This window comes from Dasypus novemcinctus, chromosome 7, assembly GCF_030445035.2.
Source record: "Dasypus novemcinctus isolate mDasNov1 chromosome 7, mDasNov1.1.hap2, whole genome shotgun sequence".
In the NCBI taxonomy this organism is placed as follows: domain Eukaryota; kingdom Metazoa; phylum Chordata; class Mammalia; order Cingulata; family Dasypodidae; genus Dasypus; species Dasypus novemcinctus.
Window position 1 is genome coordinate 125,494,515 of NC_080679.1, and position 122,666 is coordinate 125,617,180.

At 42.5% G+C, this 122,666-nt stretch overlaps 1 protein-coding gene and 1 long non-coding RNA gene across 6 annotated transcripts; one reads left to right on the forward strand and one right to left on the reverse strand.

The window, feature by feature from the left end:
• The first annotated feature begins 11,335 nt into the window (after positions 1–11,335).
• On the forward strand, positions 11,336–73,824 carry LOC101412358 (secretin receptor-like). 5 transcript variants are annotated; one of them, XR_011649296.1, is made up of 4 exons: positions 11,336–11,390; positions 22,098–22,205; positions 25,134–25,237; positions 49,102–52,269. XR_011649296.1 is itself a non-coding variant. In XM_071216494.1 (3 exons), the coding sequence occupies exons 1-3, from the start codon at positions 22,013–22,015 to the stop codon at positions 25,406–25,408; spliced, it is 348 nt and encodes a 115-aa protein (XP_071072595.1). In that variant the 5' UTR covers positions 21,966–22,012; the 3' UTR covers positions 25,409–40,586. The 5 variants fall into 5 exon arrangements, 2 of the variants coding, with proteins under 2 accessions (XP_071072595.1, XP_058157129.1); XM_071216494.1 differs by lacking the exons at positions 11,336–11,390; positions 49,102–52,269 and adding an exon at positions 25,358–40,586 and having other exon boundaries at positions 21,966–22,205; XM_058301146.2 differs by lacking the exon at positions 11,336–11,390 and having other exon boundaries at positions 21,984–22,205.
• On the reverse strand, positions 20,279–23,814 carry LOC111761031 (uncharacterized). The gene is made up of 2 exons (XR_009186639.2): positions 23,582–23,814; positions 20,279–22,723 (listed from the first exon to the last, which is right to left on the reverse strand). It is a non-coding gene; the product is annotated as an uncharacterized lncRNA (long non-coding RNA).
• Positions 73,825–122,666: the final 48,842 nt, after the last annotated feature.

A 122,666-nucleotide genomic window follows, 5' to 3' on the forward strand; every position in this document is an offset into this window, starting at 1 on the left:
GTCATGTGTGGAAACTCCTGTAGTGGAGTGAAGAATTAAGACCAGCATCCCCCTTTCCTTGTGTCTGCCAGTACATTTCTCCATTCTAACTTACTTTGTCTAGATGAACACTAAATCCATGTGATGGAATGTGGCAGTTCAGACGCTTGGTCCAGGATGGGTTTTGTTCTCTTTGCACAGGAGAACAGTCACCCTAGAGCATTGCCCTCATCCCCATGGTTGAAAACGGCTCTCCACTGTGTCCATACATGGGAGAGGAAGTTATGTTACTTTCCTTTTAAGGGCACAAGGTAATTTGCACATGAGACCTTTACTCCAGTTCCATTGCTAGAATCCAGTTACATGGTACCCCTCAGTTACTGGGACACTACTTAAGTGGGTGCAAAAGTAATTGCGGTTTTGCATTGTTGAAATTTGCCATTTGATATTGGCATACATTCTTTTAAAAATGTGGTTATGTTATATATGATTTTAATGTGCATTTCTTGCTTTATGTTTTTTTACCAATTACTTATTACTTGCTGTTTATTTTAGACTATGTAAATAATGTTAGACAAAAAGCAAAGTCAAGTTGTTATTTGAGTTCAAAGTGGGTTGTAACGCAGCAGAAACAACTTGCAACATCAACAACACATTTGGCGGAAGGGGGTGGGGAAAGATGATGGCTGAGTGAGCGCACCTGATAATTTTCCTGCAAAGAAGTGGCTGAGCAGCGTTGGAAATTCTTCTGGACCAGGCTGTTTCAGGATTTTGCAGGGCAGGAGGTGTCTGGATATCAATTTGGTGGGAAGGTAACAGAGAAAATTCATGTATAAGATAAAATTGAGGCTCAATCACACGGAGGTGGGGGCTGCAGGTGGGACGCTCCCTCCTGGGGTGGGCAGAGCCCCCGCACCGGCCTGTGGCGGCGATTCCTGGAGGCTCTGCCGTACTGGGGAATTCATAAGCCCTGAGAGGGCTATTGGGGGGCTAACAGGGCAGGAAGCCTTCACAGACTGATTTGGGGAGACAAACGGGAGTTTTATTGTGAGGAGGGGATTTTTTGATTGCAGACACAAATAATAGTGCTTCCGCCTAGAGCCCCGCCCCCAAGGCCGGCTGCCGATCTGCAGCGGCCTTAAATTGCTCACAATAAAGAGACATCACCAGGAGGCTGTTTCAGGGACTGGCAGGGTGGGAAAGGGCTGGAAGCCGATTAGGGGAATATTTTGCGAAGCATGGGAATTTCAGTTTCAGACTCGTTGATATCGGCGTTTCCGTCTGGAGCCCCATCCCCTGGGACTGGCTACTTATCTGTGTCATTAAATTGGCTGCAGTGTAGAGGCGCCCCCAGGTGGCCATTTCGGGGGCTTACAGGGCTGGAGGTGTCCTGAAGTCGAATTGGTGATACAGCCACAAGAGACCCGAATGAGAGGGTGAATTGCAGGGTTCAGACACATAGGTCAGAGTTTGCGGATGTGACCTCCCCCATAGGGCTGGCACCCAGCTGTGGGGATCCCTGAAGGCTGTGTTGCACTGCAGTGCTCCCAGGCTCCCTGTTAACCAGATTTGAGGTTGCCAGGTCTGAGTACCCTAAACCCTGGTGGCCCACACCCCAGAGACTCACACCTCTTGAGTCTGCAATATCACAGACTTTCCATCCCTAAATCCACCATGCCCTGAGGTCCATCTGAGGTCCTTGAATGTCCTAGCCCTCAATGTTTGCATTTTTTCTTTTTTGTTTTGTTTCGTTTTTTATTATTATTTTATTTTTTTATTTTTTATTGTCCTGATTGCTAACATTGCATTATCTCCTAGTCTTTTCTCCCATTGGATCCCCCAAACTCTTTTTTTTTTTCAGTTATTTAGGGGGATTTTTTGTTGTTGTTCTAAATCTTTTTCTCCTTTTCCTTACTTATTCCCCTCCCTTTACCCACCCCCTTTTTTCTTTCTTTCTTCTCTTTTGTTTTTTTTTTCCTCTCTTGTCCCTCATTTTCTTCTTATTTTATTTTATCTTAATTATACAATAGGTGCTGCAGGGAACACCTCACATTTGCTGCGTTTCCTCATCCTCCATTGCCTCATTTCTGTGTGAATTGATTTTGACAACCTACACTATCCCCTTTCCCCTACATCTTGATATCCTCCATCATCTACTGTCTCTCCTATATTCCACCTCCCTTTCTTTGATCCCCAAAGTGTCTAACTCTTAATTTCTAGTACCTTTGTTTTGTTTTCTGTCCTTTATCCACTCTTGAAACTATTGCCTTTCTTTTCTCTTTCCCTCTCTCACAAAAACACTAGCTTTTTAATTCATACCATATTCCTCCCATATGAAGTCGACTACCTCATTATAGGTACTCTACCTACTGCTATAACTCTACACAAATTACATGAATCTAATATCCATCCTCCCAGATCTCATATTGTTGCTCTGTTAACATTTATTACCGATACTACTTTACACACTTTCCTTACACAATTGCCTTTCCCTGGCCCTAATACTTTCCTTCAAAGTGAACTCAGCCAGCAATAAGAAATTAGAATAAGAAGAACAAAGTGACAAAGAGAAGATATAACACTTAAGCAAAAACAACAGCTAATTAATCCCCAAGACTAGACAAAGAAGCTAAGGAACTGATTAAACCCGTCAAGATAAAATGATGAACAGACAGCAACAAAAATCTACAAACCAAACCAGTAATCAGGAAAACATGGCTGAATCCAATGAACAAACTAAAAACCAGGAAGGGGAGCAGAACTTTGCACAAGTAATTAAAGATCTCAGAACATATATCACAGACAAATTTAATGAAGAAAAGAAAGAGGTTAACAATATGAAGAGAACACTTGGAGGGGAAATTGCAGACATACACAAAAAGATAAAATATATGATGGAAATGAACACCACAGTTCAAGAAATCAAAAATACACTCGCAGCAAATAACAGCAGATTAAAAGAGGCAGAGCACAGAACTAGTGATGTGGAAGACAGTACATCAGAAATCAAACAGATAGTAGAATTGATCGATAAAAAGATAGAAAAAAAATCCAGCTAGGACTTAGGGACCTAAATGACAATGCAAAATGCACAAACATATGTATTATAGGCATCCCAGCAGGAGAAGAGAAGGGAAAGGGGTCAGAAGGAGTGTTGCAGGAAATAATGGCTGAAAACGTCCCAAATCTACTGAAAGAGAAAGATGTACATATCCAAGAAGCACAGCGCACTCCAATTGTCATAAACCCCAACAGGCCCACCCCAGGACATATACTTGTCAAATTATACAACGCTGAAGACAAAGAGAAAATTCTAAAAGCAGCAAGAGAAAAGAAAACCATCACATACAAGGGAAGCTCCATAAGATTAAGTGCTGATTTCTCATCTGAAACCATGGAGGCAAGAAGGCAGTAGTATGATTTAGTCAAGGTGCTAAAAGAAAAAAATTTCCAACCGAGAATACTCTATCCAGCTAAACTAGCATTCAAAAATGATGGAGAGTTCAAAATATTCACAGATAAACAGAAACTGAAGGAGTATGCCAACAAGAAACCTCCCCTTCAAGAAATTCTAAAGGGAGTTATGCAGGAAGAAAGGAAAAAACAGGACAGGCAGAGTTGGAGGAGAGTGTAAGAGAAACAAAAAAGACAAAAAGAGAAGAAAAACAAACAAACAAACAAAATATGACAAACACAGGTCCAATCAAAATATGGCTAACATAAATAATTCCTTGAAAGTAATAACACTGAATGTCAACAGATTAAACTCACCTATCAAAAGATTCAGACTGGGACATTGGATAAGGAAATATGACCCATCTATATGCTGTCTACAAGAGACACATCTTAAACCCAGAGACTCATGGAAGCTGAAAGTAAATGGTTGGAAAACAATCTTACAAGCAAACAATAACCCAAAAAAGGCAGGAGTAGCTATATTAATATCAGACAAAATAGACTTTAAATGCAAAACAATTATGAGAGACAAAGAAGGATAGATACTACATATTAGTGAAAGGGACAATCTGTCAAGAAGAACGAACAAGCATAAATATTTATGCTCCTAACAAGGGCGCCTCTAAATACGCGAGGCAAATGCTGGAAAAACTAAGTGAAAGAATAGATGCGTCTACAATTATAGTGGGGGATTTTAATACACCACTATCAACTCTGGACAGAATATCTCAAAAGAGAATCACTAAAGAAACGAAATATTTGAACAGTATATTAGAGGAGCTGGATCTAATAGACATATATAGATCGTTACACCCAAACACAGCAGGATATACATTTTTGTCAAGTGCACATAGATCATTCTCCAAGATAGACCATATGCTAGGCCACAAAGAAAGGCTTAATGAACTCAGAAAGATCGAAATCATACAAAATAATATCTCTGACCACAGTGGAGTGAAGTTGGAAATCTGCAAGTGCCGGGGCCCAGATTTCACACCAAGATATGGAAATTAAAAAGCACACTCTTAGAAAAATAGTGGGTCAAAGAGGAAATCTCAAAAGAAATCAATGACTACCTTGAAACAAATGATAATGATAACACAACATACCAAAATTTATGGCATGCAGCAAAAGCAGTACTGAGAGGGAAATTTATAGCCATAAATACATCCATCAAAAAAGAAGAAAGAGCAAAAATTGAAGAACTAACTGCACATTTGGAGGAATTAGAAAAAAACAGCAAAGTAATCCAACAGGAAGAAGAAGGAAGAAAATAACAAAGATAAGAGCAGAACTAAATGAAATAGAAAATAAGAAAGCACTGGAAAAGAAAAACAAGACCAAGAGCTGGTTTTTTGAGAAGATCAATAAAATTGACAAACCTTTAGTGAGACTAACAAAGAAAAAAAGAGAGAAGATGCAAATACACAAAATAAGAAATGAGAAAGGAGATATCACACTGACCCCACAAAAATAGAGACTATCATAAGAGGATACTTTGAAAAACTATATTCCAACAAAAATGACAATTCAGAGGAAATGGACAAATTCCTAGAAACACATAAGCAGCCTATATTGATGAAAGAAGAAATTGATGATCTCAACAAACCAATCACAAGTAAAGAGATAGAATCAGTCATCAAAAACCTCCCAACTAAGAAGAGCCCAGGGCAAGACGGCTTCACAGGTGAATTCTACAAAACATTCTGGAAAAAACTAACACAAATCCTGCTGAAACTATTCCAAAAAATCAAAACAGAAGGAACATTGCCTAACTCCTTCTATGATGCCAACATTAAGCTAGTACCAAAGCCAAACAAAGACACCACAAGAAAGGAAAATTACAGACCAATTTCTCTAATGAACCTAGACACAAAAATACTTAACAAAATACTTGCTAATCGTATTCAACAACACATTAAACGAATTATACACCACGACCAAGTGGGATTCATTCCAGGTATACAAGGAAGGTTCAGCATAAGAAAATTAATCAATGTAATACACCATATAAACAGATTGAAGGGAAAAAAATCACATGAATATATCTATAGATGCAGAAAGAGCATTTGACAAAATACAGCACCCTTTCTTGATAAAAACGCTCCAAAAGATCAGAATACAAGGAACTTTTTTGAACATGATAAAGACTATATATGAAAAACCTACAGCCAACATCATTTACAATGGAGAAATCCTAAAATCCTTCCCTCTAACGTCAGGAACAAGACAAGGATGCCCACTGTCTCCCCTTCTATTTAACATTGTCTTAGAAGAACTTGCTCGAGCACTGAGGAAAGAACCAGATATAAAAGGCATTCAAATTGGAAAGGAAGAAATAAAAATTTCATTATTTGCAGATGACATGATCCTATACATAGAAAACCCTGAGAGGTCTACAACAAAGCTTCTAGAACTCATAAATGAGTTTAGTAAAGTTGCAGGTTATAAGATCAATGCGCAAAAATCAGTAGCATTTCTGTACACCAATAATGAGCAAGATCAGGAGGAAATCAAGAAACAAATACCATTCACAATAGTAAATAAAAAAATCAAATATTTAGGAATAAATTTAACTAAAGATGTAAAAAACTTGTACACCGAGAACTATACAAGACTGTTCAAGGAAATCAAAGAAGACCTAAAATAATGGAAGAATATTCCCTGTTCATGGATAGGAACACTAAATATTATTAAGATGTCTATCGTACCAAAACTGATCTACACATTCAATGCAATCCCAATAAAAATCAACACAGCCTTCTTTAAGGAAATAGAAAAACTAACTATGAAATTTATTTGGAAAGGAAAGAGGCCCCGAATAGCCAAAGATATATTGAAAAAGAAAAACGAAATTGGAGGATTCACACTACCTGACTTCAAAACATACCACAAAGCTACAGTAGTGAAAACAGCATGGTATTGGCATAAGGAGAGACACACAGACCAATGGAATCGAATTGAAAGTTCTGATATAGAACCTCATATATATAGCCATATAATATTCGATAAAGTCACCAAACCCTCTTAACTGAGAGAGAATGGCCTATTCAACAAATGGTGCCTGGAGAACTGGATATCCATATGGAGAAGAATGAAAGAGGATTACCATCTCACACCTTATACAAAGATCTACTCAAGATGGATCAAAGACCTAAATTTAAGAGCCAAGACCATAAAGACCTTGGAAACAATGTAGGGAAACATCTACAAGATCTTGTAATAGGAAATGGCTTCATGAACATCACACCAAAAGCACGAGCAGCAAAAGAACAAATAGATAAATGGGACTTCCTCAAAATTAAAGCCTTCTGCACCTCAAAGGAGTTTGTCAAGAAAGTAAAAAGAGAGCCTACACAATGAGAGAAAATATTTGGCAACCATATATCCGATAAGAGACTTATAACTTGCCTACATAAAGAACTCCTATATGTTGAAAATAAAAAGATAAACAACCCATTTAAAAAATGGGAAAAAGATTTAAACAGACACTTCTCCAAAGAAGAAATACAAATGGCTAAAAAGCACATGAAAAAATGCTCCAAATCTTTAGCTATCAGCAAAATGCAAATCAAAACTACAATGAGATACCATCTTACTCCCATAAGATTGGCAGCTATGAAAAAAACAGAAGAATACAAATGCTGGAGAGGATGTGAAGAAATGGGAACACTCATCCACTGCTGGTGGGAATGCAGAAGGATCCAACCATTCTGGAGGACAGTTTGGTGGTTTCACAAAAAACCAACCATAGATTTGCCATATGACCCAGCAATACCACTGCTGGGTATATACCCAGCAGAACTGAAAACAAGGACACAAACCCATATATGCACACCAATGTTCATAGCAGCATTGTTCACTATCACCAAAAGTTGGAATCAACTCAAATGCCCATCAACAGATAAGTGGATCAATAAAATGTGGTATATACATACAATGGAATATTACTCAGCTTTAAGAACAAATACACTACAAACACATGTGATAACATGGATGAATCTTGAGAACCTTATGTTGAGTGAAGCAAACCAGGCATTGAAGGACAAATACTACATGAACTCAATGATATGAAATAAGCAAGTTGCCTCAGAGAGCTAGAGACTGGAAGATAGATAGGCTTACAGGAAATCGGGGGGTAGAGGAAGGATGTAAGCTGACATCTACATGGGTGAAATCTGTGATAAGCTGGTGGTAAGTATGTGCACAAGGAAGAGAGAAAATGGGGGCCTAGGGTTACCTTTGGGTGGGGCTTTGCAGGTTTGAGGGGGGCTAGGGATGGGCGGATGGGTTATATTGCCCAAGGAATTGGGGGGAGGGAGGGGCAATATACAAACATAGGAGATTGTCAGGTGTTGATTGAAAGTAAAATGCTGAGAAAACCTTTTCAAAATATAATTAGGAAAGTTACCTGTTTAAGATACTCAAAGGGGATAATCAGACGCAGGACAGACTCCTAGGGAATATCTGAATGCTCATTTTGCCAGAGTGGGTGGCACCATTGGGTAGAGACCCATATAATGAGAGTGAAGGTAGACCCACATCCTGGGGAGAACTAATGCCATCAAATAGAGGGAACTGTATCTCTCAAGAGAAAGGGTGGCTCCCAGGGCATCAGGGCAGTTGAGCATGTCAAGCCCTCAACACTGTTGCAAGTATCTCTGAACATGGCTCCTCAAGAAATGAAGATTGACTGTCACTGTGGGGCCCAAGGGGAGGGGGAAATAGATATTGAATAGATGGAACCAAAGTAAATATGAGGGCAAAAGAAGTGTTTCACAAGAGTACACAAGGATGGGTATAAAACATGTAATATTACACCAAAAACATATAGGGGCCGACAGACTAATAATGTAAACCATAATGTAAAACATAGGATAACTAAAAAATTTAGAAAACTGTATAGCCTAAAGTATAAACCACAATGTAAACACAAATGTTACCTTGTTTGAAAGCTATTGTCTCAATATCTGTACATCAGTTTCAGTAAATATGATATGAATAAGTTAAAAGATTATCGCTGTCGAAGGGAAAAGATTTTATAATGGATATGTGGGAGTACTGTATATTGTATATATGAATTACTGTGATCTAAGGCTCTTGTGACGAGAAGCTCAATAATTAGGAAAAAAGAAAAGAAAAAGATAGGATGTAGAATTTTTCCAAATCAATATGTATTCTATATCTAACCTTTAAACTCATCGCTATATTCTATTTTACTATTAAGGGAACCTGACATTATATTGGGTTTCACTTTTCATGAAGTTTGGATCACAGAGTGGTTCAACAATGGCAGCGGAGTAATACTGGTATGAGATGTTACTGACATGTGATATATGGTTGACAGAGAGTTATACAGGGCATGTGTCCAGGGAGCATGGAAATGTTTGGATATACTCATAGTGGAAACAATTAAAAACAACAGCTGGGGGGGGGTACTGGATTCCTGGCTGGGGGCCTCTGTCATGGTCCCTAGGGGAGCAGCAACAGTCCCCCAGGTGCAAAGGTAAGGACCAGGAAGAAATGAGGGTCCAACAGTGAGCCCCTGATACTAATAACTATGCTTGTGAGCCTATACACCTGAAATAAGAACAAGGCCTAGAGCAGCACTGTGCCTAAGAGTTCCCTCCTGACAGCCTCCGTGTTACTCAAATGTGGCCAGTCTCAAAGCCAAACTCAGCATGTAAATGCAATGCCTTCCCCCCAGTGTGGGACATGACACCCGGGGATGAGCCTCCCTGGCACCGAGGGATCACTACCAAGTACCAGGTGATGATGTAACTAGAAAATGACCTTGAATTAAAGGTTCAAAGCGGACCAGCAGAATATCCCTGTCTACATATAATAACAGGTGTTAAAAATGCTGTTTGACCTAAAGTAAGGGGGAAATGGAAAGGACAAATGAGTTCATATGGCTATGAGTCTCTAAAAAAGAGTCTGGAGGTTGTCAGAAGGATTGCCCTTATGCACACCTGAGCAGAGTCTCAGAGACAGATAAAGTAGATACAACCCCAGGTATTGGTCCTTTTGAGGGCTAAAGAGACCCACAGGTTCTATGGTCATGGCAGATGGGGTTCACTGCCATGTCAGTTGGCCCTTCTTTGGAGCTGGTGTTTCTGTGTGATGGAGCTGGACTCAGATGTGATCTCTTTTCACAAGCCTTTCATGCTACTTTACTGGAATTGTAGTTGGTGCTGGGGTTTAAGACATATCGAGAGTATTTGAATCTCTGGACTGACAATATGATAGCCAGGCCCTGAGCCTCAACAGACTTCAGCTCCTACACTCGGATTTATTGGACTTACCCCACTCAGCTAACATGGAGTTGAAGAAGGTCAACCACCACACCATGGAGCCTAAAGTGCCTACAACTGAAAGCAGGAGGATTGCATCCAGTATCCATGTGGAATCTAAACTCCCTCTCGACATAGATGTGGAATGGACATAGTCAAGCCAAGGCCCACAGGAAGGAGGAACACAGTAAGGATCAGAGTGGACTTAATGATATCCTATTCATGAACTATTGTGGTTAATAATCGAGAAAATGTGGCATTGGTGTGGAAAAAGTGGCCATGGTGGCTGCTGGGTGCGGGGAAGGGGAGGAAGAGAAGAGATGTGGAGGCATTTTCAGGACTTGGAGTTGTCCTGGGTGGTGCTCCAGGGACAATTGCCGGACATTATATGTCCTCCCATGGCTCACTGGATGGAGCATGTGAAAGTGTGGGCTATGGTGTGGACCACAGGCCATGGTGTGCAGCGATGCCCAGAGATGTACTCACCAGATGCAATGGATGTGTCATGATGATGGGGGAGAGTGTTGCTGTGGGGGGAGGGGTGGGGTGGGGGCAGTGGGGGTGAATGGCGACCTCATATTTTTTGAATGTAATATTTTTTTTAAAAATGAATAAATTGAGTAGAATTTGGGAAAAAAAACGTGTTGAAAGAGTGAAAGCTCTGTGGAAAATATTTCATTAGGACAGGCACTAGACATGGGATGGTATGACTCTAAGAGGTCTGGTTGAAACACATCTGACGTAAGATTCAAGAAAAAACTCAGCAAATTCTAACAAATAAGAGTTTCTATTACATGGAAGTTATTATATACCATTCAAGTAAGAAAGAAATTTAAGACCTGATACATGCCATCAAAGGATGTAAATCGTATTGGGCTTTGCACCAGTTATTCCTTCTGTGGAACTCTCCCTATTGCTTGCCAACCCTTAACCTTGTTAACTCTTACTACTCCCATCTTAGGTCAAGACCCTATTAAAAGCAATGATTCCACCAAAAAAAAAACAAAAAAAAAAAGAAGACCCAACTGCCAGACCTTTACTTGCCAAAGACCAAGCTGGAATCTATACATATGAACATATAAAAAATGAATTGAGGAAGCAGATGTGGCTCAAACAGTTGAGTGACCACCTCCCACATAGGAGGTCCTGGGTTCAGTTCCCAGTGCCCTCTGCAGAATACAAACAAAGAGCAGATAGCAAGCAATAAATGAGCAAAAACAATGAGCAGACAATGAGAAGAAACAACAAGCAGACAATAGACAATGAGCAAAACCAACAAGTAGGGAGTGGATGTGGCTCAAGCAGTTGAGGGCCTGCTTAGCATAAAAGAGGTCCTGGGTTTGGTTCCCTATGCCTCCTAAAGAAAAAACAGACAAAGAGCAAAAAACAAAAGCAACAAGCAGGCAATAAGCAAAAAACAACAAACAATGAACAAAAACAATGCACAAACAACAAGCAAAAACAACAATAAGCAAACAGGTAAGGGAGCCATCTACAGCGGGGCAGCATGATTTTGACCATATTGATTCCTCTTTCTGAAAGTGAACCCAGCTGCTAGCCTGGGATGGAAAAATGAGCTGGAGCAAAAGAAACTGCATCCACAGACTGGATCTGGATTCTCAAGAGCTGGATCTCCACAAGAACAAGTTCACTATTTAGCAGGTAATTATTGAGAACCAATGCCTGTTAGTCCCTGACCTGGGTACAAAAGTTCATATTTTATATAAAGAATATATATTTATCTATACAGAAAATAAAACAGCTAATTTCAGAAAAATAAATAGAGCCATGAGGTCAGCTGGGAGAAAGCAGTGTCTTTTAAACAGGACAAAGGATGAAACCTAGAGCCCCCACTTTGGAGAGGTGGGGCCCAGAAGGACGAGCCAGGCCAAGAGTGAGGAGATGGAGTGCGATGGGAGAACCAGGAAGGAGTGGGGAGAGGGAGGCTTGAGGAGAAAGGGCTCCCCATTGTGCCAGCTGCTTCCTAGAGAGCAAGACAGCCATTGGCTTTGGCCATGGGTGACCCCGACAAGAGCACAGCAGCAGGAGCCTGGCTGGAGCCAGTTAGTGGTGGAGGTGGGAGGGAGGTCAGGTGGGGGGGCAGGGCTCCCAGGAGCTCAGCAGAGAGGGGCTGTGAGGTCCAGGGAGGGCTTGGACTTCTCTAATATATGTGATGTTAAGGCAGGTTTGTATGCCAATGGGGGGAGCCCCATAGGAGGGAGACAGACTTTGCAGAAGGGGAGAGGATTTGGCAGGAGCAACGTCCTCCAGGCGAGGCAGGCAGCGGCCTGGGGCGGGGGCCCCGAGTCAGGGGTGAGGGAGGCCGGAGCAGCCAGCCAGATGCCTGCATGTGGCCGCTGGATGCCTTCCTTTGCTCTTCAGATACATTTGGAACCCCCTTGTCCTGCTGGCCTCTCGCTGGGTGGTTTCCCTAAGCCAAGGGAAGAGAGTAAAGCGTGGGGGGTGTTGTCTCCAGGACCTACAGGACAGGGCCCTGTGGGGGAGATGTGCTTGGAGAGAGCCACAGATGAGCACAGATCAGTGGAATGACAGCGTAAAGATCTCACTAATGAAAAAAAAGAGAGAAAAAATGCTTAATCCTATTCATATCTCACAAAACCAAACCCCATATTTTCTTTTACCTTTAGAATTAATATAGTACCAACTCTGCTTAGGCTACAAAAATTTTTTCCATGTTAACTATAGTCCATAAATTACATTAGTTATATTTTTCCCATGTATCCCCACATTCTTAACACCTCTAGTAGAAAGCATTCCTGTATTTATATTACCTCCTTACATACTTCCAAAATAATTGTGATACATTCCCAATATTATCCTCCAGCTGTCCTCCAACTAACATTAATCTTCCTAGACTAGTCATTTCACCACAATCATAAAGCAACAGTGCTTTTCACATTCATTATATGTTACCATCAAGTCCAACCATTACCACATATTTACATTTGACCTTATTAAATACTCTTCCTACATCCAGCATCTTTCCCCCTTTCTCATCCCACATGCTGTCTCCCACCAACCTACACTTCGTAGTCCAACTTCATGAAGTCTACTCATTGTGTTTAGTTTATATGAGTGAGACCAGACAACATTCGTCCTTTTGTGTCTGGCTTATTTCACTCAACATAATAACCTCGAGGTTCTTCCATGTTGCTACGTACTTCTCCAATTGATTTCTTCCTTCAGCTGAATGATATTCCATCATGGGAATATACCACATCTTGTTTATCCATTCATCGGTCGGCAAACACTTAGGTTGTTTCCACCTTTTAGCAATTGTGAATAATGCCTCTATGAACATGGTGTGCAAATATCTGTTCACAAACTTGCTTTCAGTTCTTCTTCACATGTTCCTAGCAGTGGGATTGCCAGATCTTATGGCAATTCTATATTTAGTTTCCTGAGAAACTGCCAGACCATCTTCCAAAGTGTTTCTCCACATCCTCTGCGGCGACTTGCTCAGTTGGTGGCGGTGGGGGTGCTCTGCCCCACGTTGTGCTGTGGTGGGGTTGCTTTGCCCCACGTTGGGCGCCAACTGCGACGGCTTGCTCGGTCGGTAGAGGTGGGGTCTGGCTGCGGACGAGGGGTCGGTCCAGCTCTGGACGAGGGGTCGGTCCCGCTTGGGACGAGGGGTCGGTCCCACTTGGGACGAGGGGTCGGTCCGGCAGCAGACGAGGGATCGGTCTCACAAGGGGTTGCGCGGTTCGGCTGACGGGGTCGCCCGGCGAAGCCGGCGACGAAGGGGTCGCCCGGCGAAGCCGGCGACGAAGGGGTCGCCCGGAGAAGCAGGCGACGAAGGGGTCGCCCGGAGAAGCAGGCGACGAACTGGGGACAAGGGAGGCCAGGCCCTTGTCGGGGGCTCTCAGGACTGGAGGGCGCACGGCAGAAGAACTACCGCGGAGACAAGGTAAACACGCAAGTCCACTTTACTGAGGGAGAGGCAACAGTTTTATAGGGGCTGGGGAAGGCTGATTGGTCGAAGCCATGCCCTGTTCTGATTGGTTGCCGGCGAAAGGTCAGTGGGTGGTACTGGACAGGGGAGGGGTGGTGGTTAGGGATTGGCTGTCGCTGTTGCTGGGGGAAGGGGCAGGGTTTAGGGATTGGTGGCTGCTGTTGCTGGGGTGGAGGGCAGACTTGAGTTTCCCGCCCACGCCTGGCTGTTGCTGCTGTTGGGGGAAGGGAAAAGGGCGGGCTGGATTTTTCCGCCCTGGGCCTGCGCAGGGAGAAAGAAGAAGAAGGGTGCTGCCCCACAAGGCATTGTGTGGCGCTATCCGGGAGGAGGGGCGGCCGCGGAAGCATGGCTGCCGAGAAGGGGAGACCCGAGGGCACTCTGCGCCCATGCCGAGCTTCCTTCAGGGGTGGCGGTGAGTCCGACCAGCCACCCTATTATGGGGGCAGCGGCTTGGCCTGCCGCGGCTGCTCCGCCAGGCCAGCAAACCACACTTCAGCCTGAGGGGTGACCGCAATCCTCTCCAGCACTTGAAGTTTTCTGTTCTTTTAATAATGGTCATTCTGTATGGTGTGAGATAATATCTCATTGTAGTTTTGATCTGTATTTCTCTAGTAGTTGAGATGTCGAATATCTTCACATGTGTCTTTTGCCCATTTGTATTTCCACTTCAGAAAAATGTCTGTTCAATTCTTTAGCCCATTTTTCAATGGGGTTGCTTGCCATTTTGTCATTAAGTTGAATGAATTCTTTATATAAGATGGAGATCAATCCCTTATCAGATATTTGGTTTTTGAAGATTTTTTCCCATTGACTAGGCTGTCTTTTTACTTTCTTGACAAAGTCTTTTGAAGAACAAAATATTTAATTTTGAGGCAGTTCCATTTATCTATTTTTCTTTAGTTGCTCTTGCTTTGGGTGTAAGGTTCTAGAAAAGAACCCCCAAGCACAAGATCATGAATATGTTTCCCTACATTTTCTTCTAAGAGTTTTGTGGTTCTCATTTTTATATTTAGGTCCTGGATCCATTTTGAATTAATCTTTGTGTAAGGTGTAAGATAAGGGTCTTCTCACATTGTAAATCCTCACAGGGCCCACTTGATGGAATAGAGGAGAGTATGGGCCATGATGTGAACCAATGTATATGAGGTGCAGAGGTGCCCAAAGATGTACTTACCAAATCCAATGGATGTGTCATGATGATGGGAACGAGTGTTGTTGGGGGGGGGGGAGAGGGGGGGTGGGGGGGTGGGGTTGAATGGGACCTCACATATATATTTTTAATGTAATATTATTACAAAGTCAATAAAAAATAAAAAAATTTAAAAAAAAAAAAAATAAGGGTCTTCTTTTTCTCTTTTATATATGAATATCCAGTTTTTCCAGCACCCTTTGTTGAATAGAGAGTTCTGGCCACCAGAGCAGGTTTGATAGCCTTGTCAAAAATCACTTGACCATAGATATGAGGGTCTATTTCTGAATTCTTGATTTGATTCCAATGGTCAGTTGCCTGTCTTTACACCTGTTAACATGTTGTTTTTACCACTATAGCTAGATAATATGCTTTAAAGTCTGGAAGTAAGAGTCCTCCAGTTTCATTCTTTCTAAAGATATTTTTGGCTATTCAGTGGTATTTACCCATCCAGATAAATTTGATAATTGGCTTTTCCAATTCTACAAAGAAAGATATTGTAATTTTTACTGGGACTGTATTAAAATTGTGGACCAGATTGGGTAAAATTGACATCTTAATGATACTTAGTGCTCCGACTCATGAAATGGAATATTCTTTCCTTTATTTAGATCATCATTTGGTTTCCTTTAGAAATGTTAGTTTTCTGAATATAGGTCCTTTATGTCCTTGGTTAAATTTATTCATAAATATTGAAATATTATTTTAAAATATCATTTTAGTCCTATTGTAAATGGAATCTTTTTTCTGACTTCCTCCTCAGATTGTACATTAGTATTGTATAGAAACGCTATTGATTTTTGTATATTAATCTTGTAACCTGCCACTTTGCTGAAACTGTCTATATGTTCTAATAATTTTCTTGTGTATTTTTCATGATTTTCTAAGTATAAGATCATATCTTCAGAAAATAATGGGGGTTTTATCTCTTCCTTTCTTAATTGCTCTAGCTAGAATTTCTAGCATGGTATTGAATAAGGGTGGGGAGAGTGTGCATCCTTTTCTTGCTCCCAATCTCAGTGGAAAAGCTTTCAGTTTTTCACCATTAAGAAAATTGTTATCTGTGGGTTTTTCATAAATGCACTTTATCAAACTGAGAAAGTTTCCTTCTATTCCTATCTTTTGGAGTGTTTTTTGATCAAGGATGTTGTATTTTGTCAAGTGTCTTTTCTGCATCGATTGAAATTATCATATTTTTCCTCTTCAACTTACTGTTTCAATTTCTTTACTTATGATTGGTTTTTTGGTGTCTTCTAATTCTACTAGGGTCAGTGTGGTTTGTTCACGTGTTTCCAGAAATTTTTCATCAATGTTGTCTTGTTTGGAATACAGTTGTTGGCAAACAGTTGTTTATAGCTTCTGCTAATGATCTCTTTTATTTCTGTTGGGTCAATAGTAATGTTAACTTTCTCATTTCTGATTATTTTATTTACATCTTCTCTCCTTTTTTCTTTGTTAATCTAGCTAAGGGTTTATAGATTTTGTTGATCTTCTCAAAGAACCAACTCTTAGTTCTGTTGATATTCTCTATATCTTTCACCATTTCTTTCTGCTCTAATTTTTGTTATTTCATTATTTCAGCTTTTAAAAAAGATTTATTTCCCCCCCTTCCCCTCGCCCATTGTCTGCTCTCTGTGTCCATTCACTGTGTATTCTTCTCTGCTTCTCTGTCTGCTTGTATTCTCATTAGGCAGGTCCAAGAACTTATCCTGGGACCTAGTAGACTGGGAGAGAGGTGATCATTCTCTTGTACCACCTCAGCCCCCTGATGTGTTGCATCTCTTATTATCTCTTCTCTGAGTCTCTTTTTGTTGTGTCATCTTGCTGTACCAGCTCTCTTCATGGGCCAATGGTCCTGCGCAGGGCAGCACTCCTGTGCATGGGCCAGCTCACCACCTGGGCCGGCTTGCCTTTACCAGGAGGCCGTACTCCCATCTGCTTCCCATTATTTCTTTCTTTAGGATTGCTTTGGGATTGGTCTACTGTTTCTTTTTTAATTCCTCCAGGTGTGCAGTTAGGTCTTTGATTTTAGCTCTTTCTTTTTTGTTAATATAAGCATTGAGGGCTATGAATTTCCCTGTCAGTGCTGCCTTTGCTACATCCTGTACATTTTGGTACATTGTATTCTCATTTTCATTTGTCTTGAGGTATTTACTGATTTTTCTTGTCATTTCTACTTTAACCCACTGATTATTTAAGCTATATTGTTTAATCTCCACATTTGTGGATGTTTTAAAAAGGGAAAATCCACCTGTTATTAATTTCCAACTTGATTCCATTATGATGAGAAAAAGCATTTTGTATAATTTCACTATTTTTCAATTTATTGAGATCTGACATGTCCTAGTGTCCTGACATATGGTCTATCCTGGAGAAAGATCTAGGAGCACTTGAGAAGAATGTATGTCCTGCTGTTTTGGGGTGTAATGCTCTATAAATGTCTATGAGATCTAGTTCATTTATTCTATTATTCAGGCTCTCTGTTTCTTCATTTATCCTCTGTCCAGATAGTCTATCTAATGCTGAGAGTGTAGTGTTGAAGTCTCCAACTACTATTGTACAGATGTTCATTTCTTCATTCAGTTTTGCCAGTGTGTGCCTCGTGTATTTTTGGGCACCTATGTTAGGTGCATAAATATTTATTATTGTTATTTCTTCATAGTGAATTGTCTCTTTTCAATATATAGTGAGTTATTTAATCTCATAATGGTTTTGCATTAAAATCTATTTTATCAAAAATTAGTATCACTACTCCTGCTCTTATTTGATGGCTATTAGCATGGAATAACTTTTTCCAACTTTTCACTTTCAGTCTGATTGTGTCCTTACATCTAAGGTGAGTCTCTTGTAGACAACAAATAGATGGCTCATGTCTTTTTTAAACATTCTGTCCATTTAGATCTTTTAATTGGGGAGTTCAATCCATTAACATTCAGTGTAACTACCATAAAGGCATTACTTCACCCATTTTATCCCTTGGCTTTGTGTTGTCATATGTTACTACTGTCTGTCTTTTAACCCTTTCAGTTGTTCTTAGGTTCTTCATTTCTACAGTCTTTTCCAGGGTTCTCTCCCTAGTCTTTTCCTATCAGTTTGTAACACACCCTTTAATATCTCTTGTAGATTTGGTCTCTTGGTAAAATACTCTGTCAGTTTTTATTTGTTTCTAAAGACTTTAAACTCACCTTTATTTCTGAAAGATAGTATCTGAAAGATAGTTTTGCTGGCGTGCAAATAGGCGATAGTTTTTCTCTTTCAGTACCTTAAAAATATTGAACCACTGCCTTCTCACCTTTATGGTTTCTGAAGAGAGATTGGAACTTAGCCTCCTTAAGGCTCCCTTGTGAGTAATACATTGCTTTTCTCTTGCTGCTCTCAAAATCCTTGCTTTATCTTTGGACTTTGAGAATCTGAAGAGTAGATGTCTTGGAGTAGTTCTATTAGGATTCATTCTGTTGGAATACATTGTCCCCCTTGAGTATAGATATTCATGTCTTTCTTAAGGGTTGGTAGATTTTTCAATCAGTATTTCCCAAATATTCTTCCTACCCCTTTTCCATTCACTTCTTCTGGGACACCTATAAAATGTGTATTTGTGCATTTTGTCTTGTCATTCAGTTCCTGAGACCCTGTTCAATTATTTCCATTCTTTTCTCTTTGTCTTCTCTTCTCTTTTCAATTTCAAATGTCCTATCTTCAAATTCTCTTATTCATTCCTCTAACATTTCAAATCTGCTGTTATATGCCGCTAATGATTTTTGTTTGTTTGTTTGTTTGTTTTGTTTGTTTTTATTGGTTTTTTGAGGTACTGGGGCTGGGGATTGAAACTTGGACCTCATAAGAGGGAAGCTGGTGCTCAACCACTGAGACACATTGACTCCCCTGATTTGGTTTTTTTCATTTGTTTGCTTGTTTTGTTTTTGTTTTTAGGAGGCACTGAGTACCAAACCCAGGACCTCCCATGTGGAAAGCAGGCATTCAACTACTTGAGCCACATCTGCTCCCCGCCAATGTATTTTTTATCTCATCCATTGTTTCTTTCATTCCCATAAGCTCTGTTTCTTTTTTTATAGGCTTTCTAGTTGTTCTTAATGCTCACACAATGTCTCTTTACTATCCTTTATCTCTTTAGTCCTATTTTCCTTTATCTCCTTAAATTGATTAAGGAGGTTCGTTGGTTCAACATTTATTAGTCTTAAATCCTGAGTCTCACCTAGATTCTTGGCTTGTTCCTTTGACTGGGCCATATCTTCCCATTTCTTGCTGTGGGTCGTTATCTTTTGCTGAGACCTAGGCATCTGAGTATGTTGATGATTTTCTCTGTTGATCAATTTCTCTCTCTTGCCTAGTGGTTTTATTTCACAGCTTTTCTTTGATTTTTAATTTAATTTTTTCTAAAGTTTCAATATTGCCTTTTAAGTAGTCAAAACTGTGGCAGGGAGCCACTAACAGGGCCTGACCAGGTCTACTGTGCCTGGGAGAGGGTCAGGAGAGTCCAGTGTCTTCCTCTACATTCCCAGCGGGGCGGCAAAGGGCGTTCCTCGGCAAACCCTCCTCCAGAGAGGAATCCTTCAATTTCCACTATTACCTCTTGAGCTAGCAGTTTATGTTACTTACATTCACCAAAGAGTAACCAGTCAGCCTTCTGCCGTACTCTCCCTCTTCCCTGGAAGGAATCTGTCCTCCTCTTTGCTGGCCTCTCAGGCACCAGGTTTTCCAGAGGCTTTTCACCTTGGGGTGGGGAGTGGGCAGCGTTCCCAGCCTCAGGGTTATCACGTCACGGTTTTCCCTTTGGCCTCTCCATGTCCGTGTCCCCAGTCCCTCCTGGATAATGCATGTGGCACCTTCCTGTCTTGAAAGGGTCCCAAAGCAATTCCCCCAAACTACTTCCGTGCCTTCTCCCCTATTTTACAAGAGAGCTGCGTCCTGCCTGAGCTACTCTGGCACTATCTTGGAACCTCCCAAACCTGGGAAGTTTTAAATATGCCCCATTCCAGGTCAATTGAGTTGGAAGCAGGTCTGCTCATCTTTTTCCTGAGGCTTCCCAATGTCCTGAGGTCCAGCCAGGGCTTAGACAGTACATGCTACCATCACCAGCACCCACCGTGTGCCAAGCTTCACATGTGCACTTCCATCTCATCCTTGCAACAACCTTATGAGGACTTCATTTGTACCCCCAGAGGAGATGAGGGGTTACTAGTGGGGTTAGTGTGGGTGAGAAAGAGTTGGAGCCCTGTCTGTCTGACTGAGTTATCGTGGGTTGGGGGTTGCCTATACTAAGTTTCCCCAAACTGGATGGGGGTGATTGCTGCTCAACTCTGGCTGCCACTTTGTTGTGGAAGCAGAGAGATTCAATGATCATGTATGGAAGTCTAGGACTCAGTAATATTCTTGGGAAGGAAAATTTATTAATGACTGGCCAAGTTCAGGAACTTCTGTTCAAAAACCTGAGCCCTGAATAGGATCTTTGGGTTTCTTTTATACAGAGGATATAGGAGTAGGGAATTAAACTGTGTTAATATGCAAAAGGACTTTTTGTTAGTTTCTTAGAGTTTCAAGTGTCCTAAGTATCAGATAGGTCTTAAATTAACACATACTCCCCAGGTAAACCTGAATTAACACATACCATCCACATTTCAGGTAAGCTTGAATTAATACATTTAGCTTACTCACAGCCCAGGTTATTTATGAAGAAACACACAGCTCTCCCACACAGCCCATATCGACTTCAGCTCTCTTCCTACCCCCTACAAACCTGCTTCCCTATGATGTCCCCAAGATGGGTCCCCAGAAGCCTGTCACAAGAAACAATTTTGTTGGGTTCCTTCCCTGGGATCAAGTTTAGAAGAACTGATGGGTGGTTCTGTTAAAGGATTGCTTTTTGAAGAGGGTATATATATATATAGTCTTTCAGTTACTAAAAATGAGACACATTTGGCTCTAAGCTTCCTAGCAGCCAAATCAAAGAGGAAAGCATAAAATCAGCCTCAAGACTTGGTGTCTATAAGGACAGGTGTACCCTCATTGTTCCTGGTAAGTGCATCCTCTCATCACACTGAGACCAGGTTCTCCTTTAGGGAAAACCATGGTGTGGAGAGCAACGTCCTCCGAAGTGCTCCTACTACAAACACAGCTGTGACCGTGGGGTAGCCGCCCCCAGTGCCCAGCGCAATGGCTCTCAAAGCCAAGTCTCCAGAGCTGCAACAGCAGCAGCCCCTGGGAACTCCTTAGAAAAGCAAATTGTCAGGCCCTGGCCCAGGCCCCCCAGGTTAGGGGCCGCCCCCCCGGGTTTTAGCCAGCCCTCTGGGGACTGATGCGAGCTCAGGTTTGAGACGGCGACTCCGAGGGTTCTCGCCGGTCTTCATGTTAGAATCACCTTGAAAGATTTAACAGGTACCACGTCAGCGTGCCCCCAAGATCAATTACAGCAGAGTCCCTTGGTGGAGGACCGCGTTATGTACAAATAGTTCTTGCTTCTTCCTTTTTTCTATCTTTCTAAAACTGGAGTGACATATCTGCGACATAAGAGTCCCATTTAGCCCCTTCCAAGTGCACGTCCGGCGGTGCTGACCACACCCACGGTGTCGTGCTGCCGTCACCACCATCCACGACCAAAACCTTCCGACCCCACACAGGAACTCTGAGCCTTCTAGGCACGAAGCCCCCTTCCCACCCCCGGCCCCTGTAATCCTTCTGTCTCTAGAATTTAAATATTCTAGTTCTCTCATGTCAGTGAGACCATACAATCGTTGTCCTTTCGTGTCTGGCTATTTCCCTCACCACAGTGTCTTCAAGGGCCGTCACAGGTGTCAGGGCTTCGTTCCTTTGGACGGCGTGGATTTTAACCCTCCCCACGATGTGCTGTGCAGCCAGGATGGAGGACCAGGGCTGTCAGTCATTTAACGGCCTAATGAGATCTGTGTGCGCCTTCTTCAGTCCTTCATTTACGTCTGCAACGCTGAGCACTTCCTCTGCAGCTGGCAGAGCCCAGGGCCCTGTGGCTGACAAGGTCCGTTAGACACCCCTGGTTCCTGACCTCGAGGAGTCAGGGTCCCGCGAGAACTGTGGAAAGCACCGAGCCCTAGAGAAAGCAGGGGCAGGTGGCTGCTGGCGGGGAGGGGCATGGGGACAGGTGCTGGTGGCAGGGCGGCGGGCAGTGCTCTTTCCTGGCCCCATCCCTGCCTGACGCTGTGGCTCCCCTTGGCAGGCTGTGAGGGGCTGTGGGACAACATGAGCTGCTGGCCCTCCTCTGCGCTGGGACAGACGGTGGAAGTGGAGTGCCCGCGATTTCTCCAGATGCTCACGGGCAGAAACGGTAACCCCTCAGCCCAGGGGCCTGGCTGAGGAGCTCTGGGATGCCCCCTGGGTGGGGCCTTGGCCTGGAGCCTGAGGCCAAGGAAACTTCCCTGGGGACAAGTAGGGGCTGGAAGGATGGGGGTAGGTCATGGTGAGGAGTGGGAGCCTGGCTGGGGGGTCCCAGACAAGCCGGTGGGGAGGCAGGGGGGTGAGGCTGGGGGCCAGGCCTGCTTCTCTCTGCTGCCTTCTCAGGGGCTCCCCTCCTGCCTGCCTGCCTTCATCTCTCTGCCCCCTTAGCCACCAGGGCCCTTGTTCCAGGTCACCGTGTCTGCCCTCCCTCCCCTGCCCCTGGCAGTGCTGGTCTCCCAAACAGCCTGGCCCTCCAGAAAGCTTACCTCCTGGGGCCCACTCTACCAGGCACTGCTGACAAACTGCCTCCGTCCTGGGAGCCCCAGGCTCCTGGGGTGTCGCTAACTGGGGGAAGCTGGCAGTTTACCAGGATGTTCTTAATTCCAGGCAGAGAGGTGGGGAGGTGGTCTAAGACAGGGAAAAATGAGGGGAACTCAGGCCAACTACCTGCCAGGAGTTTTTACAGACACAGAATTATTTAATCTGACAAAACTCATGTAACTCATGGACTTATTCTCCCCTTTGACCCAGTGAAGAGTGGCAGTAACTGGGATCAAGAGAGGTTTGTGAGTTTGCCTAAGGTGGCACAGCCAGTAGGTGGAGAAACTGGTTTCTGGCATTGGTGGACTTGGGTCCTAGCCCAGTGGTCGGGGCGACCCTGTGGGGGGGCAGGGCAGGTTCATGGCCTTTCGCTGCTGCCCTCGGTGGGGTCATCTACAACCTAAAACCTGCCCTGGCCCTGCTGCCCCTCACCCCTCTCACGCAGGGCAGGAAAAGCTGCCGGATCAGGCCTTTAACAAGAACAGCCCGTAGGAGAGATTATGTAACAAAACCCGCCAGGCTTCCCAAGCCAGGCAAGGAGCGGAGACCACGGAGCGCGCGGCCGGGGAGAGGAACCTGGGTTCCCCAGTACCCGTGCGCGCACACACGGAGATCTGGGAACGCCTTGCTCCAGCCCACTGTCCCTCAGCCTCACTTGACCCCTCCCCACCGCAGCCCCACTGTGGCCAAGTGGACCAGTGGGGAGTTTCGGCCCTGCTCCTCCTCCCCCTGGCGGGTAGCGCCTGCTGCTGTCACAGAGCTCGCCCACCCGTGACAAGCCTTCACCCGCGAGCCCCGGAAAGCCCCGAGGGGCTGGTAGCGCCTCCCAGCAGCGGCTTCCAGGAAGCCTGCCGAAAGGGACGGACCCAGGGGAGCACCCGGGGGCGTCTGGAGGGGCCGGCCGAGCCACACCACGTCTGCCCACCTTCCCTCGGCCAGACCCACCTGCCAGGGACACTGGCAAATGCAGGCCAGGCGGCCCGGAGGCCCCTGAACCCCGGTTTCCTCATCGTACAACGGGGAGAGGAAGTCGTGCCTGTCCGTGCTTGGAAGTAAAGTGGAAATTCCTTCCCTTGTCCCTTTCCTCCTCGTCTGCTTCCCAGTCCTTCCTCTCCTCCCCATCACCTCCCCGCCCCCAGCAGACGTGCGCGTGCGCGCGCGCGCACACACACACACACACACACACACACACACACACACACACACACACACACTGCCCTGACCTCTCCCCCGTCCAGCCCTGCCAAGGTCCCTCAGGGCGTTTCCGGAGTGCGTGGAGCCCAGGACCCAGGAGACTGCTCCAGCCGGGTCAGCAGCAAGGCCAGGGAGCCTGGCCTCCAGCCCAAGGCCCACCTCAGGAGGACGAAGCTCTCCCCCCCGCCCCGGCCCTTCCTTTGCGGCCTCCCCAGAGGCCACGCCGCGACCCCCGCCCTCCCACAGGAGGGCCCGGCGCGCCCCCCAGCCACCTCCCCGCCAGGTCCCGAGCTTGAGGCCCCCGCCCACCCCACCAGCTGCAAGCCCCCCGGCCCCCTCTCAGGACTCCTTCCGCCTCGACCCTTCCGCCTCGACCTGCCCAGGACCCCTCCCACCCCGCACCCCCGCGGGTCCTCCGAGCAGCGGGAAGGAATGCGCGGTCTCACGCCTTCCTCTGCTGCGGTGTCCAGGTGCCGCCACGTGGGGTCGCTGTGGCCGCGGGGTCGGGGCCGGTGCCGGGCCACACAGGCCCCCTGGGTGGGCGGGGGAAGGACCGTCTCACCCCTGGGGTCCACCCTGCGAGAAGCTTCCCTCCTCGCAGGTTCCAGGGCTGCTGCGAATCGTCGTCGCCAGGCCCCAGAGCAGGGCTAGGACCCGGGCAGCCTCAGTTCCAGAACCTCCAGCGCCCCCTTCCCTCCGCAGGGACCCCGTGACCCTCGGCCCCTCAGGAGGGAAGGCCCCTGGGTGGCTTCCCACGGGCGCCAGGGCCCCTTCCCCCACCCCAAACCCTTCTCAGGGACGAATGCCCAGTAATTCCAAGGGAGGTTCGGGGCCCCTCCCTGTGCAGGAAGGAAAAAAACACAAAGTAATTCCCTGGGCTCCCCCGGGTGAAGGTCCCACGGGCGGACGCGCCGCAGCCTGGATTCTGCTCCCGGGTGTTTCCGCTTGCGTCGGGCGGGAAGCTCCTCTGGGATGCATTCCTTTGCTCCTGCCAAGGGCACTGGGCTTCCAGGACCCCTTTTCAAAACACGTTCCTGGGCGGGGCCAGCCTGTCCTCTCCCTCCTCTTAGGTGGAGGGGGGTGCAGGGGTGGCCCTGAGTGGCCCTGACCGAGCCCCAGTTGGCCGGGGAGGGGGAGAGGGGGAGGCGCGGGCGGGGACGGGCCGAGGGGGGCGGGTTGGGTGGCCCTGAGGGCCCTTGTGCCGGGGGGGCTGGGGGGGCCGCCCCAGGGCGGCAGTGTGGGGGGCTGGACGCCCGCAGGGCCCCCGTCTCCGCGCTCACCCGAGGCTGCTGGGCTCCCGCAGGCGCCGTCTTTCGGAACTGCACGCAGGACGGCTGGTCCCACGCCTTCCCCCGGCCCGACCTGGCCTGCGGCCTGAACGCGAGCGGCCTGGCGGGCGAGAAGCGGGTAAGCTGCCCCCCAGGGCCCCGTGGGGCCCGCGCCGGGCGCGCGGCCGGGAGACCCGGGGGCCTCTCGCCCCTGCCCTGCTGGCCCTGCGCGCAGGCACCCACCAGGGGCCTCTCTCAGGGTCCCGGTGAGGAGGTGGAGGCGCGTGAGAATGACCCCAGGCCACCGTGAGAGGCGGCGGGTGACGGCGGCGGGCGAAACGGAGCCTCCCTCCCAGGACGCGGGGCCTCGGCGGAGGAGGGGCACCCAGCGCGCGTGCCTCGGTTTCTCCATCTGAGAAGGGGGCCCAATCCTAGTGCTGACTGCTTCGGGCTGTCAAGAGAACTGAATGAGCTGAGGAACGGGCGGCGGAGGAGGGCCCAGGCCTGGGAAGGGCTAAGAGACGTCGGCTCCTCACGGGGTGGAGCGGGCGGGCTGCGCTTTGGGCGCCGCGGGGGCCCCGGGGCCTCAGGCTCGGCTCACTCCCCGTCGCTGTCCCCTCAGAGGACGTCCAGCAGGGCCTTCGCCCCAGGGCGGCCCTGCCTCAGAGCATTAGGGCATTCTTGTTGTTACATTAAGGAATGTGGCAGAGCTCTCCTGGATGGGAATTTCATATTAGGAGTAGTATAAATTTTTAATATTATTTTATATACATATTATATTTTAAAAAATAGAACATGGATTATTTATCATTCTGTACTCATGGCCAATTCCTAAGATTCTTTGTCTTAGTCTCATGGTCATTTTATAGTCTCATGGTCATTTCTTTCCCCACTCCTCATTGTCCTTATTTTTCTTCCCCTTTGCACCCATTCTCCCTTGAAACCGTGGAAAAGGCCATTTCAGTCCACAGAATCCTGCTTGTTCTGAGCCTCCTGCCCAGTCACCCTCCCTTCCCCCAAAGTATCTCCTTCACGGGGTCTCTTATGAGTGGCCAGCAGGTCTCCATGTCCTCTGTGTTGTCCTGGGTCCTCCCAGATCCTCAGGCACCAGGGTCCCATTTCACAGCTCTGATCACCTTCTCCTTGGGCCGCAGGTCCCAAGGTGTCAGCACTACTTGGTGGCTGTGGGGCCACATCAGGTGTGTCTGTCTCGGTGATAAGAGTGATAACAGTAGTGGTAAACCACTTTAAGATGCTTTCAGTTCTTGGCAGGTATTTTCTTTAGAGCGATTTCTGAGGAGGTGAAAGCCAGTAATGGAGGGCTGGTATTATTTTAATGAAATAAACAACTGGTATTATTTTATTAATGGACATATGGGTTTTTACCCATAGAGGAATTTCTATAATGATCAAGGGAGTATCTAGGAATTGTTTTCACAGTGGACCTCAACATCTTCAAAGTTTCCAAATTAATAACCAGGAAGCCACAAGAACAATAAAACCTTTTCCTCTGTTAATATTTTATATTTGGTCTGCCATTTTACTTAGAAGGATGTCAATGAGAATTCCACAGTTAAAATGGTTTGGAAATATTTTTGGACACATAACCCTTTATGATTAAGATATTAATTTACAGATGAAATAACCATGCCCAAATACTTTATAAAGATTTTATTTCTTGGTATGGTTTCCATTTCACAAGATTGCTGTACATGAATAAATACTTAACTGATATTTGAAATTCCCTTTAATGAAATAAATTTCTGGTGTAATCTTACAAATCAAAATATAACAATAATAACTACAATGTCTTTCAAGTCCTGCCTGTCAGCAGGTATTTTATTTTGAGAGACTTTTGTAAAAGAGGCAGCTGACGTTGAGATCCTGTTTTAATAGCTAATCCCTAGCCATGTTTTAATTTAATAATGACAATAAAATATACCCATAATAAAACCCCTTAGTTTCAAGTATAATCAATGACTTGGGCATGGGAGTTAAGTATAATTTCATTTAGAAAGATTTCTAAGAAATCTAAGAGTTATGATTGCTTTCCTGGTTTTATCCTCATAAATGATACTCCAGAATCTTTAATTATGACATTGGTAGCTGAATATATTAAAACCCTTCCATGCCTTGGCAGTAGTTTGATGTGGAAGATTTCTTTGAAAGGAGAAACTCAATCTGGAGTATGGTTAGGTTAGAAGCATCTTTGAATAATCAGGGCACAAGAATGCCATTGATAAAATATTGGATGTGTTAAGGGAGAGAGATCAGGAAATTCTGATCTTGGGCACCGAGAAGCAGCAAGAAACATAAGACCACTCAGAATTCTAGAGAAATCTCTGAAGTCCTCCCTTATTGTCCAGAACTCATTGACACTTCCCTGATGGTGATTAAACAATCCAGAAAAGTTTGAATCATCCCTGCAAAATATGGTTTACTGAACAGCAAAGAGTACAAGCTGACTAAATAGCCGCCATGCTGGGACCCCCTGGTTGGGAGGGGCATAAAATCTCCTGCCCTACCTCGCAGCAGAGGCTATGGGTGAATGGTGGGGGCAGGGCAGTGGCACCCTGAAGAAATGACTGCTTCATCAACTTCCCATCCCATGCACGCTATTGCCCCTTTATGAAAAGTGAAAGGTACTTAAAGAACAGTAACATATTTAGAGAGGACACCCTGGGTCCTTGTAATACAGTATATTTATCAGTGCAAATCAGAGCTCATCCTGCCATCCAGCCTTGTGACCTCTGAAGACAATGGGAACCAGATTTTCTACTCCTGGTATCCTTTGATCCTTCCCACTGCATTTACACACGGACAAAACATCTCAAGTGCCAAAGGAGGGCCTCAAACACACTGAAAATTTCCTCTGTGACTCGGGTGAGATGTGAAGCTTTCTGAACTTCAGGTGTGTGAACAACACAAAAAATTGATTCCAATACTGGTTCTGGGTTGGCCAATTCAGGGAACAATGGGTGTCTTCTTATCCACTACCAGTGGGCCCCTTACTACAGTACCCACAGCCCAGTTACAGGTTTATGAGCAAATTAGGGTTACTTATGGCAAAGGAAAGAAATTGCCCAGATTCTAGTTCTTACCATGTGGCAGATGTTCTCTGGGTGATAAACATTGCTCTCTATTTGGAAGACCAATATCAGTTCCATATGAAAATTCAAATTAATCTCACAGTTAATTCTTTTTTTCAAAAAAGATTTTATTTATTTATTTCTCTCCCCTTTCCCCACCCCGGTTGTCTATTCTCTGTGTCCATTTTGCTGCGTGTTCTTCTTTGTGCGCTTCTGTTGTTGTCAGCAGCACGGGAATCTGTGTCTCTTTTTGTTGCGTCATCTTGCTGTGTCAGTTCTCCGTGTGTGCAGCGCCGTTCCTGGGCAGGCTGAACTTCCTTTTGCACTGTGCGGCTCTCCTTATGGGGCGCACTCCTTGTGCGTGGGGCTCCCCTACGCGGGGGGCACCTCTGCGTGGCACGGCACTCCTTGTGTGCATCAGCACTGAGCATGGGCCAGCTCCACACGGGTCAAGGAGACCCGGGGTTTGAACCACGGACCTCCCATGTGGTAGATGGACGCCCTAACCACTGGGCCAAGTCCACTTCCCCAATTAATTCTTGACGATAAATTCCACAGCTGTTGTTTGGGAAAAATTGAACCCCAGAGAGAAGTTCCCAATAGCCAGAGATACTGTGAATTGTTGTAACGTGACATTTTGCCTGATCAGGTGACTGAATTTCTTCATGGGTCATCTTCAATTTTTAATGCTTTGGAGAGCATTAAAGCAAGTTTATGGAATCACCACCAGCTGATATACTTTCAGCTGACAAGAAGTTGTAGGTTTATGTCTGCCTGGAGACTTCCTGACATGCCTGCCCCTAAACAGGATTCCCCATGTCAACTGGGACTGAGCCTGTGCGTGCTCCTTGTCACAGGACTAAGATGAGGCCTGACTCCTATACATGTCACTAAGGACTCACTTATCTGAAGAAGCTCTTGATATTGAGTATCCCTGGGTGACCAAGGAAGGTCCACGACAAAGCACAACACAGAGTGGGCAAATTACCTCTCATCAAAGAGCTGCTTCTCGGCACTCCATTCTGAGCATTGTTTTCCAATCTCCTCATTGGGTTATTGGCAATTAAATCTTTAGATATTCTTTATATAATCTTTATATAATCTTAGATATTCTTTCTTCTCAAAACAAAAGCAAACCATTTTAAAGATTTTCACCTGATATAAATCCAGTCAAGGGATGTCTTAGGATTGGTTTGGTAGGGAGAATGCAGCAACTGGGAAAATAACCCCTAAAATATCCATCCAAGAAAAACTGAAAGATGTTTAGCATGATTTTATGGGGTCCTTAAAACAAAAAATATTTTCTATGTTAATTAGAATAATTGCATAACCTAAGCTGTCAATATAAGACAAGCAATCTAAGTTTCAGCATATATGAGCATTCTCTTTCTTTACACTTTTTACTTCCTCGGATGACAGAGAGAGAATTATGAATGATTAAGGAGAAAAATGGCAAATTAGAAAATAAGGAGATATTTTATATTTGATGACTAATTGGATAGACTGTTCATTTCTCATCAATTCTAATTGTTAGAATATTTATGGATCTTTGTATTTCCTAAGGGAAGTTGTGTGTTTTGATAGAAAATAGCAGAGTAATATTGATTATCAAGATTTTTTAATGCTGTGTACAGTTGGATGGGGACCATGATAGTGATATCCTTAGGATTTACCCCCTAAAATTCCATTTATTGCAATGGAAAAACAATTAATATGTGTGTATGCTGAGAATCCTGGAAAATTTCACCCACTTATCAAATTGACATCACCAGGATTGGGGTGGGTGGCACTCGTATCCCTCCTGATGGGCTGCCCTTGGAGGACAACACAGGCTGGGGTGCTCCTGCTGAAATGCAGGCCTGGGTGTGCTCAGGAGGAAGCAGTGGGCAGACCCAGATTGGAATCACCAGGTTTTCCAAATCTGCCAAGGATGTGATGGGATGTCTCAGAAACAGTTCCAATTTGAAGGAGCATGGACTAAAATGGGCAGAGGAACACTTTGCCACTGTAGGGACTATTGGTGAAATTTGAAGACCGATCCATGGGTTGGAGCATAATATGGAAATGATGTTAGGGTCTGTATGGTTACTCAGGGAGATGCTCCTGTTTTGAAAAAATGTACACTGGAGTATTTTGTGTTAAGGAGTGAATGTGGAGAAACTATAACCATTGGAGAATCTGAGTGAGGGGTTCAGGAATTCTTCATACTATTAATGAAATTTTTATATAAAATCTAGAAGTTCTATAATCACTTCAGAATAAAATATTATTTTTCAATTACCAAGTAAATACCATGCCGTTAAGGAGGAGTAAGATTAAACCCAATTACAGAGACTAAGCTCTACATAAATCCATTTCAACCAAAGTTGTGAAACTACCCCTCTCTTAAGAGTTTGAATTTAATAAAGTAGGCAGTGTGTGAATATTTTACTAATGACCGCTATGCCCTTGGTGTTATGAGTGACTTTGGGAGGTGTGGAAACAGCACTGTTTGGATTCTATTTTTGCACATGAGCTCCTTCTACTGGCACACTGAGGACTGACTAGCTTTTACCCCATCCTGAATGCTGCAGAGAAAGTTATTGTGCTCCTGCCTCCTCCTATGTAGATGCATGACCCTCTATATTCTCTGCTTCATTTCTCTCTCCATGACTTCCAAAGGCTGTTGAGGTCTAACTTCTTTTTTTTTTCTGTCTTTGGCCACATGGCTTTGCGTTAATCTGTGCATGTGCAATTCAGGGATCAAGCAAGGAGATGCTTCAGAGTCTGTTGTCCCTTGACTCTTCTCCCCTCAGGCCGTTCAAGTGTTTTTGTGTTTCTGAGGGCAGAAGGCACTGACTTATCATGACTGCCATTTACCACCTGACAATGTGCTTGAGGGTTGTCAGATGCTACCATTTCCCCCATTTGTAGAGGAAAGAGAACCTGGTGTGTGGCCCTGAGCAGGGAACTTGTTTGAAGCATCCTGAGGACTGACTTAGAAAAAGGTGTAGGGTGGTCCCAGGGTGAATGTGTGCCCTCTCCTGGCCCTTCTCAGCGGTGGAATGTGGAGAACGGGCAGGAGCGCTGAGACTCAATGACTCCATGATGAGGTCTAAGGTCTTTGGGGAGAAGGCAGGGCAGGCAGGTGGAAGGGGATGATTGAGGTTAGGATAAGAGGCCAAGCCAGGCACATCAGGCCTGATGCATAGGGAAACTGATCCAAGGTTATGGAGGAAAAAGGAGAAGGGAGCTGCTCTGAACTGAAGATAGGGGCCTGGGCACCTGGAACTGAAAGTTTCCAGAGGGAGGAAAAGCCGGGGAGGCAGTGAGAAGAGGGCCCAGGAGTGACTAGGAACCAGGAGTGGCCAGAAGGCATATAGGGAGGGGAGGCTTGGAGCAGGGGCAAAGATGGAAAAGTGAAGGGTGGAAAGGGCAGTGATGTCTGCTGATGACATCAGGAAGTGCAGTGAGACTCCAGCAGATGTGGTATAAGGGACAAGGTTCGAAGGCTTCCTAAGGCAAGGGCTGTGGGGGGCGGGGCAGAATGTGGCCTGGAATGCAAGAATAAATGTTGGGGGTAAACTGAGGGGAGCTACAAGGTCGGGAACATTGAGGATAGAGTGGGGAGACAAGTCACTGCAGTGTAGGAAGGTGGGAGTCTTCTGTGTCTTTCTAAATGAGATGAGCCTGTGGGAGGGAAGAGCTGGGAAGACCTGAGGCATGAGGACCTGGGGCTAATCTGGGGAGGTAGAAACATGCAAAAGGAGACTGACAGCTCCAAGGAGGATAGGGGCCTCTCTGCTCCTTTGTGGTGGTGATGGTGGGGGTTTCAAAGGCCCATGGTGGAGCTGGGAAATGTCAGATGCTGAGGGAGAGATTAGCAGAGTGAGGCAGGAACAGAAATGAGAGAGCCCGGGAGGACAAGGCAATTAATTGGGCAGGTGGGGGATTGCCTGAGGTGACATGAATGGAGACCTAGAAGTGTCCTTAAGGCCACAGAGGAGGGTGAACTGAGGTAGAGGAGGAGCAGGGTCCTGGGGCAGGAGCAGGGAAGGGGGATACTTAGTGAAGGGCAGAAACTGGGGGTGCAAGCTGGGCAGAGGGGACCTTATGGGACAGATCTGAGGAGAGAGGTGGGGACAAGGGTTTCCCTGAAGGGTAGAGGAGCTACCGCAGGGTGAGCCTGCAGTGGGAAAGGAGAGAAGCTGGTGGCTGAGGGGACAAACCCAGCTGCCTGAGGTGACCCGAGGAAAGTTTTGGGGGAGGGGCAAGGAGAGAGCAGACAGGGCTGCCAGGGTATGGCCATCTGAGGCCATGATCTCCTGGGACAAGCTCAATGCACAAGAACTGAGGCCAGGTTCATGCATGCAGAGGCCAAGAAAGAAGAGGAGAACTGAGACTGGGTCAGAGAAGACAGACCTCCTGGATATAGCTGTGATATTCCAAACTTATAGAAAACTTTATTTCTCTCTGAATATGAAGACATATTTTTGGCATATTGCATATAAATAATCAGGTGATGTTCCTTAATACACATCTTCACACTAGATAGGAGTTGATATTTATTTTTAGCAAATCTAGACAAATGTAATCCACAGCTTTCATTGAACCTTATTTTCCCCAAAGATGTGATCTATGAAATGACAGTGTGCTTCCCAACACTATAGTAGAAGTTTAGTAAGCTATTTGTCATTAAGGTTGCATATAAAGTGATACATTACCAACTTTAGCAGTTAAGTAGATCAAACAGGTTATAAAAATATTTTAGCCATTAAAGCTCATTAGGAGGCATTAAGTTTATCTTTCTTTCAAAATGATTCAGATCAATGAATCTGCGTATTTTCACTTTGAGATGACTGCACTTTAAAGAATATTCTGTTCTAAAAATAATAGTATTTGTGCTTGAAGATTTTTGTTTGGTGACTAGTAGACAGAATAATGCACACGCACCCCCAATATGTCTATGCCCTAATCCTAGCACTTGTGAATATATTACAGTAAGTGGCAAAAGGAAGTTCGCGGAGATGATTAAAGGTTCAGACTGGGAGATAAGGAGATTTACCTTGGTAATCTGAATTTTCTCTGTAGGCCAATTGAATGGCATGTGTTCTTTTTTTTTAAAGGTTTATTTTTTATTTCTCTCCCCTTTCCCCTGTAACCTCTTCCCCTTGTCTGCTCTCTGTTCCATTCGCTGTATGTTCTTCTGTGACCGTTTCTATCCTTATCAGCAGCACCGGGAATCTGTGTCTCTTTTTGTTGCGTCATCTTGTTGTGTCAGTTCTCTGTGTGTGCGGCACCATTCCTGTGCAGGCTGCACTTTCTTTCGCACTGGGCGGCTCTCCTTACGGGGCGCATTCCTTGCGCATGGGGCTCCCCTAACCGGGGAACACCCCTGTGTGGCACGGCGCTCCTTGTGCGCATCAGCACTGCACATGGGCCAGTTCCACACGGGTAAAGGAGGCCTGGGGTTTGAACTGTGGACCTCCCATGTGGTAGGCAGATATGTTCTCAAAGCAAGAGCATTTTCTGGCTGAGAAATGAGATAAGAGGAGGAGAGATTCAAAGAGTGAGAAGGGCTTGACACACAGTTGCTGGCTTGGAAGATGGAGGAAGGTGCCACAAGCCATGGAATACGGGTGATCTGTAGAGGCTGGGGAGGGTCCTCAGCTGACATTCAGCAAAGAAATGGGCATCTCAGGCCAGCAACCACAGGGAACTGAATTCTGCCATCCACCTGAATGAGCTTTAATCAGGTAGATGACATGGTCTTGCACTTCTAACAAAATTTCTTCAAGTAGCTGTAGAAGAATTCATTTAAACTTCAGTTGAAGGACGTTATAAGGCTAAATATCAGCCTCAAGGAATTGTTAAAATGTATATCTCTTTAAGAGAATTTGCCTCTCAATTCTCATTCTCTATTTTCCAAATAAAAAACATTGATCAAAAGAAATATTATAGAATGAATTTGTCACAGAGGTTCAGATTATATGGGGTGTAAAATATAATGTGAAAAGGGACAGTCTGAATGAGGCCTGTAATGCTTCCCCGTGACCCACAAAGAAACCCTGTGCTTAGGAGTAGACATGGTGGCCTGGCTCCTGGGCAGGAGGATAAATATGACTTCACATCTTTCTCAGGTATGCATGGAGGTAAAAGACCTTCCCTAGTAGATGGTGGACTGCTGAAACATTTCTTCCCCTTTCCCACAGAGCAATGAGTAAATATTCGATAGGGACTGCTTGACCAGATATGTGCAGTATTTGATAGCAACTGGCCCAACTCTGTGGTTACATCTGCTTCTGATGAGGAGGGAGCCACCCTTGCCTGCAGTACTCTAGAGGGTGAACGTGGACCATCTCCCTCCATCAGCTGTGGAGAGGGAGCCCCTGGCCATTGGAGCCCAGCCCCACTAGGGAAGGTGACCTTGCTTTGTGTCTTCTCTTTGTGAGCAAATGTTGTTCCATCCAGTATCTGTGTAACTCTTATGTTTTCTTGGTGACCCCAACACCTGCATGGACTCTGTTTTCCTCCATGTGCTGAGACCCCTTCCTTATAGGTGGAAATAGGTGTCTTGCCCCAACAGTTTGTTTGCCAACAAAGCACTCCATGGCACGGTAGAGGCATAAGGATTCATCAGTTCAGCCATCCCAAGGTGGAGCCAGCTCCTTGGGGGTAATAGGCTGACTGAGGTGCTGGCGTCCCTCTAACTTCATGAGCACAAGTGAGATGTAAGCAATACTTATGGGAACAGTGACAAAACATTATGATTGATGGGGCAGAGAGGTAGTGATGGATGTACGATGACCGAATACCTGAAAGTAACTTGTTTCTCTCCCTGTTGCTAGGATACAGAGGAAAGAATTGTATGTAAATTAGAAGGTAATGAGATGCAACCCTCTCTTGATGCCAAATTCTGCTCTTGATGGTCACTAACATCCTGTTGAAGCAATGAAATATGAAAACTGGCTTTGACCAGTTGGCCAGACCTGTGCAGAAGTCCCTTGCTGTCCTCACTTTAACTTTCTTAATTAACATAGTAAATTTCCCACCCAGGGGTGGAGTTATCTACCCCTTTTTTGATGATGCAGTGTACGTGCAAGCTTGATTTCCTAGAAATACAAATCATAGAATTATATAACCAACTCTGTGTGTTCATTGATATGAATAAAAGCTAGTGCATAATCAAAGCAAATGCTAAGTAGTAACTTAGGTATTTAAGCAAGAGTAAAACTGTAGTACAGGGAATTGGGTTTAAGATACTTTGGACTGACCTTGGCACCTTACCTCTGCAGATGTAATAAATAAGAGTTTGCCTACCTCTTGTGTTGAGGTTTTCTTCATGCCATCTCTGGTTATCTATAAAGGTGCTGCCTTGAGGCCTAACAGTAGGAGGTGGATCCTAGCAAGAGTAGGGAAATTAACCCTGGCTGTTGGCCACCTGCAAATGCCTATGTCCTCTGCTGACCTCCACGGAGTCTCAAAGGGTTTATGACTACCATGGGGAGTCTGGGGCTCTGTGCAAGGAGCTCTACTGAATCAAGGCTGTGCTCAGGAATAAAGTTAGAGGAGGCAGGGCAAGATGGTGTCCAAGTAAGTACACCATCGTCATCTCTCCTGCAAAGGACTGGCTGAGTGGTGACAGAATCCTGCCGGAGAGGGCTGTTTCAGGAACCTACAAAGCAGGAGGTGTCTGGATGTTGATCTGGAGAGACTGCAACAAAATTAGTGCTTGCTCAGGTAAAACTGCAGGTTTCTATCACAGAACTCGGAAGCTGTTGGACGGTAAATCCCTTCCCCCTAGGGCTAAAGGCTGCACCGTTCCCTGAGAAATGTCGGTCATCCGGTAGAGTTCCCAAACCCCAAGTTTTCCCCAAATGCGTGAACCCCAAGTCCGTGTCCCCTGAACCTCCACAACCCACATTTCACAGACCCACGTACCCCGAATCCACATTCTCCCGGGCCTCTGTTTCCCAGGCCAGCAGTCCAGGAAATCCAGCATTGCTCTAGCTCTCTGGTCTTCGGCTAACTCTGGGAGTGGGAGGGTTTAGGTGGGAGGTGCAGGGGGCCCAAGGAGTGCAGGTTCAATTTTCTGATCCCCCCCTTTTATTGAGTTTGGAGGTGCATACCAGCTGACTTGGGGAGAGCCTAGGAAGAGAAGAGAGGTGAATCTGCTGAGGGAGCCCAATTTACCTAAACACAGTGGGATAGGAAACTTGGTCTGGGAGAAGTTGGAGTCAGAAAATTAACTAGCCCCCCTATAGCACACCTAAGTGACAGGGACAGTAGGACGTGCTTTACAGACTTTCAGTAGCATATTTAGGGTTCCTAGCAAGAGGTGAGTGCTCTTTCTCAAGAAATTAAGAGACATTGTTTTCTGAGGTGAGTTGGTTCATCAGGGACCCATTTGAATCTCCTACAGGAGCCCCCTCACAGCCTTCCTACTGCCATGGAAGAGAGGAAGTAAGGAAGGGAGAGAGGGAGAAGGTCAGACTCCCAAACAGTTTATTCAATTGCAAAGAGGATTCCTTGCTTGAGGCCTTGTCAGGTCTTTTTTTTTGGTTTATTTTCTTGTTTTTCCTTCCTCTTTATCCCCCCACAGCCTCTTTTTTCTTTTTCTTCCTTTCTCTTTTTCTTGCTCGCTTTTTTTTTTTTCTTTCTCTTTTCTTTTTTTTTATGTTAGGTACTGCAGGCAACATTTCTTATTTGCTGTGCTTCCTCATCCTCAATTTCCTCTTTCCTGTGTGTGCTGATTTTGGCTACCAATGCTATCCCTTTTCCTTTACATATGTCCATTCTCCACCATTTATTGTTTCCCTTACATTCCACCTCTCTTTGTTTACCCCCCATATTTGACTTTTTATCTCTAATACCTCTATTCTGTTTTCTATCTTTTATTCAATCTTTATGTTATTGTCCTTTCTTTTCTCATTCCCTCTTTTCTAACCACACTGGCCTGTTAATTTATACTATATTCCTCCCCATAGTCAATTTACTATTGCGTTATAGGTACTGCACTTTTTTACTGTTATAACTACACAGCTTACATGAGTTCAATATCCATTCTCCTAGATCTCACCTGGTTCTTCTGCTAACATTCACTATCAATACTGCTATTATATTTTTATTTTCTCACCCCTTTTGCTTTCTCTGGCCCTAATATTTTCCTTTAAGGGAACCTAGCAATCAACAAAGAAATAGAATAAGAAGAACAAAGTGACAAAGAGAAAACTTAACATGCACACAAAAATAACAACTAATTAAACCCCAAGATGAAGAAGCTAATCAACTGAATAAACCCAACAAGATAAAATGATAACCAGACAGCAACAAAAAACTACAAACCATACCAATAATCAGGAAAACATGACCCAATCCAATGAACAAACTAAAAGCCAGGAAGATGAGTGGAACATTGAACAACTAATTAAATCTCTCAAAACATATATCATGGACCAATTTAATGAAGTGTGAAGGAAGAGATTAAGGATATTAAGAAAACTCTTGGAGAGCATACAGAAGAAATTATAATCACATCCAAAAAGATAACAGATATGATGGGGATGAACTGCACAATCCAAGGAATAAAGTTAGACTTACTCAACACAAAACCATCCCAACATTGCTTAAAATAAAGCTGCTGACATGAGAAATTTTCCTGAAAGTGAAAGACATTAGTTAGAAGACAGATATGGACAAAAAAACAAGGGAGTTGCATGTGGCTTGGTTATAGTATCTGCGATGAGAGGGGATTAAAGACTCAGATGTAAAAACCACATTGTATTGGGGGGAGGGTGGGGCAACATACGAAAATAGGAGATTGTCAGGTGTTGGTTGAGAGTATAATGCTGAGAAAACCTTTTCAAAATATAATTAGGAAAGTTACCTGTTTAAGATACTCAAAGGGGATAATCTGATGCAGGACAGACTCCTATGGGAATATCTGAATGCTCATTTTGCCAGAGTGGGTTATACTATTGGGTAGAGACCCATATAATGAGAGAGAAGGTAGACCCACATCCTATGGGGAGGACTAATGCCATCAAATAGAGGGAACTGTGTCTCTCAAGAGAAAGGGTGGCTCCCAGGGCATTAGGGCAGTTGAGCAAGTCAAGCCCTCAACACTGTTGCAAGTATCTCTGAACATGGTTCCTCAAGAAATGAAGATTGACTGTCACTGTGGGGCCTAAGGGGGGGGGGGGGGGGAATAGATATTGAATAGATGGAACCAAAGTAAATGTGAGGGCAAAAGAAGTGTTTCACAAGAGTACACGAGGATGGATATAAAACATGTAATATTACACCAAAAACATATAGGGGACGACAGACTAATAATGTAAACCATAATGTAAAACATAGGATAACTAAAAAATTTAGAAAACTGTATAGCCCAAAGTATAAACCACAATGTAAACACAATTGTTACCTTGTTTGAAAGCTATTGTCTCAATATCTGTACATCAGTTTCAGTAAATATGATATGAATAAGTTAAAAGATTATCGCTGTCGAAGGGAAAAGGTTTTATAATGGATATGTGGGACTAATGTTATTGTATATATGAATTACTGTGATCTAAGACTCTTGTGAAAAGAAGCTCAATAATTAGGAAAAAAGAAAAGAAAAAGATAGGATGTAGAGTTTTTCCAAATCAATATGTATTCTGTATCTAACCTTTAAACTCATAGCTATATTCCATTTTACGAATAAGGGAACCTGACATTATATTGGGCTTCACTGTTCAGGAAGTTTTGGATCACAGAGTGGTTCAACAATGTCAGTGGAGGAATACTGGTATGGGATGTTATTGACAGGGGACATATGGTTGACAGGGAGTTATACAGGGCATGTGTCCGGGGTGCATGGAAATGTTTGGATATACTCATAGTGGAAACAATTAAAAACAACAGCTGGGGTGGGTACTGGGTTCCTGGCCGGGGGAGGGGGCTCTTTCGTGGTTCCTAGGGGAGCAGCGGCAGTCCCCCGGGTGCAACGGCAAGGACCAGGAAGGAATGAGGGTCCAACAGTGAGCCCCTGATACTAATGACTATGCTTGTGAGCCTATACACCTGAAATAAGAACAAGGCCTAGAGAAGCACTGTGCCTAAGAGTTCCCTCCTGACAGCCTCCGTGTTACTCAAATGTGGCCAGTCTTGAAGCCAAACTCAGCATGTAAATGCAATGCCTTCCCCCCAGCGTGGGACATGACACCCAGGGATGAGCCTCCCTGGCACCGAGGGATCACTACCAAGTACCAGGTGATGACGTAACTAGAAAATGACCTTGAAGTAAAGGTTCAAAGTGGACCAGCAGAATATCCCTGTCTACATACAATAACAGGAGTTAAAAATGCTGTTTGACCTAAAGTAAGGGGGAAATGGAAAGGACAAATGAGTTTATATGGCTATGAGTCTCTAAAAAAGAGTCTGGAGGTTGTCAGAAGGAATGCCCTTATGCACGCCTGAGCAGAGTCTCAGAGACAGATAAAGTAGATACAACCCCAGGTATTGGTCCTTTTGAGGGCTAAAGAGACCCACAGGTTCTATGGTCATGGCAGATGGGGTTCACTGCCATGTCAGTTGGCCCTTCTTTGGAGCTGGTGTTTCTGCGTGATGGAGCTGGACTCAGATGTGATCTCTTTTCACAAGCCTTTCATGCTACTTTACTGGAATTGTAGTTGGTGCTGGGGCTTAAGATATATCTAGGGGATTTGAATCTCTGGACTGACAATATGATAACCAGGCCCTGACCTCAACAGACTACAGCTCCTACACTCTGATTTATTGGACTTACCCCACTCAGCTAACATGGAGTTGAAGAATTTCAACCACCACACCATGGAGCCTAGAGTGCCTACAACTGAAAGCAGGAGGATTGCATCCAATATCCATGTGGAATCTAAGCCCCCTCTTGACATAGATGTGTAATGGACACAACCAAGCCAAGGTCCACAGGAAGGAGGAATACAGTAAGGATCAGAGTGGACTTAATGATATTCTATTCATGAACTATTGTGATTAATAATCGAGAAAATGTGGCACTGGCATGGAAAAAGTGGCCATGGTGGCTGCTGGGTGCGGGGAAGGGGAGGAAGAGAAGAGATGTGGAGGCATTCTCGGGACTTGGAGTTGTCCTAGGTGGTGCCCCAGGGACAATTGCCGGATGTTGTATGTCCTCCCATAGCCCACTGGATGGAACGTGGGAAAGCGTGGGCTATGGTATGGAACACGGGACATGGGGTGCAGTGATGCCCGGAGATGTACTCACCAGATACAATGGATGTGACATGATGATGGGGGAGAGTGTTATTGGGGGGGAGTAGTGGGGTGGGGCCGGTGGGGGTGTTTGGGGATCTCATATTTTTTTAATGTAATACTTTTTAAAAAATGAATAAATAAAATAAAAAAATTTTTTTTAATTAAGCTTTTTCATTTTTTGATACTCCAATTTATTTTTCCTGTATTTAATTTTTCTAAATTAGTATATATTCTATATCTAACCTTTAAACCCATCTCTATATTCCATTTTAGTATTAATGTAACCTGGCAATATATTAGGCTTCCTTTTTAAAGAAGTTTTGGACTACAGAGAGGTTCAACTTTGGCAGGGGAGGAACACTGGCACAGGGTGTTATTGATAGGGGGCATATGTTTGGGAGGGAGTTCTCCAGGGCATGTATACAGGGTACATAAAAATGTTTCGATATTTTCATGGTGGTTTCAGTTAAAAATGACAACTGAAGGAGTGCTGATTTCCTAGCTAGGGGAGCTCTAACACATTCCCCAATGGAACAGCAACAATCCCCCAAGTGCAATGGCAACGACCAATAAAGATGGATGGCCCAACAATGAGCCCTTGATACTGATGGCTATGAGTATGAGCCTGTGTGCCTGTGTGCCTGAAATATGGACTAGGCCTAGAGCTGCAGGGTACCTAAGAGTTACCTCCTGAAAGCCTCCATGTTGCTCAAATGTGGCCACTCTGTAAGCCAAACTCAGCATGTAAATGCATTTCCTCCCCCCACCCCAGCATGGGGCATGACCCCCAGGGATGAGCCTCCCTGGTGCCAAGGGATTACTGTTGCCGCCTTTCTCCGCCCCTCCTCCCCTTTCAGCCCCCGCCGCCCTTCCCGCCAGTCCCGCCCATATTGCCAACCTACAATCTGCCCTCTTCCCCAGTAACTGCTTACCTCAGGTCTATCCATCAGCTTCAGCCTATCCACAGCCACCCCTTAGCCAACCCTCCCTTCATCACGCCCCTCCCTCTACCCAACCCTATATAGCTAAGTGTACTTCCGTAATAAAGCAGACCTGTTCTTGCGCTCAAGCGGTCTCCGTGGTTTTTCCCCAACCGCGCGTCCCCCACGCCTGGAGAACCGGTGCCCCTTCTCGGGGCACCCCCCGCCGGCTGATCAGCAGGAGCAAGCCCCCCCAACTCTTGGGCCTGAGCGAGGACGAGACCCTCACGCTCAGCTACAGATTACTACCAAGCACCAGCTGATGATTTAACTAGAAAAAGACCTTGAATAAAAGGGTCAACACAGATCAGCAGAATATCTTAGCCTACATGTAATATCAAGTGTTAAAAATGGTTTTTGACTTTGGATAAAAGGGGAAATCGAAAGGACAAATGAGTTTATATGGCTACGAGTTGCCAAAAAAGAGTTGGGAGGTCATCAGGGTGTAATGCTTACACAAACCTCAGCAGGTTACCAGAGACAGCCAAAGTAGATAGAAACCCATGTAATGGTTCTCCTGAGGGCTACAGAGACCCACAGATTCTATGGTCATGGCAGATGGCTCTGGAGTTCAGGACCATGGCAGTTGGCCCTACTTTGGAGTTTGTGCTCCTGAGTGTGATGGAGTTGAACTCAGATATGACCTTTCTACACATGCTTCTTCTGTACTTTTTACTGGACATGTAGTTGTTGATGGGGTTTGTGTATACACAGGAGACCTGAATCTCTGGACTGTCCACCTGACAGCCAGGCTCTGAGCCTCAGTAGTCTTTCAAGTCCTACCCTCTGGTTTGTTTGACTTACCCTGGCCAGCTGATAGGGAGGTGAAGAGGGTCAACCACCACACCAGGGAGCCAAGAGTGCCTACAGCGGCAAGTGGGAGAATTGCATCCATCATCCATGTGGAATCTAAGTCCCCTCTTGATATAGAGGGGGACTGGACATAACCATCCCAGGGTCCACAGGATGGAGGAATAGAGGATAGAGTATGCATTAGAGTGGACTTACTGGTGTTCTGCTGGGAAACTATTGTGATTAGTAAGGAAAGAAATTGTAGTATTGATGTGGAGGAAGTGTCCACTGTAGCTGCTGATGGTAGGGAGAGGGAAGAAGAGATATGATGTGGGGGCATTTTCAGGATTTGGAGTTGTCCTGGGTGGTGCTGCAGGGACAGATGCTGGACATTGTGTGTCCTGCCATGGCCCACTGAGTGCAGACTACAATATAGACCACTGTCCATGTGGTGCAGCAGTGCTCCCAAATGTATTCACCAGGTGCAGTGAATGTGCCACGATGATGGAAGAGGTTGTTGATGTGGGAGGAGTAGGGTGGGGGGTGGGGGGCATATGGGGACCTCATTTTTTTAATGTAACATTTAAAAGAAAATGAAGAAAAAAATATAAAAACAAAACAAAAACAACAACTCTAACAACATGGATTAAAATTCGTTGAGTTCAATGTGACTCAATGTGTTAGCAGGATTGGCATAAGGAGGAAAGTAAAATACAAAACATACTTCAAATCTGCTTTGTGCCAAGGGAAGTGCTGCTTCACCTTTAACAGTTAAAATTACCTCAGCTAATATGTAGCATAGTCATAGTAGGATTATTATTATTATTTCATGTTGCAAAAGCTTCTGGCTATTGCGTTCAGGTCTCTGTTCTGTGGTAGTTCTAAGATTTGAATCCAGCACCACTTGTCACTGAAACTCCCAATTTATGATACAAGTATTTACTACTTATAAATAAAAACTTGACCCTTTTAGGGCCAGTAAAATAAAAATCCTCTCAAGAAAGAGGAGTCCAAGACAATATGGCCTCACAGGTGAATCCTACTAAGCATTCAAAAAAAGAATTAGTAACAGTCCTTCTCAAACTCTTCTAAAAGATTGACAAGGATGGAACATTACCTAACTCATTCCAGGAGCCAACATCACCCTAATACCAAAACCAGATAAAGATGCTACAAGAAAAGAAAACTACAGACCAATCTCTCTAATGAACTTTGATGCAAAAATCTTCAACAAAATAGAATGCAACAACACAGTAAAAGAATTATACACCATGATCAAGTGGGTTTTATCTGAGGTGTGCATGGGTGGCTCAACACAAGAAAATCAATTAATATAATATACCACATTAACAAATTGCAGGAGAAAACCCCATGATCATCTCTATCAATGCAGAAAAGGCATTTGACAAACTCCAGCACCATTTCTTGATTGAAAAAAAAAGAAAACAAACAGAACAAAAGTAAAAAAACTTGGAAAGTTAGGAAGAGAAGGAAACTTCCTCAATGTGCTAAAGTGGATATATGAAAATCCAACAGCTAACTATCAGACTCAATGGTGAAAGACTGTAAGCTTTCCCTCTAAGATGTGGAACAAGACAAGGATGCCTACTGTCACCACTTATTCAACATTGTATGAGAGGTTCTTGCTAGAGCAGTTAGGCAAGAATAAGAAACAAAAGGCACCCACATTGGAAAGGAAGAAGTAAAACTTTTGCTTTGCAGAGGATATATATATGTGTGTGTGTGTGTGTGTGTGTGTGTGTGTGTTTCCTGAATTCTACCTCAATGCTAATAGAACTAATAAATGAGTTCAACAAAGTGGAAGGATATAATATAAAAAAGCAGAAATCAGTAAAATTTCTATATACTAGTAAAGAGGAAGCTGAGAGGAAATCAAGGAAAAAATCCACTTGAAATAGCAACTAAAAAGAATTAAATATCTAGGAATAAATTTAACGAAGGATATAAAGGACTTGTACACGGGAAACTACACATTTCTAAAAGAAATCAAAGCAGACCTAAATAAATTGGCGGCGGACTTGGCTTGCTCGGTCGGTAGAGGTGGGGTCTGGCTGCAGACGAGGGGTCGGTCCAGCTCTGGACGAGGGGTCGGTCCCACTTGGGACAAGGGGTCGGTCCCACTTGGGACGAGGGGTCGGTCCGGCAGCAGAGGAGGGATCGGTCTCACAAGGGGTTGCGCGGTTCGGCTGACGGGGTCGCCCGGCGAAGCCGGCGACGAAGGGGTCGCCCGGAGAAGCAGGCGACGAAGGGGTCGCCCGGAGAAGCAGGCGACGAACTGGGGACAAGGGAGGCCAGGCCCTTGTCGGGGGCTCTCAGGACTGGAGGGCGCACGGCAGAAGAACTACTGCGGAGACAAGGTAAACACGCAAGTCCACTTTACTGAGGGAGAGGCAACAGTTTTATAGGGGCTGGGGAAGGCTGATTGGTCGAAGCCACGCCCTGTTCTGATTGGTTGCCGGAGAAAGGTCAGTGGGCGGTACTGGACGGGGGAGGGGTGGTGGTTAGGGATTGGCTGTCGCTGTTGCTGGGGGAAGGGGCAGGGTTTAGGGATTGGTGGCTGCTGTTGCTGGGGTGGAGGGCAGACTTGAGTTTCCCGCCCACGCCTGGCTGTTGCTGCTGTCGGGGGAAGGGAAAACGGCGGGCTGGATTTTTCCGCCCACACCTGGCTGTTGCTGCTGTCGGGGGAGGGGAAAAGGGCAGACTGGAATTTTCCGCCCTGCGCCTGTGCAGGGAGAAAGAAGAAGAAGGGTGCCGCCCTACAGGCATCGTGTGGCGCCATCCGGGAGGAGGGGCGGCTGCGGAAGCATGGCTGCCGAGAAGGGGAGACCCGAGGGTACTCTGCGCCCATGCCGAGCTCCCTTCAGGGGTGGCGGTGAGTCTGACCAGCCACCCTATTATGGGGGCAGAGGCTTGGCCTGCCGCGGCTGCTCCCCCACCAGGCCAGCAAACCACACTTCAGCCCGAGGGGTGACTGCACTTGGCCCAGTGGTTAGGGCGTCCGTCTACCACATGGGAGGTCCATGGTTCAAACCCCGGGCTTCCTTGATCCGTGTGCAGCTGGCCCATGCACAGTGCCAATGCGTGCAAGGAGTGCCATACCATGCAGGAGTGTCCCCTGTGTAGGGGAGCCCCACGTGCAAGTAGTGCGCCCCATAAGGAGAGCCGCCCAACACAAAAGAAAGTGCAGCCTGCCCAGGAATTGTGCCACACACACGGAGAGCTGATGCAGAAAGATGATGCAACAAAAAGAAACACCGATTCTGGTGCTGTTGACAACAACAGAAGCAGACAAAGAACAAGCAGCAAATAGACACAGGGAACAGACAACTAGGGTGGGAGAGATGACGCAGCAAGATGACGCAACAAAAAGAAACACAGATTCCCATGCCACTGACAACAACGGAAGCGGACAAAAGAAGATGAAGCAAATAGACACAGAGAACAGACAACTGGGGCCGGGGGGAAGGGGAGAGAAAAAAAATCTTAAAAAAAAAAAGCAGACCTAAATAAATGGAAGGACTGTATGCCAACAAATTTGACAAATTATATCAAATATCTTAAGACTAAATATTAAGATGTCGATTTTATCAAAACTTATTTGCAGATTCAGGGCATTCCCAATAAAATTCCATCATCCTCCTTTGCAGAAATGGGAAAAACCAATCACCAAATTCATTTGGAAGGGTAAGGGCCTTGAATGGACCCCTTGAAAATGAACTATATTGGGGGACCCACACTACGTGACTTTAAAGCATATTATAAAGCTACAGTATCAAACAACAAGGTACTGGCACAAGTATCTTGACCAATGGAAGAAAATTGAGAGATCAGAAATAGACCCACACATCTACAGTCTATAGTCTACAGTCTGATAAGACTTGCAAGACTACAGAACTGGGACAGAATACTCACTTTAACAGATGGTTCTGGGAGAACTGGGTATCCATATCGAAAAGAATGAGAGAGGACCCCTCTCCCATGCCCTATACAAAAAATCAACTCAGGGTGCATCAAAGACCTAAATATAAGAAACAGGACCATAAAACTTGTAGAAGAAAATGTAGGGAGGCCTTTTTGAGATCTTGTGCTAGACAGTGGTTTCATAAATTTCACACCCAAAGCATAAGCAACAATAGAGAAATTAGATAAATGGGACTTCCTCAAAATTAAAAACTTTTGTGCTTCAAAGAAGTTTGTCAAAAAAGTACATAACCAGCTGACTTAATGGAAGAAAATATTTGGAAACCCCATATCCCTTAAGGGTCTAATAACCAGCATATAGAGAGAGCTCCCACAACTCAACAATGAAAAGAGAAATTACAAAATGGACAAAAGACTTGATCAGAGATTTCTGCAAAGGGAAAATACAAATGACTAAAAAGCACATGAAAAGATGCTCAACAACCCTAGCTATTAGAGAAATGCAAGTCAAAACCATGAGATACCATTTCATAATGATTAGAACAGCCATCATTAACAAAACAAAGCAAAAACAACAACAACAATAACAATAAAAGAAAACAAAATCCCCAAAACTACAAGTGTTGGAGAGAATGTGGAGAAATAGGAACACTCATTCACTGCTGGTGGGAATGTAGAATGGTGCACCACAAGACAGTATGATGGCTCCTCAGGAAGCTAAATATAAAATTGCCATTTGATGTGGTGTAGTATATACCTATTACGTTGCATATATATTTTCCCACAACCCTTCCAGTTCTTTCTCTCTTTAAGTAGCATTTCTATCCTTAACATTTACCCAGCAAAGCTTGAGAAATTACCATTTGGGAGCTTATGACTGACAAAGCATGTTTAAACTTCTCTCCCAGGAAATTCTAAGAATCATGTGATCAGTGAGTAGCTTAACCACCTTCATACCAATAGAAAGATGTAACTTCAGCCTGACTGACAAACATTGTAAATGCTCAACTTGCTTAGTTACTGTGAAAGTGTAACTTCAGCCTTGTTGGGAAACATTGTGAATGTGCTTTCCTTGCTTATCTGTCTTGAGCACTGCACTTTTTAATTATGCTCCTCCCCATCTGTGTGTATTATGTAATTCTAGCTGAAACTCTGTTCTCAGACTGCATGAAATGTCTTGGTGCAGAGACCCTTTACATTGTTCCCCCTCCCCTTTTGCCAAGCACTACCTTCATTCTGTGGACTGCTGCCACAAAGGAGACTCTCTCCTATAAGTAAGGCCCAATAAACTTATGTCTAATTCAGTGATTGGTACATGCTTTGGTCTTAAAGCTGCACCAACTTGTGGCCTTCAAAAATTGAGTTGAGGTGGCGGACTTGGCCCAGTGGTTAGGGCGTCTGTCTACCACATGGGAGGTCCATGGTTCAAACCCTGGTCCTCCTTGACCTGTGTGGAGTGGGCCCATTTGCAGTGCTGATGCACGCAATGAGTGCCCTACAATGCAGGGGTGTCCCCCGCATAGGGGAACCCCATGCACAAGGAGTATGCCCCATAAGGAGAGCTGCCCAGCATGAAAGAAAGTGCAGCCTGCCCAGGAATGGTGCTGCACATACAGAGAGCTGACACAACAAGATGAAGCAACAACAACAACAAAAAAAAGAAACACAGATTCCCTTGCCACTGACAACAACAGAAGTGGACAAAGAAGACGCAGCAAATAGACACAGAGAACAGACAACTGGGGTGTGTGGGGGGAAGAGAAATAAATAAATAAATAAATCTTAAAAAAAAAAGAATCGAGTTGAAATAATTGGTGAGCCAGCCAGGAGACAAAAGGACCACCAGCATTGGCAGGCATGAGCTCTGGGAAGGGAGATTCCTTGGAGGAACAGAATTTTTTTAAAAAATTTTTATTCTTTAAAAAATTTTTTTGTATTTTATTTCTTCTTTTTTAAAACTATCATTATTTCATTTTCTTATTAATTGTATTTCACTATTTTATTGATTTCATTATTGAAGACGTCTGGGAGCACAAAAGCATCACTTCTGAGGTAGGGGAGGATCATTGATATGGTGTGTCAGCTATGGGGGAATACATGGGAGGGAGTTCACCTGGGTATACATAGAAGGCATAGAAATGTGTTCAAATGTTCAAGGGGCATTGTCACAGTGGGTGAAGATTAGCACAATAACTGAAAGAATAGTAAATTCCCATCCTGGGGAGCTCTGCCACATTCTCTAATGGAGCAGCAAGAATCCCCCAAGTATAGGGGCAACTACTAGTGAAGGAGGATGTCCATTGATGGGTCCTGGATATTGATGACTGTGTTTATGAACCATTACTCTTGAAATTAAAGCCTAGCTTGGTATTGTCGGGTGCCTAAGAGTTACCTCCTGAGAGCATCCTTGTCTCTCAAATATGACCTTTCTCTAAGCCAAACTCAGCATGTAAATGCAATAACTTCCCCACAGCATGGGACAGGAGTCCTGGGGAAGAGCCTCCCTGGCACCAAGGGATTACTAATAAGCCCCAACTAACAATGCAACTGGGAAATGTCCTTGACCAAAAGGGGGAAAAAGACAAGACAAATGAGTTTATATGGCTAAGAGTCTTCAAAGTGAGTAGGGAGGTCATTCCAGAGGTTGCATTTATGCATGTCTCAACAGGATCTCATTGACTGCCAAAGTAGGTACTTCCCCAAAGAGCAGGCTCCTCAGGGTTCTGGGGACATCTGGACATTATAGACAGGGTTGACAGCTCAGGTGTTTGGTCCCTTGCCAGTGGGCCCTACTTTGTACTTTATGCTCCCCAGTGTGGCAGAGTTGGACTCAGTTGTGGTTTCCCTACACATGTTCTTCAGCCCTGATCTTTGAACCTATAATTAGTACTAGAGTTTGTATGTGTCTTTAGAGTTTTAAGTCTTTGGGCTGTCCTTTGCCTGTTGGGTCTTGAATCTCATTGCAGTTGCAACACCCACTCTCTAGTTCATTGGTCTCACCCAGGACAAGTAACAAGGAGGTGATGATGGACAACTACCATACCAAGAAACCGAGAGTCTACAACTACAACCAGAGAGTCCCATTCATCATCCCTATGGGATCGCAGCACCCTCTCAAATAGAGGTGGAGTAGACATCACCATCCCAGAGTCCTCAGGATTGGGGAATGAACTGTGGACTAAAGTAGACTTACTGGTATTCACTATAGACTTATTGTGATTCTAGCAATTGAAGAAATTATGTCATTGATGTGGGGGCCATGGCCACTGAGGTTCTGGGGTCAGGGATAGGGGGAAAAAAAGTGTAATGTGGGGGCCATTTTGAGAGTTTTGAAGTGACCTGAAGGGCATTGCAACAACAGAGGCTATTACATAACTTGCCATGACATGCAGAATTAGTTGGGAATGAGTATAAACTACATTATAAATTTTAACCCACGCTTAGTGGCTGCGCTCCAAAATAAGTTCATCAACTGCAATGAATGTACCTCACTAATGAAGGATGATGTTAATGTGGGAAAATGTGGGAGGTGTGGGGAGGGGGCATATCGGAATCCCCTATATTTTTTATGTGACATATATGTAATCTAAGTATGTTTAAAAACAAATAAAAATAAAATAAAATAAAAACAAATCTCTGATTGTAACAATAACAAAGAAAGAGACACCATTAAGAGAATTAGAAAATAAGCCACAGATGTAGAGATAAGTTTTGAAAATTATGTATCTGTTAACTTGCATCCAGAAAATAGAACTCAAAAGTAACAAACAAATGGGTAAGATATCAGAACAGACACTTTTTCTAAATGAGAATATACTGATGTCAAATAAGCACCTATGAATGATGCACAAAAGTATTAGTCTTTAGGAAAATGTAAATTAAAATGACAACACACCAAGTAGAGTGGCTAAAACTTAGGAACACTGAACATACCAGGGGTTGGCCAGGAGGTGAAGGAACTGGAACCCTCACACTATGCTAGTCTGAATGTAAAATGGTACAACTGCTTTGGGAGAAAAACTGAAGTTTATTACAAAACTAAACAGCACCCATTGTAAGATCCAGTCACAGTCAGAAAGACAGTTACTTATGGAGCTGGTCAGCTGGAAACACAAATTTTTTGTGTGTCATCACATGGAAAGTCAAGCAGGGCCCCAAAAGGGAGCCAAAACTGGAAACTAAAACTCAAAGTATTACTTGATTGGAGATTCCAACCATACTTTAAGATTTGTATTCAAGATGACAAGGAGGAAGGGGCAGATTGGTTGGTGAAGACTAATGGTGGATGTGAGCTGCCCCTCCCATTCCAGAAAAAAAAAAGATAGGGAGAGGTGTAATTGACTAGTAAAACTATGGGGGCTAAGCACCTCCTCTATCTACATTAAAGAAGGAGGGAGGCAGGCTTGTCCAGAGCTGCCCAGAGAGCCAAGGCAGGTCCTTCAGGCAAACTATTCTAAAGATTGGATAGTCACTTAAAAAGATGGAGATGATGCAACGGGAAGAGCATTTCTTTGAGCATTCAGATGGAGAGATCCCGAGTTCATCTCCAGGACTGGAGAGGCCCCCTTTAAAACATGGAACAATTTTTTACAAGGTACCTCTCCCCTCAACTTACCAGGCCACCTTGCTCAACCAAGGCTCCTACTACCAGCAAGGCTAGGGCCAGGTGAGCTGTTGGCAGGACTTGAGAGCATCACACATCAGTCACAGATCAGGCCCAGGCAGCCACCCTACAGTGAGGGGGGAACAGCCCCCATCCTGGAAGGCCCCTGACTATCAAAGGTCCAAGGCCCACCACTCTGAGAATTGTGGCTATCGGAACAATTCTTATCAAACAGCGCCCCCTAGTCATGGCCTCCTTTGCTGTTTTCTGCAGAGCAAGCATAGATATCATAGCACCTTGCCTGGAACACAGGTAAACCCTGAGAATTTAATAAATAAAACCATAGCTGGCTCCCTTCTGCATTTCACCCCAAATTCTGGGTATAGTTGTCCCTCTGTCTTCAGGTCAATCCTGTGGACTGCCCCTGCCATCCTCTTACCCCAGTTCTCCCTGCCCCCAGGACTTTCTTAGGGAGAGTCTGATCCCAAAGCAGAGCTATGTGGGAGGGCAATCCTGGGCTAAGTCTCATGCCCAATATGTCAACAGCATGGACACTTTGCCTAAAATACCCATTGAATTGTGGCCTCCAAATTGTCTGGCCTTTAGTAGGTCTTTACAATGAGTTTACAAACTCATTCAGAGTTGAGGCCCCTGTAGGCTCCCATATATGGCCAATAGAATTTCTGTAGTTATGCTAAGAAAATTTAGTGCAGAAGCATGGACTTTCCATCAGTTAATGTTCAAATAGTCACAAATTGATATAGGATCTTGCCATCATCACGCTGTACAGAACAGACCCCCACACTTCTAAGATCAGTGGGGACAACTTAGGTAGATGGTTACCTGTGAGTCTGGCTGAAGGGAACCACAAATTTTCTCCATTACCACATGGAAAGTCAAGCAGGGCCCTGAAAGGTAACCTAATCTTCAAACTGAAACTCAAAATGTTACTTGATTGGAGATACAAAGAATACCTTAAGATTTTGTTCAAGAGGACAAGGAACACCAAAATGACAGCAAAAAGAAAAACTGATGAATTTGACTTGATTCAGCTAATTTAGTTTAGAGCATGAAATGATATCTCATAGTTTTGATCTGCATTTCCCTAATAGCTACTCATGTTGAGCATCTATTCATGTGCCTTTTGGTCATCTGTATTTCTTCTTCAGAAAAAATGTCTGTTCAATTCTCTTGCCTATTTTAAAATTGGATTGTTTGTCTTTTGATCATTGAGTTTTATGATCTCTTTATAAAACATGGTGATCAAACCCTTATTGGATATGTTGTCCCCCAAATTTTTCTCCCATTGTATATGCTGCCTTTTCACCTTATTAACAATATCATTTGAAATACAAAGATGTTTACTTTTGCAGAGTTCCCATTTATCTATTTTAAATTTTGTTGCTCATGTTTTGAGTCTAAGGTTTAAGATGTGGGAAGAGTGGGGTGTTGGGGGTGGAGGGTATATGGGGACTTCATATTTTTTGAATGTAATATTTAAAAGAAAATAAAGAAAAAAAAGAAGCCACCATTTTCCTCAAGATCTTAAAGATGTCTCCTTACATTTCCTTCTAGAAGTTTTATGTTTATAGCTTTTATATTTAGGTCCTTGATCCATTGTGAGTTAAGTTTTGAGGGTAGAGGCAGGGCAAGATGGTGTCTGAGTGAGTGCACCTTATAGTCTCTCCTGCAAAGAAGCAGCTGGGCAGCATTGGAAATTCTTCAGGACCAGGCTGTTTTGGGATTTTGCAGGGCAGGAGGTGTCTGGACATTGATTTGGTGGGACAGTGACAGAGAAGATTCATGTAAAAGGTAGAATTGAGGCTCTCTTACATGGAGACAGGGGCCGCACACAGGACGCTCCCCACTGGGGCAGGCAGCATGGCAGCAGTGATTCCTGGAGGCTCTGCAGTGCTGGGGAATTCATAAGCCCTGAGTGGGCTATTCAGGGGCTTGCAGGGCAGGAGGTCTTTGGAAACCGATTTGGTGAGACAGAGACAGAGTTTTTGCGAGGCGTGGAATTTTGGGTTTCTGACATGGAGATCAGCACTTCTGGCTAGAGCCCTGTCCCCTCAGCCTGACTGCCAATCTGCAACGTCCTTAAATCAGTCACATTAAAGAGGCACCACCAGCATGCTGTTTCGGGGACTTGCAGGTTGGGAGGTGGCAGGAAGCCAGTTAGGTGAAACAGAGACGGAGGAGTCTTTTGCAAGGCATGGAATTTTGGGTTTCTGACATGGAAATTAGCAATTCTGGCTAGAGCCCCGCCCCCTAGGGCTGGCTGCCAATCTCCAGTGTCCCTAAATTGCTTGCAATATAGAGGCACCCCTAGCAGGCTGTTTCAGGGGCTTGCAGGGTGGGAGGTGTCCTCAAGTCAAATTGGTGACACAGCGACAGAAGAGACTCTTCTGAGAGGCGAATTTTGGGTTTCTGACACAGAGGTCAGAGTTTGCGGATGTGACCCCCGCCCCCCCCCCAAAAGGGCTGGCATCCAGCTGCGGGGATCCCTGAAGGCTGTGTTGTACTGCAGTGCTCCCAGGTTCCCTGTTAAACGGATTTGAGGTTGCCAGGTCTGTGTCCCCTAAACCCTGGTGGCCCACACCCCAGAGACTCACACCTCTTGAGTCTGCAATATCACAGACTTCCCATCCCTGAATCCACCATGCCCTGAGGTCCATCTGAGGTCCTTGATTGTCCTAGTCCTCGACGTTTGTGGGTTTTTTTTTCTCTCTTTCCTTTTTCTCTTTTTTCTTTTTTTCTTTTTTCTTTTTCTTTTTTATTGTCCTGGTTGCTAATATTGCATTATCTCCTAATCTTTTCTCCCATTGTATCCCACAAGGTCTTTTTTCATTTATTTAGAGTTTTTTTTTCTTTCTGTTTCTTCTTTTCTTTTTCATGCTTGTTTCCCTCCCTTTTCTTTGCCCACCCCCCTTTTTTCTCTTTTCTTTTTTTTTCTTTTCCCTCTTTTTCTTCTTATTTTATTTTATCTTAATTATACAATAGGTGCTGAAGGGAACACCTCACATTTGCTTGGTTTCCTCATCCTCCATTGCCTCGTTTCTGTGTGAATTGATTTTGGCCACCTACACTATCCCCTTTCCCCTACATCTTGATATCCTCTATCATCTACTGTCTCTCCTATATTCCACCTCCCTTTCTTTGGTCCCCAAAGTGTCTAACTTTTAATTTCTAATACCTTTGTTTTGTTTTCTGTCTTTTATACACTCTTGATACTATTGCCTTTCTTTTCTCTTTCCCTCTCTCATGAAAACACTGATTTTTAATACTATATTCCTCCCATATTCAGTCGACTACCTCATTATAGGTACTCTACTTACTGCTATAACTCTACACAACTTACATGAATCTAATATCCATCCTCCCAGATCTCATATTGTTGCTCTGTTAACATTTATTACCAATACTACTTTACACATTTTCCTTGCTTACACAATTGCCTTTCCCTGGCCCTAATATTTTTCTTCAAAGTGAACTCAGCCAGCAACAAGAAATTAGAATAAGAAGAACAAAGTGACAAAGAGAAGATATAACACTTGCACAAGAACAACAGCTAATTAATCCCCAAGACTAGACAAAGAAGCTAAAGAACTGATTAAACTTGTCAAGATAAAATGATGACGAGACAGCAACAAAAAACTACAAACCAAACCAGTAATCAGGAAAACATGGCTGAATCCAATGAACAAATTAAAAACCAGCAAGGGGAGCAGAACTTCGGAAAGTAATTAAAGATCTCAGAACATATATCTGAGACAAACTTAATGAAGTATAGGAAGAGTTTAACAATATGAAGAAAACACTTGAGAGAAAATTTCAGACATACACAAAAAGATAAAAGATATGATGGAAATGAACACCACAGTTCAAGAAATCAAAAATACACTCGTAGCAAATAGCAGCAGATTAGAAGAGGCAGAGGAGAGAATTAGCAATGTGGAAGACAGTACATCAGAAATCAAACAGATAGTAGAATTGATCAATAAAAAGATAGAAAAAATCCAGCTAGGACTTAGGGACCTGAGTGACAATGCAAAATGCACAAACATACGTATTATAGGCATCCCAGAAGGAGAAGAGAAGGGAAAGGGGACAGAAGGGGTGTTGCAGGAAATAATGGCTGAAAACTTCCCAAATCTACTGAGAAGACAGATGTACATACCCAAGAAGCACAAGGTACCCCAAACATCATAAACCCTAACAGGTCCACCCCAAGACATATACTTGTCAAATTATCCAATGCTCAAGACAAAGAGAAAATTCTAAAAGCAGCAAGAGAAAAGAAAACCATCACATACAAGGGAGGCTCCATAAGATTAAGTGCTGATTTCTCATCTGAAACCATGGAGGCAAGAAGGCACTGGTATGATATAGTCAAGGTACTAAAAGAAAAAAATTTCCAATCAAGAATACTCTACCTAGCTAAACTAGCATTCAAAAATGATGGAGAGTTCAAAATATTCACAGATAAAGAGAAATTGAAAGAGTATGCCAACAAGAAACCTCCCCTTCAAGAAATACTAAAGGTAGTTCTGCATGAGGAAAGGAATAAACAGGACAGGCAGAGTTGGAGGAGAGTGTAAAAGCAACAAAACAGACAAAAAGAGAAGAAGAAAATAAACAAAATATGACAAACACAAGTCCAATCAAAATATGGCTAGCATAAGTAATTCTCTGAAAGTAATAACACTGAATGTCAATGAATTAAACTCACCTATCAAAAGATTCAGACTGGGACATTGGACAAGGAAATATGACCCAAATATATGTTGTCTACAAGAGACACATTTTAGACCCAGAGATTCATGGAGGCTGGAAGTGAATGGTTGGAAAACAATCTTACAAGCAAACAATAACCAAAAAAAGGCAGGAGTACCTATCTGATATCAGACAAAATAGACTTTAAATGTGAAACAATTGTGAGAGACAAAGAAGGATACTACATATTAGTAGTATCTCAAGAAGAACGAACAATCATAAATATTTATGCTCCTAACAAGGGCACCTCTAAATATGTGAGGCAAACACTGGAAAAACTAAGTGAAAGAATAGATGCATCTACAATTATAGTGGGGGATTTTAATACACCACTATCAACTCTGGACAGAACATCTCAAAAGAGAATCACTAAGGAAACAAAACATTTGAACAGTATATTAGAGGAACTGGATCTAATAGACATATACAGATCATTACACCCAAACACAGCAGGATATACATTTTTCTCAAGTGCACATGGATCATTCTCCAAGATAGACCATATGCTAGGCCACAAAGAAAGGCTTAATGAACTCAGAAAGATCAAAATCATACAAAATAATATCTCTGACCACAGTGGAGTGAAGCTGGAAATCTGCAAGGGCCAGAGGCCCAGATTTCACACCAGATATGGAAATTAAACAGCACAGTCTTAGAAAAACAGTGGGTCAAGTAGGAAATCTCAAAAGAAATCAATAACTACCTTGAAATTAATGATAATGATAACACAACATACCAAAACTTATGGGATGCAGCAAAAGCAGTACTGAGAGGGAAATTTATAGCCATACATTCATCCATCAAAAAAGAAGAAAGCAAAAATTGAAGAACTAACTGCACATTTGGAGGAATTCGTAAAAAAACAACAAAGCAATCCCACAGGAAGAAGAAACAAAGAAAGAACAAAGATAAGAGCAGAACTAAATGAAACAGAAAATAAGAAAGCACTTGAAAGATAAACAAGACCAAGAGCTGGTTTTTTGAGATCAATAAAATTGACAAACCCTTAGTGAGACTAACAAATAAAAAAAGAGAAAAGATGCAAATACACAAAATAAGAAATGAGAAAGGAGATATCACCACTGATCCCACAGAAAAAAGACTATCATAAGAGGATACTTTGAAAAACTATATTAAAAAAAAATGACAATTCAGAGGAAATGGACAAATTCCTAGAAACACATAAGCAACCAATATTGATGAAAGAAGAAATTGATGATCTCAACAAACCAATCACAAGTAAAGAGATAGAATCAGTCATTAAAAACCTCCCTACTAAGAAGAGCCCAGGGCAAGACGGCTTCACAGGTGAATTCTACAAAACATTACGGAAAGAACTAACACCAATCCTGCTGAAACTCTTCCAAAAAATCGAAACAGAAGGAACATTGCCTAACTCCTTCTATGATGCCAACATTACCCTAGTACCAAAGCCAAACAAAGACACCACAAGAAAGGAAAATTACAGACCAATTTCTCTAATGAACCTAGACGCAAAAATACTTAACAAAATACTTGCTAATCGTCTTCAACAACACATTAAATGAATTATACACCACGACCAAGTGGGAATCATTCCAGGTATGCAAGGATGGTTCAACATAAGAAAATCAATCAACGTAATACACCATATAAACAGATTGAAGGAAAAAAAATCACATGACTATATCTATAGATGCAGAAAAAGCATTTGACAAAATACAGCACCCTTTCTTGATAAAAACACTCCAAAAGATCGGTATACAAGGAAACTTTTTGAACACGATTAAGAGTATATATGGGGAAATGGACTTTGGCCCAGAGGTTAGGGCGTCCGTCTACCACATGGGAGGTCCGCGGTTCAAGCCCCGGGCCTCCTTGAGCCGTGTGGAGCTGGCCCATGCGCAGTGCTGATGCGTGCTAGGAGTGCCGTGCTACACAGGGGTGTCCCCCGCGTAGGGGAGCCCCATGCACAAGGAGTGCACCCATATGGAGAGCCGCCCAGCGTGAAGGAGGGAGCAGCCTGCCGAGGAATGGCGCCACCCACACTTCCCGTGCCACTGACAACAACAGAAGCTCACAAAGAAACAAGACGCAGCAAAAAGACACGGAAAACAGACAACCGGGGGAGGGGAGGGGAATTAAATAAATAAAAAAAATAAGTCTTTAAAAAAAAAAAAAGAGTATATATGAAAAACCTACAGCCAACATCGTTTACAATGGAGAAATCCTAAAATCCATCCCTCTAAAGTAAGGAACAAGACAAGGATGCCCACTCTCTCCCCTTCTATTTAACATTGTCTTAGAAGTACTTGCTCAAGCACTGAGCAAGAACCAGATATAAAAGGCATTCAAATTGGAAAGGAAGAAGTCAAAATTTCATTATTTGCAGATGACATGATCCTATACATAGAAAACCGTGAGAGGTCTACAACAAAGCTTCTAGAACTCATAAATGAGTTTAGTAAAGTCACAGGTTATAAGATCAATGCACAAAAATCAGTAGTATTTCTGTACACCGATAATGAGCAAGATCAGGAGGAAATCAGGAAACAAATACCATTTACAATAGTAAATAAAAAAGTAAAATATTTAGGAATGAATTAAACTAAAGATGTAAAAAACGTATACACCGAGAACTACACAAGACTGTTCAAGGAAATCAAAGAAGACCTAAATAAATGGAAGAGTATTCTCTGTTCATGGATAGGAAGACTAAATATTATTAAGATGTCTATCCTTCCAAAACTGATCTACACATTCAATGCAATCTCAATAAAAATCAACACAGCCTTCTTTAAGGAACTAGTAAAACTAACTATGAAATTTATTTGGAAAGGAAGGAGACCCTGAATAGCCAAAGACATATGAAAAAGAAAAACGAAATTTGAGGAATCACACTACCTGACTTCAAAACATACTACAAAGCTACAGTAGTGAAAACAGCATGGTATTGGCGTAAGGAGAGACACACAGACCAATGGAATTGAATTGAAAGTTCTGATATAGAACCTCATATATATAGCCATATAATATTCGATAAAGCCACCAAACCCTCTCAACTGGGAGAGAATGGCCTCTTCAACAAATGGTCCCTGGAGAACTGGATATCCATATGTAGAAGAATGAAAGAGGATTACCATCTCACACCTTATACAAATATCAACTCAAGATGGATCAAAGACCTAAATATAAGAGCCAAGACGATAAAGACTTTGGAAAGCAGTGTAGGGAAACATCTACAAAATCTTGTAATAGGAAATGGCTTCATGAATATCACACCAAAAGCACGAGCAGCAAAAGAACAAATAGATAAATGGGACTTCCTCAAAATTAAAGCCTTCTGCACCTCAAAGGAGTTTGTCAAGAAAGTAAAAAGGGAGCCTATACAATGGGAGAAAATATTTGGCAACCATATATCCGATAAGAGACTTTTAACTTGCATATATAAAGAACTCCTATATCTTGAAAATAAAAAGATAAACAACACATTTAAAAAATGGGAAAAAGATTTAAACAGACACTTCTCCAAAGAAGAAATACAAATGGCTAAAAAGCACATGAAAAAATGCTCCAAATATTTAGCTATCAGGGAAATGCAAATCAAAACTACAATGAGATACCATCTTACTCCCATAAGATTGGCAGCTATGAAAAAAACAGAAGACTACGAATGCTGGAGACGATGTGAAGAAATGGGAACACTCATCCACTGCTGGTGGGAATGCAGAAGGATCCAACCATTCTGGAGGACAGTTTGGCAGTTTCTCAAAAAACTAAACATACATTTGCCATATGACCCAGCAATTCCACTGCTGGGTATATAGCCAGCAGAACTGAAAACAAGGACACAAACCGATATGTGCACACCAATGTTCATAGCAGCATTATCCACTATCGCCAAAAGTTGGAATCAACCCAAATGCCCATCAACAGATGAGTGGATCAATAAAATGTGGTATATACATACAATGGAATACTACTTGGCTTTAAGAACAAATACACTACAAACACATGTGATAACATGGATGAATCTTGAGAGCCTTATTTTGAGTGAAGCAACCGAGGCATTGAAGGACAAATACTACATGACCTCAATGATATGAAATAAGTAAAGCAAGCTGCCTCAGAGTGATAGAGACTGGGAGACAGGCTTACAGGAAAACGGGGGGGTAGAGGAAGGATGTAAACTGACATCTACATGGGTGAAATCTATGATAAGCTGGAGGTAAGTATGTGTACAAGGAAGGGATAAAATGGGGGCATAGGGTTACCTTTGGGTGGGGCTTTGCGGGTTTGAGGGGGGCTAGGGATGGGCAGATGGGTAATATTGCCCAAGAAATTGGGGGGAGGGTGGGGCAACATATGAACATAGGAGATTGTCAGGTGTTGGTTGAGAGTTTAATGCTGAGAAAACCTTTTCAAAATATAATTAGGTGCAGCGATGCCCAGAGATGTACTTACCAGGTGCAATGGATGTGTCATGATGATGGGAGAGAGTGTTGCTGTGGGGGGAGTGGGGGGTTGGGGCGGTGGGGTTGAATGGGACCTCATGTTTTTTGAATGTAATATTTTTTAAATGAATTAAATATATATATATATAATTTGGAAAGTTACCTGTTTAAGATACTTAAAGGGAATAATCTGATGTAGGACAGACTCCCAGGGAATATGTGAAAGCTCATTTTGCCAGAGTGGGTTATACCATTGGATGTGTCATGATGATGGGGGAGAGTGTTGCTGTGGGGGAAGTGGTGTGGTGGGGGTGGTGGGGGTGAATGGGGACCACATATTTTTTGAATGTAATATTTTTTAAAAATGAATTTAAAAAATAAAAAATAAAATGCAATGTATAAAAAAAAGTTTTGTATAAGGTATGAAATATAGATCCTCTTTCTTTATTTTTGTTAAGGATTTTCAGTTATTACAAAACCATTTGTTGAATAGACTGTTCTGACCCTGCTCAGTGCATTTGACAGCCTTGTGGAAAATCACTTGACTCTAGATGTGAGGGACTATGTAGCAGTTTGATATTATTGATGAATTTCAAAAAGAACTATTGGATTATGTTTGTAAAAATGGTCTATTCTTCTGGGCATATTGGAGTGTATTGGATTGAGAGGTTTTACTTTTACTTGATTAATGATTAAGGCTTTGATTGGGCCACATCAGTAGGATGTTGCAGCCCCACCCCCTTGGTGGCCAGGGATTCACAGTGAAACTGTGCCACAGAGAAGGAAGGTTGGAGTTTTGTTGTTGGAGTTTTGATGCTGGAGTCTTGAGCTGGATCCCCAGGAAGTAAACACATAGAGGATCTTGGTTGTGAGGAAAGAGAGAAGGCCCTGGGAAGAGAACCAAGCCATTTGCCTAATAGTCTATAGTTGGCCTTGTGGCAATAACAGAGCAGCTGAACCCTGAGAGAGGCAAGTCCCAGGAGGAGAGGATTCCAGGAAACCTGAACCTTAGAGACATTGGCAGCCATCTTGCTCCTACACATGGCACTTGGCTTTGGTGAGGGAGGTAACTTGTGCTCTATAGCCTGGTAACCATAAGCTTCTACCCCAAATCAATACCCTTTATAAAAACCAAACCAAATACAGACTATTTCCAAAAACTCAATTCAGTTCCATTGGTCAGTGTATCTATCTTTATGCCAGTGCCATGCTGTTGTAATACAATGTGCATTCATCACTTCAATCAATATCAGAGCATTTTCATTACTCCAAAATCACAGCATAAATGCAAACAAATGAAAACCCCACACCTTAGTAACCACCTGTTAATTTCTTTATCTTTCCCCTTCCATGCAGAACTGCTAATTTACTTCCTACTCTATCATTTATTTGCATTTACATTTTGTATAGATGGAGACAAACAAAATATACTTTTGTGTATTTTCTGTCTCTTATATTACTGCCTTTTTTCCCACTGATGGAAGTTTATTAATATATCACTATAAACTGCTAACATAGTTTTCTTTGGTTGTATTTTTGGCCAAATATCATCTTCATATTAACATCTTGTATCATTAATGTATATTCATCCTGTTTCAGAGAAAAACATTCTTACATATGCACTATTAACTGCACTCATTTTTCACAAGAAGGTTCTCTCTTCTCTAGAGTCCCATGTTTCATCTTTTAGATTTCCTTCTACTGATATAGACAACCTTAGACTTTCCATTTCAGATAGTTCCACACCCATATTCTAGCACTGCTAATTAAAAACACTATGAAGTGCTTTCAACATTTCTATTCATTTCCAAATATTTACAGAAAACCTTTTTTTTTAAACCAATTCTGCAGAATAAAACTCAACTTTTCATTCTCTAACCTCATTCTATTTTTTTCTGGTGACCTGTACTCAAGCTGTTATCTCCATGAGTTTTCTCATTAAATTCACAGTAGTGAAATCTTATCATATTTGACCTTTTGTGTCTGTCTTGCTTCACTCAACATAATATTCTTCAGGTTCATCCATGTTGTCATATGCGTCACGATATCATTTCTTCTTAAAGCCGAGTAATATTCTATCATGTGTTCATATCATAACTTCTTCATCCATTCAGCAGTTAATGGATATCTGGGTTGTTTCATCTTTTGCCATGGTGACTATTGTTTTTTTATTGTTGAGTTTATGGTCTCTTTATATAACATGGGGATCAAACCCTTATCAAATGTGTGGTTTCCAAATATCTTCTCCCATTGAGTATGCTGCCATCTTACTTTCTTGACAAAGACTTTAGAAGAACAAAAATGATAATTCTGAGAAAGTCCCAATTTTCTACTTTTTCTTTCATAGATCATGCTTTAGGTGTAACGTTTAAGAAACAACCATATACTGCAAAATCTTGAAGATGTTTCCATATATTTTCTTCTAGAAATTTTATGGTTGTAGCTTTCATGTTTAGGTCCTTGATTCATTTTGAGTTAATCTTTGTATAGTGTGAAATAGGGGTCCTCTTTTTTTCTTTTGAATATAGATATCCAGTTCTCCCAGCACCATCTGTCAAATAGACTGTGCTTGCCCAGCAGCGACACCTCGATACCCTTGTCAAAAATCACTTGCCCATAGATGTGAGGGTCTATTTCTGAGTTCTCAATTTGGTTCCACTGGTCAATATTTCTATCTTTCGGCCAGTACAATGTGGTTATTTTTTAATTTTATTTTATTTATTCATTTTTTAAAAAATATTACATTAAAAAAATATGAGGTCCCCATTCACCACCATGACACCCACCCCACCACTCCCCCCACAGTAACACTCTCCCCCATCATCATGACACATCCATTGCATCTGGTGAGTACATCTCTGGGCATCGCTGCACCCCATGGCCTGTGGTCCACACCATAGCCCACACTCTTCCACGTTCCATCCAGTGGACCATTGGAGGACATACAATGTCCGGCAATTGTCCCTGCAGCACCACCCAGGACAACTCCAAGTCCCAAAAATGCCTCCACATCTCATCTCTTCCTCCCATTCCCCACACCCAGCAGCCATCATAGCCACTTTTTCCACACCAATGCCACATTGTCTCGATTACTAACCACAATAGTTCATGAATAGAATATCAGTAAGTCCACTCTAATCCTTACTGTATTCCTCCTTCCTGTAGACCCTGGATTGGTTGTGTCCATTCCACATCTATGTCAAGAGGGGGCTTAGATTCCACACGGATACTGGATGCAATCCTCTTGCTTTCAGTTGTAGGCACTCTTGGCTTCATGCTGTGGTGATTGACATTCTTCAACTCCATGTTAGCTGAGTGGAGTAAGTCCAATAAACCAGAGTGTAGGAGCTGAAGTCTGTTGAGGCTCAGGGCCTGGCTATCATATTGTCAGTCCAGAGATTCAAATCCCCTAGATATATCTTAAACCCCGGCACCAAATACAATTCTGGTAAAGTAACAGGAAAGGCTTGTGAAAAGAGATCACATCTGAGTCCAGCTCCATCACGCAGAAACACCAGCTCCAAAGAAGGGTCAATTGACATGGCAGTGAACTCCATCTGCCATGACCATAAAACTTGTGGGTCTCTTTAGCCCTCAGAAGAACCAATACCTGGGGTTGTATCTACTTTATCTGTCTCTGAGACTCTGCTCAGGTGTGCATAAAGGCAATCCTTCTTACAACCTCCAGACTCTTTTTTAGAGACTCATAGCCATATAAACTCATTTGTCCTTTCCATTTCCCCCTTACTTTAGGCCAAACAGCATTTTTAACTCCTGTTATTGTATGTAGACAGGGATATTCTGCTGGTCCACATTGAACCTTTACTTCAAGGTCATTTTCTAGTTACGTCATCACCTGGTACTTGGTAGTGATCTCTCGGTGCCAGGGAGGTTCATCCCCGGGTGTCATGTCCCACATTGGGGGGAAGGCATTGCATTTACATGCTGAGTTTGGCTTCGAGACTGGCCACATTTGAGTAACACGGAGGCTGTCAGGAGGGAACTCTTAGGCACAGTGCTGCTCTAGGCCTTGTTCTTATTTCAGGTGTATAAGCTCACAAGCATAGTCATTAGTATCAGGGGCTCACTGTTGGACCCTCATTCCTTCCTGGTCCTTGCCGTTACACCTGGGGGACTGCCGCTTCTCCCCTATGGACCATGACAGAGCCCCCTCCCCCCATGGCCAGGAACCCAGTACCCCCCCCCCAGCTGTTGTTTTTAATTGTTTCCACTATGAGTATATCCAAACATTTCCATGCACCCCGGGCACATGCCCTGTATAACTCCCTGTCAACCATATGTCCCCTGTCAATAACATCCCATACCAGTATTCCTCCACTGACATTGTTGAACCACTCTGTGATCCAAAACTTCCTGGAAAGTGCAGCCCAATATAATGTCAGGTTCCCTTAATAGTGAAATGGAATATAGCGATGAGTTTAAAGGTTAGATATAGAATATATATTGATTTGGAAAAATTCTACATCCTATCTTTTTCTTTTCCTTTTTCATAATTATTAAGCTTCTCTTCACAAGAGCTATAGATCACAGTAATTCATATATACAATATACAGTACTCCCACATATCCAATATAAAACCTTTTCCCTTCCACAGCAATAATCTTTTAACATATTCATACCATATTTACTGAAGCTGGTGTACAGATATTGAGACAATAGCTTTCAAACAAGGTAACATTTGTGTTTACATTGTGGTTTATACTTTAGGCTATACAATTTTCTAAATTTTTAGTTATCCTGTGTTTTACATTATGATTTACATTATTAGTCTGTCGGCCCCTATATGTTTTTGGTGTAATATTATATGTTTTATATCCATCCTGCTTACTCTTATGAAACACTTCTATTGCCCTCACAGTTATGTTGGTTCCATCTATTCAATATCTATTTCCCCCTCCCCTTTGGGCCCACAGTGACAGTCAATCTTCATTTCTAGGGGAGCCATGTTCAGAGATACTTGCAACAGTGTTGAGGGCTTGACTTGCTCAACTGCCCTAATGCCCTGGGAGCCACCCTGTCTCTTGAGAGACACAGTTCCCTCTATTTGATGGCATTAGTCCTCCCCAGGATGTGTGTCTACCTTCACTCTCATTATATGGGTCTCTACCCAATGGTATAACCCACTCTGGCAAAATGAGCATTCAGATATTCCCTAAGAGTCTGTCCTGCATCAGATTATCCCCTTTGATTATCTTAAACAGGTAACTTTCCTAATTATATTTTGAAAAGGTTTTCTCAGCATTATACTGTCAACCAACACCTGACAATCTCCTACGTTCATATGTTGCCCCACCCTCCCCGCAATTTCTTGGGCAATATTACCCATCCACCCATCCCTAGCCCCCCTCAAACCCCCAAAGCCCCACCCAAAGGTAACCCTATGCCCCCATCTTATCCCTTCCTTGTACACATACTTACTCCAAATCTTTAGTTATCAGGGAAATGCAAATCAAAACTACAATGAGATACCATCTTACTCCCATAAGATTGGCAGCTATGAAAAAAACAGAAGAATACAAATGCTGGAGAGGATGTGAAGAAAGGGGAACACTCATCCATTGCTGGTGGGAATGCAGAAGGATCCAACCATTCTGGAGGACAGTTTGGTGGTTTCTCAAAAAACTAACCAAAGATTTGCCATATGACCCAGCAATACCACTGCTGGGTATATACCCAGCAGAACTGAAAACAAGGACACAAACCCATATATGCACACCAATGTTCATAGCAGCATTGTTCACTATCACCAAAAGTTGGAATCAACCCAAATGCCCATCAACAGATGAGTGGATCAATAAAATGTGGTATATACATACAACGGAATACTACTCGGCTTTAAGAACAAATACACTACAAACACATGTGATAACATGGATGAATCTTGAGAACCTTATGTTGAGTGAAGCAACCCAGGCATTGAAGGACAAATACTACATGACCTCAATGATATGAAATAAGCAAGCTGCCTCAGAGAGATAGAGATTGGAAGATAGACTTACAGGAAATCGGGGGGTAGAGGAAGGATGTAAGCTGACATCTACATGGGTGAAATCTATGATAAGCTGGAGGTAAATATTTGTACAAGGAAGGGAAAAAGAATCATTTTTGACATTTTGCCTTTCATCACTGCTATAGATGTTGCCCTGTATGGACAGTAGCAAGGCAGTTTCTTCCATGTCTTCCTCAGTGTCTACATCCTTTCATTTTTTTTCCTAATTATTAAGTTTGTCTTCACATAAGTTTTAGATCACAGTAATTCACACATACATTATATGATACTCCCACATATCCAACATTAAACCCTTTGTCCCTTCTCTTGGGAGGATTTTGATGACTGATTCAATCTCTTTACTTGTGATTGGTCTATTGAAATCTTCCATTTCTTCTTTCATCAGTGTAGGTTGTTCATGTGTTTCTAGGAATGTATCCATTTCATATAATTTGTCAAATTTGTTGGCATACAGTTGACCATAGTATCCTCTTTTGCTCCTTTTTTATTTCTGTGGTGATGTCCACTCTCTCATTTCTGATTTTATTTATTTACATCTACTTTCTCTTTTTCTTATTAATCTAACCAAGCATTTGTCAATTTTATCAATTTTCTTAAAGAACCAGTTTTTCCTTTTGTTAATTCTATTTTTTTATTTTTCAATTTTGCGTATTTCTGCTGTAATCTTTATTTCTTTCCTTCTGCTTGCCTTTGAATTAGTTTGCTGTTCTAGTCCTAGTTCCTCCAGCTGTGCACTTAGGTCTTTGATTTTAGCACTTTTTTCTTTTTAAATGCAGGCCTCTAGGTCTTTAACGTTCCTTCTTAGCACTGTCTTTGCTGTATCCCATAAGTTTTGATATGTTGTGTTCTGTTTTCCATTTGCCTTGACGTACTTACTGATATCTCTTGCAATCTCTTCTTTGACCAACTAATTGTTTAGAGGTGAGTAGTTTAACTTTCATATATTTGTGAATTTTCCATTCTCTGCCCTTTATTGATTACCAGCTACATTCCGCTGTAGTCAGAGAAAGAGCTTTGTATAATTTCAATCTTTCTAAATTCACTGATAGCTGTTCTTTATTTAACATGTGGTATAGCCTGGTGAATGACCCATGAGCACTCAAGAAGAATATATATCCTGCTGTTTCTGGATGCAATATTCTGTAAATGTCTGTTAGGTCTAGTTCATTTATCATTTTATTCAAGTTTTCCTGCACCATATGTCGATAAGTCTGTCCATCCTGCAATGAATTGCTTTTGCATTTTTGAAAAATGTCTTTACTCTAAAGTCTAAAGAACAATCAGAACCTGATCCAGGGTACAGGGGAGATGGACCAAGAGTGGATGGCCTGAGTAGGGGGCTCCCCACAGTGGAGAGGACAAGCCTCACAGTCCTGTATGTCTTATTTATTTTCCCTTTTATTAGAGAAGTTGTAGGTTTACAGAATGATAATGCATAAAATATAGGATTCCAATCCACCAATCCACCAATGTCACTTGGCATTGGTGTGGAGCATCTGTTATAATTGATCATATCACTTATTTATAATTGTACTAATAATTAAATCCATGGTTTAAATTACAGCTCAATGTTTGTTTGGTGTAGTACCATGGATTTTTTTTTTAAGTTTTATTCTCTTAGCTTATATACAATCTACCATTTCCCCTTTTAATCATATTCAGGTATATATTTCAGTGCTGTTACGTGATTCACAATGTTGTTCTGCCATCATCACTGTCTATTACCAAAATATTTCCATCATTCCAAAATAGAACATTGTACATTTTAAGCCTTAACTTCCTATTCTCTATCTCCACACTATCCCTTGGTAACCTAAATTCTAGAATCTGACTATGAGTTTGCTTATTCTAATGATTTCCCTTTTGATTTTCAAGATTTGTGGCCTCTCTCTATCTATTCAATTGTACTGGTTTTCTCAGAGGACTAACTTTTGTTTTTGTTGATTCTCTTTATTGTGTATTTTCTATTTTATTTATCACCACTCTAATCTTTATTATTTCTTTCCATCTGGTTGTTTGGGGTATACTCTTTTCTAGTTCTTCCTGTTTTGAGGTTAAGTCTCTGATTTGAAGTCATTCTTCTTTTAAAAAAAATTTTTTATTACAGAAGTTGTGAGCTTACAAGACACTCCTGTGTATGTGTGGAATTCCCATACAATAATCCTTCACCAACACACCACACCATTGTGAAACTTTTGTTAAATTATGAGATAATTTCATGAGATTAGTACCACTAACTACGGTCCATAGCATAGTTTTGACATATTTTTTCCATACCCCACTTATTATTAACACAGTACATCTTTGGCATTGATACAAGAACATGGCAGTATTGCTCTTAACTATAGTCCATAGGTTACATTAGTTGTATTTTTCCCATGCTTCACCACATCCCCCCACCCTGCAATAGTGAAATAGATGTGTTCTAATCTACAGAAGGACATGTTTGCATTTGTACTATTAACCACAATTCTCATCTACCTCTAAGTTCACTGTATTCTTCAGTCCCTAGATTATTCTCCAGCTTTCTTTCAGTTGATATTTACATCCCTAGACTACCCTTTTCAGCCACAATCCCATTTATATACCAGCTACTACTCACTATAATGTCTTGCCATAAACTCTATACATTTCCACACATTTACTGTCAAATTAATTAAAACTTCTACATACATTAATCATCAGTACCAAACACAGCCCTCCTCTTATCTCTTAATAACCTATACTCTAGGTTTTAAGTCCATGTGTTTATTCTTCATATTTAGTTCAAATTAGTGAGACCATGCAATATTTGAACTTTTGTGTCTGGTCTGGTTTTATTTCACTTAGCATAATGTCTTCAAGATTCTTCCATGTTATCAATATGGGTTCCAATTTCATTTTTTCTAATTGTAGCACAGTATTCCATTGTATGTATATACTACATTTTGTTTATCTATTCATTGGTTGATGGACATGTCTGTAGTTTCCAACTTTTAGCAATTATGAATAATGCTGCTATGAACATCAGTGTGCTGATGTCTGATGGTGTCACATATGTCCAGTTCTTCTGGACATATTCCTAGTAGAGGAATTGCTGGATCATATGATAATTCTTTTTTTCTTTTTTTTTTTTTTTTTGTTATGTAAGCCTTTAGGGTTATAAATTTCCCTCTCAGCACTGCCTTCATTGTCATTGCATCTCTTAAGTTTTCGTATGTTGTCTTTTCATTTTAACTTGCTCCCAAGAGATTTCCTAATTTCTCTTATGATTTCCACTTTAACCCACTGGGTGTTTAAGAATATGTTGTTTAGTTACCACATATTTCCCATTTCTCCCTCTGTTATTGAGTTCTAGCTTCATTCCATTGTGGTTGAAGAATATATATGGCATGATTTCAGTAATTTTGAATTTATTGAGACTTATTTGGTGACTCAATAAATGGTCTAACCTGGAGAATAATCCATATGCACTTGAGTACAATGTGTATGCTGTTTTTGTTGGCTGCAGTGGTCTATACATATCTGCTATGACTAATTGGTTTAGAGTGTCATTCAATTCCTGTGCTTCCTTAATCATCTTCTGACTAGATATTCTATCCATTATTAAGAGTGGTTTTTTAAATTCTCCTACTATTATTGATGCAAAACTGTCCCTTTCTCCCTTCAAACCTGTCAATATTTGCTTTATGTATTTTGGGGCTCTGCTGTAAGGTGCATATATATTTATAATTGCTCCAACTTCCCATTGAATTATCTCTCTTATTAGTATATGATGACCATCTATGACCCTTGTATTAGTCAGCCAAATGGGTGCTGATGCAAAACCAGAAATTGGTTTTTATAAAGGGTATTTATTTGGGTTAGGAATTTACAGATACCAGGCCATAAAGCATGAGTTACTTCCCTCACCAAAGTCTCTTTCCATGTGTTGAAGCAAGATGGCTGCCAACGTCTGTGAGTGTTCAGGCTCCCTGGGTTCCTCCCTTCCTCAGGTTTTTTTTTTTTTCCTGGCTCAGGGTTTCTCTCTTCCTGGGGCCTTCTTCTGTTTTCTCTGTGGGCACCCTGTCTTAAATTCTCCTCACATTTCCTGCCTCCATTCTTGAAACACAGCTGTCCTGGCTTTATCTGGGGCTGGGTTGAAACAGTGGCTGTCCCCACCTTCATCCAGGGCAGGTTGAAACAATAGCTGCCTTCAGAGCTGGGCCCCCAGCAATCCAATTCACTCATCAAAAGCCATGAACAGTGATTGGCCATGCCCACCCCTGTTCTTGGAGAAGAGAATTTTATGTCCCTTTATGAAACTAGGGAGCTAGCCATGGACTGGACCCCAAAGTCACATGCTATGAGAGTACAGGATGGGTGCTGGTAGCTGTGCAGAGAGAATAATTTACTGTTCTTTACTGTAGTGTATTGGCCTTTTCCTCTCACCCTTCACTCCATGCTAAATTGTGTTCTTCTGACTGCTGGAATTTCAAAATATTTGTTTAATAGTTGTTTTGTTGGAAGGACTGATTCCTGGAGCTTCGTACTCTGCCATCTTCCTTAGAAGGCCACGTGTCTTCCTGGTCTCTTCTCTCCATGTTCTTCCTGAGAGCTAAAGGGCTGAGAACATGATATGGCAGGGGCCAGCATGGAGGAGAGCATTGGGCTGATGTAGTTGTAGGCTGCCTGGGTCTGCTTTCCCTCAACAAATGCTTTCCTGGTCAGAAAGTCATTGTTCACTACTTTATTCATGGATTTCTTTAGCTTTGAGGAAATTGACAAACATAGTATTTCATTGACAGGCATTTTCCAATGTCCAATATCCTACCTGACAGGTCAGCATAGTGTGAAGCAAGCCACTTACATATCCTGGACCTGGGCCTTGTTGGAAGCTGCTGTATTATACTGTTCATGACATTTGCAGCATGTCTACATTAACATAATTAACAAGGTTCATGAGACACATTTAGCTTGCATGGTGGCTTGGAGCAATGTAGCCCAGAAAAACAGAGTCTTACACTAGTAAGGAAAACAACCAAAATGCCAGTGATTTTCCATGAAGCTTGCTCAGGATTGCTGAGTGTGCCTAGACAAAACACCCCTGCTTCCCTCACTCTTTCTTTTCAAGTTTGACATCCAGTGCCCAGACTCTTACCTATCCCACCTAAGGCCAGGGATTACTCTCCAGACCCACCCACTGCCACACCCAGTGGTTGTGACCTAATGCATTCAGGTGACCAGGTGACCTGCCTAGGGATAGGATGCCCAGAGCCCTGAAGCAGCACTTTGTGGCTGGTTAGGGCCTCTGGAGGTGGCATGCATCCTCAGCAGATGGCTCAATCCTGGATTCACTGAGTATATTCCCTTTATACATTCTCTTTGGACAGGTATCACTGAGCTGGGGCATGAAGCTGGTGGAGGACCAGGACATCCTCAAGGTAACCATCTTCCTGCTTGAGCTCTGGGCACTCCTGGGTCCTGCCCAGTGTTCTCAAACCCGTCCCTCATGGCGCTACATCTCCTCTGAGGTGGTCATTCCCAGGAAGAAGATGTACCATGGCAAAAGTTTTCAGGTGCCAGGCTGGGTCTCCTACAGCTTAAAATTCGGTGGCCAGAGACACGTCATCCACATGCAGCTCAAGAAACTGCTCAGGCCCAGATATCTGCCAGTGATATCCCAGGACGACCAAGGTGCCCTACAGACTGACCATCCCCATGTTCCTCGAGATTGTTACTACATCGGCTACCTGGAGGAGATTCCTTATTCCCTGGTCACTGTGGACACTTGCTATGGAGGTATCGAAGGTATTATGAAGTTGGATGACCTTACCTATGAAATCAAACCCCTCAAGGATTCCCACAGGTTTGAACACATCATTTCTCAGATAGTGGCAGATGAAATTGCAATAGAGCCTGGATATAGTCTAGGAATCCAAGAGGAAAAAGATCCCTTGTTCTCTGCAGAAAACATCAGTGTAGCCCCAAGGATGCCTTCTACACGATTTGCATCCCATGAACTCAGTATTCAAGGCCTTCCTCAATGTTCTAATGCAGTGTATAGAACAATGAACAATTTAACACTCTGCATCCACTATATGCTAGGTTATGCTAGTGTAGTTGACTCATTTTTCTGGAGTTTACATGTACGGTACTATATTATTGCTTTGTTCATATTTAATGCCAGGGATCCGGCCTCTATGACTCCTCATGAGGTGCCAGCAAGTCCATTTTATAATTATTATCGACAGACCATCTATCCAAATGTTAGACACATTTCATCTTTTGTGCTGGATAGAGATGGACCAAATGACTATGCTTTTAGGGCAAGATTTTATCGTATGTGTGATCCTGACAACCTGATAATGGTTGGCCAGCTAGGGAGACCTTATATACTATTTTCTACGATTACAGCACAAAAAATTGCGCTAACTCTGGGGATGCCTTTAGATCACCAATTTTGTGTTTGCCAGAGGAGGGCCACCTGCATTATGCAGGCAATCCCTGGGACGACAGACGCATTCAGCAACTGTTCCTTTCACCATATTGTGAGTATAAATTGGTATGGACCTAATTGCTTTGCTCAAGATCGTTTCCCCCTTTTTAATGAAACACTAATACACTTTCGTTGTGGAAATGAAATAGTGGAGGAGACAGAGCAATGTGACTGTGGCTCCTTCAAGAAGTGTTATAGTGACCCCTGTTGTACCAATAACTGTGAACTGACACCTGGGAGTCATTGTGACGTGGGACTATGCTGTACAAACTGTACTTACTCCCCGACTGGAACCCTCTGCAGACCTATGAGAAATATATGTGATCTTCCTGAGTACTGCAGTGGGCAAACCCATACATGTCCTGTAGACTTTTATATGCAAGATGGAACCCCCTGCAGTGAAAAGAGCTACTGCTTTAAAAGCAACTGCACAGACCGCGACATGCAGTGCAAAGAAATCTTTGATACCACTGCTATGAATGCTCCAGACGCTTGCTATGATATAAATACTGGAGGCACCCGATTTGGACATTGTGGGAGAGTGTCAAATGTTAGACCTCACACTCCATGTCCACTAGAACACAAGTTTTGTGGAAGGTTGCAGTGCACCAATGTCACTCATCTTCCACAGTTGCAGGAACATGTTTCATTTCATCAGTCTCTCATAGACAATATCATTTGTTTTGGGTTGGATGAACACCGTCGAACAGGAACTACTGATGCTGGAAGACCAACAGATGGTTCCATCTGTGCCCCTGGAAAGTACTGCGAGCGTGACCTTTGCAATGGATCTGTGGTAAATATCAGGTATGACTGTCTCCCTGAGAAGTGCAATTATAGAGGAATTTGCAACAATCTAAAGAACTGTCACTGCCATTTAGGCTGGGACCCACCACTATGTCTGAAACATGGTGCTGGTGGAAGTATAAACAGTGGACCCCCTCCAAGGAAAATGCGGTCTGTGAAACAAAAAACAACCACAGTGCTATTTTTGAGACTGATCTATGGTCGCATTTATGCCTTGATATTTGCATTACTCTTTGGGTTGGCCACAAATGTACGAAATGTCAAAACTACCACAATCATAGAAAAGGAAAAGGAGCCAAAGAATGAAGAGAAAATAAAAGAGAAATCAAAAGGTGGAGAGAAGAAATAGAAGAAAAAAATCAGTCCACTTCATAATGTCTGTAAAAATGTAGGGCATACCCAAAAGAACATTTGTGAAGAAAAACAGAGCAACTGTAAAGAGATTGTAAAATTTAAGTAAAAAACTATAGACAGCAAGAAATAAAGGAATCCTACCACCAATTATGGTCAGCACTGATGATAAGAAATCAGTTCTCTTCAAGAGATCCATGGCATTTGCTTGCAATAAATTTCAAAAAATCACATATTGGTGTGATGTACATGTTTTATAAGGTGTTGATAACCCACACTGAACCTGAGCTTCTGAAAGCTAGACAATACCCAATTAACACCTGGGCCATGACCTCAGATTTCTGGGCCCAGAATTAATGGTTGGCCAGAGAATCCTTTGGGAGCACATTCAGGACATTTCTCCAAACCACCTTCTTGAGTGCAGAGGTTTTCCTTATTCCCCAGGCAATCTGTGCTTCTCTAAACCCAAGGTGAGTTTAGGGCAACTGAGGGCTACTCTTAATGCATACTGCCTGCTACTCCCTGCTGTGGAAGGGATGGGGGTCCAAATCTCCACCCAGCACCTGCTGTGCTGACTTGGGGTACACATTACCCATGGGGGACCCCAGGGTCACAAGGTGGAATGTTGCCCCAATCGTGTCCTGTGAGAAAATTAGGTACATGTGACTCATAATGCCTCGGGGTGCTGATGGAATATTAGTTCCTGCCTTCTTCTAGTCTCTACTGTCATGAGCTGATGTGTGGTTTTTAGCCCAGGATAAGTCAGGATAAACAATGTCAAAGTCAAAAGATGAAGACTTTGGATATCCATTGAAGACAGGCATTCTTAAAAAGGGGTCTGAGAGCTTGAATTGAAACTTTTAAAAAACATTATTCTTGTGTGGATGTGTTGGTGTGGGTGTGAATATATTTAAGTTATACACAGTCTCGTGTGGATGTAATTAGGAGTCCATGGTTTTCATCTGACTGGCAAAGGGTTCTGTGAAACAAAAAAGGTTAAGAAACCCTGAATTAAGAATGAAATTCTCTGGTGTTTTTCAATGCCATAAAGGTATAGCTCAGAGAATTTAAATGATAAAAACTCCCTAGCATAACCTAAGAAATTTCACTCATGATATCATTCTCAGTAAACCATTTTAGCCTGTAGTAATATTTTCTTTCTTTTCTAAATACATATATAGTTAAACATTACTTCCCTCTGTCTGCATTGCTCTGAAAATCCTTCCTCTGCAAGTGCACCTTGATACCAAATCTTGAACATTCTTCCAGATTTACAAATTAGGGAGAAAGAGTTTAGAAAAAGAAATACAGAGAAATTTTCAAAAGAAGTTGTTTTGTTTGCTACAGAGTGCTGGAGAAATAGGTACCAGTAATGGGATGGTTTTTATATGGGAATTAAGTTATAAGTTTACAATTCTCAGACTGAAAATGTCCAAATCAAGCCATCATCAGAGATGCTGTCACCAAAGTTTGGCTGGTGTTGACCCTGGACCCTCGCCATGTAGCCAGACATCATGGTGGCTCTCCAGTTTGCATCTCTGTCTTCTCCTCCTGGCTCACTTTCTCCCTGAGCTCAGCTTTGGGTGATCAGGCATGACTCATCTCTCCCATCTCCTCTGGGCTGTGTTTCTTTCAGCCTCTCATTCCATGCCTCAGTGCTCTACTCATCTAGCCTTTGGCCTCTGGCTCCCCTCTCTTGGCCTCTTGGGGTTTCTCTGTCTCTGTCACATTTTCTCAGTGTGTTTCTGCTTTTGGTCCCCTGTTTATGAAGGACTCCAGCAAGAGGACTAAGACCCCTCCTGGGTCATGTCTCACTGAAGTAATCCAAAGAAAGCCTCCCCAACTAAAACCAATCCAATCAAAGGTGCCACACCCACAGGAACAGATTAGCCCAAAGGTCATGATTTTCTGGGATCCAACCAGCTTGAAACTGTTACAGAAATGTTCTTTTATATTTTAAGTATACTTCTGTGTAACTATTTTTTTAAAGATTTATTTTATTTATTTCTCTCTCCTCCCCCCTCCCAGTTGTCTGTTCTCTGTGTCCATTTGCTGTGTATTCTTCTTTGTCCACTTCTGTTGTTGTCAGCTGCACGGGAATCTGTTTCTTTTTTTTGTGTCATCTTGCTGTGTCAGCTGTCCGTGTGTGCAGCACCATTCTTGGGCAGGCTGACCTTTCTTTCATGCTGGGCAGCTCTCCTTACAGGACACATTCCTTGTGCATGGGGCTCCCCTATGTGGGGGACACCCCTGCATGGCATGGCACTCCTTGTGCACATCAGGACTGCACATGGGCCAGCTCCACATGGGTCAAGGAGGCCTGGGGTTTGAACCGCGGACCTCTCATGTGGTAGATGGATGCCCTATCCATTGGACCAAGTCTGCTTCCCACTATTTTTTCACATCAAATGATCTATTGACTAAATCTGTTATTTATACATTTAGAAAATATATAAGATAAATGATAATTTATTAGGATATAAAGTAATTGTACAGAATTTTCAGTAACCTGAAATATAACAATTTAAAAATCACCTGCTGGTTTTCAAATGGCATTTTGGGATTTAGGAGACTGAGGAGGGCACCAGGCAAGAAGGACCCCTCACCCCCATTCCTGTTTCACCTGCATCTATTGGCTGTCTTGTAAGATTTGAGTTTGGAGGAACTTTATTTCAACAAAGGGATCCATAACCAAATCATTTGTTGAAACTGTTACATCTATCATGCTACCTCACAGGAGTCATCCTCTAATTTACATTCACTATGTTTCCCCACACAAAGGATGGGGTGTGTGAGGGTGATACAAGCACCACCCATTCATAGAGCCAATATGAGCCAGTGACCCAGTTCTAGCATGAGGATGACTTTCATTCATGTCATAAGTTATACAAAGCAGTAAACACAAGGATGAGATTGCAACTGAATTAACATCAGTGGGTAGCCTGGTGAGGGAACGTCTTGATCAGGTGGGGTAACCAGGAATTGTTTTGCACTGGGCAGACTGACACAGTAGATTCCACACTAAGACAATAACCTTGTACTGGAATGGCAGACCCAGCATTGCTTGAGCACACCACCTGCTGCCACTCCTCAACCAATATTCACAGGTGATGTTGATCCAGGTGATTTCAGGGGTTCTGACGAAGCAAGAGAAAGATTAGCTTCCCCACCTGCCTCCCTTGCCTCATATCTCCCATGGCTGGAGGTGTTCCTTTCCTATTATTTGGGGAGAGGGCTGCCCAGGTATTATGAGGCAGGCTGTCTAAGCCCTGAGGCTGCAATCTCACCAGTAACCCAGTATTCCTGTAATTGTAACATGACCAAAAACTTCTGAGAATGGTCATCTAGTCTGGAATGAGTAGTCACATCCTGAACAAATTTAGCGTGCCCTATAACTCATCCATGTTTATTGATGAGTCAGGCACTCATGACAACACCAAAGAAACACTATTGCCTTGGTCCCCTCACCTTCCCCGTGAGTTCCCACCACCTGAGGCATCAGGGTCAATATAGCTTTTGATTGGAATCAGGTTCCTGCCAGGGATACCAGTGCTGTGTCAATGGCAAACTACCTGCAGGATTTCATTTAGAGTGAAATAAGAAAAAGAATCACTGAATATACTGAGGATGGGATTGTGTAGGCATAGACTAGTGAGGTGATTTCCTAGTACTCCTCCAACCCCACCAAGCTCAGTATTTCACAACATGCTTTGCCAGGGCTATGTTTCTCTTATTTGGTAGTGTTAAATGTCCACATTGCCCTAGTTTGGAGGAAGTACCAGCCTATAAGCAGCCATCCTGAAGTCCTTTCTCCAGTTTTTCTTTCAATCGTTACTTGGCCACTTTGGGTACATGGATAGTCCACCTTATTGTACATGAATGTGCTCATTGCTGTTGTTTTTGCAGTAAAAGATATCCCCTGATCAGAATGGAATCCCATAGCATCCTGCAAAGTATGGCAGGGACACTTTTGCAATGCAACTACTGTGCAATGCCTCTACATTCAACTCCTTCCAAAGCATGTACATGCCACACCACGATGGTGGTTCCGTAGCAATGGTAGGTATCAGTGGAGGTGAGGTACCATTGGTATCCACGACTGGGAGCCACTGATCTGATGTAGTGGAGTTGCCAGACTCGTGTGGGTCGAAGCTCCAGCTGATGTGGCCCAATTTGCCACATGCATGTCCTAAGATCCTTTGCAGGAGTCACATGTCTGTGCAGCATCTTTAATCCCACTTCCTCTAGGGTGAGTTTGCATGATTTATCCCATTCTGTTATCTAAGATGGGCTTCCATGATCTATTCAGTTGTGAATCCAGTGGCTATTCATGGCACCCTGTTGGGCACACACTTCTTCAATGCAGAAATTTTATGCATGTTCTGCAATAAATCGTCCTTTTCCAGAGGGATCGACATGTGTACCAAAGATATCCGCATCTCAACTGGCAAGCTCTTGTGTTTGTCCCAACATTGAGAATCCTTTTATAGTTCAGTCATCAGTTTGGCAGTACCAGGGCTTATGGCAAGAGTATTTCCAGTGACCATGAGTCTTTAAATATTTTCAGGAGGTTTTTTGAGTGGCCTGCACAGCCACCCCCACCACATGGAAATCAACTCAATATTCAGAATGAATTCATCCATTTCCAGTCAGAAGGTGGCAATTCTTAGGTCAGATGCCAGAGAGCCCAAAAGAACTCCATCTGTCTTAACTTTTATAGGTCTAAAACAGTCCATATCATCAGGAATAATGTCTCCAAACTAGAGGCCCTGCTTAGCCAAGGGAGGTGCAGCGGGGTCCTCTACAATCAGTCTGCATCCTCAGGCAAAGAATTAATCTCTTCATGGAGCCATTGACTTCTTGATCGTTCAGTCTTAGATAGACTATTTCCATTTAAAGATGGAGCTTTGTTGATTCTCTCTTCCTTTAGTAGTAGGATTTGTGAGTACTGGACTTAAAGTGAAATCACATCCAGAGTGCTAAAATGCCCTGCTCCACTAAGGACCAATAGCACAGTAATAGTGGCTGCTCAAAAGGGATGTATCAGGTTGCTGTATCAGGAAATTTGGGTGTCCAGAACAAGAGTGACCAGTTCAACCTGTGGCCATTTCTTTCTCCCACAGGCTCCAATCAGCATGAGTGGTGATTGCAGACATTTGCAACACACTATGGCTGGGGCTGGTGGCTCTAAAGGCCCCAAGGGCATGGCTTAAGCCACTGCCTGTTGGCTGTCCCCTAATGCCTGCTGCTGCAGGGCACCCCATTTACCAATTGCTGCTTTGAGCATCACCTTGACCAAGGGTCTAAGAGAAATTTCCAGGTGAGGGGCCCAGACTGGTCCACTAATTGCTAAGCCTCCTTCTCATTAGTAGGCACCACCAAGGAAGGATGGAAGCTTCTATTTGGCCTTGTCTCAGACACTTGTTTGTTCTCTGCTCATGTAGCTCTTGGAAAAATGTGTAATACCTTGAACATTATCAGAGTCAACTGCCACAGCACATGGACTCTCAGTCTCTTGGTGAGTGCTACAATCAGTGTATCATCTCTATAATGATTAACAGCACCTCAGAGGGAATTTTAGCTCAATGGACGTCAAGCTCCATCCATTGGTGACAAATGGTCAAGGAATTGAGATTCCCTGAGATAAAGGTAATAAACAAATCAGTCACTGCTTACTGTGCATCTGTCTGGGCTGCCACCAATGTGGTGACAGCAATGTCATGAGGCACAGGGGGTACCAAGGGCCATGGCAATTAACTGGTGATAGTCCATGGTAAGCCTCTAAGCTCCAGAAGCCTTCTACACCAGCCAAACTGGGCAACTGTTCCATGACAGGGTGGTGTAAACATACCAGCTTGGAATAAGATTTAATTAAGAGAGTAATGTCCATTTCTCTCCAGGAAAGAGGTATTTTGTTGAATGGACTGTTCTTCCTAAGCTGAGTGGATTTGACAGGCTAGTCAAAAATCCCTTGACTATACATGTGAGGGTCTGTTTCTAAACCATCAATTTGGTTCCACTGGTCTATGTGTCTGTCTTTATGCCTGTACCATGCTGTTCTTACCACTGTAGCTAAGTAGTATGATTTAAAGTCTGGTGATGAGAGTCCTCCAACTTCACTTTTCCTTTTTAAGATGTTTCTGGCTATTCATGACCCCCTACCTTTCCAAATAAATTTGACAATTGTGTTTTCCATTTATTTTCAAAATGCTGGTGGAATTTTATCAGGATTTCATTGAATCCATATATCAATTTGAGTAGAAATGACATCTTAATGATATTTAGTCTTTGAACACATGAGTATGGAGTATCCTTCCAATTATTTAGGTCTTTTTTATTTCTTTTAATGTAGAGTTGTAGTTTTCTGAATACAAGTGCTTTATATCATTGGTTAAGTTTATTCCTGTTTATTTGTGTTCTATCAGTCAAATTTTATTTTCACAACTCTTTTATACTTTTAGTTACTTTTACTGATATAATCTTCATTTCTAGACTCTCTTCCAGGCTTCTCTCTCCTGTCTTTTCTTTTCAGGCTCTAGCACACCCCTTAGTATTTCCGGAAAATCCAGTCTCTTGGTGAGAAATTTTCTCAGTTTCTGTTTATCTGTGAATATTCTAGACTTGCCTTCAGTTTTGAAAGACAATCTTGCCAGATATAAGATTATTGACTGGAAGTGTTTCTCTTGCAGTATCTTAAATATATCATAACACTGTCTTCTTGCGTCCATGGTTTCTGGTGAGAAATCCACACTTAATCTTATTGTGTATCCCTTATATATTATGCTTTGCTTTTCTCTTGCTGTTCTCAGAATTCTCTGTCTTTAGCATTGGACATTCCAATTAGTATGTGTCTTGGTGTTGCTCTATTTGGATTGTGCTTCTTGGACATGAATATCTATGTCCTTCAGTAGAGTTGGGAAATTTCCTACCATTATTTCTTCAAATATTCCTTCTGCTTCTTTCCTTTTCTCTTCTCCTTCTGGGACACACATGATACTTTTGTTTGTACATCCTTTGCTGTCACTTATTTCCCTGAGACCTTGTTCAATTTTTCCATTCGTTTCTTGATCTGTTCTTTTGCATGTTCACTTTCAGAGGCCATTTCTTCAAGCTCACCAATCCTTTCTTCTGCCTCCTGAAACCTGCTATTATATGATTCTAATGTATATTTTATCTCATTTATCACAACTTTCATTCCCATAAGATCTGCTGTATTTCTGCCTATTTTTCAACTTCTTCTTTGTACTCATCCAATGTCTTCTATTTTTTTCTTTATTTTCTTTTAAATGTTACATTCAAAAAATATGAGGTTCCTATATAACCCCCACCCCACCCCACCCACACCACCCCTCCCACATCATCAAACTCTTCCGTCATTGTGGCACATCCACCGCACCCAGCAAATACATTCTGGAAAACTGCTGCAGCACATGGACAGTGGTCCACATTGTAGTCCACACTCTCCCCAGTCCACCCAGTGGGCCACGACAGGACACACAATGTCCAGCATCCATCCCTGAAGCACCACCTAGGACAATTCCAAATCCTGAAAATGCCCCCACACCATATCTCTTCTTCCCTCTCCCAACCATCAGCAGCCACCATGGCCACCCTCTCCACATCACTACTGCAATTTCTTCCCTTACTAATCACAATATTTCCCCAGCAGAACACCAGTTAGTTCACTCTAATCCATACTCTATTCCTCCATCTTGTGGACCTGGGATGGTTATGTCCAGTCCCCCTCTACATCAAGAGGGGGTTTAGAGTCCACATGGATGATGGATGCAATTCTCCTACTTGCAGCTGTAGGCACTCTTGGCTCCCTGGTGTGGTGGTTGACCCTCTTCACCTCCCTATCAGCTGGCCAGGGTAAGTCCAAGAAACCAGAGGGTAGGAGCTGCAAGACTGCTGAGGCTCAGGACCTGACCGTCACATAGGCAGTTCAGAGATTCAGGTCTCCTGAGTATACAGCAACCCAAATGCTAACCACAGGTCTGGTAAAAGTAACAGAAGAGACATGTGTAGAAAGGTTATATCTGAGTCCAACTCCATCACACTCAGGAACACAAACTCCAAAGTAGGGCCAACTGCCATGGCCCTGAACTCCGGAGCCATCTGCCTTGACCGTAGAACCTGTGGGTCCCTGCAGCTCTCAGGAGAACCAGCACCTGGATTTCCATCTACCTTGGCTGTCTCTGGTACCCTGCTGAGGCATGCATAAGCATCACCCCCCGATGACCTCCAGCTCTTTTTTGGAGACTCATAGCCATATAAACTCATTTGTCCTTTCCATTTCCCCCCTTTATCAAAGGTCAAAATGCCGTTTTTGACACCTGATATCACATGTAGGCTAAGATATTCTACTGGTCTGATTTGACCTTTTTGTTCATGGACTTTTTGTAGTTATGTCATCAGGTGGTGCTTGGTAGTAATCCCTTGGTGCCAGGGAAGCTCATCCCTGGGAATCATGTCCCATGCTGGGGGGAAGGCAATGCATCTACATGCTGAACTTGGCTTAGAGAGTGGCCACATTTGAGCAACATGAAGGCTCTCAGGAGGTAACTCTTAGGCAACCCACAGCTATAGGCCTAGTTCATATTTCAGTCAAACAGACTCATAATCGGAACCATCAGTGTCAAGGGCTCATTGTTGGGCCATCTATCTTTATTGGTCTTTGCCACTGCACTTGGGGGATTGTTGTTGTTCCATTGGGGAATGTACTAGAGCCCATTGGTCTCATCAGCATGGTCTCATCTGTCATTTCCAACTGAAATCAGTATGAAAATATCCAAACCTTTCTATGTACCCTGAATACATGCCCTGGAGAACTCCCTCCCAACACTGCGCCCCCCTACTAATGACACCACACACAAGTGCCCCTCCCCCACCACAGTTGAACCTCTCTGTAGTCCAAAACTTCTTCAAAAAGGAAACCCAATATATGGCCAGGTTCCATTGATAGAAAAATGGAATATAGTGATGGATTTAAAAGTTAGATATAGAATACATAGAAATTTAAAAAAATTAAATAAAGGAAAAATAAATTGGGATATCAAAGGAATGAAAAAATGAAAAAGCTTTGTTTTTGACATTTTGCCTTTCATCACTGCTACAGGTGTTGCCCTGTATGTACAGTGGGAAGGCAATTTCTTCCATTTCTTCCTCAATGTCTACCTCCTTTCTCTCTTTCTTTCTTTTTTCCTGATTATTAAGTTTCTCTTGACATAAGTTTTAGGTCACAGTAATTCACATATGCAATATATGGTACTCCCACATATCCAACATCAAACCCTTTGTCCCTTCCCCAACAGTGATCTTTTTACATGTTCATATTATATTTGCTGCAGCTAATGTACAGATATTGAAATGATAGCTTTCAAACATGGTTCCATTTGGGTTTACATCATGGTTTATATTTTAGACTATACAATTTTCTAAATTTTTGGTTATCTTATGTTTTACATTATGGCTCACATTTTAGCCTACAGACTTTTATACATTTTTTGGTGTAATTTAACATGACCTATGTCCATCATGGCATGATCCTGTGGAACACTTCCATTGCCCCGCAGTTACCCTGATTCCATGTATTCAACAACTCTTTCCCCCTCCCCTCAGGGCCCACCATGACAATCAATCTTCATTACTTGAGGGACCATATTCAGAGGTACTTGCAAAAATGTTGAGGGCTTGACATACTCAACCGCCCTAACCCATTGGGAGCCACCAATTCTCTCAAGAGATACAATTCCCTCTGTTTGAGAACATCAGTCCTCCCCAGGATGTGGGTATAACTTCACTCTCATTGTATGGGTCTCCACCCAATGATATAATCCACTATGACAAAATGAGCACTCACACACTCCCCAGAAGATTGCTCTGTGTCAGATGCCCACCCCCAAGCATCCCAAACATGCAACCGTCCATATTACATTTTCTAAAGAGTTTTCTCTGCACTACAATTTCAACCACATACCTGACAATCTCCCATGATCAAATGTTCCCCTCACCCTCTCCCCAATTTCTTGGGCAATCTGGCCCATCTTCCCATCCTAAGTGCACCTAAAGCCCACACAGCCCCACCCAAAGTTAGCCCCATGCCCCCAATTTATCCCTTCCTTGTACAAATACTTACCTCCAGCTTACCATAGATTTCACCCAAGTAGCTGTCAGCTCACAGCCTTCCTCTACTCTCCAACTACCTACTGTTTATCATCCAGTCTCTAGCTCTCTGAGACAGGGTTACTTATTTCATATCAGAGAAATAATGTAGTATTTGTTCTTCAATGCCTGGGTTGCTTCACTCAACATAAGGTTCTCAAGACTCATCCACGTTATCACATGTGTTTGTACTGTATTTTTCCTTATAGCTGAGTAGTATTCCATTGTATTTATATACCACATTTTATTTATCCATTCATCTGTTGATGGGCATTTGGGTTGATTCCAACTTTTGGCAATAGAGTATAATGCTGCTATGAACATTGGTGTGCATATATCAGTTTGTGTCCTTGTTTTCAGATCTTCTGGGAATACAACCAGCAGTGGAATTGCTGGGTCATATGGCAAATCTATAGCTAGTTTTTGAGAAACCACCAAACTGTCCTCCAGAATGGCTGGCTCCTTCTGCATTCCCAGCAGCAGTGGATGAGTGTTCATTCCTCCACCTCCTCTCCAACAATTGTAGTCTTCTGATTTTTTGATAGCTGCCCTTCTTATGGGAGTAAGATGGTATCTCATTGTTGTTTTGATTTGCATTTCCCTAATAGCTAGGGATTTTGAGCATTTTTTTCATGTGTTTTTTAGCCATTTGTATATCATCTTTGGAGAAGTGTCTGTTCAAATCCTTTTCCCATTTTTTATATGAACTGTTTGTCTTTTTATTTTCCAGATATAGGAGTTCTTCATATATGCAAGATGTAAGTCTCCTATCAGATATATGGTTACCAAATATTTTCTCCCATTGTGTAGGCTCACTTTTCTGACAAATTCCTTGAGGTGCAGAAGGCTTTAATTTTGAGAAAGTCCCATTTATCTATTTGTTCTTTTGCTGCTTTAGGTTTTGGTGTGAAGTCCATGAAGCCATTTCCTATTACAAGGTCCTGTAGATGCTTCCCTACTTTGCTTTCCAAGGTCTTTATGGCCTTGGGTCTTATATTTAGGTCTTTGATCCATCTTGAGTTGATTTTTGAATAAGGTGTAAGTTGGTAATCCTCTTTCATTCTTTTACATATGGATATCCAGTTCTCCAGGCACCATTTGTTGAAGAGGCCATTCTCTCCCAGTTGAGAGGGTTTGGTGGCCTTGTCAAATACCATATGGCTGTATATATGAGGATCTATATCAGAACTCTCAATTCATTTCCATTGGTCAATGTGTCTATCTTTGTGCCAATACCATGCTGTTTTCACTACTGTATCTTTGTAGTATCTTTTGAAGTCAGGTAGTGTGATTCCTCCAATTTCATTTTTCGTTTTCAATATGTCTTTGGCTATTCGGGGCTTCTTTCCTTTCCAAATAAATTTCATAGTTTCTCTAGTTCACTAAAGAATGATGTGTTGCCTTTTATTGGGATTGCATTGAATCTGTAGATCAGTTTTGGTAGGATAGACATCTTAACCATATTTAGTCTTCCTATTCATGAACAGGGAATATTCTTCCATTTATTTAGGTCTTCTTTGATTTCCTTTAACAGTGCTGTGTAATTTTCTGTGTATAAGTCTTTTACCTCTTTAGTTAAATTTATTCCTAGGAATTTGACTTTTTTACTTACTATTGTGAATGGTATTTGGTTCCTGATTTTCTCCTCAGATTGCTCATTATTGGTGTACAGAAATGATACTAATTTTGGGGCATTTATCTTGTAACCTGCAACTTTACAGAGTTCATTTATAAGTTCTAGAAGCTTTGTTGTAGACTTCTCAGGGTTTTCTATGTATAGGATCATATCATCTGCAAATAGTGAAATTTTGACCTCTTCCTTTCCAATTTGGATGCCTTTTATGTCTGGTTCTTACCTCAGTGCTCGAGCAAGTACTTCTAAGACTATGTTAAATAGGAGAGGTGATAGTGGGCATCCTTGTCTTGTTCCTGATCTTACAGGGAAGGATCTTAGGATTTAACCATTGTAAATGATGTTAGCTGTGGGTTTTTCATATATACTCTTTATCATGTTCAGAAAGTTTCCTTCTATTCTGATCTTTTGCAGTGTTTTTTATCAAGAAAGGGTGCAGCATTTTGTCAAATGATTTTTTTGCATCATGTGATCATGTGATTTTTTCCTTCAATCTGTTTATGTGGTGTATTACATTAATAGATTTTCTTATGTTGAACCATCCTTGCATACCAGGAATGAACCCCACTTTGTCATGGTGTATAATTTGTTTAATGTGTTGTTGAATACAATTAGCAAATATTTTGTTGAGGATTTTTGCATCAAGTTTCAATAGAGACACATACTTACCTCCAGCTTATCATAGATTTCACCCATGTAGATGTCAGCTTACATTCTTCCTCTACCCCCCAATTTCCTGTAAGCCTATCTTCCAGTCTCTATCTCTCTGAGGCAACTTGTTTATTTCATATCATTGAGGTCATGTAGTATTTGTCCTTCAATGCCTGGGTTGCTTCACTCAACATAAGGTTCTCAAGATTCATCCATGTTATCACATGTGTTTGTAGTGTATTTGTTCTTAAAGCCAAGTAGTATTCCACTGTATGTATATACCACATTTTATTGATCCACTCATCTGTTGATGGGCATTTGGGTTGATTCCAACTTTTGGTGATAGTGAACAATGCTGCTATTAACATTGGTGTGCATATATCGGTTTGTGTCCTTGTGTTCAGTTCTGCTGGGTATATACCCAGCAGTGGAATTGCTGGGTCATATGGCAAATCTATGTTTGTGAAGGTAGACCCACAACCTGGGGAGGACTAATGCCATCAAATAGAGAGAACTGTATCTCTCAAGAGAAACGGTGGCTCCCAGGGCATTAGGGCAGTTGAGCGGGTCAGGCCCTCAGCACTGTTGCAAGTATATCTGAAAGTGGCTCCTCAGGAAATGAATATTGACTGTCACTGTGGGCCCCAAGGGGAGGAGGAAATAGATATTGAATAGATGGAACCACAGTAAATGTGAGGGCAAGGGAAGTGTTTCACAGGAGTACACAAAGATAGATATAAAACATGTAATATTACACCAAAAACATATAGGAGACGACAGACTAATAATGTAAACCATAATGTAAAACATATGATAACTAAAAAATTTAGAAAACTGTATAGCCTAGAGTATAAACCAAAATATAAACACAAATGTTACCTTGTTTGAAAGCTATTGTCTCAATATCTGTACATCAGTTTCAGTAAATATGATATGAATAAGTTAAAAGATTATCTCTGTGGAAGGGAAAAGGTTTTATAATGGATATGTGGGACTAGTGTATATTGTATATATGAATTACTGTGATCTAAGGCTCTTGTGAAGAGAAGCTCAATAATTAGGGAAAAAAGAAAAGAAAAAAGATAGGATGTAGAATTTTTCCAAATCAATAAATATTCTATATCTAACCTTTAAACTCATCACTATATTCCATTTTGCTATTAGGGGAACCTGACATTATATTGGGCTTCACGGTTCAGGAAGTTTTGGATCACAGAGTGGGTTCAACAATGGCAGCGGAAGAATACTGGTATGGGATGTTATTGACAGGGGACATATGGTTGACAGGGAGTTATACAGGGCATGTGTCCGGGGTGCATGGAAATGTTTGGATATACTCATAGTGGAAACAATTAAAAACAACAGCTGGGGGGGTACTGGGTTCCTGGCCGGGGGGAGGGGGGGTTCTGTCGTGGTCCATAGGGGAGCAGCAGCAGTCCCCCAAGTGCAATGGCAAGGACCAGGAAGGAATGAGGGTCCAACAGTGACCACCCTGATACTAATGACTATGCTTGTGAGCCTATACACCTAAAATAAGAACAAGGCCTAGAGCAGCACTGTGCCTAAGGGTTCCCTCCTGACAGCCTCCATGTTACTCAAATGTGGCCAGTCTCAGAGCCAATCTCAGCATGTAAATGCACTGCCTTCCCCCCAGCATGGGACATGACACCCAGGGATGAGCCTCCCTGGCACCGAGGGATCACTACCAAATATCAGCTGATGACGTAACTAGAAAATGACCTTGAATTAAAGGTTCAACGTGGACCAGCAGAATATCCCTGTCTACATAAAATAACAGGAGTTAAAAATGTTGTTTGACCTAAAGTAAGGGGGAAATGGAAAGGACAAATGAGTTTATATGGCTACGAGTCTCTGAAAAAGAGTCTGGAGGATGTCAGAAGGATTGCCCTTATGCACACCTGAGCAGAGTCCCAGAGACAGATAAAGTAGGTACAACCCCAGGTATTGGTTCTTTTGAGGGCTAAAGAGACCCACAGGTTCTATGGTCATGGCAGATGGAGTTCACTGCCATGTTGGTTGGCCCTTCTTTGGAGCTGTGTTTCTGCATGATGGAGTTGGACTCAGATATGATCTCTTTTCACAAGCCTTTCATGCTACTTTACTGGAATTGTAGTTGGTGCTGGTGCTTAAGATATATCTAGGGGATTTGAATCTCTGGACTGACAATATGATAGCCAGGCCCTGAACCTCAACAGACTTCAGCTCCTACACTCTGATTTATTGGACTTACTCCACTCAGCTAACATGGAGTTGAAGAATGTCAACCACCACACCATGGAGCCTAGAGTGCCTACAACTGAAAGTAGGAGGATTGCATCCAGTATCCATGTGGAATCTAAGCCCCCTCTTGACATAGATGTGGAATGGACACAACGAAGCCAAGGTCCACAGGAAGAAGGAATACAGTAAGGATTAGAGTGGACTTAATGATATTCTATTCATTAACTATTGTGGTTAATAATCGAGAAAATGTGGCATTGGTGTGGAAAAAGTGGCCATGGTGGCTGCTAGGGGCGGGGAATGGGAGGAAAAGATGAGATGTGGAGGCATTTTTGGGACTTGGAGTTGTCCTAAGTGGTGCTGTAGGACATTCTATGTCCTCCCATAGCCCACTGGATGGAACGTGGGAGAGTGTGGGCTGTGGTGTGGACTATAGACCATGGGGTGCAGCGAGGCCCAGAGATGTACTCACCAGATGCAATGGATGCGTCATGATGATGGGGGAGAGTGTTACTGTGGGGGGAGTGGTGGGGTGGGGGCAGTGGGGGTGAATGGGGACCTCATATTTTTTTAATGTAATATTTTTTTAATGAATAAATTGAGTAGAATTTGAAAAAAAATAAGTTTCAATAGAGAGATTGGTCTAATTTTCCTTTCTTGTTGTGTCTTTGTTTGGCTTTGCTATTAGAGTAATGTTGGCATCATAGAATGAGTTAGGCAATGTTCCTCTGCTTTAATTTTTTGGAAGAGTTTAAGCAGGATTGGTGTTAGTTCTTTTGGGATGTTTTGTAGAATTCACCTGTGAAGCCGTCTGACCCAGGGCTCTTTTTGGTTGGGAGGTTTTTAATGACTGATTCTATCTCTTTACTTGTGATTGGTTTGTTGAGATCGTCAACTTCTTCTTTTGTCAATGTAGGCTGCTTATGTGTTTCTAGGAATTTGTCCATTTCCTCTAAAGTGTCCTTCTTGTTGGAATATAGGTGTTCAAAGTATCCTCATATGATAGTCTTTATTTCTGTGGGATCAGTGGTGATATCTCCTTTCTCATTTCATATTTTGTGTGTTTGCATCTTCTCTCTTTTTTTCTTTATTAATCTAGCTAAGGGTTTGTCAATTTTATTGATTTTGTCAAAGAAACAGCTCTTGGTTTTGTTTATTTTTTCAAGTGCTTTGTTATTTTCTATTTCATTTAATTCTGCTCTGATCTTTGTTATTTATTTATTTCTTCTTCCTTTGGGGTTAGTTTGTGTTTTTTAAATCCTCCAAGTGTGCTGTTAGTTCTTCTACTTTAGCTCTTTCTTCTTTTTTGATGTATGAATTTATGGCTATAAATTTCCTTCTCAGTACTGCTTTTGCTGCATCCCATAGGTTTGGATATGTTGTGTTATCATTTTCATTAGTTTCAAGGTAGTTATTAATTTCTTTTGAGATTTCCTTCTTGACCCACTGTTTTTCTAAATGTGTGTTATTTAACTTCCAAATCTTGGTGCCAAATCTGGGTCTCTGGCCCTTGCAGATTTCCAGCTTCATTCCACTGTGGTCAGAGAAATTATTTGGTATGATTTCTTTCTGAATTCATTGAGACTTTTTCTGTGGCCTACCATGTGGTCTATCTTGGAGAATGATTCGTGTGCACTTGAGAAGAATGTCTATCCTGCTGTATTTGGATGTAATGTTCTATATATGTCTATTAGATCCAGCTCCTTTAATATATTGCTCAAAGTCTTTGTTTCTTTATTGATTCTCTTTTGAGATGTTCTGTCCAAAGTTGATAGTGGTATATTAAAGTCCCCCAATATAATTGTAGAGGCATCTATTCCTTCACTTAGTTTTTCCAGTGTTTGGCCTCACTTATTTGGAGGCACCCTTGTTAGGAGCTTAAATGTTTATGATTGTTCTTTCTTCTTGAAAGATTATCCTTTTCACTAATATGTAGTGTCTATCTTTGTCTCTCACAATTGTTTTGCATTTAAAGTCTATTTTGTCTGATATTGTTATAGGTACTCCTGCCCTTTTTTTTTTTTTTTTTTTTTTTTTTTGTTATTGTTTGCTTGTAAGATTGTTTTCCAGCCATTCACTTTCAACCTCCTTGAATCCCTGGGTCTAAGATGTATTTCTTGCAGACAGCATATAGATGGGCCATATTTCCTTATCCAATCTTCAAGTCTTAGTCTCTTGACAGGTTAGTTTAATCCATTGACATTCAGTGTTATTACTTTCAAGGAATTACTTATATTAGCCATATTTTCTTTGGATTTGTGTTTGTCATATTCTGTTTGATTTTCTTTTTCTGTTTTTGTCTTTTTAGTTGCTTATACTCTCCTCCAACTCTGTCTCTCTTCTTTTTTTCTTTCTTCCTGCAGAACTCCCTTTAGTATTTCTTGAAGGGCAGGATTCTTGTTGTCATATTCTCTTAATTTCTGTTTATCTGTGAATATTTTGAACTCCCCATCATTTTTGAGTGCTATCTTTGCTGGATAGAGTATTCTCAGTTGGAAATTTTTTTCTTTTAGTACCTTGACTATGTCATATCACTGCCTTCTTGCCTCCATGGTTTCAGATGAGGAATCAGCACTTAATCCTATGGAGCCTCCTTTGTATGTGATGGTTCTCCTTTCTCTTGCTGCTTTTAGTATTTTCTCTTTGTCTTGAGTGTTGGATAACTTGACAAGTATATGTCTTCGGGTAGGCCTGTTGGGATTTATGCTATTTGGGGTGCGTTGTGCTTCCTGGACATATACATCCATCTCCCTCAATAGCTTTGGGAACTTTTCAACCATTATTACCTCCAACACCCCTTCTGTCCCCTTTCCCTTTTCTTCTCCTTTTGGGATGCCTATAATATGTATGTTTGCACGTTTTGCATTATCATTCAGGTCCCTAAGTCCCGGCTGGACTTTTTCTATCTTTTTATCGACCAGTTCTACTATTTGTTTGATTTTGGATATACTGTCTTCCACATCACTTAATCTCTCCTCTGCCTCTTCGAGTCTGCTGTTATTTGCTAAGAGTGTATTTTTTATTTCTTGAATTGTGTTGTTCATTACCATCATATCTGTTATGTTTTTGTGTGTGATTCCAATTTCTTCTGTATTCTTTCCAATTGTTTTCTTCATATTCTTAATCTCTTCCATCACCTCATCAAATTGGTCCCTAATATATGTTTTGAGACCTTTAATTACTGCTCCTCTTCCTGGTTTTTAGTTTGTTCATTGGATTAGGGTATGTTTTCCTGATTATTGGTTTGGTTTGTAGTTTTTTGTTGCTGTCTGGTCATCATTTTATCTTGAGAGGTTTAGTCAGTTGCTTAGTTTCTTTGTCTAGTTTGGAGTTTAATTAGTTGTTTTTGTGTACATGTTAAGTCTTCTCTTTGTCACTTTGTTCTTCTTATTCTATTTCCTTGTTGTTGGCTAAGCTCACTTGAAGGAAAATATTAGGGCCAGATAAAGCAAAAGGAGTAAGAAAAGAAAATGAATAATAGTAGTATTGATAATAAATATTAACAGAGGAATCATGTGAGATATAGGAGAATGGATATTAGACTCATGTAAGGTATGTAGAGTTATAACAGAAAAGTAGAATAGATAAAAATCTAATATGGGGAGGAATACAGTGTGAATTAAAAGACCTGTGTGTTCAGGACAGAGGGAAAGAGAAAAGAGAGGACAATAACATGAAGGGTGAATATAAGGTAGAAAACAGAACAAAGGTATTAGTAATAAAAAGTCAAAAAATAGGGGGGCTAACAAAGAGAGGTGTAATGTAAGAGAAATAATAAATGGTGGAGGATAGGAAGATGTAGAGGAAAGGGAATAGTGTTGGTGGCCAAAATCAATACACACAGAAAAATGTAAATGGAGGGTGAGGAGATACAGCAAATGTGAAGCTCTCCCTGCACCACCTAATGTGGGAAGAATAAGAAAGCAGAGAAAGAAAGAAAGAGGGGGGAAAGGGACAAAAGGGAGTGGGGAAGTAATCAGGAAAAAGAAAAAGAGAAAGAAAGAAAAAAGAAAGAATAAAGGGCCTTGAGTGGATAAAGAAGGAAAAACAAGGAAAAACCAACCAAATACTAGGGAAAGTTTCAAGCTAGGAATCCTGTTTGTAGTTAAATAAAACACTTAGGGATCTGACGTTCCCCCTTTTCTCCCTTCCTCATTTCCCTCCATCCCAAGCAGCAGGAAATCTGCCTGAGAGGTCCAGTAGGAGATTCAAGTGGGTCCTTGTTGAATCAGCTCTGCACAGAAAACAATGACTCTTAATTTCCAGAGAGAGAACACCCACACCTCACTAGGAACCCCAAGTATGCTACTGGAGGCTTGGGAAGCAGCTCCTACAGTCCCTCTCCTTTAGGTGTGCTATGAGAGGGCTTGTTGATTTTCTGACTCCACCTTCTCCCAGGCCAAGTTTCCTATCCCAGGGTATTTAGGTGAATTGGGATTTCTCAGCAGATTCACCAAACCAACCAGTATGCACCTCCAAGTGCAAGAAATGAGAAAAAGAAAATTTTAAAAAAGGGGGCGGGGGAGAACACCAGAAAATCGAACCCACACTAGCCAGGCCCACCTACTATACCTCCACCAAATCCCTCCCACCCACAGAGTCAGTCCAAAACCAGAGGGCTAAGGCAATCCTGGAACTCCAGGAGCACTGGACTTGGAAGAGGGAAGTCTGGGACTCTGCAGACCCAGGGCACATAGGTCCATGGACACTGACCTGGGGACCATGCATCCGGGGGCCATAGGGCCCAGGAAAACCACCACACAACTCCCAATGTCTTCTTAATATCCTTAATCTCTTTAGTCATCTCATTGAATTTATTAAGGAGATTTTTTGAACATCAATGATTAATTGTCTCAACTCCTTTATGTCATTTGGTGGCTTATCTTGTTCCTTTAACTGGGCCATAGCTTCCTGTTTCTTGGTGTAGATTGTAATTTTTTGTTGGTGCCTTGGCATCTGGCTTACTAGAGTATTTATTCTGGGTGCAGTTTTTCTCTTTAGTTTAGGGCTTCCTGCCCTTTCTCCTTTGCTGGTTGTGCAGTTGGAGCCAAGGATGTAGCTGGTGCTATAAGCTGTGGAGGCTGAAGCTGCCCTCATTGCCCCAGAGGCTGCTGAAATTTCTCCCAACTTTCTCCTTGGCAGGGATAAGGATAGAATCACAGCTGTGTAGAATAATCCAAATTGTGCAGGCCTAGACTGTAGTTGTCCAGAGAGACTGATGAAGCTTCATGCCCCTTTCTCCCTAGCCTGGGGCAGGGATGGATCTCCAGGTGTGGGCAGCTATCTATGCAGTGCAAGTCCAAGATGACCACTGTTGTCCCAGTAGACTTCCGATTTTTCAGTCTGTGCCAGCCAAATGTACCTCCAATTACCTGGATACGCTGGTGCAGGGCCCATCAGTTTCCACCCTGCCACAGGTGGGGCTGAAGCCTAGGCTAGGGTTGCAGGACAATCAGCATGAAAAAAACCAGTCCCGAACATCATTGTGATTTTCAGTCAGTCCGGCTTCCCCTCAGACAGGGTGGAGGAAAAAATGGCTGCCACTGACCTCTCTCTGACCTGGACAGGTTCAAACTTTACTATTTCCTGGGCTATCCTTTAGCCAGCTGAATTTACTGATCAGTAGCTTAAATTGGTGGCCAACCATCCCTTTCTCCCCCATTTTTGAGAAATGGAGCTTCCAACTCCAGCCACAGAACAGCTCCCAGGGCAGCTTGTGCTGCCAAAGTAGGATCATTACTGGCCTCTGCAGTGGGGCTGGTAATTTCTGGGGAGGCTTCCTCCCTGCTGGAGGTAGGGCTGGGGCCTAAGCTAGAGCTGCCTTCTGGCCTGGATGGAAAGAAGCCTCTCCACCAGCACTGTGATTTTCAGTCTGCTCTGCTTCCCCTCGTACCATGTGCAGTTCTAAGATGGTAGCTACCTGCCTCTTTCTGACTTGGACAGGCTCAAACTTTAGCTGTTCTTAGGATTATACTTTAGTCTGCTGAATTTACTAATCAGTAGCTGACATTGATTCCCAAACATCTCTTTCTCCCACATTTTTAGGAAGTGGAGCTTCCAATTACATCCACAGAATAGCTCCCAAGGCAGCTTGTGCCTCCATTGGAGAATGGACGCAAGCCTCTGTGGTGTGGAGTGCTCTACCCATGAATCTTCCCTGCAGATGGGCAGTCGCCTCCTTCCAATCCTTCAAGGATGCTGCAGGATGCTCTTCGGGCCTTCTGGAGTCCCCAAACAGGAACTTTTGATAGCTCTGCATGATTACTACTAACTGCCCTGTAGCAAGAGTTGACTCTAGGAGATCCTTACTCCACTGCCATCTTGCTGGTTGTCCTTTACTATTGATTTTTAAGAATTCTTTCTATATTTTAGAAATTAGTCCTAATGTTACCAGATTTTGTTTAGGTTCTTGGCAATGCTGCAGAAATGAATGTGAGTAGGCCAGTAATTTATTCAGGTAGGGAAGGAAAAGAAATGGGAGAATATAACAGAGCAGGGGTGCCAGGTGGAGAGGAAGGGGGTGAAAAGGGATAAAGAGAGCTGATTTACAGACTACAATTCCTCATTACAGGTTATAAATGCCCAGGTTTTCTTGTGTGGCCACATGGAAGAGGAAAAATGGTGAAAGCAGCACCCAGAGGGCAGAATGAGCCCAGAGGCAAGTGAGCTGAGAGCAAGAGGGTTTAGGCTCTGTACCCACCTTTTGAACTGTTAATTATTCCACCCCTTTGCTAATGGCAGGGGAGGGGTTCCAGCTGCTTGCTGTTTTAATTGATTACCCCACCCATCAATTCCCCATGAGGGCCCAATGATAAAGGCCTTGGGAATACATGGGGTTTTTCCTGGCCTCCAGAAGAAGTATTTTCTTTGAATAGCAGAATCTTGGGGGTGGGATCTTCCAGCAGCCATCTCAGGATTATTGATATCCACATGGACTCTCTGCCAGGTTCCATATCCATCTATTGATTCCCTGTCTTACTAGCCTGCTTCACTAAGTTGAATATGTGTTGGAAAATATTTTATCACTGTCTATGGCTTCTCTTTTTATTCTACATCTTTTGCAGATCAACTGGAGAAACTATAATGACATCCATTTGGTCAATTTTCCCTTTTATGGATCATGCAATGGTGGCAAGTATGAGTGCTTTCCCAAATCTCAGATCTCAAAAATTTTCTAAGTGTTTATCCAATGGATTTATCCTTTTTAATTTTACACTAAAGTCCAATGTCCAATTTGAGTCAATTTGGGGTAAGGGTGGAAGTTTTGTGTTTTGCTATTTATTTAGCCTAAGATGGTTCAAAATCCCCAGCCATTTGTTAAAATGGTTAGCCATCTTCAATTTGCTTGATTTTACACTTTGAAAAAAGTCTGTTTGACATGTTTGCATGGCGTTTATGTGCAGGTACTCTGTTCTGATCCATTGACCTGTGTGTCCTTCTCTTCATCAATACCGTGATTTTGTCTTTATTCTATTTATTAGTAAGAAAGTGAATGTGGAATTTATCAAGTCTGGATACTTTATTGATATTTTTTGCAAATCAATGTTATTGATACATATTAAAGCAGCATAAATCCATCCAAAGTGTATTGGCATAATCACATAGTTGTGCATTTATCACTTTGAACATTGTTTGAGTATTTGCATTATTCCAATAATAATAATAATAAAGAAACAAAAATCCATCACCTTTCAATCTCTCTGTTTCCCCTGCCATACATAGTTGCTACTCTTTTTCCATATCTCCGGTTTATTGTATTTATATTTTGTAAAAATAGTCATATATGCAATATTATCCATATTCCTATTTCACATGAGGTTTCACTTTGTTATACAGTCCCATATTATATTTTTTCACTCTCCTTCTAGTAATATACATGGCCTTAAACTTCTCTTTTCAACAAGTGTCATTCCCATATAGTACTCTGCTAGTTACAAACACTATAATGTGCTTTCACCATTTCAATTCATTTCCAAAGACTCACAAACAACTTTTTTACTGGTTCTGCAATAATTAACCCTCAGTTTTTCATTCTCTATCCTCATTCTATTTCCTGGTGACGTATATTCCAATTATTAACTCCATGAGCTTACAAAATATGTTTAGTTTATATATAATAGGGCTATGATACAGTATTTGTCCTTATGTGCCTGGCTTGCTTCACTCAACCAAATGTCCTCCAGGTTCATCTATGTTGTCATACGCTTCATGACTTCTCTTCTTCTTACAGCTGCATAATATTCTATTGTATGTATACACCGCAGTTCATTTATCCTTTCTTCAGTTGATCAATACCTGGGTTGTTTCCATGTTTTGGAAATTGTGAATGGTGCTGCTATGAATATCAGTGTACAGAAGTCTGTTTGTGTCACTCTCAGTCCTGGGTATATACCTAGTAGTGGTATTGCCCAGTCACATGGCAAGTCTATATTCAGCTGCCTTAGGAATTGCCCAACAGTCCTCCACAGTGGCCATATGATTCTACATTCCCACCAACAGGGCATAAGCCTTCCTTTCTCTCCACATCATCTCTAACGCTTGTAGTTTTCTTACTTTTTAATAGTGGCCATTCTAAGAGGTATGGAATGACATTTCATTGTAGTTTTGATTTGCATTTCCCTAATAACTAGTGATGTGGAACAGTTTTTCTTGGCTTTTTTTTTGGCCATTTCTATTTCTTCTTTGGACAATTATCTTTTCAAGTCTTTTGCCCATTTATTTTAAATTGGGAAGTTTGTATTTTTATTGTTGAGTTCTAGTATACCTTTAAATATCATAGATATTAAACGCTTATTGCATATTAATTTCAAAATATTTCCTCCCCTGGAATTAGCTGCCTTTTCACTCTTTTGATGAAGTCCTTTGAGATGCAAAGTTGTTTAATTTTGGTCCCATTCATCAATTTTTTTTTTATTTTGTGACTCATGCTGTGGGTGTAAGATCCAAGAAACCACTGCCAACCACAAGATCTTTTTTTTTTAGAATAATCTTTTTTTAAATTTATTTCTCTCCCCTTCCCTGCCCTGGTTGTCTGTTCTCTGTGTCTATTTGCTGTGTCTTCTTCTGAGTCCATTTCTGTTGTTGTCAGCAGCACGGGAATCGGTGTTTCTTTTGTTGCGTCATCTTGTGTCAGCTCTCCATGTGTGTGGTGCCATTCTTGGGCAGGCTGCACTTTCTTTCATGCTGGGCAGCTCTCCTTACAGCGTGCACTCCTTGCGCATGGGGCTCCCCTGTGCAGGGACACCCCTGGGTCACACAGCACTCCTTGTGTGCATCAGCACTGCACGTGGGCCAGCTCCACACGCAACCACAAGATCTTGAAGATGTTTTCCTACATATTCTTCTAGGGGTATCCAGTTCACACAGCACCATTTGTTGAATGACAGCTTTGACAAAAATCACTTGATCATAGATGTGAGGGTCTATCTATGAGTTCTCAATTTGGTTCCATTGTCATTTGGTCTGTTTTTTGCCAGTACCATCCTATTTTTACTACTGATGCTAAGTAATATGATTTAAAGTCAGGAACTGTTCTTTTTTTAGGGCATCGTTGTGTATTTGGGGTTCCTAAACCTTCCACAAAATTTGATAATTGGTTTTTTCATTTCATCGAAAGAGACTATTGGGATTTTTATTGAGGTTGTGGTGAAGCTGTAAATCAGTTTGTGTAGAACTGACATGTTAACAATATTTAGTCTTCCAGTCCACAAACACAGAATGTCTTTCCATTTATTTAAATCTTCTTCAGTTTCTTTTAGCACTATTTCGTTGTTTTCCAAATATAGGTCCTTTATGTCCTTATTTAAGGTTATTCCTAAATAGTTCATTCTTTCAGTAGCTATTATAAATGTAAAGTTTTCTAATTTCTTCCTCAAATTTTTCTGATTACCTCCTCATTAGTGTATAGAAACACTATTGATGTTTGCATGTTAAACTTGTGTTCTGCCATTTTGCTGAACTGGTCTATTACTTCCAGTGGCTTTCTTGTGGATTTTTTCAGGATTTTCTAGCTATACAATCATATCATCATCAAATAGGGAAGAGTTTGCTTTTCCTTTCTTTTTATTTATTTAGCCTAATTGCTCCAGCTCAAGCTTATATCACAGTATTGATAACAATGGTGACAGTGGGCATCCTTGTTTTGCTCCTGATCTCAGCAGGAAAGCTTTCATTTTTACACCATTGAGTACAATGCTAGCTCTAGACTTTTCATATATGTACTTTACCATATAGAGAAAACATCATTCTATTCTTATCTTTTGGAGTGCTTTTTTTTTTCTTCATCAAGAAAGGATGCTGTATTTTGTCAAGAGGATGCTGCATCAATCAAGAGGATCATGTGATTTTTCTTCTTCAGTTTATTAATGTGATTTATTACACTAATTGATTTTCTTGTGTTGAACCACCCTTGCATACCTGGGGTAAAACCTACTTGGCCATGGTGTTTAATTCTTTTAATGTGCTTTTGGATTTGGTTTGCAACTATTTTGTTGGGGATTATTGCATCTATATTCATTAGAGATGTTGATCTGTAATTTTCTTTTTTTTGTCATATCTTTATATGGTTTTGGTATGAGAGTGATATTTACTTCCAAGAATGGGTCTGTTCTCATTGTTCCTGTTCAGTTTTTGGGAGACTTGCACAAGATTGGTATTAGATGATCTTTGAATGATTGGTAGAATTCACCAGTGATGTCATCTGGTCCTGGGCTTTTCATTTTGAGGAGCCTTCTTTTTTTCTATCTGGTTGCATCATCATCTTTGTCATGAGTTACTTCCCTGCAAAAGGTATGCACTTCTCCTTGCTGCCACACCACACAGGTCTGGGACAACTTTTTCTTTTTTTTTACCAGGAGGTCCCAGGGATCAGTAAATGGGAACTCAATTGCTTGACCAGAGCCTCTTCCCAATTTGGGGAGTTTTTTGATGACTGTTTTGGTCTCTTCACTTGTGATTGGCTTGTTGAGATCTTCTACTTCTAGGGCCAGTGTAGGTTGTTCATGTGTTCCTAGGAATTTGTCATATCTTACTACTGTCTGTCTTTTTATGCTTTAAATTACCATTCCTAATAATTTTCATATCTACACTCTTCTACAATCTCTTGCCCTTGTTTTTTCTTTCAGTCTGCAGCACTCCCTTTAGTATCTCTTGTGAGTCTGGTCTTTTGGTAGCATCTCAGTTTTTGTTTTTCTGTGAAGGCTTTAAAATCATTCTTATTTTTGAAGGGCAATTTTTCTGGGTAATGAAATCTTGGCTGACAGTTTTTCTCTTTCAGCACTTTAAATATATGATACCACTGCTTTACACCTCCATGGTTTCTGATGAGAGGTCAGACCTTAATCTTATAGAGGTTCCCTGTATGTGATGTTTTGCTTTTCTCATGCTGCTTACAGAATCCTCTCTTTAATTCTGATATTTGTCATTCTGAATAGTAGGTGTCTCAGAGTAGGTCTATTTGGATTTATTCTGTTTAGCGTGATTGTCCTTCTTGGATATTGATACTTATGTATTTCATAAGGGTTGGGAAGTTTTAGGTCATTATTTTCCTAAATATTCTTTCTGCCCCTTTTCTATTCTCTTTCCCTTCTGGAACATTGATGATGCCTATGCTTGTGCCTTTCACATTGTCATTCAATTCCCTGAGATCCTGTTTCATTTTTTTCATTTTTTTCTCTTTCTAGTCTCATGTCTTTTCTAGTTTCGGTGTTCTAACCTTAAAATAACAAAATCTATCTTTGATATATTCAAATCTGCTCTTGTACGCCTGTACTTTTTTTTTTTTTTTTTTTTTGAGGTGCTGGGGCAGGGAATTGAGCCCAGGTCCTCATATGTAGAAAGCTAGTGCTCAAACACTGAACCATATTGGCTCCCCTGAGTTGGATTTTTCATTTGTTTGCTTGTTGTTTATTTCTTTGCCTTTTTTAAGGGCCACTGGGGCTTGAACCACTGACCTCCCATGTGAGAAGCAGGCATTCAATTACTTCACCGCATCCAATCCCCTCTAAGGAATTTTTAATCTCATCCATCATATCTTTCATCCCCAAAAGCTCTGTTACATTTTTGCAGATTTTTGAAGTGTTCCTTATGCCCTCCCAGTGTCTTCTTAATGTCCTTTATCTCATTAGTCATATTTTCCTTCAACTCTGTAAAATGATTTAGGAGTTTTGTGTTATTATCATTGATTAGTTGTCCTAAATCCTGTATGTCATCAGGATATTGTTGTTGTTTTTTCCTTTTGGCTGGGTTAATTCTTCCTTTTTCCAAGTATGGCTTGTAATTTTTTTCCTGAGGTCTAGGCATCTGAATATCTGATGGTCAAATTCTGTCTTTTTGCCCTTTAATAAACTATTTCTAATAATTTTCAGCTCTACACTCTGTTACAATCACTTGCCCTTTTTTCCTTCAGTCTGCAATACTACCTTTAGTATCTCTTGTGAATCTAGTCTTTTAGTAGCATTACCTCTTTCATCAATTTATTTTTCAGCTCCTCTTTGGTTTTTGGTTCAACTTATTCTAAGTCTTTAAAATTGCCCAGATTGCATTATCAGAATCAAGCCAGGGACTCACTAATGAGGCACAGATTTTCTCCCAGGGTGGGTAGTTTTTCTCATTTCAGGTATGTGGCTGGCCAGCAGGAAAGTTGAACCTTTCCATGGAGGTGTTTCTTTTGACCTCCACTTTCCCATGTTTCTACTCTAACCAGAGCCAAGAGTGAGAGGAGGCTCTGCTGGCTGTGTCACCTGGACAGAAGCCCTCCAACTCACCCTCCCTCCTCCCTTATAGCAGCTGACAGGGGGAAGATGTCTGTTTCCCTCTCAATTGACAGCTGTGATCCAGGGGTTTTATCCAGGCTTACTATCTTGAGGGTGGGGGATGTAGACCATTACTGGTTTTCACAGGAGGTTAGTAACTCACATTTGTCATTTCTTGTTCTTTGTCTCCCTGCCCCACACCATCCTGGGAGTTACTCAGCACTATCTTGGGCTGCCCACCTCCAAAACAAGGCCCTTAGACAGCATTTGGTCCTTTCTCATTATTTTTGTGAGAGAATTGAAATATGCCTGCCTACTCTGATGCCATCTTCCCAGAACCCTGCTTTATTGATGTTTTAAAAACTGTTTTTCAGACTTTTTTCTTTATTAGAGCAGTTATGTGTTTATAGAACAATCACATATAAAAAACAAGAATGCTATATACCACCCTATTATTAACACTTTGCATTGGTGTGGAACATCTGTTGCAATTGATGAAAACACATTTTTATAATTGTAATATTAACTAAAGTACATGGTTTCACATGGGGATCACTGTTTGTGTAGTGATTTCCTTGGGACTTTTTTTTTTTAATATTCTTTTACCATATATAGCCTAACATTGTCCTTTTTAACCACATTCAGATATATATTTCAGTGTTGTTAATTATGTTCACCATTTTGTGATACCATCACAACCATTCATCACCAAAACATTTCCATCATTATAAATAGGAACTTGTACATTTTAAACCTTAACTTCTTATTCACTAACCCTACGTTGACCCTTGGGAACCTATAGTATAAATTCTGACTCTATGACTTTCCTTATTCTAATTATTTCCTATCAGTGGGATCATACAGTATTTGTGCTTTTCTGCCTGGCTTATTTCAGTCAACATGATGTCTTCAAGATTCATCCATGTTTTCACATTTATCAGGACATCAGTCACTTTTTTGGCTGATTAACATTCCATTGTATGTATTTACAACATTTTGTTTATCCATTTATTGCTGATGGGCAAGTGGTTTGCTTCCTCTTTTGGCAATTGTGAATATGCTGCTATGAACATCAGTGTGCAAGTATCTATTTGAATCCCAGTTTTCAATTCTTTGGGGTATAAACCTAGTAGTGGGATTGCAGGGTCATATCATAATTCTCTTAGCTTTCTGAGAAACCACCAAACTGGCTTCCACAGAGGCTGCACCATTTTACATTGCCAGGAGCATTGAATAAGTGTTCCTATATCTCCATATCCTCTCCAACGCTTGTCATTTTCTGTTTCTTAGCAGCAGACATTCTGACAGGTGTGAAATAACATCTCATTACGGTTTGCCTTACATTTTCCTTATGGCTAATATAACGTCTCTTCAAGTGCATTCTGTCCATTTGTATATATTCTTTGGAGAGATGTATATTAAAATCTTTTGCCTATTTTTAATTGGGTTGTTTGCCATTTGTTATTAAATTTAAAGGATTTACTTATAGATTCTTGATATTAAATCTTTATTGGATATGTGATTTTCAAATATTTTCTCCCATTGTGTAGCTGTCATTTTATTTGCATGATAAAGTCCTTTGAGCTATGAAAGCTTTTATTTTGATGAGTACTCATAGCTCTTTTGTTTGTTTGTCTCTTGTGCTTAGGGTGTAAAGTCTAAGAAAGCATTATCCAAGATCCAAGATAGAAGAGTATGGAGCATTAAGATGTACTCATACTCCATATGCAGAAGGAAGACAGGCAGGCTTGCCAGGCATAGGGGAGTGGCTGAGCCACAGGATCATCAGCACATGTGGCTGGCAAGGGGGTAGCCCAGGAAGGACCACTGGGCAAGAGACAAAGGCAACCAGTGAGTGCAGGCTCAGCAAAATTCCAGGGGATCAGCAGGGTGAAGGAGTGAGCAGTGTGGGGGCTGGCAAGGAGGGGCCTAGCCAGACATCTGTGGCCAGACAGGGAGGCCTGGTTTTGCTTTTCTCCTCTTCCTTTTTCCCTTTGTTCATTTCTCTTTTCTTTTCCTTTTCTTTCCATTTAATCATGGGTAATTCTAAAGAGGCAGAATAAGTAGGACTAAACACAAAGCCAAATACCAGAAACCCTAGGCAAGAGTGAGAAACATACCAACAGAGTAAACCTATCAAGATAATAAGCAAAAACTTACAAGCCATACTAAGAAACAGAAAGATATGGCTCAGTCAAGGAACAAATTAAAAAGCCATAGGAGATGCAGAATTTGGAAAAACAAATCAAAGATGTTCACACCAATCTCCTAAAACAATTCAGGGAGGTGAAGAGATAGCTAAAGGACATTGAGAAAACCTGGGTAAGCATCCAGTAAAAAATTTTAAACATACATAGAAAATAGCAGATCTAATGGTAACGTAAAGCACAATAGAAGAAATGAAGAATACACTAGAAGCACACAATAGCAGATTTGAGCAGGCAGAGGAAAGAATTAATAAAAGAGAGGACATCCAAAATCACACAGATAGAAGAACAGATAGAGCAAAAGTGGGGGACAAAAAGAGCAGGGACTCAGGGAATTGAATGACAGCATGATATGCTGAGACCAGCTCAGAAAGAGGTTTGCACAAAGGGAAAGGGATGCAGAACTTAAGAAATAAAAGACCAGAGAGCAAGACACAAGAGAGAAAATAAAGATGGGACCAGGGGACTCAACAGCTTCTGGAACTGAGATCCTCAACATTTGTTTCCACATCATATTTATTAGAAATTACAAAGCAGTAGTTTTCTATGTTTATTTTCAAGGCGGCTTGTTATTAAAGCTGCAGCACCTGCCATACTAGGGAACAGGCCATACAAAGTTCAAATGCCTCCTCACGCAAACAGTTTTCACGTTGACCAGACAGCATTGCTTCCAGTCAAGGCCAGTGTTCCTAAGCCCACATTTCTTACCTGCCTTATGGAAACATTTCAACTTCAAGCCAGGTTCCCACATTCAAATTCAAGCTATTTTCCCATATTTCCCCGTTTTGTTTTTGCAAAGCAGTAAAGGCAGACTTGGCAATTTCTTGCTACTTCATACCCCGAAGGGCTTGTCGCTCGTATCTGAGGACTAAGCACAAAAGAAATAAGCAGAGACAAATAAGCAACATTCCTCCTAGAACACCTCCTCGCCAACCTTTCACCCAAGCCATAATGTTTAGTGACTGTAGTCCACCGGCAATTCCAGCCATCGTTGGAGAAACAGGTAACAATTTCAAATCAGCATTTGGAATACTCATTATATCAGCTTGCAATTGGTGAATATCTAAGCTCAAGTTGTCTTTCTTGATGTCCAAGTAAGTGGCGTTTTATTTTTTCCCATGAGATATGACTATTATTATAAACATGTGGGGTTACACAGAAGTTAGAAATATTCCAATCACATTTTAATTTCAATTGCATATTTACATTTTGTAACTCCTCTCCAAGGAGCAGTATGGCATTTTCCAAATCTACTAACCTAGAGTTGATTTCTTTATCAATTTTGGGTTGACTTCCCCAAGCCAGACTTGTATTATGAGGCCAGGCTTGGACAAATTCTGTAGAAACAGCAGCTATTGAAGTAAGGGCAATAACACCCATAATAGCTGCTATTAGAAACCCAATAAGTCTTTTTGTGCACTTAAGCGCTTTTTTTTTTTTTTAAGAAAAGTGTGTTTATTCATTTGTTTGTTTTTCCTCTTACAAGTATTCACCAAGAAACAACAACAACAACAACAAAAATCAACCATCTCCTTTTTGCATCAATAAAGAATATAAAACGTTTTCAAGTATATTCTGTAGAACAATGTTTCTTTGGGGATTTCTGAAAAAGAGAAGTTCAAATCGTTTAGCCATAACTTTTTTTTTTTTTAATTTAGTATTTTTTTTAATTGACTTTGTAATAATATTACATTAAAAATATATATGTGAGGTCCCATTCAACCCCACCCCCCCACCCCCCCTTTCCCCCCCCCCCCCCCCAACAACACTCGTTCCCATCATCATGACACATCCATTGGATTTGGTAAGTACATCTTTGGGCACCTCTGCACCTCATAGACAATGGTTCACATCATGGCCCATACTCTCCTCCATTCCATCCAGTGGGCCCTGTGAATTTTACAATGTCCGGTGATTGCCCCTGAAGCACCATCCAGGGCAGCTCCATGTCCCAAAGACGCCTCCACCTCTCATCTCTTCCTGCCTTTCCCCATACCCATCGTCCACCATGTCCACTTTTCCCAATCCAATGCCACCTCTTCTATGTGGACATTGGATTGGTTGTGTCCATTGCACCTCTATGTCAAGAGGAGGCTCAGATTCCACATGGATGCTGGATGCAATCCTCCCATTTTCAGTTGTAATCACTCTAGGCCCCATGGTGTGGTGGTTGTCCTTCTTCAACTCCATCTTAGCTGAGTGTGGTAAGTCCAATAGATCAGATTGTAGGTGCTGGAGTCTGTCGAGGCTCAGGACCTGGCTATCACATTGTCAGTCCAGAGATTCAAATCCCCTAAATATATCTTAAACCCCAACATTAACTGCACCTCCAGCACATTAGCATGAAAGTCTTATGAAGAGAGATCCCATCTGAGTCCAGATTCATCACACATAAACACCATTTCCAAAGAGGGGCCATCTGCCCTGGTAGTTAACCTCATCGGCCATGACCATAACTCCCATGGGTCTCTTTAGCCCTCAAAGGAACCAATATCTGGGGGTTGTATCTGCTTTATCTGTCTCTCTGACTCTGCTCAGTTGTGCATGAGGGCAATCCTTCTGCCAGCCTCTAGACTCTTTTTTAGAAACTCGTAGCCATATAAACTCATTTCTCCTTTCCATTTCCCCCTTACTTTAGGTCAAACAGCATTTTAAAGTCATGGTATTTTATGTAGACATGGATATTCTGCTGATCCGCATTGAACCTTCCGTATAAGGTCATTTTCCAGTTGCATCATCAGTTGGTAGTTGATAGTGGTCCCTCGTTGCCAGGGAGGCTCATCCCCGGGTGTCATGTCCCACGCTGGGGGGAAGGCATTGCATTTACATGCTGAGTTTGGCTTCGAGACTGGCCACATTTGAGTAACATGAAGGCTGACAGGAGGAAATTCCCAGGCACAATGTTGCTCTAGGCCTTGTTCTTATTTTAGGTTTATCAGCTCACAAGCATAGTCATTAGATCAGGGGCTCACTGTTGAACCCTCACTCCCTCCCGGTCCCCGCCACTGTACCTGGGAGACTGTCGCTGCTCCCCTAGGGACCACGACAGAGCACCACTGGCCAGGAACCCAGTACCCCCCCTGCTGTGGTTTTTAATTGTTGCCACTATGAGTATATCCAAACATTACCATGCACCCTGGACATATGTTCTATACAGCTCCCTGTCAGCCATATATCACCTGTCATTGGTATCCCATACCAGTATCCCTCCATTGCCATTGTTGAAACACTCTGTGATCCAGAACTCCCCGAAATTTGAAGCCCAATATAATGTCATGGTCCCTTACTAGGGAATGGCATATAGCGATGGGTTTAAAGGATAGATAAAGAACTTGGATAAAGTTAGATAAAGAACTTAGATAAAGAATGTTGACTTGAAAAAATTCCACATCCTATCTTTTTCTTTTTTTTTTTTTCCCCCCCGCCCCCCTAATTATTCAGCTTTTCTTCACAGGAGTCGTAGACCACAGCAATGTATATATATAATATACAGCACTCCCACACATCCACCAGAAAACCTTTTCCCTTCCACAGTGATACTCTTACGCCCTATTCATATCATATTTACTTAAAGTGATGTACAGAGTCTGAGACATTAGCTTTCTAACAAGGTGACATCTGTGCTTACATTATGGTGCATACTTTAGGATACACAGTTCTTTACATTTTTAGTTATCCTATGTTTTACATTATGGTTTACATTATCAGTCTGTCATCTCCTATATGTTATGGTGTAATATTACATGTTTTATATCCATCCTTGTGTACTCTCAAGAAACTCCTCTCTTACCCCCCATTTACTTTGGTTCCACACATTTAACATCCATTTTCCCTTCCACCTTGGTGCCCACAGTGACAGCCAACCTCCGTTTCCTGAGGAGCCACTTCCAGAGATAGATGGAATAGTGTTCAGGGCCTAACTTGCTCAACTGCCCCAATGCCCTGGGAGCCACCCTTTCTCTCGAGGGATACAGTTCCCTCTATTTGATGGCATTAGTCCTCCCCAGGATGTGGGTCCACCCCCACTCTCACTACTTGGGTTTCTACCCCATGGTGTCACCCACTCTGGCAGAATGAGCATTTAGACATTCCCCAGGAGCCCGTCCTGCATCAGACCCTCCCCTCCGAGCATCCTAAACAGGTAACACTCTTTATTATATTTTGATATGATTTTCTCGGCATTTTACTCTCCACCAACACCTGACCCTCTCCTGTGTTCGTATGCTACCCCTCCCTCCCCCCACTTTTGGGCAACGTTACCCATCCGTCCCTCCCCAGCCACCCTCAAACCCGCAAAGCCCCAACCAAAGGCAACCCCTTGCCCCCCTTTTATCTCTTCTTTGTGTTCATACTTACCACCATCTTGTCTTAAATTCCACCCCTGCAGACATTGGCTCATATCCTTCCTCCACCCTCCGATTTCCTGTAAGCCTATCGTTCAGTCTCTTGCTATCTAGGGCAGCTTGTTTATTTCATATCATTGAGGTCATGTAGTATTTGTCCTTCAATGTCTGGGTTGCTTCACTCAACATAAGGTTCTCAAGATTCATCCATGTTATCACATCTGTTTGTAGTGTGTTTGTTCTTACAGCCGAGTAGTATTCCATTGTGTGTATATACCACATTTTATCGATCCACTCATCTGTTGATGGGCATTTGGGTTGATTCCAACTTTTGGCAATAGTGAACAATGCTGCTATGAACATTGGTGTACATATATCGGTTTGTGTCCTTGTTTTCAGTTCTGCTGGGTATATACCCAGCAGTGGTATTGCTGGGTCATATGGCAAATCTATGGCTAGTTTTTTGAGAGACCGCCATACTGTCCTCCAGAATGGTTGGATCCTTCTGCATTCCCACCAGCAGTGGATGAGTGTTCCCCTTCCTTCACATCCTCTCCAGCACTTGTATTCTTCTGTTTTTTTCATAGCTGCCAATCTTATGGGTGTAAGATGGTATCTCATTGTAGTTTTGATTTACATTTCCCTGATAGCTAGAGATTTGGAACATTTTTTCATGTGCTTTCTTGCCATTTGTATTTCTTCTTCGGAGAAGTGTCTGTTTAAGTCTTTTTCCCATTTTTTAAATGGGTTGTTTATCTTTTTATTTTCAAGATATAGAAGTTCTTTATATATGCAAGTTATAAGTTTCTTATCAGATATATGATTGCCAAATATTTTCTCCCACTGTGTGGGCTCCCTTTTTACTTTCTTGACAAACTCCTTTGAGGTGCAGAAGGCTTTAATTTTGAGGAAGTCCCATTTATCTATTAGTTCTTTTGCTGCTCGTGCTTTTGGCGAGATATTCACAAATCCATTTCCTATTACAAGGTCCTGTAGATGTTTCCCTACACTGCTTTCTAAGGTTTTTATGGTCTTGGCTCTTATATTTAGGTCTTTGATCCATCTTGAGTTGATCTTTGAGTAAGGTGTGAGATGGTAATCCTCTTTCATTCTTCTACCTATGGCTATCCAGTTCTCCAGACACCATTTGTTGAATAGGCCACTCTCTCCCAGTTGAGAGGGTTTGGTGGCTTTATCGAATATTATGTGGTTGTATATGTGAGGTTCTATATCAGAGCTTTCAATTCGATTCCATTGGTCTATGTGTCTCTCCTTATGCCAATACCATGCTGTTTTCACCACCGTAGCTTTATAGTATGTTTTGAAGTCAGGTAGTGTGATTCCTCCAATTTCGTTTTTCTTTTTCAGTATGTCTTTGGCTATTCGGGGTCTCTTTCCTTTCCAAATAAATTTCATAGTTAGTTTTTCTAGTTCCTTAAAGAAGGCTGCGTTGATTTTTATTGGGATTGCATTGAATGTGTAGATCAGTTTTGGTAGGATAGACATCTTAATAATGTTCAGTCTTCCTATCCATGAACAAGGAATAGTCTTCCATTTATTTAGGTCTTCTTTGATTTCCTTGAACAATCTTGTATAGTTCTCGGTGTATAAGTTCTTTACCTCTTTAGTTAAATTTATTCCTAAGTATTTGATTTTTTATTTACTATTGTGAATGGTATTTGTTTCTTGATTTCCTCCTGATCTTGCTCATTATTGGTGTACAGAAATGCTACTGATTTTTGCGCATTGATCTTATAACCTGCGACTTTACTAAACTCATTTATGAGTTCTAGAATCTTCTTTGTAGATCTCTCAGGGTTTTCTATGTATAGGATCATGTCATCTGCAAATAATGAAATTTTGACTTATTCCTTTCCAATTTGAATGCCTTTTATTTCTGGTTCTTGCCTCAGTGCTCAAGCAAGTACTTCTAAGACAATGTTAAATAGGAGCGGAGACAGTGGGCATCCTTGTCTTGTTCCTGAGTTTAGAGGGAAGGAGTCTAGGATTTCTCCATTGTAAACAATATTGGCTTTAGGTTTTTCATATATACTCTTTATCATGTTCAAAAAATTTCCTTGTATTCCAATCTTTTGGAGTGTTTTTATCAAGAAAGTGTGCTGTATTTTGTCAAATGCTTTTTCTGCATCAATAGATATAATCATGTGATTTTTTTCCTTCAATCTGTTTATATGGTGTATTACGTTGATTGATTTTCTTATGTTGAACCATCCTTGCATACCTGGGATGAATCCCACTTGGTCGTGGTGTATAATACGTTTAATGTGTTGTTGAATACGATTAGCAAGTATTTTGTTAAGTATTTTTGCGTCTAGGTTCATTAGAGAAATTGGTCTGTAATTTTCCTTTCTTGTGGTGTCTTTGTTTGGCTTTGGTACTAGGGTAATGTTGGCATCATAGAAGGAGTTGGGTAATGTTCTTTCTGTTTCAATTTTTTGGAATAGTTTCAGCAGGATTGGTGTCAGTTCTTTCCGGAATGTTTTGTAGAATTCACCTGTGAAGCCATCTGGCCCTGGGCTCTTCTTAGTTGGGAGATTTTTAATAACTGATTCTATCTCTCTGCTTGTGATTGGTTTGTTAAGATCATCAATTTCTTCTTTCGTCAATATGGGCTGCTTATGTGTTTCTAGGAATTTGTCCATTTCCTCTAGATTGTCATTTTTGTTGGAATATAGTTTTTCAAAATATCCTCTTATGATAGTCTTTATTTCTGTGGGGTCAGTGGTGATATCGCCTTTCTCATTTCTTATTTTGTGTATTTGCATCTTCTCTCTTTTTTTCTTTGTTAGTGTTGCTAAAGGTTTGTCAATTTTGTTAATCTTCTCAAAAAACCAGCTCTTGGTCTTGTTTATCTGTTCAAGTGCTTTCTTATTTTCTATTTCATTTAGTTCTCCTCTTATCTTTGTTATTTCCTTCCTTCTTCTTCCTGTTGTGTTACTTTGTTGTTGTTTTTCTAATTCCTTCAAATGTGCAGTTAGTTCTTCAATTTTTGCTCTTTCTTCTTTTTTGATATATGAATTTATGGCTATAAACTTCCCCCTCAGTACTGCTTTTGCTGCATCTCATAAATTTTGGTATGTTGTGTTATCATTATCATTTGTTTCAAGGTAGTCATTGATTTCTTTTGAGATTTCCTCTTTGACCCACTGTTTTTCTAAGAGTGTGCTGTTTAATTTCCAAATCGTGGTGTGAAATCTGGGCTTCCGTCCCTTGCAAATCTCCAGCTTGACTCCACTGTGGTCAGAGATAATGTTTTGTATGATTTCAATCTTTCTGAATTCATTCAGCCTTTCTTTGTGGCCTAGCATATGATCTATCTTGGAGAATGATCCATGTGCGCTTGAGAAAAATGTATATCCTGCTGTGTTTGGGTGTAGCTATCTATATATGTCTATTAGATCCAGCTCCTCTAATATACTATTCAGATGTTTTGTTTCTTTGGTGATTCTCTTTTGAGATGTTCTGTCCAGAGTTGATAGTGGTGTATTAAAATCCCCCGCTATAATTGTAGATGTATCTATTCTTTCACTTAGTTTTTCCAGCGTTTGCCTGACGTATTTAGAGGCACCCTTATTAGGGGCATAGATATTTATGATTGTTCGATCTTCTTGACAGATTTTCCCTTTCACTAAAATGTAGTATCCTTCTTTGTCTCTCACAATTGTTTCACATTTAAAGTCTATTTTGTCTGATATTAATATAGCTACTCCTGCCTTTTTTTGGTTATTGTTAGCTTGTATGATTGTTTTCCAGACATTCACTTTCAATCTCCATGCGTCTCTGGGTCTAAGATGTGTCTCTTGTAGAGAGCATATGGATGGGTCATATTTCCTTATCCAATGTCCCAGTCTGAATCTTTTGATAGGTGAGTTTAATCCGTTGACATTCAGTGTTATTACTATCAAGGAATTATTTGTGTTAGCCATATTTTGATTGGATTTGTGTTTGTCATATTTTGTTTGTATATTTTTTTTTGTCTTTTTTGTTGTTGTTGTTGGTCTTATACTCTCCTCCAACTCTGCCTTTCCTGTTTTTTCCTTTCTTCCTGCAGAACTCCCTTTAGAATTTCTTGAAGGGGAGGTTTCTTGTTGGTAGTCTTTCAGTTTCAGTTTGTCTGCGAATATTTTGAACTCTCCATCATGTTTGAATGCTAGTTTAGCTGGATAGAGTATTCTTGGTTGGAATTTTTTTCCCTTTAGTACCTTGACTATATCATACCACTGCCTTCTTGCCTCCATGGTTTCAGAAGAGAAATCAGCACTTAATCTAATTGAGCTTCCCTTGTATGTGATGGTTTTCTTTTCTCTTGCTGCTTTTAGGATTTTCTCTTTGTCTTGAGCATTGCATAATTTGACAAGTATATGTCTTGGGGTGGGCCTGTTGGGGTTTATGACTTGTGGAGTGCGCTGTGCTTCTTGGATATGTACATCTGTCTCTTTCAGTAGATTTGGGAAGTTTTCAGCCATTATTTCCTGCAACACTCCTTCTGACCCCTTTCCCTTCTCTTGACCTTCTGGAATGCCTATAATACGTATGTGCGGTCACCCCTCGGGCTGAAGTGTGGCCCGGCGGGGGAGCGGCTGCGGCAGGCCAAGCCGCTGCCCCCATAATAGGGTGGCTGGTCGGACTCACCGCCACCCCTGAAGGAAGCTCGGCATGGGCGCAGAGTGCCCTCGGGTGTCCCCTTCTCGGCAGCCATGCTTCCGCGGCCGCCCCTCCTCCCGGATGGCGCCACACGATGCCTGTAGGGCGGCACCCTTCTTCTTCTTTCTCCCTGCGCAGGCACAGGGCGGAAAATTCCAGTCTGCCCTTTTCCCCTCCCCCGACAGCAGCAACAGCCAGGCGTGGGCGGAAAAATCCAGTCTGCCCTTTTCCCTTCCCCCGACAGCAGCAACAGCCAGGCGTGGGCGGAAAAATCCAGTCTGCCCTTTTCCCTCCCCCCAACAGCAGCAACAGCCAGGCATGGGCGGGAAACTCAAGTCTGCCCTCCACCCCAGCAACAGCAGCCACCAATCCCTAAACCCTGCCCCTTCCCCCAGCAACAGCGACAGCCAATCCCTAACCACCACCCCTCCCCCGTCCAGTACCACCCACTGACCTTTCTCCGGCAACCAATCAGAACAGGGCGTGGCTTCGACCAATCGGCCTTCCCCAGCCCCTATAAAACTGTTGCCTCTCCCTCAGTAAAGTGGACTTGCGTGTTTACCTTGTCTCCGCGGTAGTTCTTCTGCCGTGCGCCCTCCAGTCCTGAGAGCCCCCGACAAGGGCCTGGCCTCCCTTGTCCCCAGTTCGTCGCCTGCTTCTCCGGGCGACCCCTTCGTCGCCTGCTTCTCCGGGCGACCCCTTCGTCACCGGCTTCGCTGGGCGACCCCGTCAGCCGAACCGCGCAACCCCTTGTGAGACCGATCCCTCGTCTGCTGCCGGACCGACCCCTCGTCCCAAGTGGGACCGACCCCTCGTCCCAAGCGGGACCAACCCCTCGTCCAGAGCTGGACCGACCCCTCGTCCGCAGCCAGACCCCACCTCTACCGACCGAGCAAGCCGTCGCAGTTGGCGCCCAACGTGGGGCAAGGCAACCCCACCACAGTACAACGTGGGGCAGGGCAACTCCACCACAGCCTCACTCCATAACCTGGTGACCCCCCCCTCCTCTCTTCTCACCTTGGGACTTCTCTCGTGCAACATTGCTGCTACCTGAGCCTCGGCTACCTCATATGATCCACGGCGGTCTGGGAGAATCGCTGGATGGCTTTCTCCTTCCATATCGGGGGCTTATACCGACCCGCTATGATTAAGAGGAGCCTTGGATTTCTCGGGAGCACGCGCTTGCATGTCTGAAGTAACCCTACCATAGCCCTATGCTCTCCTCTCTTCTTACCCCTATCTTTTCACTCTGCATTGCTGCTCCTGAACCTTGGTGACCTCATATGTTCCACGGCGGTCTGGGAGAATCGCTGGATGGCTTTCTCCTTCCATGTCGGGGGCTTATACCGACCCGCTATGATTAAGAGGCGCCAATAAAACTCTCAGGAGCGCGTGCCTGAGCACCTCCACCCCTGCCTTCACCTCTGCCTCCTCCCCTCTACGCTTGCTCCCATTTGCCTTGCTCCACTGCTCGTCGTCCCACCTTCCCCTCGTCGGGGCCTTCTCTTGGCCCGCGACCACCGTCGGAGCCCCACCGGCTCTGACCCCTCGTCTCACCGCACACCTTGGCTCCCATCGCCGCGCTCTCAAGGATGCCGCTCAGCCAATCTGGGTCCCCGGGAGATACGTCAAACCCGCCACCTCAGCAGTGGATGTCCCGCAGGGCACGGTGCCAGATGCGAGTGATCCAGCACCAACTGAGCCAGCTCACCCTCCACCCCGAGAGGCAACCATCCAACCCTGAAGTCCGTTCACTGCTCGCACTCTACCATCAGTGCAGACGCCGCAACCCTCGCCATGCTGCCGAGCCAATTAACATAGTCTCTCTCCTTCTCCTTATGCTCTCCCTCGCCACCTCTGGCCAAGCTAACCCCTCTCACCAGCCCCGCTAAACGGCCCGTGGCTTGTGGAGCTTCCTCCTGTCTCAACCTCACTCCTCTTCTCAGCTATCCAAAGCGTCCTTTCTCGTCCACCGCCCCCCTCCTTTTTCGCTTGAACCCCCATTACATTGCAGATTGGGCCGCCCCATGTTGGCCCGCCCCATTAACATCGGCCTCTCTCGCGCCCGTGGAGACTTTGGCTTTCTTGTTGTCCTCGCCTACGTCTCCACCACTCCCGACACTGCTGCCACCACCGTCGCTAGTGCCCTGACACGACTTGTCCTCACCGCTGCAATCTTCCAGACCATCACACAGTCTGCCTCTGCCACTCTTCGCCACCAAGGAGAGATCAACTACCTGCAACGCGCTGTCATCCTGGACTTTTAACAACAGATGGATCTTATAGCCGCCGAGATCAACAAGAATTGGACATTGGCCACTCTTGCTTGCAACGGCAAGATAACACCCCCTAAATTGTACATTTATATCCCCGTCATACTCACCTCCCTCTTCAGCCCCGTTTCCCTCATTGCTTGCTGCCTCTTGGGCCTCGGCTACTTGTTGCTGCTGCCATCCTGGCCCTTATTTGAAAAGAAGGGGGAAATGCGGTCACCCCTCGGGCTGAAGTGTGGCCCGGCGGGGGAGCGGCCGCGGCAGGCCAAGCCGCTGCCCCCATAATAGGGTGGCTGGTTGGACTCACCGCCACCCCTGAAGGAAGCTCGGCATGGGCGCAGAGTGCCCTCAGGTGTCCCCTTCTCGGCAGCCATGCTTCCGCGGCCGCCCCTCCTCCCGGATGGCCACACGATGCCTGTAGGGCGGCACCCTTCTTCTTCTTTCTCCCTGCGCAGGCGCAGGGTGGAAAATTCCAGTCTGCCCTTTTCCCCTCCCCCGACAGCAGCAACAGCCAGGCGTGGGCGGAAAAATCCAGTCTGCCCTTTTCCCTTCCCCCGACAGCAGCAACAGCCAGGCGTGGGCGGAAAAATCCAACCTGCCCTTTTCCTTCCCCCCGACAGCAGCAACAGCCAGGCATGGGCGGGAAACTCAAGTCTGCCCTCCACCCCAGCAACAGCAGCCACCAATCCCTAAACCCTGCCCCTTCCCCCAGCAACAGCGACAGCCAATCCCTAACCACCACCCCTCCCCCGTCCAGTACCGCCCACTGACCTTTCTCCGGCAACCAATCAGAACAGGGCGTGGCTTCGACCAATCAGCCTTCCCCAGCCCCTATAAAACTGTTGCCTCTCCCTCAGTAAAGTGGACTTGCGTGTTTACCTTCTCTCCGCGGTAGTTCTTCTGCCGTGCGCCCTCCAGTCCTGAGAGCCCCCGACAAGGGCCTGGCCTCCCTTGTCCCCAGTTCGTCGCCTGCTTCTCCGGGCGACCCCTTCGTCGCTGGCTTCTCTGGGCGACCCCTTCATCACCGGCTTCGCCGGGCGACCCCGTCAGCCGAACCGCGCAACCCCTTGTGAGACCGATCCCTCGTCTGCTGCCGGACCGACCCCTCGTCCCAAGTGGGACCGACCCCTCGTCCCAAGCGGGACCGACCCCTCGTCCAGAGCTGGACCAACCCCTCGTCCGCAGCCAGACCCCACCTCTATCGACTGAGCAAGCCGTCGCACGTATGTTTGAGCGTTTTGCATTGTCATTCAGGTCCCTAAATCCTAATTGGATTTTTTCTATCTTCTTATTGACCCCTTCTACTATCTGTTTGATTTCTGATGTACTGTCTTCCACATCACTAATTCTCTGCTCTGTCTCTTCTAGTCTGCTGATATTTGCTGCAAGTGTATTTTTGATTTCTTGAACTGTGGTGTTCATTCCCATCATATCTGTTATGTTTTTGCGTATGTCTGCAATTTCCCCTCCAAGTGATGTCTTCATGTTGTTAACCTCTTTCATTACTTCGTCAAATATGTCGGTGATAAATGTTCTGAGATCTTTCATTGCTTGTGCCAAGTTTTGCTCCCCTTCGTGATTATTGGTTTGTTGATTGGATTCAGCCATGTTTTCCTGATTACTGGTTTGGTTTGTAGATTTTTGTTGCTTTCTGGTCATCTCTTTATTTTGACGGATTTAATCAGTTCCTTAGCTTCTTTGTCTGCTCTTGGAGGTTAATTAGCTGTTATTTTTGCATAGGTGTTATATCTTCTCTTTGTCACTTTTTTCTTCTTATTCTAGTTACTTGTTGTTGGTTAAGTTCACTTTAAAGGAAAGTATTAGTGTTGGGGAAAGGCAATTGTGTAAGCAAGGGAAAAGTGTAAAGTAGTATTGGTGATATATGTTAACAAAGCAAGAATATGAGATCTGGGAGGATGGAGGTTAGATTCATGTAAATTGTGTAGAGTTATAGCAGTAGGTAGAGTACCTATTATGAGGTAGATGATTGAATATGGGAGGAATATGGTATGAGCTAAAAAGCTATTGATTTCGTGAGAGAGGGAAAGAGAAAAGAAAGGTAATAGTTTCAAGAGTGGATAACAGACAGAAAACAAAACATAGGTATTAGAAATTAAGACTTAGACCCTTCGTGGATCGAAGAAAGGGAGGTGGGAGGTGGAATAAAGGAGAGCCAGTAGATGGTGGCGGATATCAAGATGTAGGGGAAAGAGGATAGTGTAGGTAGCCTAAATCAGTTCACACAGAAATGAGGCAGTGAAGGATGAGAAAACCCAGCGAATGTGAGGTGTTTCCTGCCGCACCTTTCCACCCGATTGATGTCCCGGCACTTCTGCCCTGCAAAAATCCTGAAAAAGCCTCGCCTTGGAGAACCTGCCGCTGTGCCCAGCCGTCTCTTCCCGGGACAGACCACAAAGGCACGTTCACTCAGCGACCATCTTGTCTCCTCCCCCACTTAAGCACTTTTTATAAGACTAATAACAAAGCGTGTAAATCAGGAGAAGCTTCCCAAGGTCGAGTTTGATTAACAAATGCCTAGCCACCTTCTAAGAATAATATCACTATGATTACTATTGAATAAAGCTGAATTAAGGCAAGTATATAATTTACATGAATTATCTTCACACTGGACTTCTTGGCTTGTCTGATTTAGGTAAAACCTTCCGGTCATGAAAACGTATGGATTATGGACACAGGAGTGAATATGGAAAGAGAAATTTTCAGAAGTGTAAAATGATAAAGAATAATTACTGGAATATTGATAGCAGCCTTCCCGTATGTGAATGGACCCTAAACTGAAGGGAATTTTCCATAATGTTACTTGAGCTGGCCCATGGCCTAATACTGGAAAAAGTGGGACCATCCCTATCCCATGCCAGATAATGGGTGTTTTGCAGACATTGTAATAACAGTAGTCAAATTATGTTTACACACCTTCCAATTCAGGGCTTCATAAGTAGAACAGGTCTCATCCATACTGCAATTCTGAACTGCATACCCCTTAGGGGGCCAGTCAGTTACAATTCCATAGGAACCATTAATTAGCGGTACACTACTAGACCCCTGACAATCTTCCCAATAAAGGTGTTCACTTTGTGAATCCCTCAAAGAAGGACATCTACATTACAGGTTTGTCTGGAGGGTTGAGACCAGTATTATTATAATGTTTATATTTAAAACTCAACCCTGATATAAGATGTAATTGAGCTCTAGAAATATTCCCATGTTTAGGGGTGACTGACAACCATGCTCGATGTGTTAAATTTAGACACTCATCAGCAGGGCCAACACATACGGTAGCTCAATGAATCCAAGAGTCCCATTAAAATTAGTGCCCTCCCCTTGTGGATGTAATGGCAAGTGGGAGTCTTCTGGCCCAGGGACCCAGGAAGAATCACTAACATAAATCTGAGGAGGTATTTCCATCCAAGATATGGGATGAAGTAAAGGGGATTAGGAATATATGCCCAATAAGTACAATTAGTTTCAGCAGTTGCTACAGGCAAAACACTTATGGTTGCTGTTACTATGGCGAACATAGCTACCAGCAAATTAGGAGCAGTAACTGGCAATTTCTCCTTTTCCAACTATTGTTTGGCTTCTTGCCTCAGATGTTTAATTTGCCCCCAGATGGGAGGTGAAGCTGCTCTAGTGTTTGGAGTGGGAACAAGCCATGTAGTTTCCAGCGTCAATGTCTCCATCTGCATGACCAGAGGTTCTGGGTCCCACAGGAAATTTCATCACCTTTTGGCGTTCATGATATGGTTTTATTCAAGGAGCTGGTACCCACACAGGACATTCTCCATCTCCTGGGGAAATATAAGCATACCCTCATCCCCAGGTTAACAGCTTCCCTGTTAACCATTCATTGGTCAGTGGATCATTCCACCAAATTAAAGGTTTTTCAGACAGAGTTTGGGTTTCAGTTTTAAAATTATTTTGGAAAAGCCTTTCAGCTGCTGTCCCTTCCAGGGTAGTTCCACAGTTAAGAAAATTAAGAGTGAATAGTGCTTTATGTAACTGCACCTGCGGTGTTTCCTTGTCTCCCCCTTTTTGTTTTTGTAACATGAGTTTAAGGGTTTGATTTGCTTGCTCAGCAATAGCTTGCCCTTGGGGGTTATAAGGAAATCCTGTAATATGTGAACTACTCCAAGTACCTAGAAATCTTTTAAGGGAGACTCTGGTATAAGCAGGGGCATTATCTGTTTTTAAAGACTGAGGAAGTCGCATTACAGCAAAGCAAGTTAACAAATGCTGTCTTACATGTCAAGCTATTTCTCCAGTCTGAACTGTAGCCCAAATGAATCCTGAACAAGTATCTACAGAGACATGAATATAACAATTTTCCAAAGGAGCAGATATGAGTTACATCCATTTGCCACAGTGAGTTAGCAGTTAAACCATGGGGATTTACTCCAGGTTCCAGTTGCTTTGGATTATTAAGAATTTGACAGGGTGGACAAGTTCAAACAATGTCCCTAGCTTGTGTCCATGTTAAGGAAAATGAGCTTTGGGGCCAGTTACATTTAAATGAGTCAAAGTATGAAGATAAATACCTTCTTGTAAAACGGGAGTGACTAATTTATCAGTAGCATCATTGCCTTGTATTAATGGTCCAAGCAAGTTTAAATGAGATCAGTTGTAAGTGATAAAAAATGAACTTTTTCTATTTCTAATTATCTGTTGAAGTTTGTGGAAAAGCTTATAAAGAAACCGATTTAAGTTAGGTTTGATAAGAGCTGTTTCAATCAATTGAGTAAGCTGGATGACATACGCTGAGTCTGAAAGGATGTTTATGCACTCTGATAGGTTTTGCAAAGCAGTAAGTACTGCTATTAATTCAGCCTGATGAGCCAAAAATCCAGGAGTAGGAATTTTCTTAGTTTTATACCCAGTATACCCAGCTGTGTCATTTCTAAATCCATCAGTAAAATTTGTAGAGGCATCAAGGATTGGTTGAAACTTAGTTATGCTAGGTAAAATCCATTGGGTGCTTTTAATGAATTGTAATATATGATTTTTAGGGTAATGATTATCTATATGTCCAATACAATCAGCAAAGGCTATTTCCATGGTAAGTGATTTTGTAGGCAAGCCTCAACTTTCTTGCACAAAAGTGGAAGAATGATATGGGAAGGGTCCTGCCTGTGAAGGGCACGACTGCATTCACAACCTTTAAGTATAATCTGGGCCATAAATTCCACATAAGGAGATAAAGTTTTAAGAACATTGTTAGGCAAAAATATCCATTCTACAATATGATCTTGTTGCATATGGATTCCCATGACAGAGTGTTAGGAAGGCAAGATAAGCAATTGCATTGACTGTACTGGATTAATACATTCAACTTGGGCACTTTGAATTTTTTTCTCTATGAGTTTTAATTCTTGTTCTGCTTCTCTCGTCAGAACCCAGGGGCTGCTTAATTGAGGATTTACTCATAATAGGGAAAAAAGATTAGATAGTTCATATGTGGAAATGCCCACTTTGGGCCTCAGCCAGCTTATATCTCCTAATAATTTCTGCAAATCATTCAAAGTTTTAATAGAGTCCCTATGAATTTGAACCTTCTGAGGCTTAATTGTAATTTTGTCAAAAATAGTCCCAAGATAAGAAACAGGAGTAACTTTTAAAATTTTCTCAGGGGTGAGTTTTAATCCCACTGCAGTTAACCTCTTTTCTAAGGCCTGATATGCTAAAACTAGAGACTGGGAATAGGGAGCAGCACAGAATATACCATCCATGTGATGTGTAATATAACAAGAAGGAAAAGCCAATCTGACTGGATTTAAGGCTTTACTTACGAATTTTTGACATATGGTGGGGCTATTAAGCATTCCTTGAGGAAGATATTTCCACTGAAACCATTTCATAGGTTCTTTAGTATTGAAAGAAGGCACAGTGAATGCAAATTTCTTGCAGTTCTGGGGAGCCAAAGTTATTGTAAAGGAGCAATCCTTTAAATCAATAACAAGTGGCCAGCTAGGAGGGATCACAGCTGGGGTAGGCAAACCTGGCTGCAGTACACCCATAGATTGAATGACTGCATTAACAGCTCAGAGGTCTGTTAAAAGTCTACACTTGCCTGATTTTTTCTTAATAGGAAACACTGGAGAGTTCCAAGGACTAAAAGATTCTTCAATATGTACCTTATCTAACTTTCTTGACAATTTATGAACTGCCTCCAATATTTCTTGAGTTAATGGCCACTGTTCAACCAAACTGGAGAGGTTGTAGTCCATTTAAGAGGAATGGGTTTGGGTGGTCCAAGGAGGCTAGACTGAACAGTGTTCACTATGGAAAAGGTATCCGAATCCCTCACAATTACCATGATCCATAGGGTTTATTGGTTCAACAATTCCCTGCTGGTGCTTACCCAATCCTAACCCTGGAACATGCCCTTGATTCCTCATTAATTGTTGACTTTGTTTACTATATTGGTTAACCTGGGGAGTATAAATTTCAGCCTGCCATTCTTCTAATAGATCACGTCTTCTGTGGCCGCTTCTATCCTTATCAGTGGCACAGGGAATCTGTGTTTCTTTTTGTTGCATCATCTTGTGTCAGCTCTCTGTGTGTGCCGTGCCATTCCTGGGCAGGCTGTACTTTCTTTCATGCTAGGCGGATCTCCTTATGCGGTGCACTCCTTGTGCCTTGGACCGCTCTACACAGGGGACACTGCTGCGTGGCACAGCACTCCTTGTGCGCATCAACAATGTGCGTGGGCCAGTTCCACATGGGTCAGGAGGCCCAGGGTTTTACCCACGGACCTCCCATGTGGTAGACAGACACTCTAACCCCTGGGCCAAGTCCACTTCCCAACATGTTCTTTTAAAATTAAAATGGTGGTGCCAGTAGATGTTTTTTGTATGCTTTTTAAAGAATGTCATTATTTGGCAAAGTAAAATTTCAAAAACTGCAAGCCAGTTCCCCAATTTCTTTTGGAGATTTCACTCATGTATAAAACCTGAAATTCTGGAAAGTAATGGATTAGACTATTTCTTCGGTTGCCACTAACTCTCAGATTTTATGGGAACCCATGCAGACAGAAAAAACTCCCTCTGATTTTATTAAAGAGTAAAGAAAACCAAATGGGCATTTCAGTAATACAAAAACGACTTGGAATAAAGTTTGAATACCTACATTGTAAGGCTTAACAGCAAATAGGTAACTCTTAGGTGCAGCAGATACAAGGGGAAACACCAAATAAGTGATGGGAAGTAATTTATTCAACAAAGTGGCTGTAAAGTTGAAATATCAGCAGATTTATAAAGATTTTAAAAAGCAATTATCATTTTTCTTTTGTAACTGTTTCAGGAGGAAAACAAACCACCATGATCTAGAATCTTGTGTCCAGTGGACATCAACAACAAGGAAATATATAATTCTATTTTGGTTATATAATCTATTATGCAGTTACAATTCATTTTGAACTGAACTGGCCTAACAGAGCCCTCAGGAATAGAAGCTAAAAGTAACAATTTGTGGAGAGTATTCTTTATTTCCTGCAGAATTCATGTTTAATTTTGGTTTTCTTCAAGGGCATTCTGCCTGCAGCAGCTATGGAGATTTTTCCAAGGACACTGCTCTGGGAAAATAAAAAAAGGATCTTTCTTCCTAATTCTGGAGACTGTGTTCACTGCCGTGATATGCAGGTAGTACATGCTTCTCCCTTTTCTCCTTTTACAGATTCAGCCTCCTGACTGGACCTAAAATCCACCTCAGTGGAGTTTTCTGATGGCTTGGGTCAACTCTGGGGTTCCTACACCAAGCACAATGAGGCTGCCTATTAGGTAGAGGCATACCATCTGGCGGTGACAGTTACTGCAGGGCTTACTGGGTGGGCATAGTGGGTGAGGAGAACAAAGTTGCCAAGCGTGTACCAGGCAAGGAGCTAAAAGCTTCACACTCACCCAGGTGACACGGCTGGTGACACACCTAGTGCACCATGGGAACAGGACTCTCTGAGTCTAAGCTCTGTTCCTTCTCCCTGCCACTGTGTCCCCCATGTTCTGGAAACTTCAGAGTTTAGAAATATGCTAAAATGAAGTACAAGAAGATGCACAGTTCATTTTGGGATAGCCATGGAGTGGGGTGGATGAGGTATAGATGAACTAAGAGAAAAGGAACGAGTGTTTTTGTGC

Bases quoted from the DNA above. Each gene is read 5' to 3' on its own strand.
- LOC101412358 (XM_058301146.2), top strand. From the start codon at position 22,013: ATGGGGACAGGTGCTGGTGGCAGGGCGGCGGGCAGTGCTCTTTCCTGG. The intron at 22,206-25,133 runs GTAACCCCTCAG...GGGCTCCCGCAG, and splicing joins GATGCTCACGGGCAGAAACG to GCGCCGTCTTTCGGAACTGC. The intron at 25,238-49,101 runs GTAAGCTGCCCC...ATCTCATTGCAG, and splicing joins GCCTGGCGGGCGAGAAGCGG to TTGCAACACCCACTCTCTAG.